Raw genomic sequence first — 144,179 nt, 5'->3', positions numbered from 1 at the left:
AATTTATTAACCGAAATAAAAAAGCATGAGTTTTTATAACTTGAACCCACAAAAACGGACATACATGTACACCACCAATGAATACAAGAAACAACATTACGAAGGTTCTTTTTTTCTCTAATGAATCTAATATTCTATGTTAAAATAAAAGATAGAAAAAGTTAGCGTCAATGTTCGTTCCATCTTAATTACATTTCTCTAAAATGTGTTTGAAGATTGTTTTAAGTTTATATGCATCAAAATTGTAGAAACAGTACATTTATTTAACATCTTTGAGGTCAGGTAGAATATAATTTTTCATGCATCGAAAAGAAAACATCACTTATATCAAGTTTAACTCTTTTTACACGTCGTAAATATGAACAAAAATCTTTGCTACTGATTATCAAGCATTCAATCAATCATTTTCTACGATACATCACATGTTTGTTGAAATTAAATGAAAGTAGTTTTGCTGATGCCTAATTTAGTTTGTAATATCTCTTCCAGAAATCAGATGCTTAAACAACATGTTAATATTATTTTTAGTAGGATGAACACACATGTGGGGTAAACGAAAATGACAGCAACCCAACAAAACAAATAATCAAAAGACACGAAGAGTTAAACGACGAAGATATCAATTTATGCAACGCGTCAAGTTCTTAATCGGCCCGAATCTAAAACATTATTGATAAACTAAACAGACACACAACGCCAAAATCTCTAGATAATAAATTATGACAACCAGTGGCAAGATTCCGGTCTAAGAACAGGCTCGTGTACATGAATAAGTACTGTTCAAAATTAAAAACCAATTGTTCAGAGAACAATTGAAGGTCTTTCCACTTCTAAAGTTTTATTTTGATATGAAAATATTAAAATTAGGTTTAAAATGTCATTACCAGTGTCAAATGATAGCTTATTGTTTGATGATTCCAAAAATGTATGGTTTCTTTACAATTTTGTTTGAAATAACGGAGGTAATTTGATACTTCCGGTCTGAAAAATGTCATTTCCGGTATTATTTGATAGTTTATTTGAAACTGCTTTCAAAATTATATTGTTCTATATACTTTTACATGAAAAAAGTACAAAAAATAGCTACTTCCGGTTTACACAAGGTCACTTATGTTTGCTTTTTCAAAGTCATATGGCTTGTAACCTAATGCACAAAGTCCTATGGCTTTATGATGTATAAATATGAATTTAAAGCAAAGGTCAAAATATAGAACGTCAAATTTACCTATGACCTTGACCTCAATTTCAAGGTCATAAACCAAGGACCTCAAATCAAAAGACACTAGGTCTTTATTATATATGGTTAATGAGTTATACCATCATACGCGTAATTTTAAATATAATAGGGGAGAAAACTCCCATTTAATGTCAGCATACCCTTTCAACCAAAATGTATGTGTTACGACATGTCGCAACTAACAATTTAGTAAAAATATGTTGTCGATATCTTATATGGTTTTTGAAAAGAAGTGAAAATAAGCCAAAATCAAAATTTAGAATATGACCTTGACCTTTGACCTTGACCTAATTTTGTTTCGTTTTTTGGACCAAGGACCTCAAATCAAAAGACCCTAGGTCTCTATCACTTATGGTTTACCAGTTAGAAATGCATATCAATTATATCAAATGCATAAGGGGAAATAACTCTCATATGGAGTCTCCGGGTAGCTTCGGTCCAAATGGTCATCCTTATCCTGAAGATGTAACGAGCAATTTGGTAAAATAAATTTGTCACTTTCTTTCACGGTTACGGAGATCTCGGAACAATGAAGCGTCAAAAATTTAGAACATGACCTTGACCTTTGACCTTGACTTCAAATTTATTTTTATGAACCCAGGACCTCAAATACATGTACCTTAGGTCTGTATTACTTACCATTCATGTGATACATTGACATATCACTTATGTCAAATTCAAAAGGGGAAATAACTGTCATATGGAGTCTACGAATTGGTTCGGTAAAAATTTGACAAATCATCCTGAGGAGATAACGAGCAATTTAGTAAAATAATATTGTCGCTTTCTTTTACAGTTACGGAGGAGATCGCACCACAAAGAAAACAGTGTTTGGGGAAATATCTCTTACAATAAAAAGTCTTCGACTAAACAGTCTCAAAAGCGCAACAACTGTTCGATATCATATGCAAAAAATCTACGCGACATCTTGCGAAACCACAAAACAAGTTTTGAAATTTGGTGGAAGAAGAAAAAAAATAATCACAGAACAAATACAATAGGTCTTTCCACAAAATAGTAGAAAGACCTAATAACATCATGTCATGTTGGTAAGTGTAATACATGTATCAGTTTTTTCACAATTTTTCTAGAAATAATAAGTTCGGTTTTAGTTAAAACACAAATCAACACATTTAAAAGAGAAAAAAAAGACGAAAAAAAACACCTTAAAAATAAGATAAAAACAAAATACCATCTACTTCTTCGATAATATTTATCACTCCGGTTTAAAAAGGTGGGAAATTCAACTTCCAAAAATAGAATAAGACAAACAAATCACATTGTATTATTTATTTTTCACAAATATACTTAATGTATATATGTTATTTGTTACATATATGAATGGTATACACTTTACCAATAACATTTCTGAATTCTGGTATTATTACATGTGTACATATTCTGTCTTCATCTACGATTGAATTAAAGTAATTTTTTGACGGTTTCCTTGGATGTGTCAAGGATTTTATTTTTTCTCATCGCTGAACTTAGTAATATTATTTTTCCGTTTATCGAGATGATATGAGGAAGATTTAGGATACCAAGGTCTGTTTTGATGCTGATTGCGAATCTTCTCTGGTCATTAGTGAATCCACCTACTTGTCTAAACTAAGGGTTGACTATGAACTTGTCGGGTGAAATCGTTGAACACTTTCAATCGTTGACCCTTATACATGTATGCCTATTTTAGTAAATTTTAGTAAATTTCTATTGTAAGTTGCTGTCACATTGAAGTTACAGCACACCTTTCATGGACCAACTAATTGAATTATGCACTACACGATTCTGTAATATATGATCAATAAAATTGTTATGTTATTTGTTCATTACTTAAGATCGTTTGTATTTAAAACATTTTTGTTCTCTAATTCAGAATACACTCATCAGACATTAAATAATCGATCTAGTTTTTCATTCCTGTATAAACATTTTTAATTGTACTCTTCTAATCATTTCCGTGTATAAATATCTAATTCGTTTACAGTTCCTTTGCCGTACTTTTATTCACCTCGGAATTATATTTGATTTCATCATTTTATGCGCGTTTAATTTAAAATAATTACCACAATAATCTAGAAGGCTTGGAATTGTAAACATTTATGTAAAATTAGCAATGCCATATACGTCTTTTTCAAACTTTTGCTCCATAAGCGTTCTGTTATGTTGACTGTAGGAGGACTGATAATGCACGAGGGTTTTGTTGTCAGTTAGCTTTGGCACTGTCTATGATTAACTGCAAAGTTTTCAGTTTACCTTAGATAATGTGTGACGATTCTTACGCTGACATTATACAATTACAGGTAGAGTATAATGAAACAGTTATGTGAACGTAGGGTCTATGTGTCCATACACGAACAAGTCATACTAAAAATCTCTAAAAAGACGAGTAAAGGAACCTACAATTATTTGCTTTTCCACGACTTTATATTTGAGCATTCATATACAAACAGAAGCCAGTGGGTAAATTATTTTTTTGACTCAACAGAAAATAAAATTTCAATTCCTTCAAACATAATTGACATATGACGACTTTTTATTTGGCATAGGGAAATAGTCAACAAAAGCAATGTCCATGATTAACTGCAGCGTACTCTGTTTACATACCATTTGTGGCAATTGAAAATACTCAAGAATGGCACTTCTCAGGCTTTAATGTTGATACTTATATTATTTTTGACTTGTATCTCCTGGGTAGATAACTGTTGTCGCACTGTTTCTTTGCGAAAGAAGTCCGTGTCTTGAGACAGACCTTGATTTAATTGCATATATTTTAAGCAAATGATTGTAATATATGGTGTGCATGTGTTTTGTGATATTAATAGTTATGTACGCTCCTTTTGAATTCCCTCGGTTTTTGTTTGTAACCTTGATTTGTATCGTTCTAGTCGCTCTTCTAGATTTACACATGGGGAAACTATTGTCGCCTTGATTAAAAATATTTTAATATTGCGTAAGTCCTATAAGAACAAAACATCTTGCAAATGTGCAAATCAATTCCTGAAAAATCACCAAAATGTATTTAAATGTACAACTTCATCTGATTTTTGAAAACTCATTACAGTTTTGTCAACCAAGCTACTTTGTCAATGGATCAGGAAGAATAGAAAAAACAAATATGTCACTGATTAATTTCAGAAATCAATTTAGTAAAGTCATATTATTGAGAATCTGTCTATCAACATACAATATCTCTTACAAAGCTGGTGTGAAATGATTTAAATAATCATCTAGTTCCAGTTGACAATCTATTTTTCAGCAGCCATCTTACAATATCCATCCACAGGAGGAAGATGTTTAGTACTAGATATTGGTATTTATTCATTAATTAGTGCAGTAATTAATAGAACCATGAAAATGTTTAACTTACTTGTAGGTACATACAAGTATTTAAGGCGAGTTAAAAAAAAGATAAATAGGATACTAAATAAGCTTTATCTTTCAAAAATCCAGTACTAATATGTATAAAAATATATTAAAATCGATAGCACTGCTAAGTGTTAACGAATTGTTAGTCCCCAAAGGAATAACTACTAGTACTTCAAGTAGTAGTAGTAGTAGTAGTAGTAGTAGTAGTAGTAGTAGTAGTAGTAGTAGTAGTAGTAGTAGTAGTAGTAGTAGTAGTAGTAGTAGTAGTAGTTACTTTAGTTTGGACAACCAATCTTAAAACTGTCTAGGGGATACCAGAAATAGAACGATAAGCAGAGTATCGAGTTTTCAATGTATATATATCGTAAAATATCAACCTACCCACACAATGCTCACTCACCAAAAAGGTTCTAGTGTGGCCCGCGGTCGACATTTTATGATATCAATGTGTAGTAAACCTGCTGATCGTGGATTAATCAGTAAATGGCCAGCAAGTGAGTCAGTAAATAGTAAGTGAGCGAATCAGTAACAGTGATCGATTGGATCAGTTGATAGTAATGGAGGTAATCAGTACGTAATCAGTAAATAGTCCGTGATTGACTCATTGAACAAATAAGGAATTAATCATTAAATTATAGTTAGTGAGTGAATCAATAAATAGTCAGTAATTGAAGCATGTAGATAGTTAGCATATAAGTGAATCAGTAAATAGTTAATAAGTGAATCAATGAATAGTCAATGAGTGATATAGTCAGCGAGAGAGATAACGATATAGTCAGCGATAGAGATAGCGATATAGTCAGCGAGAGAGATAGCGATATAGTCAGCGAGAGAGATAGCGATATAGTCAGCCAGAGAGATAGCGATATAGTCAGCCAGAGAATCAGTAACTAGTTAGATAGTTGTTCGTGGATACCAATTTTCTTTGATTGAGGAACAATTGTATTTTCGTTGTTTTGCCAAAGTCTCCATACAAGCCTATAGCAAATGTGTATTTCGTTGAACATTGAAGTTCGTGGGTCACCTATACCCATGAAATCAACGAAAATTGGTACCCCACGAATATCCACAGTAAGAGAATCAGTACATAAAAATACAAATGTACATAAAAAAGCCACTTTAACCAAAGTGCAAACTAAAAACAATTTTTGAAGATTTTGTGTGATGAGGCAATAGCAATTGCAGAAGAAAACAACACCATACCGCCTTATTGTTATAATGGATGGTTTTTAGTATTTGTTGATATGGCCATCATTTGTATTATCTCTGCTATTTATTGGACAGTCGTTGTCACAGTAACAGGAACTTTGTTGGATGTGCTGCAAAAGTGAATTATCGTCGAATTCTAATCCAAATGAAATTCATATCGGTATATGAAGAACTGAGGAATAAGCGTGAATATTATGCTAATGATAGATTGTATGCTTCGTCGACAGTCTAGTTTTGAAGTGATACAACAAGACTTATGTACATCTAAAACTTTCGTAAATATTATACCACTACATTTGTGCCTTTACCAGGTCTGGCTATCTGGACATGTGTTGTTAGGTGTTGTTTGTACATCTATATTCACATGTCAGATGTTGTTGTTGTTGTTTTTGTTAGGTGTTGTTTGTACATCTATATTCACATATCAGATGCTGTCGGTGTTTTTGTTAGGTGTTGTTTGTACATCTATATTCACATGTCAGATGTTGTTGTTGTTGTTTTTGTTAGGTGTTGTTTGTACATCTATATTCACGTATCAGATATTGTTGGTGTTTTGTTAGGTGTTGTTTGTACATCTATATTCACATGTCAGATGATGTTGTTGTTGTTTTTGTTAGGTGTTGTTTTTACATCTATATTCACATATCAGATGCTGTCGGTGTTTTTGTTAGGTGTTGTTTGTACATCTATATTCACATGTCAGATGTTGTTGTTGTTGTTTTTGTTAGGTGTTGTTTGTACATCTATATTCACATGTCAGATGTTGTTGTTGTTGTTTTTGTTAGGTGATATTTGTACATCTATATTCACATGTCAGATATTGTTGTTGTTGTTTTTGTTAGGTGTTGTTTGTACATCTATATTCACATATCAGATGTTGTCGGTGTTTTTGTTAGGTGTTGTTTGTACATCTATATTCACATGTCAGATGTTGTTGTTGTTGTTTTGTTAGGTGTTGTTTGTACATCCATTATCACATATGTCAGATATTGTTGTTGTTTTTCTAATCTGTTGAATAGACAACATTTAGATATATAATTATACCGGATTTCATGCGGTTTTTGTTTTGTTATTCTTGCCTGCCATATATCATAATAACATTCTTTACCACCAGCATTCAAAGTAGCTTGTGAGAAAACTATAATTAAAATTATCAATATATCATTGTAAGAAAAGAGGGTCACTCTTGTTCATTTTAACCGTCTTCATCTATCAGGACAAGTATATAGAATGTAAAAGAGAGCCGAAAGATACCGAAGGGACATTCAAACTCAGAAGTCGAAATGTAATATTCTTTGAATCCTATAGCACAACGATACTCCGTGTCCATATTTAAACTGATGGAACATATCTAATAAACAATCGATTTGAGTTAACACTAGTCTTTCAAAAGTTCAAAAAGCCGTAAAATTAACATAAAATATGACGAAACACGTTTCTAGTTTAAATTAGTAAGTGTCGATAGAAGACATGGTGTTATGATTGATAACGTAATCAGGAACTGATAATCCTTCGGATAATTCAATCATTCGTATAATGTTGAGAGGCAAAGCTACTGAATGTTAAAAGGATTTCTTAGAGAGTGAAATGAATTTTCTGAAAGCTTGGGTGCATTTTACAATTTATAGAAATCAATGTTTCTCTGAAGTCATAACTCGGGGGAGAAATATGTGATAATTCATTCAAAATACGTTTGTGGTCTTACTTGGTGGTGTTACTATTCTTCCAATGTGTGATAAATTTTGTTTGTTATATCAGATGGTAATCGGAATTCTAAAGTATTCATACTAAAAACGATGCTTATAATAACCCCAAAGCTAATATAAACGAATAAACTACTTTTCTTTAAACCCAAAGAATGTAATTCATACGCAAGAAGTATGGAAACATAAGTCTAACTGATGAGAAGTTTCTCTTTATTTCTTAAAAAAACTCTACTTTCTTTTTTCTACATGTTATAGTCCTAAAATATATTATTCGCCAATGAATGTTTTAAGCACCAGATAATGTGTTTACAGGTTAACAATAATAAGATTACGTGTACATTTACTTATGTGTTATACTTGTGATACACATGTATGATGTTATTTCCATGAGCATATAACACTCGTTTTTGAATTAACCTGTATCAGCCAAGCTTTGGGCCGAAAGTTTGAATAACAAATACCTAAAAGGTAAATAAAGAACAGGTTTGTCGAGGGAGTTTCTAATCTTGTCAATACTGAAGTACTGGATACTTGGATCATGTATAGTAATTTAGGGTAGTAATATAGGAAGGGCCGTTCGGGTCATAATTCACTTTGTTACACGTACGCTAGAGGCACGCGTAACAGGTGGTTCACGTACCCTAGAGGTACACGTAACACTTTATTCACGTACCCTAGAGTTACGCGTAACACTTTGTTCACGTACTCTAGAGTTACGCGTAAATACTTGTTCACGTACCCTAGAGGTACACGTATCTGTTTGTTCACGTATGCGGAATAACCTTTATACCTTAAGCACAATGAACTCGTCTGCTGGTGAATTCAATACTAATTGACCAATTAAATCAGGAATTTTTTACAACATTTTAAATGGAGGATGCAAGTACATTTTTAAATAATGTAAACCGAAATTTTAATGCCTGCGTTAGAGAGGATTAAAAATTTGTATGCAGATCTCGTTAGTGACGAAAAGTTATCATCAGTCATTTCAAGGTTATTCGTATACTCCATTCTATATTAATCTGTGAATAATACAGTTTTGAACGTTAATGTTAGGCGGAATTTGATTGGATAATGAAATGATGTTGAAACAGATAATCCATTATTCAGGGAAAGGGGTGACAGGTTTTCTGTTGCGGTTAACTGCACGAACAAATAGTTACCCGTACCTCCAGGGTACGTGAACAAACAGTTACGCGTACCTCCAGGGTACATGAACAAACAGTAACGCGTACCTCCAGGGTACGTGAACAAACTGTTACGCGCACTTCTAGGAACGTGAACAAACTGTTACGTGTACCTCTAGGGTACGTGAACAAACAGTTACGCGTACCTCCAGGGTACATGAACAAACAGTAACGTGTACCTCTTGGGTAAGTGAACGACCTGTTACGCGTACCTTTAGCAGACGTGTACCAAAATGAATTATGAACCGAACTGCCCTTCACAGTTATAGTTCACAACCAACGGTACCGATCGAGTAGTAACAAAAACCGTTTGATTTAAGTTTCATGTGTTGCGACCAAATCCATGCCATTTGATCTCTTCGTTGTAACTATGATAAAAGAGGGACGAAAGATACCAGAGGGACAGTCAAACTCATAGACCGAAAACAAACTGACAACGCCATGGCCAAAAACAAAAAGACAAACAGACAAATAATAGTACAGATGACACAACATAGAAAAAAGACTAAGCAACACGAACCCCACAAAAAATTGGGGGTGATCTCAGGTGCTCCGGAAGGGTAAGCAGATCCTGCTCCACATGTGGCACCAGTCGTTTTGCTTATGTTATTACAAATCCGGTAAATAGAAACTGTGCTAGACATGAATGTTTTCTGCACAATGTCAAAATTGTAATAAAACAAAAATGAAAATAGAATGTCCTTACCAGTCTATCGTACAGATCCACTCTGTACTGTGTCCTCTTTAAGGGTTTGTCAAGTATTTCATATTTCGATAAACAAACCTATTTCTACAAAATATTGTTTTCAAAGTTAACTTGTTTGCATAATGAAAATGTCTTTTGGAGTTTTTGCTATTACTTTCCCCTCTCATACATGCTGATGCATGCATTGTTTGACTTTAAATTGCTGTAGGTTTAAAATGAGTGAGCCTTTGATTGCCTTGTAGGGAAAAGGGGGGGGGTCATTGTATATTATTACAAGATTGATGATGCAATACATACTCATTTGACAGTTTGACGTCTGCTATCTTTTAAATCATCCAAATAACTCACTGTTCTATATACTTTTTGTTATACGATTTAAAAAGTCGTTTGTATTAATCCATTCATCTGTTTGATATAAAAGGTGACCGAGACATGATTTTGGCTTGAACGCTGACTTTGAATATATTGGCGTTTTATGCTTATATATTTTGTTTACTGCAATGAAATGATTCTCTCCATAAAGCAATTAACGACATCATACCAGAGATGCATGAAAGAATTTAAATAAAAACTATATGCTTGCCCTTTAGGAGTAACTGGCCTGTTAAAGTTTCTTACCAAGCTGTTTGACGAATGATACTCCCATAACCCAGTGAATGTACAAATTATACAAATACGTAACAAAGAAAAAAAGAAAAACATAAAATTTAGAAAATAAAGGATATAAGCTGTTTCCGAACAAAACAATAATTAAATAATTCAAGAACGTGAGAAGGAACAATGGTTTTATATCTATTTGTCTTCTGACAGTTCGCATTAAATCATCAACAACATGCATTAGGCTAATATTTTGCATGAAGTAAGATCAATTGTTTGTTTTATTACAATACCATTAACTATGCAATATAACCCTACGCAGATATCTGACATAGGATATGTATCTTAAAGTTACAGTGTATGAAAGCATTCAAAATCAAAGATCAGTGATGTAATTGAAAAGGAATGCACCTTGATCAGCTGACTGAACTTGCTTTGGTAAATTTCCGACTTCAACAAATTTCTGTCAAACAATTCATATCTTTTAAAAGCCAAATCGCTCGAACTAAAGATGATGTAAGAACATCTTTAATTTACATTTTTGAATTAAAACTACATACATAGCTCTCTGCCGATTTGATAAATTGTAAGTTAAATGATTTTTCATTTGCATTTATTGGAATTCAATAAATCAAATGAATTTTAAAAAAGTGTTAGATATTGTGTACAACCGAATTATGAAACAAATTCAGTGGATAAAAACTCTGCAGAAATGTAAATATGTTCTACAGCCAGATTGTTGATTGTATATACAATAATGTACAGCAATTTAGACGTACCTTAAAAGTGTGAATTAAGATGATGTTGAAATAATTTTACCTGAAATAAATATAAAAACCAATTTATTTATTTGGAGAACAGACTGCTAAATTAATAAGATTGAATCTAGTGCAAGTCGGCACCTTCAGAGTCATCACCCACATGTATCGCAACAAGAATACAGTGCAAGCTGGAGACCTTAAAGTTATCACCCACATGTATCGCAACAAGAATACAGTGCAAGCCGGAGATCTTAAAAGTGATCACCCACATGTATCGCAACAAGAATACAGTGCAAGCCGGAGATCTTAAAAGTGATCACCCACATGTATAGCAACAAGAATACACTGCAAGCTGAAGACCTTAAAAGTTATCACCCACATGTGTCGCAACAAGAATACACTGCAAGCCGAAGACCTTAAAAGTGATCACCCACATGTATCGCAACAAGAATACACTGCAAGCCGAAGACCTTAAAATGATCACCCACATGTATCGCAACAAGAATACACTGCAAGCCGAAGACCTTAAAAGTGATCACCCACATGTATCGCAACAGAAATACACTGCAAGCCGGAGACCTTAAAAGTTATCACTCACATGTATAGCAACAAAAATACACTGCAAGCCGGAGACCTTAAAAGTTATCACCCATATGTATCTCGACAAAATACAGTGCAAGCCTGGCACTTTCACAGTTTCCACCCACATGTATTGCAACAAGAATACAGTGTCGGAGACTTTCAAAAACTGTACTCAAATGAATGACAGCACACTAATCTTTTGATAACAGTTTGAAGTAAAGAGATAGTAGTTATCTTCCTTACAACGACCAGACTTAGCACTAAAGCTCATTACTTTCAAGTTGATTTCATTTGAGTGATATTTGAATATTTACTAGAACTGTGCAGTTTTGTCTGGATTAAAGTGACAAATTATTTATTACTTCTCGCAGAAATTTTCATTTAAATTGCGTGTACTGGATGCATCATGATTTTGCTTAAGTGTGACAGGGGCAATCTATACGGCTGGTATGTGTTCAATATCTGTTATTACTTTTCACTTTATCAATTTGTTTTCCCACTCCATCACATACATAATTTTACTGTGTAGTTCTGAAGCATTCTGATTAACTTTCAACAAACTCTTGACCTGCTAAAACACAAAAATATAAAAAGAAGCATGGTTTTATTTAGATAATTTAGTTTGGTCTTTTCTAAAATTTTGTGTTGGTTTTTATTCATATTTCTTTCTCAAAATGTTCCAATGGTAAATCTGTCTATTACAGAAGATTGTGTCTCACGTTTTTAATTCTTATTGCTGAATATTTATTTTTTAGTCTTTTAAATGGAATAAAAGGTATTTATTATTGGTTTTTATATACTTTGAAACAACATTTTTATATGCTTTTATACCTTTTTCTATTAATCTTTTAATAAACTACGAAAATGTTGAACAAAGTATGAACTAAAGGAGACACTGGAATCTTTCAATAAGACAGCGACACAGCTACCTTACAACAAAGATGATCCCAAAGAATATAGAGGTCGACATACAGTGTTCAACAACAAGTTCACTATATAAATTAAAAAAGGAGCCCTCATTTAAAAGTAATGCAAACAAATATTGTATACCGTATGAGTCAATCTTTTTTCTCCACTTAAGCCATTCAAAGGTATGAAATGTAACTGCATGTGCTCCATTTACCTTTAAAAAAGTATTTAAATATCGGAAGCTTTATGAGCATTATTTAACCCTACCTACAGAAATATGTCAATTTGATCATTTATCACATATAGCTTAGTCTTGATGCAGAAATTATTCCATTTAAGATATTCACCCTCTGCTCAACATACTGACGTAGAATTGACGCAAACAAACGAAATGATGCCCGAGTAATAGAAATGACGTGAATTAACGTCGTATAAAACAAACAAGTTCGGAGGAACAATAATGATTTGAATCTCCCATTTTGCAAGGTTTTTGTTTTTATAATATAAAACTTTGTTGATTAAATGTAAGTTTTTTATATGATATAATCGCAAAACGTTAGCACATGAAATTAATATGAATTCAGTGCGAATAGAATATTAATTTAATGAAATTGTTCATGTACAATTATGCAACATCTGTCAGAGGTTGTCTTGATTAATGAAAACGTTCTCCCGAACGTAAATAAATCATGCCGTGACTGCAAATCGCAACAGTCAATATGAGAAAGAACCTCTGGGTAATCTTAAAGACTCCAAACGTAGACTATGGCACAAAGATATGGTCATCTGGACTCTAAAAAACATGTTAAAATTGGAAGTCTATTTGACTGTGCAGTATGTATAAACATGCAGTTTAGTTGACGGAAATGAGGGCGTATAATCCGATGCCTCACGTAGGGAGAATGCCACACTCTCTTCACTTGAAGGTACAAAAATGTATACTAAGAACTATTGCAACATCTTTTAAAGGGGTTCATAGGTGAACAGTTGTAATGCAAAATTCTTGTCCCTGTCAAACATACACCTTTTTTCTCATTGCATGTGCGTTTATGTGGCTGTTTTGGCTGATGACAATCTTCGTAAATATGAATAAACCATTAAATCAAATGATCATGAAATATGAAAAAGGATAGTGTTGGGCAAAGTATAACACATAATAGGTGTTAAAGATGCGCTTAGGAAACCAAATTACCTCTTATAATAAATGCGTATCAGAACGTTTTCTGCCTCATGTTTTTCATGGAAAATAATCGTGCAGAGTTTTTTCTTAGTTTTTAATCAATGAAAATCACTTAAAACAGACCTATATTCGAACGCCAACCCGCATGTTCTGGCAAATGCCTGTTCCAGCGTTGTAAGATAAACCGACAAACTTACTGGCTTTTCCCATGAGACCAGCATGATTTTGTCTATATGCCATATAACTTTCTTAATTTAGAGGGTGATTTTTTTTCTATTTTTTTTCTAGAGTTTAATTATTTGCATTAACCATTGATAACTTTTCCAGGTTTATAACATTCATTTGTTCGACTTTTAATGATCCTCAAAAAAGTCAGTCTTCATTTTCCCTAAACTACATGTAATTGATAAGATCTATACGATTCATAGTTATAACCAGTATTAGAAGCACAAATTGATACAGTATGATTGTTACCTTGGAATCTTTTCAATAGAGGCAACAGTAGTTTACGGTACGAATGTTCAAATTTCTTATGTTCATTTTTGATAAACATACCACAAGAAAAACTCAGACTGAATTATATGAACTTCAAATGCAGCCTTGCAGGGTGAGTCGACAGGGTAGAAGTCTTCTTCTATATAGGTACAGATGCGCTATTCATTTCAGGTAGGCGGCAATGGTAGCATTTTCCTCAATTCCTCTGCCCATATCATAATACACTTTGGATATGTATGGAGGCTCGTTTCGAAGATGAGACATTTTCACATATATGATTAAATTTTCGGGTACGAAGTGAGATTCGTTTTACCATAATTTAGCGCATCCCGAAAAACCTTCTGTGATGCGGCTTCTCGTGATACAAAATATCTTTTTTTCACACAATAAAATCTTTGAAAATTTAGTTCTTTGCATACAGTTAATAGCTCAATAGTTTTTAAACCTTTGTTCTATGTTCCTCTGCTCTCCAAATCGGCACAAATGTTAAAGCTAAGTCACTTGTTAAAAATTGAAAAATGTCCTATATCACAACACAGATATTTTTTGTTTACGTACTCCTTTTGTTTTCCTCACCTAGAGGTGCATTAAGGATATTGACCCATATATGCATTCGCTATTTGAATCTAAATTCAGTAACGTCACGATAGGGGATATTGATAGATCAGACGACCTTTTTGGTATCTAAATACCTTAAAACACAAAATATACCCTCATTTTCCCTATTAATTTGTCTTTTCTCTCGAACCACCCCATTTAAATGAATGTTCAAAGAGTTAAGGATATCCATGCAATAAAATGCAGTCAAAAAGAGGCTGGAGATAACAAGAGAGAATCAACACTCATAAACCAAAGAGAGACCGACAAAATCCCGGAAGTCTGAGAAAAAGACCAACCACAAAAGCTAAACATTGTCCAATGCGCCATGAAAATGAGGTCAAGGTAAGACGAAACCTGCCAGTCAGACATGTACACCTTACAATCATTCTATACACCACATAAAGTGGCCCTATTGCTATATAGTATCTGAGAAATAGACCAACCACAAAAACTAAACTTTGTCCAATGAACCATGAAATTTAAGTCAAGATGAAATGAAACCTACCAGTCTGACATGTACACCTTACAATCATTCCATACACCAAATATAGTTGACTTATTGATTATAGTATCTGGGATATGGACTTGATCACACAACTTTAACCTAGATCACTGTTCCATGAAATGAGGTGGAGGTCAGGTGAATGCTACCTGACGGACATGTAGATGTAGCATATACCAAAAAAAGTTATCTTTTTTTTAATAAGTGAGTATTTCAATTGACAATAAAACAACATTTTTTTCAAGCAGTCACTGAACCATGGAAATGAGTTCAAGGACAATGAACATATGACAGATGGAAACTTCGCAACATAAGGTATCTACATAGAAGGTATAAAGCATCCAGAGAAATTCTGACGACTTAAGTTGATTGTGAATCATGAACAATTCAGTATACTTATGATCAACTTTAGTCATAAGACTTTTTGTGAAACTGATCACAGGTCTTCTACCTTCTAACATATAAAGCTTTATAAAAATAGGTTTAAGCCATTGCCACAGATTATAATCCCTATGTCTCACATTCTGCAACTTTCGTCGCAGGTGATACAAAAATCATAATTGAAGGGCAAAAACTCCTATAAGGAGTAGATGATGATGATGATGGATGGCTGCTTAACATCTAAGGACATTCTTTAAAATTAATCAATAGAAAAATGAAGAAAGGAACATTTGTTATTATGTACATCATGAAAGTCAGTGATATCAATTTTCCTAGGAAAAAAAGGCTGTTTATTTATTAAAAAAACAACCATATTTTAATATAAACTGTTAACACAGAGATATGTCTCGCCTTTTTGTTATTTTGATAATGCAAATGTTAAAATTAAAATAGCAATACTTTAACATGTAAGTTATGCAAATATTCAAAGTCAATGAACCATGACTGAAGGTACAGGGCTAAATAATCTCCATAGAAATGAGTTGTGCCAATGCTAATACAACTACATACCAAATGACATTGACTTTTCATACGTCGTTCCCTTTAAACAAACCTAAACACAAACATTAACTTGTGAATTATATAAAAGTTTCAAAATCAATGAACCATAATGAGGGGGTGGGGTGATATAATCTCCATGGAAACGAAACTTGCAAATGCCAATACATTTGCATACCAAATATCATTGCCATAACATTAGTGGTTCAACTTAAACTGACCTAATCACAAACTAATACATGAAAACTAAGCAAAAGTTTCAAAGTCAATTGACCATGACTGAGGGGACGGGGCCAAATATTCTCCATGGAAATGAGATATGCCAATGCGTACCAAAAATCATTTAACAGTATTCATTATTTGTTATTATTTATATACTTAGAGACAGTATGAATAAGAAGATGTGGTATGAGTGCCAATGAGACAACTTTCCATCCAAGTAACAATGTGAAAAAAGTAAACAATTATAGGTCAAAGTACGGCCTTCAACACGGAGCCTTGGCTCACACCGAACAGCAAGCTATAAAGGACCTCAAAAAAAGACTAGTGTAAAACATTGCAAACAGGAAAATCAACGGTCTAATCTATATAAAAAACGAGAAACGAGAAACACTTATGAACCACACCAATAAACGACAACCACTGAACAACAGGCTTCTGACTTAGGACAAGTGCATAAAAATTCAGCGGGTTTAAACGTTTAACAGGCTCCAACCTCCACCCTTACCTGAAATAGTAGTATAATATTACAACATAAAAAGACACACAATAAAATATCAATTGAAATGGCTTAACTCGATCGAAAAGACAACACACAAAAACAAGTAAATATACACTGAACGAATAAGTTTGATCTATGGCACAATATCAATAAAAACGATGCTTCAATGTCAAAAAGACAACTTTAACCTAAGACAAAATGGCATTAAATACAGTAACGTACAAAGGTATATTTAAATATAATAATTTTGTTGTTAGGAGTACAGAAACATTTTTTACAAAAAAAATTGTCATTCACAGGACGAGTACAGGAGTGAATTTATTTTCGTCATACTAAATACAAAGGTGGTAGATATTAAAAATAGTAAGACGAGATATAACACAAAAAAAGTAAACATTGAATAACAGAAATGCATTACAAATAGTTTCAACAGGTCAAATTAACACGAAAGTACGATTTCAGAGTACTCGTAGTTACTGAAAGATAGTTAAAAGACAAAAACAATTAATAATAAAAAATCATACATCAGAGACTAAAATCAATTAAAACACATCCCAGGCAGGGATTTAGTTTTTAACGCCATTGACAGTCAAAGAAGACATGACTTGTGCAATGCCAAAATAAAAGTAACGACAGGCAATATATGGTTAGGATTTAACCTTATAATAAATAGGTATGATGATATGTATAGGACAAAACAATTTCCTAATAGAAAATAAACGTGGATGTGTATATATACATCCCCCAAAAAAAAAACATTCTAAGAGAACACAAATTTAGTTATGTTTTAATTTGTTGATGACATAATTGATGTTAGTTCCAATGAAAACAATATTCAAAGATCGTATTACAACATTAATAAGATAACCTTTACAAATCAATTTTTTATAGGTTCGATAAGTTTACACGGATCTCATAGTGATTTCCGCGCTTTTAGTACAATATTACCGTATCATTTATGATGTGAAATACCATTTTTAATAAGTTTTCCACAGGTACAGCTAAATTTACTAATCAAATCTTTGTATCTATGAAAGAGTCTAGTAAATGTTTTAAGTAATTTATGGTAACGAAGGATAAATCGTCTCCGTTGGCGAAAATTTTATTATGGAGTTTCCCTTTAAAAATTGAAATGTCTAAATCTAGAAAAGGACAACTACTGCTGTTTATGTTTGATTTATTTAAAGTAAGTTCCTCTGGGTAAATTTCGGTAGTATATTTAGAGAATTCTGGATTATGAAATGAAAAAATATATTCACGATAACGGTAGGTATTGTTGAATGTGTCAACTAAATAATAACAATGACGTGTCTTTACTGATTTTGGCCATAAACTGTGATTCATAGCAATATAGGAATAAATCTGCTATTAAAGGGGCGCAATTAGTGCCCATAGGAATACCTACTACCTGTCGATACACTTTATCGCCGAAACGTACATATATGTTGTCTAGGAGAAAATTTAAAGCTTCAATCATATCTTCACATTTCCAGTAAGTGTATCTAGCAAACTTTCCTTTTTCGTTACAGAAAAAGGCTGCAAACGAGTTACAGCAAATAAATTTGCAATGAGATTTTTCAAAAGACCTTTTTATTAAATATGAAAACCTTTTCTTGATAAGATTGTGTGGAAGTGTAGTTTAGAAAGTAGAAAAATCATAACTGTCAACAGAATTAAAAGGACCATCAAAAGCACGTATGTTATCTAAAATCTCTAAAGGATTTTTAACACTCCAAAAATAAATAATACCATTTTTTTTAATAAACTTTATTACAAAAGTTGATAACAAGTTCTTTGATAGTAGTAAGGGAGGTAGTTAGAAGCACTAACAGATAAGTAGTAGAACACTTACTAGATGCGGAGATGAAACAAAATTTAAATGGTTGTTTGAGTAATTTAGGTAACCAGTACATAGTCGGGACTTTCAAATGTTCGGAAGAGGCTTTAAGATGGGTAGTGGCAGTGATATGCTTGTTTACAAGTTGACTCTCTGTGGAGAGTACGGACCTGAATGTAGAAGAATTGATCATTTTGTTTTAGAGAATTTCCATGTAGTATATGCGTAACACCACCACTACATTATTGGCTGCTTTGTCTGCCGGTGCGAACACAAACCGCTTTGCGAGAACTTGGAGTTAATTTTTTATTCTAGAAATGGGTATATCATGAACCCTATTATTAATTTCAGAATTGTTTTCAAAATGAGATATACGAATATCAACAGTGTTCATAATTTTTTTCAAATAAGATGTTTTATAAGATTTTTCACGTTTACACCAATTTTTACAGTAGGCTTATTTTGTTTTTTGTTTTTTATTGTATGGTTATAATCTTAATGCATTAAGAAAGAAGGAAGAACGTGTACGCTATTCTCTATGGATACAACATACTAATATATGCATTGAAAAGAGCATTTAGTTGGGTTTCACCTATGTCGCATGAACGAAACTAAAAATCAGAATTTATGTTGAAAATAGGGAAAAGGATGTTTAGGGTTTAAAAAGTTAGGGTAACGATGAAGACTTTTTAAAATATGTTTTGCAATACAAACACGCGTACGTAACAAACAAGACCCAATCAAATTTCTATACTAATACATATTGTACAATGTACGAACGCCAGATCAGGCCAAGCAGTATAAATAATTATATTATGTCCTTACAACTTCATTTTATGCCATTACAATGTATGTCCACATACTTGTTTTGTTATAATTACATTACATGTATGTTTCATTATAAAACGTTACTTTGATTGTCTAACAGAGATCTCTCGTCATTCTGAAATTAACCTTCATTTCAAAATGAAATGTAACATTCATGTTGACACGTGTCGTGTTTTCACGATCCTAGCACACAAATGTAATTATAAGTATTGAATGCTTCTTTTAGTAATTTTATAGGGTTGTAAAAGCGTTGACCGTCCGCACATTTTTAGTTTCTGCGCTTCATACAAAATGTATTTTGGTCAACGCTTTTACACCCCAATAAATGTACAAAAAGAAGCATTCAATTCTTAAATAAACTTGATTAGGAGCTTGCCAAATTGTATATGTTTTATTGAAGATCTTATATATGTCTTTGATTTTTATGGCAGTGTTCTGTGTTGTCTCATTGATGTATATCTCACATATTCCTTTTATTCATATGACTTTAAAGAATTTACTTGGGATATGAAAGCAATATTAATTCGAAAATATAGATGATCAAAGCCATCATATTTAAATGCGCATCAATGTTTAGTACTACATAGAATTAATTGAAACACATCTGAGATGCTTTGATGAGAGTAGTGACTGACTCGTAAACTTTAGGTGACACTTAACCTTGATTGTTAACGATAACTATGTTTTCACAGATACAATCGTAAAGCGAAGGCTAAATTAAGAATCTATAAAGTTAACAATAACACTTTTCTAGTCAAGAACGTTTTATTTCATTCTTTTGGGGAGGGGGAGGGGATTGTAAATGAAAGTTGATCTTGGTTAACATTCTTGCACCAAAACGGTTCAGCCTGAATGAATTCATGGAACAAGGTTAATATTCTTATGTGTTAGATCATCAAAAAAGTTTATAATAAGCCTGAAAAAAATTAATTTGTTTGTTTTATAAATACGGTAACAGTGCGTCGAAAGATACAGTGGATATCACTTCTAACCTCTCATCAAATCTGTCAGGAGAACTGTTCTAGGACAGTATGTAGAACTGTCATCCTGACACCTTTTAGACCTTTTTAACCTAGAACTGATTTGGTCAGTTCTACCTAGAACTGATTTAGACAGTTCTAACCTAGAAGAGTTTTGGACAGTTCTACCTAGAACTGACCAAATCTTTGGTCAGTTCTACGACTAGAACAGTTCTACGGCTAGAACAGTTCTACGATTAGAACTGATTTCATCACAACACTGTTGTAACATTTCTCGTTACGGAAAAAGTCCATAACCGTTCCTCGGTCGCTTTTATAGCGGAAATTTTGTTACGATGGATGTCGATGGAGGAGAGCGGCAAAACAAATAATTTTATGAAATATTTGTACTTACAGGTAAAGAAAATACCAAACATCATTATTTAGCGTTTATAATGAACTACTGGCGATATTCTGACGGGAAAGGTGTGACACGTGTTTTTGTGGATGGAACATGCTTTTTGACAATAAGCTTGTTACCGTTTTGATCCAGGTTACAGTTTGTTTACATTCTTCATTATTATTTTATTTTTAACCCTTTCTTGTGTAGAGTTAGTTATTTTATCACGTCTGAGATTACTATAACAATAATATACTATGTGTTCTAGTAATCTTAGCCCCATCCCACCCAAACTATCTGTGAGGGGGGCAATGTAGGAAAGAGGGATGTTTCATCAGAGTTTACGAAATGTTAAATTAACTGATCACAGTTCACAGGAAATACAGCAAAACTGTTCACGAAAAACAATAGTTTAACACCACCTTCATCACTGTTTACGAAAAACGACGATTTAAAAACTTCATCACGGAAAACGTTGATAAAATTTGAAGACTTATATCACAACTCCCTCTGTGTCGGATAAAATACTGGAAATCTTCACATACGATTTTCCACTTTGGCGAAGATTAACTATTCGCTGTCTCAAATACATTGAAATTCTGTTAACTTTGACATGAGGCATTTTGCGTGTGGCTTTATCAACGATAATAATAATACTGAATGGTGACCAGTGAGATGCCCTAACTGCAGTGACGTCATTTAGAACTGTTCTACAATCCTGACAGGTTTTGGTCAGTTTTACGGCTGGAACAGTTTTAGACAGTTCTGCTGACAGTTCTACGGTTAGAACTGATTTAGTCAGTTCTGCTGACAGTTCTACGGTTAAAACTGATTTGGACAGTTCTACTAAAAACAGTTCTAGGGTAGATTATTCTGACAGTTCTTATGAGAGGTTAGAAGTGATCTCCACTGTACTAAAGGGACATCCAAACTCATAAGTCGAAAATAAACTGAAAACGGCATGGCAAAAAAAGAAAAGGACCAAAAGACAATCAACAATATACAAAACACAACATAGAAAACTTAAGAATGAACAACACGAACCCAACCAAAAACCGTGGATGCTCCGGAAGGGTAAGCAGATCTTGATCAACATATGGCACCGTCCATGTGGCTCATGTAAGTACAATCCGGTGATAAGTCCAATTCGGTAGGTCACATTCGGGGAAAAGGAGTGTTGAAGTGTGGTTACGACTATTTGAACATATCCGTCGTCATCTGTGAAACAGATATTTTATAACGGTCAACCAACTCGTGATGGCGTCTGTAAAATATTTGAAGGGATGATTTCAACTTCACCATTTGGAACTCTTGGTTTGATAGCTTCCTTGTGAGCAGTAACCCTCTATCAAAGAAATCATGATAGGAGGCGAAAGCCCTGTAAAATCGTTTCAACTGGGAGATATATACCCTGGAAATATATATACTGGGAGATATATATATATATGTCAGGAATATGACAGTTGTTGTCCATTCGTTTGATGTGTTTTGTCATTTGATTTTGCCATGTGATTAGGGACTTTCCGATTGAATTTTCCTCGGAGTTCAGTATTTTTGTGATTTTACTTTTTTCTATATGCAGGCGCTGCTGGAATGTTGCTACATAGATATGGAAAGTTCACAATAATAATGTTCTGCTAATCTCTTTTTTTTAAACTAAAAAAGTACTTCATTTATATCTCAAAGCCTACCTTTTTTCCTCATTTACTATATAATTGTTTTATAACAAAGGAGTGGTTATCTATATTGATAATAATAATAACCAGTATTTCTTTGATATCAGAGAGAATTACTGTCGGTGTGGGTTTAGTTTTGTTTTGTTTTTATCTTGTTGCATCAATCTTCCGATTTTTTTTCACAGGATAACGCAATATAGAAGTCAAAATTTAGTACATATACTTAGATTTAAATAGTGGATCACTTATCAAATACCTAGAAAACAGTCAAACCTCTACCCTTTGAATCTCCTCGATAATTTGCATATATGCTTTAATGTTCTCCTGTCACAAAACCTTCTTCCACACAGTTTTGAGGAAAGCAACAGAAAACAATACTACAAAGTTTAAGGTCGCCGTCACGAATTGATTGATCTATACGATGTGTATGTGTCTCTTCCACTAGCGACGTATTTTTGCGGTATTAGATCTTTAGATAACAGAATTGTCGTCCAATCTTTAAAATCACTTACTGTGTCTGTTTCCAGTTGTTACAAGTTGATTCTATGTGGTTTCGCATGACATATGTTGCATGCATAATACGAGACCTTGTCAACACATGCGGTTTCGCTTCTTTTTGAGTTCCCGAGATTCCCTCACCTTGTGTTTGTTACCTTGTTTTGTATTTCTTTACTCAATTTATGAGATTTGAATACAATAACTGGTGCTTCTAACTTACAAAAATTTACATGTGTGTTTCTAATCAAAACTAAACGGCGAGTTTATTTGCTAGTATCAAATCTAAATCCAGCTTCAAATCTGTGTCCTTTCCTCAGATATATGTTCTATTCTATATGGCGCCATAGACGTCACAAATTTATGTCCTGTCTTTTCTCAAATATGTGTCCCTTTCAACAATGTCATATGTGTTGACGTCAGAAGTATCAAAACGTCATCGAGGGAAGATTTGTGTTATCGAAGACAACAATACTACTTTTATATTCGAATTAAATCGATATCAGTTCATGCCAATGAAAAGGTAATGCGTGTTTTACTATGTACATCGGAGCTTACAGTAATTTCTCGCCATACATTGTCGTATTCAACCAGTTATTTGCCTTATATAGTTTTTGTCAATCATAGAAATAGAAGTGAAAACCGTCAGAATATATAAACAACATTTTGTTCTCGTATTAGTCTTACATGCTTGTTGGTGCTTGTCAGACAATTAACGAAGTCTTTATGATATATTTGAGTACTCTTACATGTCTTACATCGGTACTTCGTGTCTTTTAATTGTCTTTTTGTTCTTTGATGTTTGTGCTCTGTGCCGATCTGGGGAGCCAAGTCCTTTCCAACAAATTTTGACAGTTTGTTCTTATGTTGCGTTGTAACACAACGGTCAAAGGTTATGTGGAGGGTTGAACGCTTAATTTAAATGGCCTCATCAAATTTGTGGTTGTCCGAAGTCACGTCATATTACTGAACGTCTACTTCATAGAAAGGACACAGCATTGAACAAACAAAGGGCAACACATTTGAGTTTTATGACGTTAACGAATACAGATCTGATAAAAGGACATAGATTTTAGACTTGACAAAGGACCAGATTTAAAGGTCATGACCAAACGGGACATAGATTTGAGGTTGTAGATAGATTTGGCTATTACATGTCTAAAATCACGAACACTTGTATTTAGCGACTTTATGGCCAATCTGTGTCTTGGTGTTTAAAACACGACACTGATTACGATATTTAACGTGAAGTTAGTCATAATTATGATTATGGATATGCTTAACCTTCTGGAGTACTTGATTGATTGATTGTTGGTTGCTTAACGTCCAGTGCTGGAGTACTTGATGTCATCACGTTACGTTTAAGTCTTTCTTGTTACTAAGTATTTATTTTTATGTGTAGTGTTTTGCAGACTGTTTGCTTGTCTTTTCCTCTTTTGTTTTGGCATGCTTTTGTTTTCGTATGGTAAAACGGGCTTAGTCAGTGATACGAGTTAGTTGATTGCTGATTCTAAACGTTTTAAGCATCAACATAAAAGTGACAGGACAATTATCTTTAAAAAGATGGTTTCCATTGAGCAAATACCTGTTGTTGCCTTACATGAAAGGGGTACTCTTAAGCATTTAACACAAACAAACATTTAAAACTTAAATCGGCTCTTATTGTTGTCTGTACTAAGTTTCTGCTCAATGTAGACTAGTTTTATCCATCAAATTAAAATGTTATGCACATAAACTTGTATTCAAGTCATTAATTGTTCAGTTTTCAAATAACGGTAGAATGTGTAACTTTAGAATGTGTCCCAAATGATGCGAGTGTCAATTGCAGATGTATTCTAATTGGTGAGCGTCAAAACCTAGAATTAACTTTAAACCTAACGAATTACGTCCTCTAAGCTGTTTTGAAAATGATAATAATAAATATTTCATCAGCAAGATATAGGCGTGATAGACTGACTCACTTGTTAAATAAAAAGGGTTCTTTCTTGCGATGTAATATTCTTACTGGCCTCTCACCACATATACGGCCTATTTCAATCAAATTTTATAGGACTTCATGAAATCTGATAGGAGTGTTTGTTTTCCCCCTTGCGTGGCAGTATCCAAACAAAAGCTGTAGCTAACGTGCTAGCTTTATGAAGTAGCAAGGACATTGACTCTGCTTTCTAAGTTATAAACTGTTTTTTTTTCATTTTCTTGTTCCAGTTAGTCATCGTGTTAGTAGTGCAAGATGAAGACTTGTGGAGCAGGATCTACTTTCCCTTCCGGAGCACCTGAGATCACCCCTTGATTTTGTAGGAGTTCGTGTTGCTCAGTCTTTACTTTTCTATCTTGTGTTGTATGTACTGTTGTTTGTCTTGTGATCTTTTTCTTCTTTTACCATGGCGTTGTTAGATTATTTCGACTTATGAGTTAGCATGTCCTTTTAGAACTTTCGCTTCTCTTTTGCAGGTTTTAACTATGTGATTTAGCACATATAGTGAAGATAGGAATGTTTGTGCACATGTAAAATTGGTTTGACTCCACCACGTTTAGTGCCTGTACAATATCAGGCTATCTGGACCAGTTGTTCGCTGTTGTTTGCCTTTGTTTTTGAAAGTCTGTTTTCGGTGCTTGTTTTTTTTGACGGCTGATTTTTAGCTTAGACAAACGGTGACCCATAGTTTTTTTCACAATAATATGACACCTTAATCTAAATAACTTTAACAAATGTCTATACAATATATCAAGTTCTAGATCGCTTTCTGTCTAAAAAGGTTGTGAATTAATTATCCAGAAACTATCAAAAATTTGTCAACACCAAATTTTCAATAAAACAAAATCATTGAGATACGCCATAAAACAACATTGATATCATTACAAGCTCCTTTCGTTTCTGTCCAGTTAAAATGATGAAAAATAATATGAATTGGAAATCTTTTCTTAAATATCTATAACGTGGGTAAATTAAAATGATACACCCTCAAACAATACCACTACTGACACCCCGGCCTTATGGCGCTATACATCCTAATATGCATACAAATCTCCTCGAGTAAATATATTATAAGAACACTTTTGACAACAAAAACATTGTGTTTACTCAGCCTAATTGTTAATCAAAACTATGCATGACCCTTATATTTATTAAAAAAGATTGCTTTAAAAAAACGATGTACTTTCCGTGAGAAATTAGATTATCAGATCACTTTTGACGACATGGTATAATGTAAAAATAAGAAGATGTGGTATGATTACCAACGAGACAACTCTCTGCAAGAGACCTAATGACATAGAAATTAACAACAATAGGTCACCGTATACATTATTTATTTACCAAAGCAAGTTCAGTCAGCTGATCAAGGTGCATTCCTTTTCAATTACGTCACTGATCTTTGATTTTGAATGTGTATATGACCAAATAGTTTTATAGAATAAAATTTCTGAAAAATATTGTCATGTTTTCTTATCAGCCCCTTTTGAAAGTCAAAGTTCCACGGTGAAGACAATGTTTGATCTGCGTTATGGGCATATAAGCCGTAAATGTTAAAACCGTGAACATGGACACTATTTACATAAAATTTAGTTTAGATTGGTAAACATTGTGCGTAGTCACATGGTAGGTGATCTCCCACACATCGACTAAGCATACAAAAATGCGAGTGCGGGGATTTGATTTTAATTAGATTGACCAAAAGAAGGAGCAATTATGAAATTTCTTGATAGAAGATATATCAAATATAATATTAAAGATTTCTATATAATAATTTCAGATTCTACATCTACATCTCGTTGAAATTCGACAAGAACTTCAATTTCTTTACATTCGGTTATTATCTTAATAGATAATGAGATTAGGGTTATGGCCGTTTTCAGCTGTAGTTTCTATTGTTTAATCAGACCAATTTTGTATATAATTGAACATTAATTGGATCATTATCTAGAATCAATATTTTTTGTGTAGAGTTAACTGACGGTTAACAACTTGGGAATTGCCTTCATTTACAAGCATTTTGTCAACAGAACAATGACAAATTGGCTCGACCAACCATTCGACAAAAGCTTTGGGATGACGCTCAATAAATCCATAACGGTAACTAAGATATTGTTAATGGTATGAAGGAATATTACAGTGTAGGTTAGCATTTATTGAAGAAAGTTTATATGATAACTTATCATAACACATATGTCTCTAATACTCTTCCCCGATGTGTTGCTTGTGATACAGACCCTCTAGAATTCAAACTTGCACATTTGCATGTGGCCGTATTTTTGAAAGTGTCATCAATTGATTGTGCGTACATTCAGCAGTGATTATTTTATAAATTCCTGTTCAAATTCCTGTTCTGTATGACCAAATTCATATGCCAGATTTATTGTTAGTAGAATAAAAAATTAAAATAGCTCCAAATTTCGCCAAAAAAGTGTTTTTCATGAAATGACTGTGTTCATCAAATGTTTGGTCAGTTTGAACATTAGAGGGTATGTGCTGAAAATTATAAGAACAACTTTATTTGTTACAAATACACTTATTACTGCAAATAAGGTACAGCTGATGTTACAGTTGAATATTTTTAGTCATTGGACTTATAACAAGTAAGACAATTGTTGATGTTCCGGTGATGGCAAGAAAAACACAAAAGCTCAATCTGTCAACTACTCTCGCTACTTCCTGCCATTCATGGATAGCCCTTCTTTCGTTTATTGAATTATCATGAATATGCATGACTTGTTTAAAGTATGTCAGAAGTTCTTTGTCAAAGGTAGATTTATAAACGTTAGTGTTATTTATATTCACATTTTGATTCATGACGTCTGTTAATGTTTCGTTAGTGACGTCATTTAAATCCACGTGGTTTATATTTGTGTGGCCATGGCGACCAATGTCATTTTGGATTAAAGCCTCGCTTTCATGTGATGGATACATAAAGTTACGTTCTGGAATATAGTTTGTTGCATGACTATAATTCATTTGATTATCCAAACGGATATTCATACACAGTATTTTAGCAGTAAGCTTCGCAAATGTCTTGATAAATGAAGGCGGACCTTTGGCAAGCGCACCTCGATGATGAATATTTAACACAAACACAGAGAATACAACCGACAATCCGCTCATTGACATAATCACAGTAAGGTATATTCCTGGAAAACAAATCAAGATATGTTTGGTATTTAAAACAATAATGTAAAGCTCAAACATTAAAGTTATAGATTGAGCCAAAACCAGTAAATCACCTGTGGTGTTACATCATCTAAATTGTATTATTGTCTATTTTCATTGTGTATTATCGACCTTTAGCTAAAAGTGCAAGTGATTGATAATGTGAAATTTGTATATTTTTGGGTACACCTCTCTCTTAATATCAATAAGGGGTTTATTGTTTCCTTATAGCTATGAAATTATTGATATAGATTTCTGAAATAATTTAAGCCTTACATGTTATTCTAATGTTAAAATTTCGCTGCTAAGCTTTCACAGTGAAATATATTCAAATTCTATCACGACAAACTAAATGTAGATCATGAAAATAATTTACTCAACTTTACCATTTAATAACTAACAGCATGTAGGGAACTGATTGATGAATGTTATCAGAAATACAAATATAGACATTGATTACCTATTAGCGGTATATATTCGGACGTAGGTGGCATATTTTCAGCAATAAGAAGCATGAAGACGGAAAATGCCAACAGTACAGTCAATCCTAGGGTAACCTTTTCCCCTGATTCAGGAGGCAGTAGAAACCCTGTTAATGTTAACAACGACAACAGCACACATGGAATTATAACATTAAAAGCATAGTACAAAACACGTCTACGTAGGTGTAGATAAAATGTAACATCTGGAAATGGTTCCGGACAACACGGATAGATCTTTACATTCCGAACTGCTTTAGTATCTATTAATGTCCATTCGCCATTGTCAACGTAATTAGAAAGATCTACGTCTAGAGTCCTATTAGTAACGTCCACTTGGAATCCATCATAAGCCCAAGAACCAAGTTTTAATGTGCAAATCTGGTCATCAAAAGGAAAATACGTTATATCCATTTTACACGAACTACGCATGCGTACAATTGGTGGCCAGAAAACATTACCATTACTTTCTACCATTGCTAAACTTTTCATATAACCTTTGCTATGACTGTCAACACTGGAAAAGATAACGTTTTTAAGCATTTATTATCTATTAAATTCGTAGCTATTTGTACGGTATTTTGAACATCAGTAAACTACTGTTGCCTTAGTTTGTTAACAGATTAGTTGTAATTAATGTATAGTGTTAAATGGTATTAATTAGATGTTATACATATCTAATTATGTTTAATGTAAAAGTAAAACATAATTTCATGTTAATATGAATATCACAAGTCCTAATAACATTTCTAACGTCAAGTCGAATTGAGTTTTAGGCCACTGAAATAGTGAATTGAGTGGTTAATTTCTGGAAAGAATTACAGTTTTATTTTCTATATACAAATGATTATAAAAAGTCTGTTTTGATGTTGCTTTTTTGTTTTTTTTAAATCTCTTTTTCGATATACATCAACAAGTCCTTGTGATGTTTAAAACATATAACATATTGCAAAATGAAAAATCGAACAAAAGTAAAAACACTGAAATTGAAATAGCCGGTACAACTATATATCATATAAGTGTAGTAAATAGTATGCAGAACCATATATCATATAAGTGTAGAAAATAGTATGCAGAACCATATATCATATAAGTGTAGTAAATAGTATGCAGAACAGTTTTTAAAACAAAATGTATAGAATTGCATTCGTTATTACATTTCTGGTTTTAAGCATCTTACATAAATCTGCTCCAACAGAGTTATAAGGAAAACAACTGAAACCGACACTATATTGAATTTACAGTCACCTTCATGCATTGATGAATTGGTTGAACATAACAATACGTCTATGTCTCAACTGACTAGCGACATATTTTCGTGGTCTTAGATCTTCAGACCCCAGAATTAACATCTAACCTGTAGTTTTACAGATTGTGTCCTATTACAAATTGCAACATTTTGATTGAGCGTGGAATCGCATGTCGAGTGATGGATGTATAGCTGGAGACTTTTATCCTATAGACTTACACCAAATCTCCCTCTTAGTTGGAGTTCATGCAATTCCCGCAGATTTTGCTTAAAATTGTTATAAAAAATTATCTAATTAAATGAGTGGAACTACATGTACAAGTGTCTGACCAAAACAAAATAAATACGTATAACTCGGATTTTGTTTATACGTGCACGTGTTTCGTTCAATTTGTTGCTAACACAGATCGCAATATCCGGAAAAGTACTTACGACACATCATATGGTTTGAGGTTGGGTGAAATAACCAAAACTCACCTATTGTACAAAATGATATCAGGAAGCCATATTAAGTCACATGGTATCCGCAGTATTTTGATGTGTTTAAATTCGGTCTCGTTATCCCATCTAAGTTTATGATCCAACCATTCCTAAAATAAATACAAGAGCGTTTAAATTTTTCTTTTATTTCCGCCTTCATATTTCTACAGTCATTGTTTACCCATTCTAATAAAATGTCTTTTAATATGTTTAAAGTCGTTCTTATATATCTTCCATTGTTTTAATCAATAGGGTTTACACGAAGAATGATTTATTTGGTACTTGTTATGCAGACTAGAGACTGATATAAGGCTTACTGTGATTTATATGAATGGTTCTGTAGACACATGAGGATGTCATTTAATGCTAGTTAATCTTAACCTGGAACTCAATATAATAGCTGGCAATATTTATTTACACATTCGATTTGAGACAATCATGTAAATATATGCAGGTTTCCGCCATTTTTCATTTCGCTGTCCATCATTTTTTTGTCTCGTTGTTTAAAAATGCGGAAGATACCAATGAACATTCAAAACTCATAAAGATGACGAAAAGCGAAACAAGTCTACAAAACACCAGAAAGAAACATAAGACTTTGCTACAAGAACCCCACCAACAACTAGGGTCATCTCAGGTGAGTTAAAAGACAAATATTATATAGTATATCTTTATTCATGAACTATTTGAAAGTGCTTTTTTCAGATTAGTAAATATGCATCTATCCCTCCAAAAACATAGGAAAAACAGCGTGATTTATTCATGATTATACGTCCCCTCCTCTGATCCTCGAATTTGACCCACCGTATTAGACGTATCATCGGGTTTACATTTACTTGAGCAACGCGACGGATGCCACATGTGGAGCAGGTTCTGCTTACCGAACTGGAGCACCTGAGATTACCCCCAGTTTTTGGTTTGGTTCGTGTTGCTCAGTCTTTAGTATTCTATGTTGTGTTTTGTATACTGTTGTTTGTCTTTTGGTCATTTTTAGGTTTTTCTTTACATGGCGTTGTCAGATTATTTTCGACTTATGAGTTTGAAAGACCCTTTGGTATCTTTCGCTTCTCTTTTATAGTAGATTATTTTTTAAATCGTTCTTCTGTTACCGTTACACAATTGCAGTTTCGTACTAAAAACTGATGCAAAACAATTGATATTGTGAAAAAAAGAAAAAAGGCACAGATAGCATTTAATCAAAATTACATATATAAAATTGAAATAAAAGAAAACCATCACTTTACAAAGAAACATACAAGATTAATATCAAAATACTCCAATCATAGAAGAACATTCAAAACCTCTAATTAGAAAGGAACATAAAATATCAGTATAAAAATCCACTTTAAAAGGGGTATTAATAGTATCAATATCTTTAGACAAAACAATCGCATATATAACATGACAAAAAAGAATGAATATATTAATAAGTACCACGACCCCTTTCCCCAAAGAATAATCTTAAACCAAAACAAAGTAGATAGACTCTTGCGCACCGGCAGGAATACTGTTATTCTTATTAATCGTAGAATTGTGCTATTTTTCAAAACGTGTACATTGAAAATTTAGTTTTGCACATGAAATTGGAATTTACCGATCCATATTTTGTTTAAAGCCACATTCATATGATTCATAGCGCTCCGTTGACAGATGTTTACTTCCAATTTTCTACCATAACGTCAGAAAGTGTGAAAAGATATCAGTTGATTTAAGTGTATCCTGCTATGTTATGTAAGTTTAGAAGCTCAAGCTGGAGCTGATACAAATAAAACCAAGGGATACTATTATGTTAAACCAATGACGAGTTTAAACCAGCTGTTTTGTCGATACTTCTACAGATAACCACCTCGTTATGGCGACTATATAACAATGTAAGCTCTTCTGTTGCAACAATTTTCCATAGGCGGATCCAGGGGGGGGGGGGGGGGGGGGGGGGGGGGTCCTGGGGCCTTTTGTGGGAAAAATTTGGTTGATTATATAGGGAATCACTGAAGCATGACTAGAGCCCCCCCCCCCCCCTCCCCCCCCCATCCCCCCCTTTTAGGTCAGTCAGCGGGCCCCCTTATGAAAAGTTCTGGATCCGCCACTGTTTTATGACGTTAGAAGGTCAATTAAAAAGGCAGACTATGAAATATATGAAACATCTACTAGTATATTCAAGTCTTGTATAAAAAGTCTTGCGTGCTATGGAACTCGATTTAACCTTCAACTTTCATTTTAAAGAACCTGTACAAAATAAGAATTCTACAGTCAATCACCAATTGTTTCATTTACGATTATTTAAATAAATTCCCAGTATATATAGAAATTTAATTCTTAGAATAAGCCTGTATGTATACCTTGTACCGACTCCCATTGTCATATTGCACATAATTGCCTACATATTAGCTAATTAAAGGATCATATAATTGTAACTAGTAAAGTTGCATAAAGTTTACATTTACCCTGTCTCATTTGTTTTTGGAGTACGAGCGATTCCTTCAGTTCTTGTTTTAGGCTTAACATATACATACATGGCCACATGATTGTATTGAGTAAAATAACATGTACATATACTTATATGGCCACATCATTGTATCTAGTAAAGTTATATGTAACATATACTTACAATGCAACATGATTGTATTTAGTAAAGTAACATGTACATATACTTACATAGCCACATGATTGTATTTAGTAAAGTAACATGTAACATATAGTTACATGGCCACATGATTGTATCTAGTGATGTAACGTGTAGCATATACTTACATTACCACATGATTGTATCTAGTGAAGTTACATGTAACATATACTTACAATGCAACATTATTGTATTTAGTAAAGTAACATGTACATATACTTACATGGCCACATGATTGTATCTAGTAAAGTAACATGTAACATATAGTTACATGGCCACATGATTGTAACTTGTAAAGTAACATGTAACATATACTTACATGGCCACATGACTGTATCTTGTTAAGTCGTTTTCGATCTATGAGTTTGACTGTCCCTCTGGTATCTTTCGTCCCTCTTTTACATGTAGCATATAATTGCATGGTTACATAACCGTACTATAAACCATATTATTTTCACAAATTCTATTTTGGCTTTATTACTTTGTAGCCGATTTATTTTCGCAAATGTCTTGCTTTTGTGGTGTGTTTCTATAATCGAAAGTCCAAGTTTGACATACAAGCGATAATTTATATTTACTTTATTTTTCTAATCGGGAAAGTCGCTACAATAAGTTGCTCGGAAAATAAGTTTGTTTACAGAATTTCTTACCTGATCAAGCCAAATATTTGTTGTAAGTACTTGATTCTTTTCATCCTGAAAATAAAATACTAGTATAAGCAGATATATATCTTAATAAACCTGCAAAGTCAAATAAAAGATAATAACTTTAACAGCTTTAAATGATATCATTCCTTGGTATACAATTTGTTTTATTTAACAGACGTTGTCTAGTGTTGTCCTGTTGTGATTATGACCTTTCCTTGAACATAATAGCAACAACAACGTTAAACCACAGACAGCATACTATTAAAACAAATATCGCATTTCCTAAATCTCCATACTTATAGAAATAATTTAATACTGTTAACTCCATATTACCCTTTATTACTGTCTGACAATGAGTAGATTTGAACATTAGTGACCATACAACCTGTCATTATTGTGATTTAGTCTCTAATAATCAAACCACCAAACCATTCTGTTAAGCTTTATTTACTATAAGATATACTTAGTTTCCTGTCTTGTATATAGACCAGCTGCTTCAAAATAGAATTCTATATTTTCACAAGTAACATCATGGGAGGAAAAAAAGCAACTACTGTTTAAAGTTGTTCTACAATTGGCCTTGGTCTAAGATACAATTTGAACCTTTAGAAGTTTGCAAGCTTTGTCTTAATTAAGGAAGCCTGATCGGCTGTTTTTGAATGCGCCGCGCATAATATTTTTTTTAATTGTAGATATACGTATGGAGTAAAATTGTATATCATTTATTTGCATATTGATATACTGCTGAAGTAACAAAATCCTCGTTATATCAAATTTTACGACGCCATACGATTCAAGTCCAGTTAGGCGCCGGTTTGTTTATTAATGTCGTCTGGGGACATAATATTGTAAATGGCACGAAAGGTGGGATATTTTCGATCAGAAAAAAAAAAACACAATTAAAACGCAGTGAAAATGTATCAGCTGTACAAGTAGGGTCTAAAATAAATTAGACAAAGAGCTTGTTACAGTTTTAGTTCGTCTTTCCGTCAATATGATCAAACCACAAACCCTGTCCGCTCTGTGAACGTCACACTGGTTTTCCTGATCCGTCATTTGTTAGAAAAAATTTGAAAAAAACGTATGTGTCGGAGACAATGATGATTGGAGAGAAGGAAGGCGGTAGTTGAGCTCTATTCTTGCAGATGGTCTGGCTGGGTGTAAGATATGCAACAACCCAATATAGTGATCTCATACAACCCGTGTAAGATGTGCAACAACCCATTATCGTTATGTCATACAACCCGTGTATTAAATTATGGTCGTGGCACTTTCAAAGATACCATGAAACAGCCTGACCGTATACAAACACAGTACCACATTTTTGATAAGAATACAAAGTTAGCTACAGGTAAGAAATAATACAGCCCATCAGTATGCAATCACAGTACCAACAGGTGTTTGATATGAATACAAAGTTAGGTAAGAAATGTTACAGAAACATGTATATGTAGATAGTTACACATGAACTTTATTTGCCAATATATTTAAATAAGGGACTGCGCAATATTTATCAGCAGGACGGGCCGGTGCAAATATGGACAGGGCGAATACTTTTTCATCATGTTCATACAAAACAAGTTTTTTTAAAAGGCTTTTTGTGTGGCGTAAACTTTTTTTGAAAACCTTGGCATTAGCTTAATATATATAATTTAATCAGAGTAACACAAATAAGGGACCGTTCAAAATTTATCTCGGGGAAAAGTGAATGGGGTGAACTTAAGGGCAGTGCAAATACTTTTTTACTGTGTATGTCTTTGTATAAGGCTTATAATCTAGTACGCCAGACGCTCATTATGTCTACTAAAAGACTCTAGTGTGACGCTCGAATCAAGAAAGTTAAGAGGCAAAATAAATTACCAAGTTGAAGAGCGCTGAGGGCCATCACAATTCCGAAAGACTCTGGGGTAGAAAACCTTAATTTTTGTTGAACAATTAAAAGTAACTCATCTGAAATGTGACATAGGATAATAAGTCATACATTAAAAAAAGAAATTCGGAATCACAGATTGTCTTATTCTTAAACTCGTCTGTTTTCTTTTTCTTCAAATCTTTCAGGAGTACATGCAGCTGTCATCCTATATTAAATTATTTAACCATTGTTGGCTTATCTTTATGATAGAAAATAAAACCTTATTTCTAAAATATAATGAATCAAGATAAAAAAGTGAAATATATTTTGATGGATGCTTTTTTTCACTTTGTTTATCATTTTGGGCAATAACTCAGTGAACACAATAAATATATTAATGGCGTTCATTAGCCTTGAACCGGAACTTGACAACATAATTAGCCTTTAATAACGCAAATGTTTCCGGAAATTCTCTAAATCAAATGAACAGTAAATCTACATTTCACATTAAATAATTGCAAGTGAGAACATAATAACATTATGTAACATAAATAAGTAAGTTTGCAGACGACACATATTTCTCCTAACGTTTATTACAGACTCACAAAAGACAGCTGTTATTTTTTTACAGACAATTAGTTCTTATATCAATATATTGCAGTATTTAGGATCATTTGGAAGTTTAAAAGAGAACATTTAATCGAAGAATATAATTATATTTTTAGCAAATTGACTTTTTTGCTTATAAAAATATTACATATGTATTCTTTATTTTGAAACCTAAATCAAGATTTTGAACTAGTTCCCTAACTACTATTAAGGAACTTATTATGAAATTTAAAAAAAAGCCTTGAAATAATAGAATGAATACCTATGGAGTATAAACATCTCTTTTTGATGTTTTAAATAATTCATTTAATGGTTCAATCAATTCAGTTGGAGTTTGTTTCGACTCTCTACACTACACTCTCACAAATTGTTATCAAACAAGCGTTTTCTTGTTTAATCAACATTAAAATAAAATTGCATTTCCTGCAACTTTGATAAAGCCTTCATTGGTAACGAATATAATAATTTGTAAGATTTACTAGAACTGTGAAGGAATTATATAAACTTTGTCCTGGACAACATCTTCATGTAAGTTTTGGAAACAAAGGTTATCGACAGGTTGTAGATGTTTCGATGGCTTACCGATGTGATCATCTCACCACACTTCAAATAAGTATTCTGGAATATTTACCCTTTTCATTACAGAAGAAGACTTTTTAAGAGTTGCAGCAAATAGATATGCAATTAAATTTTTTCAAAGACTATTTTTGTTCAATATGCCAACTTCTTTTAAATAACATTGTGTATGAGTGTAGTGAAGAAAGTCAAATAGTCATGAATTTCAACTAAATTCGAAAGACCATCAAAAGCACGTCATTTATTCAAAACACCCAAAGAGTCTTTTACTTGTTTACGCTTCATAAAGTATTAATCTCATTATTCTTATATGTTTTATTACAAATGATTATAATTAGTTAATTCTAGTAATTCAAAAGTATAAAAAAAAAGCTAAAAAAAACACATAAAAGAAGCAGACAAGTTGATAACACATTTCACGTTTTTTTTTGTGTAGTTTATGTAGCCAAAATTCAAATGTTCAGAGGAGGCTTTAAGCTGAGGTGTGATAATGATACAATTGTTTACTATTTGACACTTAATGTCGTTTGGAAGTTTGGCTGTAGAAATCATTTCACAAGCGGGATATCATTATCCTTATTTTTACGGCCATGTTGTTTAGTAAACTCGTTAAATAAGTTGATATCCATATAAACATTTTGGTACTCTGAAATAAACTCATTTTTGAATGTGATCAATTTACATTGTAGTAGAATCTAAAACAAATTGAAGGTCGCAAGGAGTCCTGTTATTGTTAATATTCTAGTCCTTTGGTCGTTATGGATACTTGTTTCATTTGCAATCGTACCACTTCTCAAATATATCATAAATTTTTCTCACGATTATGGTTATGTATTAAACAAGATTTATAACTTACAACATCTAATACTTGTGTAAGTGATATGCCTAATCTAATGATAACTGGTGTCGTAGCCTGGTACACGGGTCGGGACGATCGGTCGTAATTACGTATAAGTCTGTATAATAATCTTTGTTCCTCGGTCATATCCTCGGGTGCTATCTGGTTCTGTTTCAGAAAGTAGCTGTTGGCGTACATGTCATCAGCTGTTGAAATATAAAATATCAGTGTACTAAGATCTTATTAAGATTAATTTGACTTCAATAGTAATAACCTGTTTACATTGTAACACAAAAGAAAATTGTGTTCTTCTTAATCATAAATAATCTGATATCTACGCAACAGATTAGCATACAGGTTATATAACTACAATCTCAAATCATTCAATGAAGGAAAGACCTGTAAAACAGGATTTTTGTTAAAGTAATCTTGACTTTTGAGGCAGTGCATTTGCAAAACGTCTGGAATTTGTTTACCTACATACATAAAAGTTATACATATATCAAATTCTCTTCATTGTGAAATAAGATGAAACAGTTTGTAACTAGTTTCAATCAATTTTAAAATGAAATGATTTTATATTACAAAGCATTGAATTTGTGTTTCATTATGAATAAAAGTAGATATTTAGTTTGGGCCAATGAGACGTCGATCCTACAACTGATAACAAATACATGGGACTTGCATTTAACATTCTTTTCAGACTTACAAATTATTTTTTGAGAATAGCGTTGTTGTTAATTCCGCTATATTTACCTATCGTTTTGACACTTAATGCCAGTAATTTTCACACATATTCAAAGGTATTTTTTTTCAAATTTCTTTTATGAAGACAACTATCAACGCGTTGTTGTGTTAGCAATATAAGTTTGACTGACCTGGAGCTGAAACGTATCTCATCCTGATGCCTTTAATTGCTTTCAATATTGTATTTGAATTCTTATTGTTGAAAGCCACACCTTGACCTTTAATTGTTCATAACCTTGTCCTTATGTCTTAATTCATAACCGTCTCATTTGCAATTATACCACATTTTTATTTTTTTTATACTGTTATGAAATAAAGATCCCAGAAAATGCAGGTCTGTATATATCATAGGCTTAAGATGGACGTCTTCTTCGGTTATTCATTAAAAACAACATACCTAAATATGGTCGATTATGAAGGGAAACATTGAAATTGATCAACATATGTGATGTGTCTCATTTAAAGAGTATTGTACTTCAAAGAAACAAAGTGATTCGTTGATATGCATCTGAGGTTTATTGTCATATTGCAAGTATGTTATGTTTACAACCAAGACCACTTGAACTATATCCATATTTTAAGTTTATAATTTCTACAATGCATGATCTCTGTTCTCCGACATTAGACATCAATTAATCAATTGATTAATGACAACAAACGGACTGTAAATAAGAAATTTTACTTTAGCTAGAACATGTAGTAAGAAAAAACTAAATAATAAACAAACAAACACAAAACAAAACAAAACAACGAAACAAAAGCAAGTCAAAACAAATAAACTCTACCCAAACCTAAAAAACAAAATGTCACATGAAATATTATCTTCGATTATCTCAACGTTTATTGTGGCAGCAATTTTTGTTTTAAACTGTGAAAAAAACCCGAGAAAATATATATTGTCTTTTATCTTTTTATGGTACTGATTATGAAAAAAACGGTTAGTCAAATCCCACTGTTTGTCTGCCAACACTTTCTTAATCTATATATCTTTCTGAACGGCAGGAGTTACGTAAGAAGATAAGATATTTTGTCAGTCTAAACGCGGAGATGTTCCCATGTCAATTATTATCAAATTTGTCAGACAAATGTTGCTTTTCATTTTTTCGTCCCATCTATTTCGATGAAGAAAATTTTCTTGACAAAAGTAATTTTCAAGAAATTTTTGATTCACAAAAATGATACATTTTGAAAAATATGACTACAAGTAGAATATCTTACATAACAGAATCGATGGATATAATGAAAAAAGTAAATCTCTTGAAGATTGCAGACATCATAATAAAAAGGAATATAAAATATCCTAGGCTTAAAGGATTTCACTTGTATATAATTTGTAAAATAAGGTTAAATATTATAAATACACATTTGTTACATTGACGCATCTATCACAATGAACTAATAAAAGATAACACAGTCATAATAAGGGCTGCATAATGCCTAAAAGGCAACATAGAAATGAATTTTCGGATACAAATCAAAATATTCGACGAAAGAGATAACTTAAATTTTACCATTGAGAACATTCCATATCTACCTAGCAACATTCCATAAAGAACTGCATAATATTAAGCATATATCTACAGTTTGATACGATATATATATATTTGCAGGATTTCCTGTCAGTATCATTGTGCAAGTACTCGGTCACTTTTACAGTAAATAGCTAATTGTAATAATAATTATCATCGAAAGATGTTTCTAATAAAGTGGGCAATACATATGGGCTATTATTTGTGTTTTTTAATATATATATCTGCTGTTTTAGTGCTTTTTCCTAATCTTTTTTATAATTATAATAGTAAAAGATTTAGTAAAATAAAATAAGAAATACCTTATTACACCTGTAGTTAACTTATAACATTCCAAATTGTAATCTTTGGTACAAAGACCCCTTTTTATTTCGATATATATTCTGGGTTTTCATTTTGTACATGCACTTCACATGTACATGTACAACGAAAGAATGAATTCATATTGGTTTTTTCCTCATTTATGATATCCCACTTATTTTAACTGCAGCTGGAGCATTTCATAATGTCATTGTTTCCTAATTATAGTAAGTGATATTTTATAACATAAATGTCAATTGCTATTTAATTCTTTTTCCTTCATTATCAGAGGCCTATTTTTGAATGGAAAACAACAGAAAAACATAACCTATTTCATTTTTGGCAAGAATCTGTTCAAGGGCACATTAACAATTGCCCTTTCCCATTTTTCAAGCCTCTTAAAAATAAGCTGATATATTATGACATTGGCGTTTATTATAAACTTATTTGTAAGTCTCCATTCCAAGTAATGACAATGACAGTCTATCGTTATTTATTCTTAGCACAATTGCTGTAAGGATTTTCTTTGAAATAGTTATAAGTTCGCTTTTAATACATTTTTATTAATCATACTACTTTAAGTTAAGGACTTTTATTGTTGCTTTTTTTGGATGCTGATATTACATCACTTGAAACAAATAAAGCTGTAGAAAAGAATATAAAATATTCATACATAAACGAATATACCGAATATAAATGTCAATTAATTCCATTTTTAGATTACATGTCGTTACATATATTTTCATGGTGTGTCCAAAAATGATTCAAAATGGCTATTTTTTGGCTTAAAATGGAAGCATTACGTAAATGTGTAAAACGTTTTGACAGATTTAGTGTCGAATTTACTTTATAACCTGAATAGACTAACATGATTTTAATAATATACATATAATGATGTGTTCTACTCTGAGTCATTTATAAAAGTACATACTTCAACGAGACAGCAACTATAGGATGCAATAAACATAACAAGATATATATATATACATGTATATATTATAGATGAACAGACGATCTTTAATAACAAATGTCTCAACAATATTCCAAGCTCTGAATTGCCCCGAATTCTAAAACGTCAATCAAGGATCAGCCTTAAGCATTTACTCAAAATGTTTTTCGTTGAATTTTTACATTTTTTGTTCTGCCCAAACCTACAATTAGTTTTGCCTTTAAACTTTCAAGGTTTCGTGCATTCGAGGAATACATTTTGAAACGGATGGACGACTTCAAACTAGAATCTATGACAATCGAGATGATTTTAACTTTCCAAATGTCATTTCCCATTTCTCAGCTGTAAAAATGTTATCGGTACCAAGTTTTATTGCACCAGATGCGCATGTCGACACTCTGCTCCATCGAATGTCCTTTAACTATCTAAATTAAGACATAACGCACGTGCATGTTCACATCATTCTGACTTTATTAAAATGGGTGTGCTTCTTACACAAACACTACTCTAATAGAGTTATTACGAATAACGACTGAAATCGACACTACATAAATTGTATGGTCACTATCACAAATTGGTTGACCGATACCATGTGTCAGTATCTAAACTTACTACCACACTAGCGACATATTTTTGCGGTCTTAGATCTTTGGATACCAGTATAATTGTATGATCTGCAATTTACCGATTGTGTCCAATTACCGATTGTGAAGAAAGATAAGAAGTTAGCAATATCCTTTAACTCTACGTTCCGCTATATAGATGATGTTCTCTCACTAAATAATACAAAATTTGGTGACTATGTTGAACGAATCTATCCCATCGAACTAGAGATAAAGGATACTACAGATACAGTTAAGTCTGCCTCATATCTTGACTTACATCTAGAAATTGACAATGAGGGTCGGTTGAAAACAAAACTTTACGACAAAAGAGATGATTTCAGCTTCCCAATTGTGAACTTTCCATTTCTATGTAGCAACATTCCAGCAGCGCCTGCATACGGAGTATATATCTCCCAATTGATACGATATTCCCGAGCTTGTGTTTCCTATCATGATTTCCTTGATAGAGGATTGCTGCTCACAAGGAAGCTATTAAGCCAAGAGTTCCAAATGGTGAAGTTGAAATCATCCCTTCATAAATTTTACGGACGCCATCACGAGTTGGTTGACAGTTATGGAATAACCGTTTCACAGATGATATCAGATATGTTCCTTATGTCGTAACTACAATGCCCTTCCCTTTTCATAAATGTGACTTACCGAATTGGACTATTTACCGGATTTGTAATAACATAAGCAACACGACGGGTGCCACATGTGGAGCAGGATCTGCTTACCCTTCCGGAGCACCTGAGATCACCCCCAGTTTTTGGTGGGGTTCGTGTTGCTTAGTCTTTAGTTTTCTATGTTGTGTCATCTGTACTATTATTTGTCTGTTTGTCTTTATTTTTGGCCATGGCGTTATCAGTTTGTTTTCGATCTATGAGTTTGACTGTCCCTCTGGTATCTTTCGTCCCTCTTTTGTGACATTTTGACAAATATAAAATAACATGACGGGTAATCCATGCTTGGCAGGAGACGCGCACGCTGTCGACGCAACCGATCTCGCTCCTTTTGTGGTTCATGCTATTCCCTCAGCTTTTGTGTGTTGCCTTCCATTGTTTATTCCTAATCGATTAATGAGATTTAGGTTTTACTTTTACCTATAGGTTGAGCAAAAAATTCATATTTAAGTCATAATGAGTCATTTAACTACATTATATAAATATATAATAGCATACCAACTAAATACTACTTATACTTATTAGAAGTATGTGTTTTGAGAGAAAAAACATTTTTTTTCTAAGAACTTCAAACACGTGCATTCAACGATTTATTAACTGAGTCAAGGTATAATGGCTACACCGTGTGTAAATGAGATATAGATTTATACTGACAACTAAAATTATATGACATAAAACTATTTAATGGTTCGACAATTTAACCACAAAATAATCTCAAGATGTCACTTTTACTGGTTATAAGAGCATAACATCGCTACCTATATATACATATCTGTATCTGTTGGGTGCTGTAAAATCTACTCTAGCGCGTCTGTGTATTGAAGCTAATTATGACTCTAGTATAATATCAATCTATTAGGTGTAGATAATCACATACATTTGCGTGTATACCTATTTTGTTAATCATGGTGTCTTTTAAAGCATATATTTGATCTTGTCATCTAAAGAAGATATCGTATCTAAAAACGAAATTAAATGTTCAAGAATCCTGACATGAAATCATTGCACATTGCTTATTTGCAGACTAAAACAGAGACAGAAAATATCTAGAAGGCAATAAAAACAACCACGAGTCAAAATGCATACATCAACATCGCAAAAAATAATATAAGAAAATGTATCCTACATTTTTGTATTTAATAACATTTACAGTATACCAATTTTACTGCACCAGATGCACATTTCAACAATTAATGTCAAACTCTGATCAGTGAAGCTCGTGGCCAAAATTAAATATTTCAAAATCAATGCTATCTGTGAAATCTTTGACCTTAACACATTCGTATGCCTTCATTTACTGGTAAACTAAATTCAAATACTGAATAATTGTAGCCCAAGGATTCAGACCGACCGTTTGTTATCTACAAATTAAGTACTTTTAGTGTAGTATGACCAAATCACGTCGTTCTTCTACAGTGTAATAATCTCAATGCATGATACGGCTTTCTTTTTATAAATATGAAAAAGGAAAATGGAACAAAATACATTTTAATGTTGTGCGTCTGAAGCTTTTTTCTAGATTAACTTCATCATAAACGCTCAAACCAAAAATAAAATGAAAGTCAAGGATGTATAAATAAAATTGTATTCCGATGGATTTTGCTTTTAGATCATAATAAAAATTTCTAATGAATTATGAATACTAGAATAATCTACACTATAATTTTAGAATAAATTGATATATTGTAGTGGTATCACGAATCGATTGTTACTATTTTGTAGTTTGCTTTTGATATGATTTCCAAAAATAAAGAGTACTAGTATTTCATACGATTTATTTATTCATACAATTTCAAAGAAGATTTGATATATGTATACATTTGTGAAGACAGAGAATAAAATTTAATTTCATCATTGTCATAACTATATGTAACATGACGTCTATAAAACTGTAAAAAATAAAATTGATTAGTAAATTGTATTTACAGTGTTGCATCAACATTTTCATGTTACAGTACTGAAAGCAAGGAACACTCTGATCGGAAACTGAATATAAGGCATTGCAATGATATTTCTTCATGTTAGTCAGAGAGTATATACAAAATCTGTCTCAATGGGTAAGTCCAGAGCAAATATTGATGAAAATTTGGAATCAAATATGACAGAATGTAAATATTGAATGCATTTACATTGTAGGTTATGATTAACACGACAAAAAAACTAAACAAATTAACCTTTAAACTATGTTAACTTGACAAAAATGGCCAATGTGAGATCTTGACATCTCTTGGTACGTGTTTTGACATTTGTCGCCTGTTATCAATTTACATTTTTGCAAACTTCTCTGAAACTACATGCTCAATTTCAATCCAACTTGGGGGAATATCGAATGTAAATCATTTGATAAACCGAAAAACATGACCATCACGATAGTATTGATAGGTACATTTTCTGTTTTTCTCATCTTACAAGGTCGGATCTTTTGTATTCAAATGAGCAATTATCATTTCCCCTGAAACTACAAATTATCACATTCCATTCAGATCAGGTATAACATTGGTCGCTAAAAACATATTTTTTATTCTGATTGGCTAATATTCAAAGTTTTTCTTAGAAACTTGAGTAGTGAACTCTTTACAAACTTTAAAAAACGATAATGTTTTGAAAACCCTTCTTTGAAAGTTTCATTTCATATTGATCAAATATTACACATGGCGGCAATAACGAAATATATATAATTGTAAGTTCATATAAAAAATAAGGAGATGTGGTATGATTGCAAATGCGACAAATATCCACCTAACTTCAAATAAAGTGCATGTAAGCAATTATAGGCACCCGTGTGGCCTTCAACAATGAGAAAAAAACCATACCGTATAGTCGGCTATAAAAGGCCCCGACATGAAAAATATGAAACAATTCAATTGAGAAAATTAACGGCCTAGTTTATAACAAAACGAAAACAAATATGATAGACATAAACCAACGACAACCATTAAACTACAGGTTCATGACTTGGGGCAGGCAAATACAGAATGTGGCGGGGTTAAACATGTTTGTTAGCGCTCAACTCTCCCCCTAAACCCATATTGTTAATACAATTTCATCTCCGCTTTGAAACTACAAAAACTACAAAAACAGTTGTAATCAAGCCTGTCAGCAGTAATCTAAAGAAAAAAATCTTTGAAGAAACATTATGGTTCTGTTGGCAAATGAAAAAAAATATCAAAACAATACATACGAATCAGATGAGACATAGATTCGTGTGAGTGGTACATGCACTTTAGTGCCTGTAGTTTGTTAACAATAATTCATCATGGTTTTAATTTCTACATTTCTAAAATGCCAACTATTTAATTAACCTATAAGTGATTCGTCTGAACAATGATAATTTAAGAGCATTAATTTCCGATTCTCTAAACATTCTTAGATGCTGCACGGAACTAACAATAGTACATTTAAAATGAAATAGACAAGTTGCCTCCGAAAAGTAAGAAACATCTTAAGATAAAAATTTATGACATCCGAAACGTTAGCGATTGTGTTGAAAAAGGAGCACATTAATTCTAAGAATTCGTTGAGGTCTATATTGCTTATACATGGGTATATTGAACAAAACAGCTAGTATGTAGAAATAGGTTTGAATATTGATCCCTGTAGAAATGTAACAAAAATATTTTACTGATTGTAAAAAACACATAGTAATTTCCCGTTTCTCTATTTCAATTTGTTTCAGGAAATGATATAATAGGGATATCAGTAAATTTGAGGATTTTTCTATACATAATTGTCAAGAATCTTTACATGTATTTGTGTTTTTGTCGCGTATCCTACTAATATTGTAGACTTCAGCTATCAGTTGAATTAATATACGTTCTTTTGTCTACCTTTTCATCTTCGCTAGCCAAGGGTTACGATCCACTTTCCTCCTCTCCACCCTTGGCAGATTAAGCCAACATTTGTGATAACAATGTTGCGCCATCTATCGGTAGATTAAAGGAACGCCCATTCCTAATACATTATTCTTGACCAATGGTAACACTTGAACTCTTCAATTTGGAGGTAAAAACACGGTAACGTCTAGATTCTACACACTTGGTAAAGCAGGAAACGAAAATATACGTTTATCATTAATGCATTTGTGCAAGAAACATTCACAGGAACTTCTATTAGTTGATTAAAAACATTTAAATTGTCACTAAGTATAGTCGTATGTTTAGGGATGTAAAGACTTGTTGCACAATAAGCACGTGGCAATTGTTTACATACACTTTCTACATTTACACGTGATCATGTTATAGGCGCTTTTTGATTGGATGCAGTGAGTTTCGACTGCAACCAATGAAAATTATTACCTTGTGTCTCAGACATTATATGTCAATCCGTCAAGAGTGAAGAGGAGGGAAGTGGATCGTAACCCTTGGCTAGCGAAGATGCTACCTTTTGTGTACCCACTGATTGTGAAAAAGAACCCGGAGGATTGAGCTTTTAAAAGCTAATTTTATCTAGTGAAATATAAGAATGCCTGTCCTTTATTAAGAAACGTGTTATCTTATGGAAAAAAATGACGTTGAAATCAGATCTTGCGTAGTAGAATACGAATAACATGTGACTAGAGATTGATATACATGGAAGGTATATGTCTATTGCTGGATATCGTATATTGCCATCAAGATGGATGTTTTATCTAGTTTTACTCGGTCAAATCATCTGCTGGTCGAATGTTTCATTGTAGAATAGACGAGTGAGAAATTCCATTTTATTGCCAAATAAATGAATGAATTCTGTACTGCTATAATTGGATTGTATATATCAGGACAGCTACTGCATGCAAGAGCATACAATATTCAAATACATAATGAAACCAAATTTGAAGTTTTGCGCTGATTTAGTTATACATAATGAGGCAATAACTATCTTGACATGGACAAGTTCTGATGCGTATTTCCCGCTTGACTCCATTATGACATAATCACTGTAAAGTTATAGAACATATTTTAGAAAATTTGAAATAAATGATGTTTAGCTTAAACATATCTTATTGCAAAATTCACAAAAAAAAATCGGACACAACATACTCAAACCTACGAAGGTGTATGTGTCAGATCCTCTGTCACAATTATGTCGCAAATTGACCTGTATCAAATCTAACAAGCAATATAATATTAAAGATTTCTCTGGATTGAACTTGTACTATTAGTCATTCCCATGACACGGCTTCATTAACCTGTATTCTAGAATGTAAAGTTTTAATATTGACAGAGGAGAATCTGTTAAATGACTTCTTAATGAAAATGCATATCCGATTCCCAAGTTGTTAGTTTGTTTGAGAGGCATAACCTCTTTTAACCTGAAAGATATTCCGTGGTATAAATAATTGTAATATTTCTTACATTTAAAAGAGAATAGTACAATCGGTACGTGACACCCTCATGCAAAAGATGTATACTTTGATATATTCTATTGCATTCGTTTTTATGAATTTTCATATCCGGTGCATCTGGCCAATTATAACATTATTTACCTTGCTTTCTATGAGTTTAATATTACGGGTTTTTGGTTGTTCCGAATCCTAAGGCAAAATCATTGCTTGTTGTGTGTTAATCTAATTATGGCAATTTCAATTCCTCTTGGGTCTCGAGGAAGACCATTTAATATTCTGGCAAAAACAGGGGCCGGGGCTTTATTTTTCAGGATTGAATATTCATTCGCATCTGATCTACACATGATTAATTTATGTCCACTCTTGTATACCACTGTTTCCTGTATTTTGTGTTGCAAAATAATAATTTTCATCTTGTTTTGGGCCAGATATTTTATGTTCAGGTCTTACCAGGCCAAGTCATTCATTTTCAAAATCCCTTCCACTCCCCCAGAAAATAAAAATGTCGTCCCCTTAACAAGAGTATCAATCACCCAGTACAGTATTACAATGTACGTTAATATTATTTTCATCGCATTTTATACATAAATGTATTATCAACTCTAACATTTTGTATGGTTTTTTTTTTAAACAAAATATGCAATTATGTAATGTTAAGTTAACTTAAGCAGGTTTTGATTATTCTTAAATAGATTGTATAGATGTAGATCATCAAGAAATGACCATTGATTGTATTTGTTTTCTTATTCTACGTTTCTCTATTATTACAGTTGTTGAAAACGCAACCGTATATGCTAACCATTCTGGTGTTCTTTAAATCGTTTCGGTTTTTAAAGAGTATAGCTTTGTTTTCAGTTTTATTGTTTTAAAAGTAAGGATATGTGGTATGATTGCAAAAGAGACAATAGTCCACAACAACCAAAGAACGCAGATGTAAACTAAAGTTTGCTGTACGAACTTCAAAAATGATTAACAACCCATACTATATAGTAAGCTATAAAAATCCCGCCATGTTAAAATGTGAAACAATTTAAAAGAGAAAATCAACGACTTGGTTTATGCTTTAAACAACAAAAGAAAAACTAATCAGGCAAACAGCAACTAATGACAACCACTGCAATATTGGATCCTGACTTCGAACAGTCACATGATACATCAGAAATACCTCTTTAAAAGATGGAAGCTTTAATCATATGTTGAGTATTAATTTAAAATGATTAGGAAAGCAGTCTGAAATAATGTTTAATAGGAGTAGAGCTGAGTATTTTCCTTTGGATACAAACCAGCTCATTCTAGTTACAAATGTTCTTCAATACCAGATTTTACAAAATCTACAATATTATTCTTTTTTTTTTTTAAGTTAATGTCCATTCAGCATAACATTGAAATTATATTGATCAAAGTTACATTGTTAGGAAATCGTTTTAGTTTACAATGTACAACAGTCATCTCTCATATTCCAATTCCTGTAGGTGACAACCCTCCTGATTTTAACCCGGTGAATGAAACATAACATGGAGATACAGGTCAAAACTCTTGTTTAACCCATTGTTTTATTGTAATCTATTTGTTATTTGACACTTTGTTTTCAGTATATGATTAACGTTAATAAAGAAAACAAGACACTAACGCTAAGTAAAAACTAACGTTTAATTGTATTCCGAAATTTTTATAGATAGTGATCTTTTCTTTTTAAACTGAAGGTGCTCAGATTGGCAAAGAATTTGTTGATTTAAAAACTAATCATTAAATTGATGTACAAAAATATCTTACAATTAAAATTCATTATCTTGATTGATTTGACCTTAGTCCTTTATCTCCGTGTTTGCAAATATACAATTGCTTGTTTGTTTGCACTATAGACATTTCTATGGAACAAAGCCTCAATCTGAGTAAGCATCTTCGGTTCATTGTGAAATTGTTGGATTGATTTGCAAAAGTACAATTCTATCAAAGATCTAGTGTCTAAAAACAATATCTTTCATTTTATTTTTGTATATATTCTAAAGTTCCGCTTGAACCTGAAAAAAATCGTCATATCTTTATTAAACTGCTGCTGCAAAGGGAATACAGTTTTACAATATTTTGAAAATAATAATTATTATTGCAAATATTTGATTTGATAAATTTGAAAAGCATTGGTAAATAAAAACTTCAATACAGCATTGTTGTCCATCATCGTAGTCCTAATCTTCAAAATATTTAGATATATCCTTTTTATACACTTTCAAGTAAAAATCGAATGCTTACATTTACGATGTAGGACATACAGAGTATTGATACATAATATATATGAAGATCAATCATAACACATTTCTGTCGGACTAATAGCACTCTTTCCCTTGACATATAAGTGATGAATTTAAGCATTAACACAACTATCATTCATATTTTGTTTCTGAATCACTGATTTTTCCACAATAACAATATATAACATGCCAATTTATTTTTCGAAAAACAACTTTAGTTTTTCAGTAATGTACTGACGTCTTTGATTAAACAAACCTTAAAAAGACGAGTAAAACCTGTTTATTATTACCTTTAGGAAACACCTTATAATTAAATCTAAGTATTGCTTTTTGTCGTCTTGCAATTTTAGAGTAAAAGCTTCGTTTCCGAAAGAACAAAAATATTGTAATATTAATTTGTTTTATTGAACACAGTCAGGCAAAACTAACGAGGTAATCAAACATGCATCGCCTTGCGGAAATACAATACCAGAAAAGTAGAACACAACTTGTCGTTTTTTTATTGTAGAAAGCCAAATTAATCCTTTAAATTACTTTAATTCACATTGTGAAGGTAAGTTTACAGTGAATAGTGAAACCTGATTATTTACAAAATAAAGACAATAACTATGGAACTATAAAAAAAATCATGATTTGAAGATAGACAGACATTACCATGACCAAAAGAACAGATTAAAAGAGTAAATATAAAAATTCACAACATTCGCACATAACTAAAGACTTAGCAAAACCAGAACCAGGAATGAACTGAGGCGTAAGCTACATTTAAGCTTGTTTCAACAATACCGCCTCAAAACAGAAATACATATGCACGTTCATTTTTGTACTCTATGTTGTTCCACTACTCGAGTTAAAAGAGGGTATACGTACTAAATTATAAACCTGGTATCTTTGAGTGTTTTTATATCTCAGAAAAACTAGTTTAACTCCTTAATATATTGATATGCCTTCTGGAAGGTCAGGAACCTCGGTCGCAGTTTTCTATTGGTGTATCATATTTTTTTCGTCTTTTAGGGATTTTGTTGTTAATGACAAACTTTGGTATCGTTCACCTCTCTTGTTAGTTTCTGTTTAAAATTACATTTGATGTAAAGTTAAACATAATGTTAGAGAATTATTTTTGATGTTGAAACAACGTTTCCACCAATGAAATATGGATAGAACATTATCTATTGATGTTTCTTGATTTTGTGCATTTCCCCGTATATTAAGCAAATTTAAAGTAGTTCCCTCAAAATTTATTTTCATTGGCCAAATATGGATCTTAATAACCGTTTTCTTTTCCAAAAAATATAGTAAGAATTTAAAAACCGATGTAATCATCTGTTTACACAATAATAAACTTATACCTCAAACTGAGCGTTGATATGGTTGTTATTGCTGATTGATTTCTTGATTAATACATCATATCATGTAGTAAATTTTATATGCATACTGAGAACGATTATATTCTTATTCATATGAATATACCTGTATTTAACTATACTGAAACGTTGGGTCAGATCATAGTGTGTATCCAAGGTTTCTAGCTAAGGCTTCTATTTTTAATTGAAATTGGATTAGGTGATATGCAGCTTTGAAATCGTTACACGTTTTGTAATTTATATCAAACGAAGTACAGAATATTAAATAAATTGATAAATGAATATTATAAAGTATAACATGTTCGATGAGCATATGTTATATGTGGATTACATATATACGGTGAGGTTTGTGACGTAATTTATATCGCATGCGTAAGGATATAAGAGGCAACAGTAGTTTTCCGATGATCTATTCTCATAAATCCAATAAGAAAACAAAAATCAAGGTTGAATAACAATATAAAAAACTCATCATATATACCAGGCTCCAAAAGCCATTGCTCTTGCTCTGGTAGAGGGGTATTCGTAATATTGTGTTGAATGTACAATTACACAGTCATGTCCATATGTGTACTCAGACTATTTCAACAATAGCGTTAAATTTCAAATTAGTCAAATTGTAAATGAACTCACAAAAGATTCTACATTTATAAGCTTTGTTTTGCCTTTGCGTTAATTCACTGATTGATGAACTGATATATATTAAAACAAAAAGGAGAAACTAGCTTAATATCGACCAGATTACGACAAAACAACTCAAGTCAACCAAAATAAATATATGTATCTCACCGTTCTAACTTAAACGATGGGAAGTAAATACATCGTATGGTAAGTGTTAAGACTTTAAAATGTGAGATCTATCAATGATGACGTAAATGCGTCTTTTGACAGTTGAGAGAAACTGAAATATTTTTACGACCGATCAATTCGTGATAGTAAATATAGAATTGTGTAAGCGGTCCATATATTATTTGAACAATTTTTCAATTATATTATACTTCCTGTTTATCTGCTCAACTAACAAACAGTAGTTCAAATATTCTTTAAAATTGTCAATAGTGATTGTGAGTTCAAACACATTAATCCACAATAAAAATTATCAAATTATCAAATTCATAAACGATTCGAAAAGAATTTTTTGATTCTGTCTATAAAAGCTACAGCGACGCAGATGTTTATTACATAAATAGGATTACTTAATCTGCTGATGAGAAAATAAAGCATATAGAAAATACATATTTCAACAATACGCATCTGTTAAAATATCATACATGTATTTTTAAAAATACCCCTCAGACATAGCCGACTAGTGTTGTGCTCCTATGAAACATAATTCATTCAGACCCTTCTAAAGACAAAAAGAAAAAAAAACATCTTGCAAACATTTCAACTATTCTACTAGTATCTGCGACAAACAATGATGCTTTCAATTATCCAATTGTAAACTTTCCATTACTCAGCATTTACATACCCTCTGCTTTATCGTATGGCGTATGGCGTTTACATATCTCACAAAAACTACTCAAACAGAGTTATGAGGAAGAACGACTGAAGTCGACTCTACATACATTTATGGACCCCTTCACAAATCGATTGATCGTCACGATGTGTCTGTGTCACTACTCACTAGCGACATTTTTCGCGGTGTTTCCAGAAAAAATCGTCTGATCTGTATATTTTCCGATTGTGTCCAATGTCCAATTCTTGATTGTGACATTTTGACTAATTGAACATTCGCTTGGCCGCGGGTGATGCATGTATATTTGCTTTGTTTGACTTATGAATATTTATATTTAGTACTGCTCCATAATATTCATTATATATTTCATTGACCTCGAAAATTAGACCACATCATCATGTTATATAAAATTTCCTTCTGATCAGTAAGAAATATAAACTTATTAGAAAAACGATTCGCGTGAGGAAGTTCTATGAATGTGTTTAAAATTTTTTCATCTTAAAAACTGTTTTCAAATTGGTTAATCTAATAGAATACTAAAACCTACTATGGTAATAATGCCCTATAAATTCTAAGAGATATGATGTAATAAAAAACAAAACTGATTTGACAGATTGAAATATTACCCAGTAAACTGAAAGATGAAACCTAACTTTGCGAAGAAGAAAATTCTTTTTCAGTCTTAAGTTGAACTTCCACTTGATAAAATCCTTAAAATTAGAAACGAGTAACGATAAAACATAATCGGTACATACATTGTTATGATATAGACCTTTGTACAATTGTGTAGGTAAATCTTGTAGAGATATAACAGACACATGTAAAACAAAATTATATAAACTATAAAACTAAGGTCTTTTATTTTTTTGATTTCCCCAAACCCCAAAATAAAAAAAAAATTAAAAAAAAACACACACAAAAAAACACAAAAAAAAAAACGGTTTATTTTGGAGGTTGTAAATTTCAGTGTATTTTTTTATTAGCGGGTTCCCGACATCCTTCATAAGAATTGATTAAGCATGGAACAACAATGGCAAATTATTTCATGAGACCACATCAATTTATTACAACAGATGAGATTTCAATGGTGTGATAACTCATCAAAGATACCAAGCTTCCAATTCTGCACATCAGAATCGCGTTCTGTCTTTACAAGACTCATTGGTGACGCTCAAATCAAAATAGTTCAAAGGCAAAAACACGGAAGACGCAAAATTCCAACAAAAGTTTTGACAATACGGGTAAGGTTATCTATCCCTCCGTGAAATTGTTTTAGTATTTCGAACAATTCAAAGTTTCGTAAACAGAAAATTTATAGAAATGATCGATCAATGATATTTCAAACAGAACCTCTGACCAATGGGCTAATGACAGCCTCAAGGACGACCCCACCAACCCACCAGTGTGACACATATTCAGAGATGGGAATCCATTCATGATGTATCAGTTAGATGATAATCGTGCTGTTGTCTTTTTTGATAATCGTGCTGTTTTGTTGTTTTTTTTTGATAATCGTGCTATTGTATATTTGTTCTATAATTTCTATTAATTTGACCTCAATATGATTAATTTTTTTTACTGGTGGAATTTAAAATGTCAGGAATTAAACGCGCAAACGACGAAAGACAGCCAGTTGCATGACAAAAAACAACAATCAACAAATATCTACATTGAAAGATTGACCAACTGGAACCTTATCAAAAGCCGGAGTTAACTCAGGAACTCCGATAGGGAACTTTGTTCCTTCTCTATCCGTTGCACATGCAAATGATAGGTAAAACCGCAGAAGATAAGTCGCATTCGGTTATTAAATTAACTAAGAAGGCTAACTGAGGACACTGGCTACGATTAATATAAGTGACACAGAAACTCCATAACAATTAACTAAATAATAATTACGTCTATTCAACCTAAATGATTATTAACCTTAGGTTAACTATTAAAGCCTTTCAAGAAGCTATTATCTGACATGAAATTCCTGCGTTCTTATCAACTAGATGAGATATACATCAAATGCTGGTGATGCTATAATTTTGCATCCGAAAAATTTATAGCTCCCTATGGTAATATTGAGGTCGACTCTTTTATGATAAAATTTAGTTTTTAACCGACTTTTACTGTCAATTATATGCGTTCGCCAAACTAAAAAGATGCAATCCGATGTCATAGAATAGAAAAAAAGTATATTGGGTATCCATCCATGACACAAATTCAGTTTATGCGCAGCAAAACACACAAACAGCAAATGAGCAGGACTTCAGTTGCTGGTCTTCATCTCAAGGTCATAATTAGGCATTCTATGTTGTTTAAATTAAGGATTACACGTACAAGATATCTTGTTCTACGGTAGCATCAAACTTATTATCAGTAAAAAGTGTGATAAACCATACAAGATATATCCCTTTGATAATATTTTATCTTTTTTAACCACAGAGCGTTTGAATTTGACTTTTAAAGCAATTCTATTAATGGTCTCATTGCGTCTTCGAAATTCTATTTCTGATTCTTACTCATCCAAATTGGAGCAAAAAATAGCAATAGTCCGCCTAGAACCAAGCACTCATACAAGACATAAAGCTTCGGTAATCGAGTTTCTATCTTAATTGTGCAATGAAATAAAAATTACATAAATTTTGTGTATCCGAAACGCTTCTCTGGACTTAACTATCAATAACTTTTCTAGAAATTATAACTTCATGCGCAATGCATTAACTTATTTGAACTTATCAGAGCTAATGTCATTTCAGTAATCAATCAGTCTTAGAATAAGATTTGTACAGATGGCAAATTTTAGTCATACCTCCAGCAGGTATCTAACTGTTTTTTTGAAAGATTTACCTTCAACTGTGACTGGTGCATCAATTTGTACATAGACCCAGCGCCCTACTTCACTCAACGTGATTCTACTAATATGAAAATGATAAATGAATTAATTTATTCTAATGAAACCCCAAATATTCTCTCTCTCTCTCTCTCTCTCTCTCTCTCTCTCTCTCTCTCTCTCTCTTTGGGCAACTATAATTAACCGAGGACGATGAGAATTTCATATCAATCACTCAAATCACACATTTAACAAACAAATGATATTCAAGATAGTAGAAGTGTAAGCTTACTTTATCTAAAAACTTTTTATAACGATTTATAAAAGTGTATCTTCTCTTGGGATACAATTGGCACTACTCAAAGTTCCTGAATAGCTTATTCAGTAGAAATGACAATACAAATAAAAATATGACGCCTTTCCCTCAAAGAAGTCTTACAATACCAATAATACCCCATTATATATTCAAAAAATACGCAGCAAAATGTCTGCAAGTCATGATATGAAATGTGTCAGATCACGTTACAGCTCTGGTATTAAAACGGACACATTATTGAATACCTATCACCAATTGACATCAACTTTGCCCGATCTTTACGGAGCAATTGTTATTTGATTGATTCTGTAATATGGAAAGGAAGCAATAAGGCGTAAAAGGAGATGTTAAAATCGGTGTAGAATCAAACGATATAATGCATGGCTTCATACTGTTCTTAATTGTTCATTACACGTGAGGATTCACATCATCTTCAGTTTCGGCTTACTTATGTCGCTAGTATCTTCACAACGTCTAACGTAATTAATAACCAATGTCGTCCTGGCTACAGGGAAGAACTAAAGAAGCCAATAATTTGTGTAATAAGGTACTCGATGACTTTATTTGTTTCAATTCAACCTGTTAATATTTTGGATCCCATTTGATACATTGTCAATATATATTGTATTGTGACTGACGAAAATAATTGTTCCTTGCATTTGATTGAACATTAACAGAAAATCTATGCAATTCATACGTCCTGGATTATTTAAATTTAAACTCCATTTCTTAACTCATCAAGCTCAAGCATGCAGACATAAACTTTTAATATCTAACAAAACGTTGTTTATGTCAAATGTAAATTAAAACGGGAAAGGTTGAAATCCGCAAAAAGACCTTAACCCCGTCACCAATTCATGTCAAGAAACTCGTCAGTGGATGACGCCTGTTATATGGTAAGTATTTAGGGTTAATTTTAGTTTTGGGTGTTGATTATTGGTCTTTAATAGGTTTATTTAATTCATTCTTGAATACTGCAACGCCCTTTAGATGTTTTCTGGTTATTGTGTCGTTGTATTATTTTATCACTGCTGTTTGTCTATCATGTCTATGGTTTGTGTCAATGAGGGGGCAAACGGTTATCATGTATATGTATTTTATTGACGATGTGACTGGAGGAAGTTAGGAATAAAAATAATCTATTATTCATTATTTCGATAATGATAAACGTTGAGGTGTTTTTTAACAAACGCGTTCATTGATTTTGTTCATATACTCTAAATTTAGTTAGAAAATGTTATTTTAACCTTTTGAGTTTTGCAATATACAGTGTTATAGTAAACAACAGACACATTATATGTTGTTTCGTATTTGTCTCATCCAAACAAAACATATATAAGTTGAGTATAACTTCATTACTCCTGTTAGGGAGTTCCGATTGATGAAACAATACGATATATCATTCTGATCTCTCTAATTAAGTAACAAACATTTGGCTTCTGACCATACACAACTAACAATAGAGCTGTATCTTAATAAAATCAATGTTAGAAACTAAGCATGTATGATTGATTATAAAAAAACATTATAGATAATTAATAATAATCGTTCAAACAAATATGAAAAAAAAATCCTACAGTAAGGCAAATAGAGAATTGTAAACTGACAATTAGTCTAGGTTTTATTTCTTTACTCTATTGTTTATCGGCACATTAAAATGTTCAGTACGTTGTGTCAATATAAAGCAAAAAAAAATCCCATAAGCAGGTATTAAGAAAATTGAGTTTGCAACAATTTTGTAGAATATATTAATGATATTTTTGTATTGATATTCCACATGAATACCCGAATATTAAAGCAATTTCGTCTCTTGAATAATGTTTTAATCATGTAACTCTGTAACAGGTATACGACATTTATCCTTAGAACATATTCGTTTCTGTAATTTTTAAATCTGTATTTGTGTCAAGACAATCAATGGGGTGCATACGATACCAACGTTATTATTTTGGTAGGTTTTTTTTTATTCTAAAATATAAAATGAAAACAAAAATATTGATTTAATATATATTATAATTTGATTATACTATTAAGGATAAGGTTTTTAAAGTTATGACTCAAAATGTTTACATGGGACTTTGCATGATAAATAATAACTCCGTCTATTTACCAAAATAATTTTCATAACATGTTCGGGGTCTTTTACAAGCTTTTGCTGAACTGCCAATCATTTAAAAAAGTAAGAAAATACGTTTCATATAGGGACATAAAAAATAAAAAATTCGAAAGATAGGACATGCAACAATTAGATAAAAAAAGGACAAAATAAACAACTCGCCTAAACATAGACAGAAAACTACATGAACTTTCCAGCAACACACATGCCATCAATAATCATCGACAACTCTGCTGCTCATAGAGAGTAAGACAAACTCATTATAGAGTTCGAAAAAGATTGTGATTAACATTAAGAAATGTTTTCCCCTGATTTATATTCCTCGTTTTATTTTCAAATGGAAGGAACTTAATATTAGATCTTATTTTTAATTTTAGAATAAAGAATTGCATGTTAGCTAAGATATGGTACGTCAATAAGTTAAAAAGAAAAAAAAGAAATATGACGGATGAGGACCGTGCGTTATGTTGCTGCCTGTTTTTGTTAGGTGTAAATATCCCTTTATGTTTGGTAAATTATTTATTTATTTATTTTGTTGTTAACTTGTCAAAATATTTTTATTTCAATCCTTGTTTTACATATCTTTGAAGTCATATAAAACGAGTTTCTTGTAATAATAATGTTATCGATATTATTGAACCATTCCATGCATATATACTAAACAAAGTTCTGTATGCATGTTTTTGATGTTGTTTTTTTCCCCTTGTTTATTACGAATTATAACGCATTATAGACAAATAATATTTCATTTAGGGAATGTTGATCGCAAGCTAATTAACTTTCAACTTTGTTACCTAAGATTACTGCAATTACAAACAAACAGCACGTAGAGCACGTGAAAAATAAGCGAATTGATAGAGCCATGATATTTTTTTATATACTTTCTATGCGTTCCTAATTGTTGATACATTTTTATTTAACAGTTGTTAATTGATTTGGTGTATTTGATTTTTTCTTAAAGAATCAGTTATTATAATTATCTTTTTATTTCCAGTTTACGTTTGTTTACATTCTTTCGTCACGATTATCTCCCTCGCACTTGCGCTGTGCGGTGGCCGAAGTTTTAACGAGAGGTCTCGTTGCAAAGGTGACTGCATACAGAAAAATATCAATAAGACAACAATTTATTAGCAATACATTTATGAAGATTTTGATAATACAAATGATCTTATTTTATTAGAAAGTTCACGTACACTTGTTTTATAGTAAAAGCTAGTCATTCAAGTATATAAAACTTATCTAACTTTTTTTTTTAAATTTGAAGTTTCATATTCCTTTGATTTACGATTCTATTAAATTTTCATATTTTCAATTCATCTACATGTTTTAGGATTTTTTGTTATCTTAACTCCATAAAACACCTTATGGTAAAAATAAAATACATTAAATGTCAACAAAAGTGAAAACCAGGGTCATTGTGCGAGACCCTTATGGGTAGTCAATGCCGTTATACATCCACATACGTACTAGTAAAAGTGGTTATGCGTAAAACATTGGCTAATGTGTTAATAAATACTAAACAGGAAAAACAATGGAGAAGAGAAATAATAGTCGTTTTGTTAAGATCGTACTCCCATTGACTATAAAGTATATTTGCTGGAAGACTTGAGTATTGTACCACGTGAATAAGTTCATTGACACGCGTTTCCCGTTGTTTTCTTAAAAATATGTAAGATATAGCTGATTTTTTTTCCATTAAGAAACCTTTTAGATACGACAGTAAATTTATATCAATATTTAACTAATATGTCATTTGAAGTAAATCAAAGACGACTCTGTCTTTTAAAAGACACAAAAAAAGTAATATTCAAATCAAACCATCATATTCTATAGCTTTGGCTTTTTCTGATCAAAGACTATTTCAAATGAAATTATTCAGATCTTACAACTGGTATAATGATGGATTTTTGATTCCATCTATATTTTTTTCACATAACGTGCTCAATTAGAACTTGATCATTAATAAGATGAAAACATAGTCAGCATAGTTTTGGTCAATAAACCCAAAGTGATGGCTAGAAAGATAAATGCGTTTTACAAATAAAGTTAGATGCATCACTAAGTGGCTATGATTTCTCTCATACATTTTATCTAGCTCATACGATCTGGAAATAGCACCATAGGTGTGGAGATAATACGAAAGTGTTTATACAATTTTTAGTATGTAGTTTTTAACGGAGATACTTCCATGCCAATTATCACACTTCTTATATAAAATAAAGTTCATGATATTTATTCGATATAAGTACAGCATCATATCTAATGTTTTAAGTGCAATACTGGCTTATTAACGTTAATGTATTTTCCTCTTGCAGCAAGTGGAATTCTCAAAAACCTAAAACGATACCAATTGGCTAGCAGAAATGTCTATAGAAAGATGATATGTTAAAAGAAATGTTGAGTATGATTTTTTTTTATCAAACCACCAACACGTGTCCCTAGAATACTAATACTTACACGTTTCGATAACCAAAGACATAAAAAGGTGCAGAGTTTAAAAGCAAAAGTCAGGAGATAGAAGTTTACCGATGTTCAAATCATAAATCGATTAAGAAGAGACAAATCATTATAACAAACAAACAAAAAATGAGGGAATCGCATGAAGTCCAAAATGACCGAGACCGGTTTCGTCGACAGGATAAACATCTCTTGCTATATGTGCAACACCCGCAATGCGAATCACTCTCAGTCGAAATAGGACACAATTGGTAAAATTACAAATCCGACGACTATACTGGTATCTAAAGATCTAAGATTGCACAAACATGTAGCTAATGAGTTGAGACAACGACACATTGTATCGGTCAACAAGTTCGTGATGGTAACCGTTTAACTTGAGTAGTGTCGATTTTAGTCGATGTTCCTCATAACTCTGTTATAGCAGTTTTTGTGAGATAAGTAAACTCCATACGCAATACGATTGGTCAGAGGGTATGTTAATGCTGAGAAATGGAAAGTTGACAATTAGAAAATTGAAATCCTCACGTTTGACGTAGATTCTAGTTTAAAGCCGTTCATCTGTTTTAGAAGCACTTATTGAAAAGTTAAATATCGAGTGAAAGTAAAATTAAAGAACTTTGCAAAATATAAAAATGAGGAGATGTGGTATGTTTATCAATAAACTATTGGCCAAAGTTCAAATGAGCAACTTAGTTTCGGAGTTAAGTGTGGCGTCCATTTCGCTGAACTAGTATACATTATTGTTTAGGAGCCAGCTGAAGCCCGCTTTCGGGTCCAGAATTTTCTTGCTGCATTGAAGACCCATTGGTGGCCTTAGGCTGCTCTTAGGTCGGGATGTGGTCTCTTTGACACATTCCCCGTGTCCATTCTCAATTCTTACTATAGGCAACGTACGGTTTTGAAAAATAAAAAAAATGAACCATACCGTATAGTCGGCTTTAAAAGGCCCCGACATAAAAAATGTGAAACAATTCAATTGAGAAAACTAACGGCTTAATTTTAACAAAAAAATTTACGATAAACAAATATGACAGATATGAACCAAGAAAACCACTGAAATACAGGGTCCTGACTTGGGACAGGCAAATAAAAGATGCTTTTTCTTTTTGTCTTCAAGAAGGGTCAGAGAGAATTGTGCTTCATATGAGTACAAAAAAAATCGACTGGTAGTGGTACACAATTAGCTACCATTTGAATACCTACTGTCTGCTGAATTATTAATCCACCGAACTCAGTATCAATAGTATATCATATATGTTGTCGATCAAAAAGTCAAGCATTTTGATAATATTATCTTCGGTAATTTATTTGTGAGAATCAGTTTGGTCCTCACGAAGAAATATTTTCATGACCTAAAACAAAATTTTTTATCAACGTTTCCTAAACAACTGACGAAACAGGTCAACTTTGCTTCAGGGAGTTACATAACCTAGATTTGGCACAATCACATATATGGTATGAATTCATCAAGGAAACCGTGTTTCATCTACATAAGTGACACTCGAATCAAGTCAGTTGGAAAGCCTAGTCAATGACGAAGTTGCAGAACATTGAAATTTCCAAAATACATGACCAGGTCTGGTTAAAAAAATCTATCCGCCATAGCTATTTGAAGTATTCTTACTGTTCAGAAGTAGACATTAGATTTAGAGAAAATGATATTTCATGTCAGCAGATCAAGATAAGTGCAGACTACTGGCCTTGATTTACCTTCGGAGACTTAACGTCTACAAGCATTGTCATAGACCTTCGGAGACTTAACGTCTACAAGCATTGGCATAGACCTAGAGATTTACCTTCGGAGACTTAACGTCTACAAGCATTGTCATAGACCTTCGGAGACTTAACGTCTAAAAGCATTGGCATAGACCTAGAGGCGTACAAACTCATCAAAGATACACTGCTTGTAACTAATACATCAGATGCGTGTTAAGTCCACATAAGACTCATCAATGGCGTTACAATCACAAAAATTAGGGAGGTCAAATCAATAAATAAATTATATGATAGTTGTTTTCCATTCGTTTAATGTGTTTGAGCTTTTGATTTTGCCATCTAATAAAGGACTGTCCGTCTTGAATTTTCCTTAGAGTTCGGTATTTTTGTTATTTTACTTTTTTGTAGAGCATTCACAATCAAAAATATCTAAGTATTAGGATTAATACGGATTAGGCAATCTATTCCTTGATGTAAATAGATTTAAGTATTTCAAACGATTTTTACATTTTATATTCACAGATGATTAATAGAAAGTAACTTTATTAAAGATATGCCATGCCATGCACATGACTAGTATGTGTCCTTGTAAACGTGAAATAAACAGACAAAAATATTATTGGTTATAGTGAGATAAGTAACGCCTTTTAAAGCAGACTGTCAAAAATGTGTTATCAAATGACAGTATCTTGATATAAAGTAATCGCAGAAACGTTAGACATAATTATATTTTATCTTGGGTCTCATATATTACTTTTAAAGGTTGTAAATGCAATACAGGAGGTTTTGTATATGCTCCTATGATCAGAAATCATTAATGCACAGCAACACGACGGGTGCCACATGTGGAGCAGGATCTGCCTACCCTTCCGGAGCACCTGAGATCACCCCCAGTTTTTGGTGGGGTTCGTGTTGCTTTGTCTTTAGTTTTCTATGTTGTGTCATCTGTACTATTATTTGTCTGTTTGTCTTTTTATTTTTGGCCATGGCGTTGTCAGTTTGTTTTCGATCTAGGAGTTTGACTGTCCCTCTGGTATCTTTCGTCCCTCTTTTCTCTAATGTGTCAATGAGTTGAAACATGTTAAAGAGAGATATTACAAAATCATGTCTTATCTAAATCTAAATAAGTGTATGTAAAAGTAAACATTTCACTAACGATGGAAATATCTCAACAATCAAATATGATTCTGATTGGACAAACTTAAATTGGGCAGAATTTGAATAATATTATTTAATTACTTTGCTAGTGACCTAATACGATGTATATGGGTGAGAGCGGTCGCTTTTAACCAATTATATTCCTAGAAATGTATAGGAGGTAAGATAATGGAATATATACCTACTAACGTTTCTAGGTATCTAAACATCCCTGGTTTTTAAATGTATTGGTTTGAGCGTTCCCGGTGAAGGTAAATCAAGAAAACGCTTCGGACTCAGGATATTTATAAAGCGTTATTTTCATTCACTACCACAGTGTCAATAATACTGCTGATGGACTGTTAGTCTTCAAGGGTACCAACAGCTTATAAGTCAGAGCTGTAGTACTGACATGATCGTTTGGGTTTCAGCGTTTCTGCTGATCAAAGTATTTCCAGAAAAGTCCTTCGAACGAATGAGTTTTATTCGGAACTATTTTCATGTTCTATATAGTATTTGAGGGTTTGCTTTACCTCTAAAGGAGTCTTTCTTATTTTTTTTTAAAGATATATATTAGTGATTTCTTTACGCATACAACTTGCATGTACATAGAAACCTACTATGTCAATTATTCAATAATTACTGTAAACTGTGTACTACAAAATTTTACAACATTATGCAGTTAAAACCAGAAGACCAATTTGAAATAAAACTAAATGAAGAATATATCTGAGGACACCAATGCTCCCGCTCAATCTTGCTTATAATACGTGAAAATACTTTTTTTTTAAAAGCCCAAATTCGAACTCTATCTGCGATTTTGGTTCTCAGCATTGTGTGTCAGTTTCTTAAAATTTGCACGAGGCAAACATAAGTTAGAGGGCGGAAACGGAAAATATTTGCAATTTTCTAAGTTATAAAGGGGCATAACTCTAGAACGGCAAATGACTCACTACCCAAAATCGAACTGTCTGCAAGTTTTGGTTCTCAGCATTGTGTATGAGTTTCATAAAATTTGCATGAGGCAAACTTATAATAAGTTAGAGTGCGGAAACAACAATACAATTTTCCAAGTAATAAAGGGAATAACTCAAGAACGGTAAGTGACTCACTGTCCAAATTCAAACTCGGTCTGCGAGTTGTAGTTCTTAGTATTGTGTATGAATTTCATAAAATTTGGATGAGGAAAACTTTAGTTAGAGTGCGGAAACAAAACTCGTCTAGCGGCGGGGGCATAAAACGCAAAATAATACAAACAACAATACATATGTTTTTCAAAGTGTATACACAAAATTTCTAAGATATAAACAAAACTTCCTTATTTGAAAGTGACGATGTAGCAAAAAGAAATCTGCAGTTATTATTTATTTATTTTTCGTCTTGAATCAGTATTAGTAAAAGAGTTAGGGAATTCCTGAATCTCATCATATTATGAGAAAATTCTCTTTAAACTGTATTAGTGGCTGAAAAACATTATCCGTTTATGCCAACCTGAAGCACATAATGTCCAAGTTTTACAAGAACATTAACCAGGAATAATATTTCTTAAATTATACAAAAGCATGAATTATTTCAAAGATAAATAATCTTTTTTTTCTCAAAATATTATTTTATATATTCATTGTCATAATACATGAAAAGAATACCCGAATCCTCCAACAAAAATCTAAACATTGACCTTGAACAAACCTTGGTAATTGAATTAATCTGCATGAATCAATATTGCAGATTAGATCCTCGGAGAGTATCAAAGGGACGAAAGATGTTTTGTTTTTACATCTTGACAGCTGCCGGAAGGACTTCCAAAGCAGATCTTATTAACGCACAACTAATACGGCGCTAATGTAATCTATGAAGTGACTCTAATGTCTTATCAGAATTTATTAGATCCGAGTTAAAAGTCAACATTTAATAATTGAGAATCAATATCTGTAGTGTTTAAGTTACTCATGAATTTAAAACTACTCGACGGATCAGTTTAAAATATTTCCGAAATGATAATGAAGCAAAAATATAAGTACACAGAGGAAGAAATATGTCTCTCTTGAAAAGTTCCAATGAACTAGTGCATTGATGAATTGATATATAGGCTTTGCCTGCAGATTCAAAATAAGATGTCTATACTGCATATCGTAAATAAAAATCAAAAGATAAGTAACATATATCACTATTTCGCCTAATTAATAAACAATCTCAGCAAATTAAAGAACAATTGGCAATGGTAAATCTATTGAAGGTTATAAATAACAGTTTGAGTGCAGAATTAAGTCATGCACCTCGTAATTATCTGCATGTAAATGTCATTTCCCCGTTGTCTTTCTTTTCAAATAGAAGTAAAGCTGAAAACGTTCTTTATTCTAACAACATACTACCATTGCTTTTTAGATATTATAGTCAGACTAAGTTGAGTTGTCATTAAACCAAACAAATTGAATTCACAACAGTTTCACCATCCGTATTTCATTAAAGATAAAAAGGATTAAAGAAATCACAGAAACGTTTTGATCCAAACAATGACAAACTAGAAAATCAGGTATAATTACTTTTTTAATGCATGTTTTCTTATTTCCCGGTTAAATTTATTAGCAACTATTATAAACTCGGCACGATAAAGAACTTAGTCTGTAATTCAGTGGTTGTCGTTTGTTTATGTGTTACATATTTGTTTTTCGTTCATTTTTTGTTCATAAGTTAGGCCGTTAGTTTTCTCGTTTGAATTGTTTTACATTGTCATTTCGGGGCCTTTTATAGCTGACTGTGCGGTATGGGCTTTGCCCATTGTTGAAGACCGTACGGTGACCAATAGTTGTTAATTTCTGTGTCATTTGGTCTTTTGTGGAGAGTTGTCTCATTGGCAATCATACCACATCTTCTTTTTCATATTAACATAGTTTATGAACCGTGTCTGTCATTCAAGGCCGTATGTTGCCCTTTACAATTTGTTTGGTTATTTTTATCGTTCGGTAGCTGCTTCATTAACGTATATCAACATCTACTTTTATTCAAACTAAAATGTAGAGCAAAACCAACTATAGGTTGCTTACAATTGCTTACATCGACTTCATTTTAACTTTGGGGATAGTTGTCTCATTGGCAATCCTACCACATCTCCTTATTTTAATATAAAACAAATATCCAAATATCCGAAAGAATAGCCATCCGTCTAACTGCAAATAGGCAAACTTCGGTTGCCTATAATTGCTTACATCCACTTCATTTCAAAGTCGGTAAAAGAACATCCCATTTACGGATATATATGTACTGTAGTTTGCAACACGCTCCCTGAAAACAATCGACTAATTTGCGATTTTTGTATTCAAATGATATGCATTTAAGGCTATAATACCATACCCAGTCGTTGATCTGACACCTGGTTTCTCTCAATGCTGTCGCTGAGGTAGACAACATGTGATCTATATATACCATACAGATATGATGAAGGCATGTTTCTATTGAAATCACTACATGGAAAATAAACTTATTAAGTTAGTTAAAACGTTTTATGAAGGTCCTGTCGAGTTAAGAGATAGTTACCAATCGAGGTGTGATCCATTGTTTTCGTAATGTAAATAATTTCTATATAAAAATATGGAGATATGCTAAAATTGCTAAGAAATAACAATCCACCAGAGACCAAATAAAGTAAAAACAAGCAACCAAATACTGCCGACGTCGTCAAACAATGAGGAAAAATTAAAATCACAAACATACTGAACTCCGAGGAAAATTCAAAAAGGAAAGACACTAATCAAATGGCAAAATCAAAAGCTCAAACACATCAAACGAATAGATAACAACTGTCATATTCCTGACTTGGTACAGGCATTTTCTTATGTAGAAAAGACACATTACACAGTAAGCCACAAAAAAGCCATGACGTGTCAAAACGCAAAACAGTTCAAATGAGAAAACCAACACACAAAACAACAAACGAAGAACAAACGACAGGCAGCAACTAGTGAGACTCCCAACCCTGACAGGTACACACATAATGTGGTGAGACCAAACACACACGCGAGCGCCCAAATAGGGACAGCGGTCAAACCCCATAACATAAGAACAAACTGTAATTATAGGTCTAGCAGATCTGGACAACTATGATATATCATATAGACAAAATGAATGTTTTGAAAGATTATTAAATAAATAATCTCTATTTTGTCCTTCAAACTGAATAACATTGACTATGGAAATTGATATCTTGTGCACGAAAAATCAATATCATACTAATTTGATTTATACTGCAGAAAATTATTAGTTTTCTTTATAACTAACGTAAAAGCTTATTTTGACTTTCAAAAACATTTTGTATTTATGTTGTACAGTATTTGAGTTTTGTAAATTTCTACGAAATTCAATAAAGGTATGGGTATTGTATCCTTTTGTCTAAGACCCTTCTGATTAAAATTCAATATCAACAAGACAACTTCCACTTACGTATATAGTTTTCACCATTTGGTTTTGTCCCTTTTCCATTATTTATTAATACTGCATACCTTATATAATATTATTATCAATTTCGTATCTTTTTATGTATATAATACATGACAACAGTGTCTACGAAAGAATAATTACCCTAGATCATTGACGTCACTAACTGTCCTTATCAAATAAAGAATGCCCCAAATCAAATATAAGCATTCTAAACTAATTGTTCATATCAGAAAATCTCTAATTCTGTCTCATCGTCCATGAATATAAACTGCAGAATGCGAATAAATATAATAAAGGGTCACAAATCTATGACAGATATATAAACGCTAAAAATAATCGTCAAAATTATAAAAAAAAAATACCTTTATTTCAAAATAGATTAACAATTTTTGAAGAATGATATAAGAAAAGGGTTGAGCATATATGCCCAACAACAAGTCTGTTAAGAAATGCAACGGTGCGCGCTTTATAGAGAAATTGTCCACATTGAGTTTTTTCCAATTTGCATAACTCTTATATTTCGATAGGCGCTTGTTTTTAAACTCGATAGAGATATGATTGATATATACATTTTATTTAGAATGTAACAAAAACCCTCTAGGAATTGGTGAGAGATGATGAGTGCGATCACAAGGCAGCGGCTCTTTTCACAAAAAATCTTAAGAGTAAAATTACTCGTAAGTCATACACATTTCAGTATAACTTACGATCAATTTTAATCGTAAGATTTTTTGTGAAAATAGTCGCTGGTTTGCTCACAACTTATATGTCCAAAGGTACATCTCTATTATACTGAATTCGCTCAACACTTGATTTTTCAATTTTTTTATATAAAAAAATCAACATTAATTGTATCTAAACCATACAAGAGCCTTTAGTGTGACACTGTTTACATTTACATATAATTGATATTTACAAGGGTAATGAATCCTAAAGCAATTGCGATCAGAGATGTTGTCACGAGTTCCAAGGGTGAGAACATTTACAAGGACAGACAGACTGACGAACGTAAGGCCGCCCGGCATCACTTAATTCCTCATAGTAAGTCCTTACGACAAATTTGGTTGTCTCATTTGAATTTGCTACTTAATATCTATGTTTCTTCTTTTTTTCCTCATTGGCAGCACATTTTCAAACTGTTTCAAACGCTCTTCTCAGGCTAAAGAGGAAGTAAGATTCATATAAAAAATGAAAACAACACGTTATAAATTTCATGCGTCCAAAGCGCTTTTCTGGATTTACCTTCACAAGGAACGCTCAAAGCAGAATATTTGAAAGCCAAGAATGTATAATAACCTAAACAGTTGAAGAGTTATATAAAAAGCTCAGTTGATGTAATTTCAAAAAGTGTATTTTCATGGTTGAACCAGAGATAATCATGACAATTATACATGTATGCTGGAAAACACAACGATACTTTATAACATCTTAACTCTTATCTTTAGATGTCGTGATTGCTTCATTTTGTAGCAGAAATGAAAAAAAGAGCACAGACAATTTCTGGCATCACTTTCACGTTACTTTATCCTTTCAAAAATCCATAGAATGCAGCTTCTATATCACTCATAGTTTGAAAGTAAAATTCTATCGCTTCGATTAAGTTCTGATTTTCAGTAAGACTCACTTTTAAAACCAAAAATTGAATTGTGTATGACTTACGAGTAAATTTACTCTTAAGATTTTTTGTGAAAAGAGACTCTGGCCTCCAAAAATCCCTTTGATTATACAATTTAAATTTTTAATTAAACGTCCAATTAAGTGATGCCTTATGTCAACACATGTTCTTAGGCCGTGTTTACACCAAACGTCGTGTACTGAATGAATGAATAAATCTTTATTGTAAAAGCATAAACATGCTATGGCAAAATTAACCACATATATTACATAATATAAAACATGAATAGACAGCAGAGAACAATAGTATAATACAATGACATATAAAGTTATGAGACTATATTAGATCGAATATTCTATGCAGCTTTTACATAATTACATAATTTGATCGTAAGAGACTTACTAGAAGCTTGTAGTTTATTTAATAGTTTGCGATTATTAGGCCAAGAACAATAATACTTTGGTAAAAATTGTGTTCGTACAGATCTATAAGCTGGACAAACAAGAACAAAATGGTATTCATCTTCAATAATACACATTTTACAACATTCACATAAACGATTTTCTCTAGGAATATTATTATAACGACCAACTTTAATATTTAACTTTAATGTTCTGTAAACCTGTTTACAATTAGATTCATGTAATGAACACTGGTTTCACATTAAATTTGTTCTCATCTGTACATCGGTTTTAATTAACTGTACATGGGAATAGTTCACACCATTAAACTACATGTACACGTAAATCAAATGTACATTACATAGAACTTGATTGAAAATTTCTCTGTAAATTATATACCAGTTAGACACAGACCAATTCATAATTTTTATTATTTTTGGAGGGGGCGGGGGGTAGATAAATTGTTTGAATTCCATTTTTTTTTATAGAGAAACATATATTTATTTCAGGTGGGAAGTGAGAAGAATCTTTTGAATCTATTGAAAATAAAGGTCGAGGGGATTCAACATGGATTTATAAAAATGTTCCTGTATGTTATTAAAACTTAATTGTTTGTTTTTTTATTAAAGTTTGAATAAAATGGTTTGTCCAACGGAGATGAATGCTCGGTACCTTAATGAAATTGTTCTACTGATTTGGAGAACTTTGAAAGTTCTTAAAATGGCATGGTAAAAGCAGCATAACAAAGAGAGGCGAAAGATGCCGAAGGGACACTCAAACTCATAAGTCGAAAGTAAACTGAAAAAGCCATAACTAAAAAAGAAAAAGACAAACAGACAAACAACAGTACACAAAACACAACATAGAAAACGAAAGACTGAGCAACAAGGACCCCTCCAAAAAACTGGGGATAATCTCAGGTGCTCCGGAAGGTTAAGCAGATCCTGCTCTACATGTGGCACCCGTCTTGTTGCTCATTTTAGTACAACTAAAACCTGGTAATAAGCCTATTTCGATAGGTAACATTCGGGAAAAGGAAACGTGATTGTAGTTACGACAATTGGAACATATCCGTTCTCATCTTTGAAACGAATATTCCATAACGGTCAACCAACTCGTGATGGCGTCCGTAAAATTTACAAAGGGATGATTTCAACTTCACCACATGTCTCTTGGTTAAATAGCTTCCTTGTGAGCAGCAACCCTCAATCAAGGAAATCATGATAGGAAATACAAGCCCTGGAATATCGTATCAACGTGGAGATATATAACCGTATGCAGGCGCTGCTGAAATGATGCTACATAGAAATGGAAAGTTCATAATTTGGAAGCTGTATTCATTTATTTTGACTGGTACAAAACTGTAAAAAAATAACCTTGCCCAAGACAAGGTTATAAATGAATATTGTGTTTTATAAAATGCTGAACTTTGCAAGATAAAGTGTGAACAAAAAGTGGAAATAATTTCGTGCTAAATAAATAAGCCGTACTATCAACAGGTGTAAAATAAATATTTCATCAGCAAAAATTTCCTCTCCCACTCAAATGGTCATCCACTAAGATTATTTAAATTTAATCATGTTTGTAACTGAGCAATTATTCAGTTTTAGTCATACAGATAGGTAAATAACTTAATCCATAATATTATTACAATCATTTTCATTCACAAATATGTAACTTCTTTAAATAATCAAAATAAAATTCATGTTCTTCATTTCTAGTTTTATGTACGCTTAACCCGCACAAGTCCTACATTGACTATCGACTGCATGTGGTAAAAACCTGATTTAAACTACATGTAAACATTGATTTTTTATCAATGGGAACGTAATTGAGTTTAGTTTAAGAGTTGAGTACACTTACACCACACCGAGTTAAGCTCAACAAAAGGTAGCACTTGCTATGTAGACGTTTTTTCTTGTTAAGATTATATTTTATCACCCAAGTACTTTATTATAATTTAAATAAGTCATTAACAACAAAAACAATCACAGTTAGATAAAATAAATCCCTCATTATTTTTTTCTGTAATTGTGTTTAAATCTCCGAGGTATTGATATAAATCGGAGAGTAGCGTGATCAAAATTCCTATGTCTCAACCATTACAACAGTTTTAATCAAAGATACAGACCAGTTTTACATAAACGATCCCCGGTGAGTTTATAATGACCGACACGATTTACCATTTGTTATTCTACACAATGTATAGACTAGTTTGAAACAAGTTAGTTCGATCAAAACTTAAGTAATATAAGTTCAATGTATCGTGAAATATTCGACCGGGAATATTTTCCAAATAATCGACAAGATATTCACAGACAGTGTTAATTTACTAGCACATTTGAATTAAACGGTAAACAAATATTTACAGTTATGTTATTGTGGTTGAAAACGGTTAAAGTTGAATATCATGAAACCCTTGCAGGTAGATACACTGTACATTGAAATGGGTAGCTAGAAAATAATATTTTAATATATACATGCATGACTTATAACCTTAGCCAATATAGTCTTATAGGTAACTTTAAGGAATTGGATTGATATCGCACGGTAACTTTAAGGCTTAAAAAATGACAAATATCTTTTCTATTTTAAAGAATCTAATACAATAAACGTAAAAAAAATCATGTAAAAGACTACAAGTAGTTAAGTATAAACTTATCCCATTGCCTACGTGTCTATATACCGTAAAGGTAAAATGCAAATTAAAACCCTGTAGTCAAGCTACCAAACTTGAGCACAAGAAGAATGCTCGCTCCCTCATTCCTTCTTTAACCATTACAAAATTACCAAATATACTCAATTACATCCAAAAGTTTTTACGACCTATTCCGTAAAGGGAGGGAGCGACTGTTAATAGTTTTAACGAATCTGAGGACACTACGTTCAAATAGTAAAACAAGTATATTTTGACCCAATTGTAGTAGATATGAACAATGTTAGTTTGTCTCAACAGATAGATGAAGGCCTGGTCAAAACATGTTTGAATAGATATACATGTTCACATTACACGGTGTGTCGTTTGAAAATATATAGAATACCCCCTTCCCGTTTCCAAAAAAAAAAAAAAAGGTTCCGTTTTAGATTTATATTTGTCTTGTTTAAGTTGGAAAACAACTGACCTGTCTACTGTTTTACTGCGAGCGTACATTTTGTACCTGTTCCAGAAAACAAATGCAGTAAATGAAATTATCATTCAACGAAATGCTGTCGTACAGTTATTCCCTGGTAATATCATCCGTCCCGTAGTCAATCTCCTGGCAATACTCATTACTTAAACGTGTACGCTTTGATATTTTGAAAGGACTCCGGGTCAAGTAGCCAAAATTTTCCCAGTGATTTTAGAAATACATATATTAATGTCACTGCCATTAAAATCGTACCAAATTAAAAATACGTAGCAAATTATAAGCTTAGCCTTGTATCCTTGATGAGTTATTACTAGTATACTGTAGACTGATATTTCATCTAGCATAAGCTTGGTTCTTCAAATTAATGTGACCTAGATTGAAAGGATGTGTTAGGTATAATATTTCAAATAGTCGGTAACACGATAACATCATAGGTCAGCAGATTTTTAATAATACATGATTTATGTATGCGACAAATCTAGGTTATGTAATACAAACACAAAATTAATACAAAGGATGCATCAAAATAGAATGACTTATCAAACTTTATACAGCAATGCACCTTTCTCCAGCAGTGAACCGGACATCAAAAATACTATCGAAACTACAAAATCTGTCTCATGTCTATGTTTTGTTTCCTGAAATTTACACAGATTAACGACCTCTTATATGATCTATAACACACGTGACGAATCAGTTTTCAGTTGTTAACTTCCCATTTCTCAGTAGTAACATATTCTCTGCTACAGCCGTATGACGTTTACATATCTTAATCAATACGTTATCCACAAAAACAGGGCAACGCTCCTAACATATACATACAAGAATCCTACCGCAGGTTAATAAGGGAAAATGTCTTACATTGACATTTAACATTTATGTTTTACGATCGCCATCGCAATCTGTTTCCCCCCTCATGATTGGTATTTTTTAAATTGATTTAAGAACATCGGCATACTACTGTTATTTGTCATTTTCTATACAGAGAATTCAAGCTTTTACTATAGAATTTAAGAAAAACAGAACAATGTATACAATATTCGCATGGTAAAGAGTTCTCTAACACTGGCGTCCTTTTCATATTATAGGCGATTGGTTATCTTCAAATTACAGTTTACTTCTCAGAATATTTGCCTTTCCAATTTGCAGTCCAAATTATGTCGATTTCTATGAAAAGTTAAAAATTGTAAGCAGAGATATGAATTACAGGATTAGTAATTCAAAAATACACACAATGTCAAAAATTTGGAGTTCTGTATTTTTGTTATATCTTTTTATATGTACAATTATTGGCGCTTGCTACAAACAGAAGGCTCTCTATTCGTCCCTACAAAACAAATTTTATATTTTCGCCATTTTTTATAATTTTTATAAGTTTTCATCAAAGAATATGTGAATCTAGTTAGAGCATGGTCATAATTGTAAGCAGTGTATTCCACTCAAATGAAAAAAACATCGACTCCATAATAGCAGAGTATAATCAAAAGCAGAATTTTTCAATGTATGAGAGGTGAAATGTATTTCTGTGAATTTCGTTTTTTTTTATAATTTATATTTATATATCAATTTAGGATACCACTAGATATATTTACAAACAAAACAATACCAACTTCTACAAAAGAGTCTCTCTACAAAAACATTTGCCTTCCATTTAAATGTCAAAAAACATTCACAAAAAGGCATAAAAATCGAAAAAAAAACCAAACTAATCGAACATCTCTACACGCAACACTGAAAATAAAAATGATAGCACATAGTATTTATAAAGAATTCTTTGTGAAGTAAGAACCGTGTTATTTCTATCAAATACAGTTTTAATTTGTAAGGTTTTAATTAGAATCATTATATTGACCTTGAAGCAATATCAAACCGAAAACAAGATGGTGTATCATAACACAAAAATTGAATGGTGTTTGTCGTACATTCTCTTTCCAAATTGTTAAGAAGAAACATTGAATAATGGGTATTTTATATTGAATTGGATTGATTTAGCATGGAAAAGCTAAAAAAAGCGACACATATCTTTTCTATTAAAAGGATCTATCTAAAACAGTACACGTAAAAACTCAACTACAATAAGCTCAGTATATTGTTAAGCATTTTTACCAAGATTTAAGTCAAAGCAACAGAGATACAATTTACCGAGATTTATTTTTTATAATCAAAATCGTTGAAAAAATATTACAAAATGTAGATTTTTAATGATTTTTATACCTATGTGAAGACGAGTCCACGTTCCAACGAAATATTGGCCCATGGCATAAAATCTGTGTTTTCTAAGTCATTATTTACTTGGAATAAAGTGAAAACTTCATTTTGTTAAAACATTTCATTCATTTGGTAGTAAGCATGTCGTGTTGCCAATTTCTTCTTTAACATGTTAGTCTTTAAAGGTTTTATGCAGACGCAATCATATCCGCCATTTGTTAGACTGAAATACTAGGAAACATTAACACACAGTTTAACTTCGAGACAAATAATGTGAAGTTCTGTTCACTTATAGCTACAAAGTAATAAATGACCATTGCATAAGCTAGAATTGATAATGCAAAACTTTTCATTAAACCTTTAAAACATAAGACATATTTTATAAAAGACTGTATCTAAAGTCGGTAATTTATCACAAGCATGTGAAAGATTATTTTAAACAATCGTATGAATGTTAGTTTTTGTGTGTTCCATGTATATTTATTCGATTATACCTTTTCACATATTCGGTTTTTGTGAGGATATATTGTATTGCTAGACAAAAAATTTAAAAAGAAAACATACATTCTGAATAAATTTTAAAATATTAATCAAAATTGTTAAAAAAAGAATAATAATCTGGTATTCTGTGGTAAAAATGTCATCAAACTAAAGAAAAATCACAGAACAACAGACATACAAGGAAGACAAAAAGTAAACCCCTTGGATATCAGTCATTGTAAATTGCAGGCACTGAACATTTTTCAAACATCCTTTCAACTCGAATTAGATTAATAGCAGAACGACAACATGGGGTTTGAGAATGCCACGAAGTAATCAGAAACAAGAACTGAAAGAACAGACAACGAGGCTGCAAAATGAATTCCATCAAATAAGAAGAAAGCTAAATAATAAAATTCACAAAGACCAATATAAACCAGGGGAGAACATAAGGGTATAGAACTTAAATTAATAACTACTGACTCTAAATAATAAGATTCACAAAGACCAATATAAACCAGGGGAGAACATAAGGGTATAGAATTTAAGTATTAGATACAATACAAAGGTAACAAAGAAACAGGCCGGTAACAAGCGTTGCCGGATAGTTTTTCTGCACGAGTAGTCAGGTGAAGGTCCGAGGCGATAGCCGAGGACCTTGACCTGACTACAAGTGCAGAAAAACTATACGGCAGTTTGTTTCCGGCCTGTTTTTTGTTACCTTTGTTTTGTATCTGACTTGTACGACGTTTCAAGAAAGAAGTAGTACATTTTGCATTTAGAAGAGGTAGCAAAATTAAACTGATTAGAAACTTAAATGACCATATACAAGTTAATGTAAGTTACAGTTAAAACAAACTTTTTTTTTCACTTTCCTTCAGCCGAGAGTTTTTTTTTCTCAAGAAATTCAAAAATCTAATAATTTTATAAAAAAGAACCATATCAAGTAAAAGATGAATGTCGTACACATTTGAGACTTTTTAACACGTAACTTCGCAAGTAAGTAATGTATGAAAAAGATTTAAGAGGTAAGCAAGCTAACAGTTGATTTTTATTTGGGGTAAACGGAAAGGGGGGGGGGGGGTTAAACATTTAAAATAACAGGCTTGATCCTTTTTTGTTGAAAAAATGCAGGATGTGCCATTCCATTTCCCATTCCCCCTTAAAAAAAATAATAAAAATCGTCCGTTTGCTCCCAAATATATGAATTCAATATATATGATTTCAATAACAATATAAATGTATAAAAAGAACGAATTTCTTATTTCATATGTGAATGAAATGTTATGAAAAAATAGATTTTGGCTTGATATTAGATATATATAGGCATATATTTTTTTTTTTTTTTTAATTTTCATGCTTGTAGGTCTCTTATAGTATTGATCAGGATTAAACACGTGTCACAATATGATCCAATCGCAGCTTACCGTCCAAAATTGGTGACATAAGTTGAAAGATTTTCTTCAAGATTTGCTGCCTATTTGAACATGTATTACACGGACACTTTTTATTTATAGGATCAATCGTGCATTGGTGAGTTGATAGGGATTTTATCTTTTGATTAGATTTGATTTTTTTATATATATTTCCTGTCTTTTATATTGAAATATAAACGTCGGTACCAGCATTTCTTTACTTTCAGCATTGTCCAGAATACTATTCATGTCCATATATTGAAAAAATACATTTACGGACCGACCATTTAGCTACAAAAAGGGGTATGTTTTTTATTCTGAGTAAGAAAATTATTTACTTTTTCAACGCTATCACCAAATATTTTTTTTCGAAATTAGCACTACAATATACTGTATTCGGAAAATCAGGAATCAGAACATTATTTTGTCATCTGCTTGACCACACTATATTTTTTCTCATAAAATTTGGGATCAGAATATTTTTTTTTGGAAAAAACCATAACTCCCCTTTTGAAGTTAAATGGTCAATTCCGTAGTGTACTGATATGAATAGTAATATACTGGAATTGTTTAAAAAAAAATATAGAGTTATTTGATGCCAACGTAAATATTTTGATAAAAAAGACAGGAAATATGTCGGTGAAACAAAAAGTTCAAATCTGATTGAAATTTAAAGTGCCCATGAACTCACTGATCATGCACGAGTGATTCTATTCATAAAAAGTGTCCGTGTAACAACTAAAAAGTGTCCGTGTATCATCTATAAAGTGTCCGTGTAACACTCGTTAATATACTGTTTTTCTATAGCTCTGCTGGGGGCAAAGTCGTACAACTACTGACTCAGTATGAGGTATCAGTTATTATTTTTTTTCTTTTTCTTTTTTTTTTTTGGGGGGGGGGGGGGGGTCCTTATTCACTTTAAAATCCGATAATAATTTATATTATGTGATAATATATACAACAGCAACAAGAACCGGATTAAGACTATACAGCAAACGAAACACCACTGTACATATAGTCAAAGGTGACACACACATTACGTAAAAGGAAATCAGAATTTGTAATGACTGAGAAACCTTCGTATGATTGTCTTAAATGCTACCGTTAAAACACTTGGTCCAGTACTTTGCATTTGTAAGCAGCAAATATGTATCATAAGTTGTTGTCCATTCGTTTGATGTGTTTGTGCTTTTGATTTTGCCATATGATTAGGGACTTTCCGTTTTTGAATTTTCCTCTGAGTTCAGTATTTTTGTGATTTAACTTTTCAATAATATCCCGATAGGAAACCAAGCCTTTGAATATCGTATAAACCGGTAGCAAAATACTTATTATTGAGCAGCTGCTCTAATGATAGATAATTTTATGTTGTTATATATAAAGGAATCAACTGTATTTTGTGGGGTTCCAGTTGATCAGTCTTTGGTTTTCTATTTTGTGTTTTGTATACTGATGTTTGTCTTTTGGTCTTTTTTCGGTTTTCTAGCCATGGGATCGTTACTTTGTCATCGACTTATGAGTATTAATACCCCTTTGGTATCTTCCGCCTCTCTTTAAAAAGATCGCCCCAAAACGACCCTCCTCGTCAACATCTAAGTTCAAATCAAGGACTGAAGCAGACTTACATAATATCTGATCGTTAACAATATAAAGGAAGAGAATAAAAATCTATATAATTTATCTCTTCAAAAGTGCATGTGGGATGTCATAGTTTATACAAATTAAAGAACAATACGTGCAAAGTAATCATTAATAGATTTATAGACTGACTATTGGAAAAACATCAACGAAACATAGCGAATACACTGAACTGCAGTCAAGTTTAGCGTTTGGTAATTCATTGTTAACATTCTGGCGTATCACAAACAAACAACTTGTAACGTCTCATTTCATTGGCCGAAAGATTTAAATACAACAACAATCGTAGTGTGCGTGAATTTACACAGTTGACTGACAATGGAATGTACTACGTTACTATTAACGTAAAAAGTAAATGTTTTTGTAATGCTGTGTCGTTGCCTGATTTTCAAATAGTGGGGTCGAAACATTATTGCCTGTAAGACAAATGAAAAGATTGAAATGTATCAACGGCGAGGATTTTTCATTTGCACTGATGTGTACAACTAAAAAATAATAAAAAAAATACTTGTGAGTAATGTCGTTCTTTATAAGGAACAATATAAATGTACCGTTTCGATTTTAATTGGATGCACATTTGTCTTTTGATTTCATACTGCAAGGAACCTACCGGAAGAATAGAGCTTTGCATAACATGTTTGTGCCCGTGTTGTTTTGTGCAAATACACAAAAAAACATCTACATATACAATTGATTATTATGTAGGATACTGGTAGTACACCTAGAAAATATTCGTTTTTCCAAAAACTAAGAACAATTTTATCGAGAAAGATACAATATTAATAGAATTGAAGTACAATAAAATTAAAGGTAAACAAATGTAGCATACAGATTTAAAAATAGAGATGTGGTATGATAGCACATGATACTTGGTCTGCTATGAAAATATTTACAATGTATATAAATGTGTGTCAATTTTTCAATTGAAAACAGCAAAAAAGTAATTATAATTATAAATTCATCAATTAATATATATATATCGGCGGAGTTACATTTCCTTTCACCGCGCCAATGTTTTGTCATATCCATTTTTCTCTAAACAAAGTATGGTTACCTAACCTGAATTTACTGACAATTTCGGGATTAATTTTCAAAAGGAAGTAAACTGATTAAAAATAAAAACACTACCCGAAGTTGAATCCCTAAAACCCAATTCTCCCTGGCTTAAAAAGATACTAGATTATGCCATATGATGTAAATGTAAATTGTCATCTATAACTAGTCATTGGAATTCCTTTTTTTTCTGTTTCTATGTAGTTTCATATTTACAAAAAAAAGGTTAAGTCTAAGTGAGCCAGTCTAGTTTTAGGGTCGATGAGGTGGCTTTGATAAACTGGCGATGGAACATGAAGAGTTATAATTATTCAAAACTATTTGAAAGGAGACAGTTGGATTCAATATTTTGTCGTGAAAAGCGTTAAGTCTTTGTATATAAGAAATTCAAAAAAAAAAGACCTTATTAAAACTGTTGCACAAAATTATAGTATCAATACATCTTACATGCGATGATACACTTTATTTAAGGTAGTATTACCATGAGATAATCATGTACAGTAACACAATTCTGTACGTAATCAGTCAATTCAACTTTGGATCATTAAAGTACACGTGTTCTAATTTCGCAGGTGTGCTTGAAAGTTTATGTGAGGTCGAAGGTTTGAATTGACCAATGAGAACGATCGTTCCTTGGCGAGTTGATCTAATAAAGTTTGTTTGACTGATTACGTCGCACGGCCTTTCGCTAAGCTTGGCCGCAGTTAAGTGTATTATATTAATCAAATTCAATAAAAAAAATATTTTATGATAGAAGTTTCAGAAATTGTTTTAGAATCGGAACGTTTTTTAGTAAAGTAAATTTTGTTTCTTATTTGTAATTACGCAGACCAATCTGTTTATAAATCACGATGACCTGTTATTTGAAAATATGGATCACAAATCTATAAAAAAACAAATATTTTTTTCTAAATTTTTTATAGGAATACAATGTAGTTTTTTAACAGATGTTAATACAGAAGTTGGGACCTTGGTTGTATGTACATTAAACACATCTCAAGATGATTTTCTATAATGCCCATTGATTCTGTTTTATTCGTATATGCTATCAACAAGTTGGAGTACATAACCTTAACCTATTTATAATCATTAAGTTTATACAAATCTCACACAGAAAAATCCAGAAGTAAATGTGATGCTATAAATATGAATTTCTGCATGTAATTAAGTTTCAACTGGACAAACATTAGTCCCCTTCTCACTCCCCTGTCCCCTCGAAAAAACCCATAGAAAACTGAACCCCAAAACACAACAACAAAGGGTGGTCAAGCGGCCGGTATAAACGCAAACAAATGAATATATTGAAAAAACCTATTTACGTAACATATCGATACATATGAAGACAATATAATCTATAAATAAAAAAAATAAATTGTTCCCTTCTTTTATTAATGTATACCGATTCGTCAAAACAATTGCACGTACGGTCTTTATTTCGGACCCTTTTTTCTTAATGTCAACAGATTAAATATTCCTTATGATATTGTCCCTGTTTTTGTATATTTAATTGTTTTTAGTATAAGTATAGTATATGGCCCTTTGTTCAGTTAAATATGAATAACGACACGAGTGTGGTTCGGTTGTTTGTTAAGGGTACGCAATTTAATTTTCTATGGGTCAGGAGCTCTTTTTTTTTTACGGAAAGTTATTTTGAATTTTTGAGACAGACATTCATTCTTATCCTGTGTTGATCAAGATTATTTTTTCAAGGATGAGCATGAGAGAATCCGAACTTATGCTATCTACTAGAATTTACATATTACGTTTGGGGATAATAAAAATGTTTCTTTATGCAAAATCTAGTAACATCGAAATAAAAAATATTCGCATAACATCAAGGTGAATAGAGAGAAAACATAATAATTATGATACTTCAAATCTATGGAAATTCTACTGAATACTATTCCATTTGAAAACAAAATATAATAGTATATTATATATATAAAATACACTTACCAAAGACTGTACACCAATGCAGACATTCACATACAATAAGCCACAGAAATCCAACATCTTGGAATGTAAACTTCATACTGTTTTTCTTCATAAAAATCACCGATGAACGTGTCTTTTACTTGACAAAATTCTGGTTTAATAAGATCGCATATAGCATAAGAATAACTACCGAAGATAACTAAACTATCGATAAAATCATAAATCCCATCACAATCGTTACAGAAATAATTGCTGCTATAATATTTCAAATTCATAAAAATCCGTCTTTAGATAGGATTATGTCTTGTAAATGACTGAATCAAAGTTCTCGTAGAATATTGGCTAATTAAAAAATAAGTGGATTTTACCGCCATGAAAATCAATCCGGAATACCATTTTCACATTGTATGATGCTAAACATTTCTATATATGTTAATTCCGATATCGAAATTGTTAATGATTTATTATTTATGAATATTAAATTCCGGAATAAAATTCAAATTATTTAGCAGAGAGATTTCTATAAATTGACATAAATCAGCGCATTTCTTTCCAGGATCGACTTGTCAGGAAACATTTTAAACTTTATAGATTTGTGATCTGTATAACAGTTTCGTTTTGTTTTTGTTTTAAATCGTTCACAGCTGAGCCACACAAATCATATATATCCTTTTATCTTTTTCATCACAAGTCCTTTGAAGAAAAATCAAAGGATTAAAGAACAAATACGAGTTTAAAATGAAAAACTATTATTCCAGATGCATCTTAGAAGTTATGCACATTAGTTATGGTGGGCGTTTCTTTATATAGTAAGTCATTGGTATATAAAATAAATGACTTGAAATAATTTGTACTCTTTACAACATCAAATTTTTTTTAATGTTCAATAAACACCTGAAACAAAATGATAAGTGAACTTGAACAAATATGTAGGTTAAAAGTGAAAGTTATCAACTGTGTGTAAGATATTTCTTTACTTTCAATATATTAAATTGAAACGTAATTAAAACTATGGTTTAAACGTTCAGGGTCTCATTGATGGCAAAGAAAGATCCCAGCGATGCACATCAGATTGCTATTGTAATTTTTTCTTTGAAAAAAGAACATTAAGATAATTAATAAATTTCTGTCCTATGAAACGTCTGTAAATCTGAATGAATACTGTATTTTCTTGTAAGGAAAATGTGTTTCTCTTAGAACCACGCGTTTAACTGCTATTTTCGTCATTTCTAACACATGACAAAGTCTTAAAAAAACATATACTGAGTTGATTTCTTCTTAGTTTTGACTATTGTTTCTTATTTGCCAAAGACATATGTTACATGTAGATTCAGCTTTCACAATTATTTGATGATTTAAACGAATTTGGATGCATTTTATCGTTCAAGAATATACAAGAAACATTACTCAATTTTCTGATGCATATAAAGTAACAATTCATCGTCGACTTTAACTTAATATTATAAATATAAATAAAAAGATGTGGTATGCGTACGACTGCCAATATAACAACTATCAAAAGAGTCCAAATGAAGCGGAAAAGGGTAAATATAGGCCACCGTACGGCCTTGAACAATGAGCAAATCCCATACCGAATAGATATATATTAATTTAGAAACTACCCCTTTGCAACGGGGGCACTTGCGGACGGGGTATCCACAAATGCGTCTAACAGCATATGCAATGGATATATACAGACAAGTAAAAATATTCATATGTCTTTTTCAGAGTTAAAAATGGGTACATTATGAAATAAGACATATTACATAAGAGAAATACACATTATGTACAATATGAAAATATGAACTAAACTAAGAGTTACGTAAAACATATTACATAAACAAATAACATTTAAAGTTTAGGTTCCAAAACCAATGATCTCTGAGAGTACATTTCGCTCAACATTTTTTTACTTAAACTGTCCAAAGTTTTACTGATATAAGGATCAACCGGATAAAAATAATCACCAATCAGTATTTGTATTTTATCGTATAATTAGCTGTAAAAGGCCCCGACATGCCAAAATGTGAAACAATCCAAACGAATAAAACCAACGGCCTGATTTATGACAAAGCAATAAACGAAAAACAAATATGATTGACAACAACCAACGACAGGCTCCTGACTTGGGAAAGTTAACTTCAACAGTACCAATTCGGCTGTTTGTAAACTGAAAAAGGGCGTATCTTTCACAAAAATATTTGTGAATAATAATCATCACAAAAGTACTGTAAGTAGTATATCAATAAATGGAGAAGTGTGGTGTACGACAAAGAGACAGTAACCCAACGATATACAGAACCGAAATGAAACACTGTAAAAATGAGTTTTAATCATCCAATTTCATTATCAACATCTTTAAATAACATTAAAAAAGTCATGTGTACTTGTAAAAACTACGAACAGACAAACAATAATAACAAACCACTTCTAAAAGACAGAATGTTAATTATATGAGTTATTGATATGTTCACTTTACGCACAGGACTCTTGACAAAATTAATAACACAGGGTCGGAAAAAGAAGTGTTCGATTTCATAATATATATTTAGTAAGTCGTTTAAGAAATTATTAATAAATTCACTCTAAGTAAAGACAAACGAAAAAATAAAAATAAATACGATTTCAATTTTACCATCTGTCATCCGTGATTAAAATAAATATATATATAAACATCAAAGGATAGTTTTCTTGTTTTGGAAGCATATCCTTTATCAAGTACTTTTGTGAACAGGTGAACCTTTTATTAAAAATTATTAATTATTATTGTACTGCATTGTAACATGAGCAACACGACGGGTGCCACATGTGAAGCAGCACCCTTCCGGAGCACCTGAGATCACCCCAGTTTTTTGTGGGGTTCGTGTTGCTCAGTCTTTAGTTTTCTATGTTGTGTTTTGTGTACTATTGTTTGTCTGTTGGTCTTCTTCTTTTTTAGCCATGGCGTTGTCAGTTTATTTTCGACTTATGAGTTTGAATGTCCCTTTGGTATCTTTCGCCTCTCTTTTAAAAAGTTTAATTTTTTATCTAGGATCGCCCTAATTTGAATATCTTTCAAACCTTTATATCGTTTAAACTTCTGTTTATTTCTTTTTATTGATAATCATTTTTAATTATGTAATAAAGATTTGACATATGTTGCAACCTTTACAGGTTTATCAGGATTAAAGAACATCATTGTATGATACTTTTGTGGCGAACAAAATCTGTCTGTGCAAACTTGAATAAAATATAAAGTTTGGGTAGATAATCAAGTCAGAGACAAAACTCAAATAAATAGAGAAACATATGCCAACATGTTTAAAATTAGATTGAAATATGTTTGAAAGAAGAGACATAAATCTTTGAAAGAAAGAATATCGTCCCTTAATACATGGTTGTGTCATAAAAGTTATCACAGCAGGAGGATACCAAAACCAAACAAGAAAAACCAACAGCAGCATGACGGACGTACAAATTAACATAAATCAATAAACTCATCATAGAAACAACAGAGAGAAAAAAAACTTCAACGTAAGGCACTGTGAAATCCCAACAAAAGCGGATGCGAAACCATGTGCTCCGGAATGGTAAGTGAATCACATTTGCCATGTGACATCCCTCACAATTTACGGGGTTTTATTAAAGGATAGTTGACAAGCAATCACTCGTTAACTCTAAAACTAATTTAAAATCCCAGCTCATTTTAATTCATTGAGTATGAAACAAATCAGGGTGTCTCGGGCAGGATTGCGTTTGAAAACATCGACAATCTACAAAAATACAACCTTGTACAATGTTTCATCATTAAAGTACAACCTTTTACAATTTCCTTGTATCACCACAAAAGTACAGGCTTGTACAATGTAAAATTGAGAATGGAAATGGGGAATGTGTCAAAGAGACAACAACCCGACCATAGAACAGACAACAGCAGAAGGTCACCAACAGGTCTTCAATGTAGCGAGAAATTCCCGCACCCGGAGGCGTCCTTCAGCTGGCCCCTAAACAAATATATATACTAGTTCAGTGATAATAAACGCCATACTAAACTCCAAATTGTACACAAGAAACTAAAATTAAAAATAATACAAGACTAACAAAGGCTAGAGGCTCCTGACTTGGGACAGGCGCAAAAAATGCGGCGGGGTTAAACATGTTTAAATGTGCATTTATCACCACAAACGTACAGTCTTGTCGAATGTACCATACAAGAGTACAGGCATTAACAATGTTCTTATTTCACCAAATAATACAGCAGTTTACAATGTATCAACACAAAAGTACAGCCATGCACAATGTACTTGTTTCACTACAAAAGTACAACCGTATACAATTTATCCCCACAAAAGTACAGCCTTGTACAATGTATAACCACAAATGTATAGCCTTAATGTATCACCACAATCGTAAAGCCTTGTACAATGTATAACCACAAATGTATAGCCTTGTACGATGTATAACCACAAAAGTACAGCCTTGTACAATGTATCACCATAAACGTATAGCCTTGTACAATCTATAACTACAAAAGTATAGCCTTGTACAATGTATAACCATAAAAGTACAGCCTTGTACAATGTATCACCACAAAAGGACAGCTTTGTACAATGTATCACACAAGAGTACAGCTTTAAGCAAAGTATTATCACAAAAGTACAACCTTGTATAATGTATCATCACAAAAGCAGACTATCAGATAAAAACCAACACAATACAATAATACATTATACAAATGTTTTAAGATAGAATGCAATTTTATCAGAATAATTAGAAAGTAATTTAACTTGTAAATATCTTGCATGTCTTCAGTATCAATATAAATCTGATGAGGCAAGTCCTTTTCGTTTTTTTTTATAAGTTTGTTGAATTGTTTAGCTATTATAGTAAATGATTTTACAAAAGTGTTACACTTAATTCAAGATAAGTAGATAATGCTTATGAGAATGATAATGCAATGGACAAATGAATTAGATTGATTAAAATGAAATTTACAAGTTTTATAAATATAGATGCAACCACTATATCAATTGTGATACGATCTTTATCCACTTGAGACAGTTAAATTTTCAAATTTAAATAAGAAGGATCTTCAAAAGGATTTGTTCTTTCTATGAGATGTCATCAGGCATGGTCGACGTCACAATAGGTAATTAAGAGGAGAGCAAGAAAATCTGACGTCATAATAGAATTTTGACCAATGGAAAACTAATATTATACGAATCACTCGTTGATTAAATAAGAATTATCAACAGGTCAGGAAAATCGGGTAAAGATTAGAAAAACAATTATACTGTAATTTGAGGGCAAATCAATCAAAATGGTTGAGAGGAGGAATATAATACCGTATACCAAGATGACAATCATAAACCACAAAAATTTAAGAAAAACAGAAAATAGCATTCCAAAACGAAAAAAAACGTACAGAAAAACAACAGTCAACATTATATTACACAGATAACTAAAGTTTGAGCAACATGAACCTTCCTTAAAACCGGTGTGAACTCAGGTGCTATGGAAAGATCAGAAATACCTGCTCCACTAGGAGCATCCATTTTGTTACTCCTGTTAAAAACGATGATGAGTTATATTAGGCTAGTAGAAAGGCATCATAATTAAGCGGATCGGTACATGTCTCTTGTCTAACCCGAAGTCATCACAAATTTTAGAAATCATTGGTACAGTTAACCTGTCTTACCCTCAAACCTAATTGAACGTGTATGTTTGAAATGGAAACAAGATTTTCCAAAACAACGACTTTACAAGACTGTTACGCGAATAAACAGATAAAGAAATCAAAAGTGACAATACATCATATAACACATAATACAACAAGGAAAACTAAAAAAAAAATAGCAACACGAACCCCTTTAAAACAGATCAAGGGTGAGCTCAACTACTCCGGAAAGGTAGGCGATTACTGACCTATCAGTGGCACCCGTCTTTACAATTTGTCAAGCTTTAATTTATACCTTGTCTTTAAAAAAAAAGAATAGATTGAGCTTAGACTATCAAAGATTTGTCTTCAACAGCAAAAATATGAAGATATGACATGTTATGACAACTACCGATGAGGTCATTGAAAGGCAAATGAAAATGCGGTGGGATTTAACTAGTTTTTATAAATAAAATTTGATAGATACGGAATTACAAAAAGTATAGTGATTAAATTCTACGATTTATTACAATTTGTAGTTTATATATGAGTAACTGACGATTCTTTTATTTTCGATAGTATCTTTTCGCGGGGTTTAAACGATGACATTACGTTGTTTCATTTGCTCCTGTTAAAATAAATAATAATTTGTATTTCAATGGTTATTTGATTTCGTAGTTTCCGCTTACCACGAATCCACGAGCATTATTTTCGAACCAATATTAATATTCACATTAATTTAAAAAAAAAATGGTAGAGAAAGTCCGGCGTAATTAAAGCATAATTTCTAGGATCATTCAAAATGTGTCATAGCTTTTTGTGATGCATGAACACATCCGTATATAATTTTGTGAATCATTATACATTTTGAATCGGTGTCTATAAATTAATGTGTAATTATTTTTATTTGAGTAGCAAACACAATAGATTTATTTAATTCAGATGAATAAACCAATGATCAGCTGAATAAATGAATAGTCATGCCAATTTTAGTTTTGACATTGATATAATGTTGAGATAACAGCCAATAAAATCATCTTTTTTTCGTCTGGAGGTATTTGATTAAAACAATTCTTCTGTAGTTTAATAATACGATTATTAGAAGACAAAAACCCCAATACAATATGTTTTATTTCTTTTTGCTTATTTGTTACAGGCAACGCCGTTTCGCAGAAAAGGGTAAATAGAACTTTATTGATGGCATTTCCTCGATCAATAACTTTCAGCAGTTTAGGATCCATCCTCCTTAATGTCGATGAAGTCATCTTCTTCTATCAATTGATTAGGGTGTTGAGTTGAGCTATTGCGGTGCTGTCTTGTTGAATTTACCCCCATCACTAGTAATGTTTTACTATGAATAAAAAGAAAAAAATCGCATAAAGTCTAGAATAGTTGTGAATAAATTTAAGCCAGATTATTGAAGATCTGCAATTACCCCCAAAATCCTTAAGAACAAAACACAATAAATAGGATTCATCTAACGAAAACCACCAACAACACCCCTGACTTGGGACTGGAACAAAACAATGTGCAGTATTAACTAGTGTTGGAGATTTAAAAAAAGATCGACCAGCGTAACACTACAAGACACAGAAGAACCTGCAATAAAAGTCAGTTTAGTAAAACTATTTTAAATTCCAGTAGTTGTTAACGTTAACTGCTTGTACATTTCCTTTAGTATCGGGTAGATACACGTCTCATTATATAGCAATCATACCTGATAAAGATCTATTTTTGTATTTATAACTGCACAATATCAGTATTAAGGACAACAAAAACACAGATACATGTACGAGTTTAACAACCCTAAATATAACCATATCAAACAATTCTCGAAGTTACTGAAAGCTTGTTTAGCACATTTCATCATAGATAGGATCCGATAACATGACTTAGACCGTGTTAGACTACCAATCTTTTCTGTTGATTTACAATTCACTATACAAATGTAAATAACAGTTCCATCAACCATTAACAACATCTTCATCTAGAATACTTTTTCTCCTTTTTTTAGTTTACTTATTCCTCTACTCATTCAGTTGGAGAATACTAGTAGTGTATGTGTCTGTTAAAAGCTCTATAGAGTTTATGTTATTTGTATTTACATGTACCGAATTTAAATAAAACTTTAATCTCTCTATGTCGATGTCTATTCGTTTTATTATTTGTATTTGTATTTTCTCTAAATTACTATAAGTACATGTATCATGTACATGTATGCATGTGATTTATTTCTGCAAATAAGATATTGATATCATGATTTAACTTATACTATTAAAAGAATTCCACAACAGCTGCAAAATAAACACCGATTCGCCTATTACCATTAGCATCAAACTTGTCCGATGCACGGACTCTTTAATTTTTACATCGCGATGACCTTGAGGTCATTCCGATGTATTGCTATCGCCTAGATTTCCATTATGTAAATTAGTTTTGGGTTTGTAACCGATCTATAAACATGATAAATATGCGTACATAAACGAGTGCAAAATAACATTACTTGTCATTTGATATAAATACATCTCTTCAATGAATACTGATAAAAATATTTTTGTTTACAACATAAATTAATAATGTGAAAATGTTTTGTAGTTAGATATATATATATAAGTAAAAAATCATTGATAATATCAATGCACACGTACCGAAAAATTGTGTTAAAGCATGCGGAAGAATATCTCAAAGAACGTTTTGCGACAGGACCGGTAACTCTGTAATTGTTTTTGCGGGAAAATATGAATGCCTACTCGTATCCAATCTTAGAAAAATCGAATTTTTACAGAAAAGTGTCCACCATGCACTTGCATTGCACTATTATTAGAACAGTAGAATAGAATGAAATACAAACGGATGCAAATCATATATATATGTAACTGTTATTTTAATAAAATATATAACAACAAATCAGTGTATACTGATTTGTATCACTACAATATAATAGTTATTACGGTGAAGTTGAATTTCCTGTCATTTATTCATCATACTCGCACGCACTTGTCTAGAAAAAAATATATCTCTGTACATTAACCTCAGTTTCAGGTAAAGAGATATGTTTTTTTTTTTCTGAGACAAGTGCTTTTGACCATCCTCAAGAACTTGTGGTCATCCGATGTTCAGTACTTCAGTACTTTGATTCTTCATCCTTGTGGATATACATCAGTGTCCAACATAGCAAGCATTTGAAATCTGCGATATGACCTTTCTAGAACATATGTTGTCAAAGCAAAACAGAATTATTCAAAAAACCATGCACAGTTCAGCCATCAAAAGGATAACCACTAACTTCAAATAGGAAATAAGAGCAGATACATATTTGGAAAAAAGGACCAAAATTTCTAGAAATTATTATGTCTCAAAATTAATAGTGAACCTATATGGCCGGCGGTGTGACCTTTGAAGGATCATGAGCTAAATTCTCTTTCCTAATGATTTTGCATGACAAATTGGCTTAATAATTTTTCTTCGACTCCGGAATTGTTTAAGATAAAACAAAAAAATCAAAAATCAATTCGAACCGATTCAAATCTGTGTTAAAAAAAAAACCCGGAAACACAATATTTCCTGTACTCTTAAAAATGCATATGAATCATACGACGAGGTAGAGCCTGCTGTGCAAGGAGGAAACTTTTAACAAATTTACAAGGGATACGAAAATTTTGTTTCACCGACTCGGTTGCTTCGACGTAAGCTACGCAACTTTCCTTGTTGCAAAGAGTTTTTAATAATTATTACGTTGATTGAAATACCAGTAAACACATACAAACCGATTTAAGTATGAAATGTATATACCATAAATAAATTCATAATAAATACGAGACATTGGAACATTACAACCAAGGATAGGATGATTAACTATAGGAAAGAGAAAGTTATGAATTCTGATATCAAGGTCTAACAGGCTCCGTGTTGAAGACCGTTTTTTTACCTATAATGGTTTACTTTTATAAATTTTGACTTGGATGGAGAGTTGTATCATTGGCACTCATACCACATCTTCTTATATCTATACACAAAATATTCGAGAAACATGAAACTATAATATATCAAATAAAATAGTCATAATTTTCTAGGTTTATTTGAGAAGGCATTCTTAAATTTTCATATCTCATTTCATAATATTTCATTATCTACGATAATATTCAATTTAAATCAAACTAGACTCAGTTTTTGGCATTAAATTTAAATTTTCTCGACTAAATTACAATTATCTTGTGTTATAAATCAGGCCAATGATCATCTTTATGTAACCACTGACGTGGAATATTTGATTTTTGAAACCATTATTACCAGATTTTAATGCAGCTGTCATTACTGTGGTATTACTCTACACCGGTAATAATGATTTCAGGATGAAATGATATGTGATGTAATAAATAGTTAACGAACATAATAAAATTTCAATTCAATCATGAAGTCATGGCTTGAGGAATAATTTCATATTGTTAATATTTTAATCTAATAAATGGAAACCCAAAATGATATATTTCGATTTTAATACTCTTCAAATAGTCGTTACAGATTGATTTTGCTGCATAATGAAGGAAAATTGAAGCAGAATCTGGTTTCAATGTTTGAATTAAAAACTACAAAAGATATGTGTTTAGTTTTAGAAAAATGTTTCAAAAACTTTTGAATATTTCGAAAGCTCTGGAAATTGTTCGGTTCAAATTATTTAGACTTCAGATTTTCTCAAGAAACTTTAGATAAAGATATTCCCTGGTACATGTACAACTTTATACAACCTTTTAATTATCAATATATGTATTTTCTTTGTAGCGGCTATACGGAAAATGAAGCTGGGTATCACAATACATAGATCATAGTTTGCTGGATTGGTGACAATCTCATTACACTACAAATGCAACACTAATATAATTTTGCGCAATGTCCATAATGAATTAATATACAAAATCCACATCATTTCATACCATTCATCAGTTGATGTGAAATTGAAAAGTCGCCTGAAAGAAATAATCCACAATGTCTTTCAACATAAAAATGGTAGCATACGCTATAAATTTATTACTTTGGGATATCATAAGGCATATTTTGTTAATAGTGAACAAAAGGGTAAAACATGTTACACAGAGGAACAAGTGATCAGTATGCTGGAGTTTCTTATCGACAACATATTTGTTGAATTTGGAGGTAGACTTTTTCAACAAATTGTCGGCGTTCCTATGGGAACGAACTGTGCGCCTCTCCTTGCCGACCTCTTCTTATTTTCATATGAATCGGAGTTCCTTCAGACACTTGTCAAAAACAAGAAGATCAAAGAAGCCAGATTATTTAATTTCACTTTCAGATATATTGATGATGTTCTTTCCATTAGCAATCCGAACTTTTCTGATTGGGTTCCATTAATACATCCCCCATGCAGAACTAGAAATTAAAGAAACAACAGACACGGCTTCCTCTGCCTCATTTTTAGACATTTACATCGAATTTGACATACAGTCATCTCAGTACCAGAATCTATGACAAACGAGATGATTTTAATTTTGAAATTATCAATTTCCCCCACCTTAGTAGCAATATACCAACTTCACCTGCATATGTGACATACATTTCCCAACTTATTCGATATTCAAGAGCTTGCAGCTCCTACTCAGACTTTGTAAAACGTCACCAATGTCTGAGCAGAAAGTTGATGAACCAGGGGTATGTCAAAGAACGTCTCGTCCTTTTTCTAAAAAAGTTCATTGGAAGGTACCAATACCTTGTTCATAAATATTCCGTATCAACTTCACAAATAATACATAATGGTCTTGATGTATAGATTCTGCGTACTGACGGTGCTTATCATCTTAATAACGTGTTATATTGTTCTTTTATTTGTCTTTGTTTTATTATAAATATTACTTTTACTGTTTGGTCTGTTTTCTGTGATATCCATTTGACGTGGCTCGGTACTTATACATCCCGTCAATGTGTTTGTATTATCTTTCATTTTTACTGGTGTGTTTTGTACGTGTGACTTTATGTGTTTCTTTGGTACATATGACGTGGCTCTGTATTTTAAAGATCCCACCATTTTGTTATTGTTCTATTATAATACCATTATGTTATTGTTCTATTATATTTTTGAAAATACTTTGAACGACAAAATTATTTTACTCGCGTAGTGGTATTAACCATATGTGGATTCTTAAAAATTCTAAAGAACTTCTGGATAATTTTAAAACTCGGTCTATTTCTGAAATTAGTTCTAACAATAACTTTTGATTTTTCAACCCTGTATACCACCATTCCCCATGTGAAATTATAATTTTGAAAATACTTTGAACGACAAAATTATTTTATATTTCTTCCAGTGTGACGTTTAGAGAGCTACCATTTGATTTTTATGGGGGGAGGGGGGGGGGTGTGGGGGGGGGGGGGGGGGGGCTAGGATGAAATTTGAAAAAAATAGGGTGAAAAATAAAAAGGCAGGACCGAATAGAGGGAAAAATAAAAAATAAAAAGGCAGGACAAATTTTTTCATCCTAGCCCCCCCACCCCATAACAATCAAATGGTAGCTCCCTTACATTTTCTGGCGTCAAACACGACTCTACACTAAGAGTAGATGTGAATGCAGTCACAGGCCATTAAATATTTCAATCCTTTATGGGTTGATTTATAATACATATATAAGTAAGCAATGAATGTGGTTGTTATATTTTATAGATGCTTTTTGTGCTTCTTTGTTAAATGTTTGTTTGTTTTGAGATTGTGACACAGTGATGACTGCTTTACCCATATTTTGACAATGTGATCTATTATGTCTGTTTTGTTCACGCATTGTTGTAAATATAATGGAATTTGATGCGACTGTCATACAAGTGAGAGGTTTAGCGCTATAAAACCAGGTTCAATCCACCATTTTCTACATTTGAAAATGCCTGTACCAAGTCAGGAATATGACAGTTGTTGTCCATTCGTTTGATTGTGTTTTATCATTTGATTTTGCCATTTAATTAGGGACTTTCCGTTTTGAATTTTCCTTGGAGTTCAGTATTTTTGTGATTTTACTTTTTGATACGTTTCGCGGGTGCATGTAAACAACATACGGACTGTCTTACATGTAACACGGTAATGTGGCCAGTCGGTCTCGCCCTGTTTGGAGTTTATACATTTCCCTCAGGTTTCGACTTTCATCTTAATTTGCATATATAGATATAAGAAGATGTGGTATGAGTGCCAATGAGACAACTCTCCATCCAGGTCACAATTTGTAAAGTAAACCATTATAGGTCAAAGTACGGCCATTTTTGGGGCCCTTTATAGCTTGCTGTTCGGTGTGAGCCAAGGCTCCGTGTTGAAGGCCGTACTTTGACCTATAATGGTTTACTTTAACACATTGTGACTGACTTGGATGGAGAGTTGTCTCATTGGCACTCATACCACATCTTCTTATATCTATATATGCAAATTAAGATGAAAGTCGAAACCTGAGGGAAATGTATAAACTCCAAACTGGGCAAGACCGACTGGCCACATTATCGTGTTACATGTAAGACAGTCCGTATGATGGATGGAGAGTTGTCTTATTGGCACTCATACCACATCTTCTTATATCTAATTAAAATGCAACAATAGTGTACGCTGTTCACATAAAAACCTGGAATCATATTATAATTAGCTGAGATGAAGTTCTATTGTAGATTATTGTGCAGTTCAGTTGTTTGTAAATATGGACAAGGAGGTTATATCTCATACAACCTCCTTGATATGGAAAACAATATAAACACCATCTTACCAAAATGAAACAATGGAAAGATTGAAAATAAAATCCGATAAACAATTTTGATAAATGATGCAATTTACGTGTGGAACAGTTTGATTTCAGGCAAAATTGAAATGTTAGTTTTTACGATAATTATCTGACTTAAGCTCTACAATAATTGTATATTTCTTCTTGTTTACATTTGATGAGAACAAATCGTGTTGTGTGTTTCGTTTAAGTGTTGTATGTTTCGTTTAAGTGTTGAATTATCGTTTATTTCATTTTCAAATGGCGTGTTTACTTAATGAGGTTCCGTTCTTAATTGATACCAAGTTTCCGAAATTGAAAATCAATTACGATTGCGTGTACTTCAATCGGATGTGATCGCAAATGTAAACCTTCATGTGATTTACTAGAAGTTTTTGGAGCTTAATGCAAAACAGAACGTTTCAGAATGTTTCAAGAGAAAATATGTTGGATGCCAGTTTTACGTATAATTGCCATCTGTTGACAGTATGGTCACAGTATCAATTAAAGGTTCGGTGATTAAACTGAGCATTAGTCAATCCAACAGCAACTCAACAGTAAGTTTTATGAAGTCTATCAAGACTGACTGAAATTAGTTTCAATAAAAACCGAAGGTGTTCAAAAGGACTTATTAAAACGAAGATAAACATGTTCAGTGTCTTAACAAAATAAAACAAAAAACAAAAACCAAGCACAATGAATGAAGGAAAACATAACGTTTAAAAAAAGTTGCTACAGCAACAGAACTGAAATAGAAACTAAGATATATTAAGCGTTAAAATATGCTCTTTACCCTAAGTTTCCTGTTTGCTGTCTTATGGTTGTTTGTGTCGTTTGGTTGCTGTCTCATTGACAAATATCGTACATTAATTCATAGTGCTTTATTATGACTTTGATTTGAACAGCAATTAAAATCAGTATTAGTTTACCCTTTCCCCCAAATACGTATACGATGATTTTATCTTGCATAAATACACTACAACCTTTTTACTTAATTATCAAGACATAAAACTTATCTTTTTTTATCGAATGTTAAATATGAACAATACAAAAATGATCATGTGTACGCTGCAACTCCTTCACGCAAAGAAGTAGATCTTAAACGGCGATTTTTTCAAAGTTTTGTTTAGAGCGAACTGTACGATATAATATATTCAACATTATTTTTTTTTTGCATACAATGTATAAATAGTGCTTTTAAATTTGCATGAGTAAGACGACGGGTGCCACATGTGAAGCAGGAACTGCTAACCACTCCGGAGCACCTGAGATAAACCCCTGATACTGGTTGTTCGTGTTGCTCAGTCTTTAGTTTTCTATGAATTGTTTTGTGGACTTGTTCGTCTTTTCGGCGTTTTTCGTTGTTTGCCATAGCGTTGTCAGTTTTTTCTTATGAGTTTTGATTGTCTTCTTGGTATCTTCCGCCTCTTCTTTACAACAGAAAATATCAGTAAAGGAACTGTTATGTTTTTTTTATTAACTTTCAAAAAGGCTATAATTTCGTTCTTCAATGGATCTTTTATCAAAATATAGATTTAAAAGCTTTAGGAAGACCTTGGCCGCGGTGTTCCCAACTCGTTCGCTATGTCCTTGTCTGTAGTGACGTTTTAGATTTCAATGAACGTAATCTATGTATTACTGGTAAATTATTAAGTCAAGGATTTCGTTACCACAAATTACTTAAAACCTTTACTAATTTTTTTCATAGATACACAGATTTGGTTTGCAAGTTTGGCTGTACCTGTAGAAAACTTATTTCAAACAGGATAGCACATTCTAATTTTTTTGGTGATGGTGTTTAAGGGTTGTAATGGGGGTACCTTTATGACGAATAACGGTAAGAAATCTTGCCAAATGACGTTAACGGTAATTTTAAATGCATGACGATAAAATGTACATTTTCTTTATGACGATAACAAAACGACTAATTTTGACGAATCACGATAAATTCTTTCCAAAAATAAAACGAAAGCAGATGATTATTTGAGACCTATGACGAATCACGATAAGGATATTTTTACAAATCACGATTTTTAACGTTAACGGTAGCCGAAAATGACCGTTTGACGTCTGACGGTAAAGGGCATAAACGTCTTTACACTATATCCATTGGATGTTGGATATGTACTGACTGATATTTTAGTCTTAGATACATGATTTTTTATTAGTTGTTATTGGCATTGAACTAGCTGTCAGTAACTGGGAGTACCCTCAGATCTGTACTTTGTGTCTTTTTTGTTTTTAGGGATGTATAAATACCGTGCCACGTCCAGTTTGTGTATTTGTTAGCTGTTTTTCTGCTTTGTATCGATCTGATGAGTTAAGCCTTTTTCAACTGATTTTCAGAGTTTGTTCTAATGTTGTGCTGTAACTCCACTGTCCCAGGTTAGGGGAGGGTTGGGCGCTCTCAAAAGATGTTTAACCCCGCCTCATTCTGTATGTGCCTGTCCCAAGTCAGGAGCCTGTAGTTCAGTGGTTGACGTTGGTTCATCTGTCATATTTGTTTTTCGTAAATTGTTTTGTTATGGATTAGGCCGCTGGTTTTCTCAATTGAACTGTTCATATTTTTCATTCCGGGGCCTTTAATAGCCGACTATATGGTTTGGGTTTTTATCATTGCCGAAGGCCGTACGATTGCCTATAATTGCTTACATCCACTTCATATCAACCTTGTAAGATAGTTGTCTCATTTGCAATCATACCACATCTTATTATTATAAGAAAAGCCAACTTTAACAAGATGAATCGGGAACAATGCTGACAGTTACTCAGATGAAAAAAATGATGTTACATGTACTCGGGACATTTTCCGATTTTGTAATCACGGACAATCCTGCTGTCGTCTAGGAAATTCAATGGATTTTTTCGATATCTGAAGATCATTATGGATATCCTATTTTGCTGTCTTGAACGCACAAGCAAGAACATTGCAAGCGCCATTTTATCAACTAAGAGAGAGATAGGGGTGCCCTTGACCACTCTTAGAAATTTCTGTTAAGTTTTCAGTAAAAAAAGAATGCTGATACACTTAAAATTTGCTAAGAGTAATCAAAGACGATCTTAAGTTGATTATCGACGTTCGAGATACCCAGTCGTTAAGATTAAAACTAAGAGAGCGTTCCGAGAAGGATAAAGAGTACTCTTGGGGTTGCGAGTGCAATATGAATTTTAAGGGCTGTCAATCATTCTAATATTACTTCAAGATACACTCTTAGCAGATAAGATGATCTTAAGATAATCTTATGCACAAAGATTGCTTCATGATACTGACCCCAGACGCGAGTTTTGTCTACAAAAGTCTCACCACTGATATTAGAATCACAAAAAGTAAAAGGTCAACTATAGTACGAAGTTGAGTATTTCAGGACACAAAATTCCGAAAGGTTTTGCAAATCACTTCTAAGGTAATTTATTTCAGTGGAAGAATATCATTAGTGAAGTTTGTAGTTTGAAAACTAGCACGGAGTAAACCACGTAGAGTAAAATCTGTGCACTTATATAATGGTAGACCATATCAAAAACTCTTGCTTTACATCGTATTAATAAGGAGTTTAATTAGGAGCAAATTTTCTACTTCAAAGGTGAATGTCATAAATTTCTCCACTTATTTGTTGGGTTTTGTGTTATTGGTTTTCATTTTTTCGTGTTCTAGTTAATGGTTTTTTTTTTTTTTTTCTAATGAACATACTGTTGTTTGTCGTACTTTAACTTAACAACATATTTATACACAACTCAATAGAACTATTATGCATATAGATTAATAATGGAACTAATACAACCCTTACATATATAAATAACATAACGCCAATCAGACCATGTCATACTCCAGGAAATAATGTGAAATAAAGTATGCTCATTTGTCATACAATTTAAGCTTTAAACGGATAAGGTTTCAGCAATGATTACGTTTGTGCCATATAGATTTGGTAGTCACATAATAGTATTACCCAAAACGAAGTTAATGGGCAATTTCTCACAAATACGTAGAAATGTGTATATTGTAGGTTATGGTTCAATGATTAATTTTTAAATATGCATTTTTCCTTTTTTGAAGACGAACGTAAATCATTTCACATCGGTTATCGATTGCATTTTTGCATGCACATAAGATTTATAAAATACATTTTGGATAAATGTAGGCAAGATAACAATTCATTTCTTTGACATAACATAATGGTCTTAATCTGAATGTATCCGATTAATCAACGATTCTCTTTAGATCAGTCAGTGGTATAAATCACATTGGTCTAATCTCTTTCCATTGAGAAAAGGTATCACATCTAAGTTGACATGGAAATTTAACTGATTTATTTAAAGACCTTTTAAGACAATAAAACTACAAAAATCGTTCATTCTTCCCACAAGTCCGATTAAAAGAGTTTTTAGAGAAAATACTTAATGCTTTTTCTTAAATAAAACTTTGAATTTATTGTTTGTTTATCCTTTTAATTATTTCTCTGTTTCATGACAAATCGTTTTCGACAACTTCCACTTACAATATCTTAATTACATATGTAGAAAAAGGAAAATAAAGAAATGTACAATATTCCAATAACACCCGAGTATTAAAGTAAACCGACAAAAAAATACTAGAACAGTTGTGTCAACTGTTATATTCCTTAGTTGATACAAGTTCCATTCTAAATAACCAACCAGTTACATGTAATTTAAATTGGTATTCTGAAACAGATACATTCAGGAAGGAGAACCGTGTGATTTACAATGGTCTTTGCATATATTTTTCGACTCAGTGACATTTGTTGATTGTTTGTTGCCGTCTTTCATGTATCATTCATTATGACCAGCTTGGGATTTCATGATATTCATTATTATACCCCACGCAACGAGTTGAGGAGGGTATAATGTTTTTGACCCGTCCGTCCGTCTGTCCGTCTGTCCGTCCGTCCGTCTGTCCGTCCGTCAGTCCGTCAGTCAGTCTTATTTCTTGTCATCGCAACTCCTCTCAAACCACACAACAGAATTTCACGAAACATTTTTAGATAATAAGGACATACTATGTAGTTGTGCATATCGACAGGAAATTACGATTCAATTTTTTTTCTAGGAGTTACGCCCCTTTGAACTTATTTACTTTAATGTACTACTGCAACCTTTTGTCATAGCAACTCCTCTCAAACCACACAACAGAATTTCATTAAACCTTTTTAGATAATAAGGACATACAACGTAGATGTGCATATCGACAGGAAATTACGATTCAATTTTTTTTCCAGGAGTTACGCCCCTTTGAACTTATTTGCCAAATATACTACTGCAACTTTTTGTCATCGCAACTCCTCTCAAACCACACTACAGAATTTCATGAAACCTTTTCAGATAATAAGGACATACTACGTAGATGTGCATATCGACAGGAAATTACGATTCAATTTTTTTTCCAGGAGTTACGCCCCTTTGAACTTATTTGCCAAATATACTACTGCAACTTTTTGTCATCGCAACTCCTCTCAAACCACACTACAGAATTTCACGAAACCTTTTCAGATAATAAGGACATACTACGTAGATGTGCATATCGACAGGAAATTACGATTCAATTTTTTTTCCAGGAGTTACGCCCCTTTGAACTTATTTGCCCAATATACTACTGCAACCTTTTGTCATCGCAACTCCTCTCAAACCACATAACAGAATTTCATGAAACTGTGTAGATAATAAGGACATACTATGTAGATGTGCATATTGACAGAAATTATGATTTGATTTTTTTTTCTGATACAATTTTTTTTTCTTACACTTATTTTATTTCTCCAATGACAATGTGGGGACGTGGGGTATGTGAGCGCGCTCACTAAGGTTCTTTAATTTTATTTTACATCGTCCAAAATTCTATCTTAGCAGTTTAATTGAGGTCTGGAACTGGCATGTTAAAAACTGCTAGTAGTCCTTTGTTAATTTATGCTGATCATTGTCATTTTGCTTAGTTTCTTCTGTGACATATTCTAAAATCGGACTCGGACTTCTTTTAAACTAAGTTTTATTGTGGGTACTGCTGTTTGTTTGTCACAAAACATGTTAAACCCCGCTGCATTTTGCGACTGTCCCAAGTCAGGAAAATCTAGCCTTTGTTAGTCTTGTGTTGTTTTTTTTTTTATTTTGGTTCATGTATATAATTTGGAGTTAAGTGTGGCGTCCATTTCACTGAACTAGTATATATTATTGTTTATGGTCCAGCCGAAGCCCGCCTTCGGGTGCGGGGTGTTCTCCCTGCATTGAAGACCCGTTAGTCGCCTTGGGTGTTTTCTGCCCTTTGGACGGGTTGTTGTCTCTTTGACACATTCCCCGTTTAAATTTTCAATTCTATAAGGAAAGCTACAAAATTAAAATAAGAAAATACCAAGAGACATTAAAAACGTTAAGTCGAAAAAAAACCCAGTTAACACCATATCTAAAACATACAAGTAATAAGAGACAGACAACAGGCAAACAACAGTTCATACAAACTGCGTAGTAAAAACATGAGACTCAGCATCTACATAAATAATATGAACTATACTCAGGTGCTACGGAAGGGTAATCAGTTCCTGTTCCATTAGTGACACACCATTTTATAGTTGTAAAATTTCATATAAAAAAGAAAAATTATACGATTATATATTGAGCAACTTCCCTACAAATACAAAAAAGACAATAGATGTAGTAGAAAGGTAGTTACTTTATGAATAGATTTTTAAACTTTAAAACACGGCGACAAAATAAAAACAAAAAAGGGGCTTCAAAAAGCAACGATCTGAGGAAATTGAATAGTCATATGTAAGATAAGTAAAAACTACGTAAATATTCTGTTAAAAATTTTGCAAATGTATTCTTATGAATCAAAATAAGACTAATATTATTGTGCGTTCGAAAACTCTTTTTTTTTCAGGAAAATTCAGAAAACAAAAATAATGGAAAAAAAGACTTATCAAATTCAACCAAAGAACAAAACAGGGTCTACAAGATTTATTAAAACTATATAATGATTATCTTGTATTGGAGAGTCCTGTTCATGAGTTATCTATTAAAACGATAAAAGATTTCTTAAACAGGATATTTGTTTATTATAATACTAATACAGAATGAAATATATGTATGTACACAATGGGGCTGCAACAAGCCGACAAAAAAAAAAAGAAAAAAGACATTTATCTGTTACAACTGTATGGTCAAGGTGCAGTGGTATCAACCACTGGTAGAACAATCAATACAAAAAATAGTTTTTACATTAATTTTCTTGTTTAATGTAATCTATTATAGCAAGCTGTGGATGAACATGTGTTAGTAAATACTACAATTATTGTATTGCAATGTTGGTATGACTTAACATAAATGAAACTGTACATATCAGTTGTTAAATAGAAATGACATTGTATCAACAATCACTAGAAACTGTTATTGCAAAATGATTTTGGTATGCATGATTTAATTGTACATTGTTTGAATAATTTGGCATTACATTTAAAAAAAAACGATGGTGTAATGTTGTAAACTGGTTGGTCAATGTGTATATAAAACTGTCCGTATAATTATATATATATATATATATTTGTTTGTTGTAAAGATAATACATCAAATGACGTGGGAAATTACAATGATCATAAGAATAAAATAGGAGTTAAGAGTAACCGCCATTAGTATTCAACTGTTACTCTGCATCCAAACTATCTATTTTCCGACAGAGTAATTACAGTGATAACTCGAACTAAGTCCATTGACCTGACAAAGACAACGGTCAAATATCAGTCCATTGACAGATGCAGTCATGTATTCATTATGATTTCTGCAGTAACCATATGCATCCTTACATTCTGAAATCATACAGATTATTCTTAAAATATAAATGATTTTTGTTCAGAATCTTAAAGAAAAGAGCTTTTTTTTAAATCATGAACTTAAAAATCTCATGATGTTTTGCTTACTTTCTTTCCACATGTGGAGCTCGATCTGCTTACCCTTCCAGGGCACATAAGATCACCCCCGGTTTTTGATGGGTTCGTGTAGCAAGGTCTTTAGTTTTCTATGTTGTGTTTTGTGTATTGTTGTTTGTCTTTTGGTCGTTTTTCATCTTTTGCCATGGCATTGACATTTTTTTTCGACTTATAACTTTAAATTATTATACCTCTTTGATATCTTTCGCCTCTCTTTCAAATTTCCTATCTATATATTTTTCTGTATGATTTATCTTTATTATTAGCATATATAAAAGGTCACAGTGATCGTGTTAAAATTTCGATAAAACGACTTTTTATCAACGGATTTACTTGATGAAGTAATGACAATTTCAGAAATAATTTTTTTTATAGCCATTGAGGGAAAATGTAATTTGTATAACAAAATCAAAACCGAAGTAATAAGAAAGAATAAATGTATCTTTGAATAAACATTTGACAAATGTATGATTTTTATGAAAAATTATCAAACTTGACTTCGACCTCAAGGGTTACTTTGATATAGAAATTTTGTCATCTCTTGGTGTTCTTCCGACCGGCAGTAAAACCCTTGCCAAAGTGGGCCTTTCTTTTGGCTGTGTGGGATGTATAAATTCGCAGCCATGTCCTGTCAGAGTAAAATCCGATGCCTCGTGTAGAGAGAATGCTACTCTCTCTGCACGATAAGAACCATAGCATCAACTCTTTGAGGGGTTCGTGAGTGACCTGTTGCAAGGCTTAATGTCTGTCCCTATCCAACATACTCTCATATTTCTGGGGCATTCTAAATTTCCCGACTTTTATCCCAGTCAACCCCCTATTGCAGAATCTACCTATTGTATTTATTGTTAGTTTGTTCTGGTCCTGAACATGCATGAAATACTTGCAACTGGACGTTAAGCAAACAACAATTAATCAATCAATCAAATTTAAACTGAAATACCACTGATTTAGTTATCAATGAATTAACATTATACGAGAGAATATGGAAGTCATTATATATATTGCAGTAATGCAACTAATTAGAAATGATTTAAAACTCAATATAAAATTGAGAATGGAAATGGGGAATATGTCAAAGAGACAATAACCCGACCAAAGAGCAGACAACATATATATTTTTTGGATAGTTGACTCATTGGCAATTATACCATATCTCTTTGTTTTAAATTGTGGTAATGTATTTGAATTTGAAAGTACATTAAGTTGCTCACTTCTACTAACAGCCTTTGCCATCATCCAATAATTGGCAAGTCGTTGACATTCGTACGTAACGCAGTCATTTTCCCATCTGGAACCAGTGTTATGACAAACACCGTTGACCTTGCATCCCTTACATTGTATTGGCACTGGTACAACGTTGGAATCCCCTAAAAGTGAAATGGGAAATTGACATACGCCATTTTAACTTCTCCTTCTAAATACTAGTATTAACAAAAAAAACCCAGAAAATAAGTGTAAGTTTACAAAGCAAATAAAATCATGTAAAAAAGCTCAAGTCAGTAAAACGGTATGACGCAAATAGTCAAACACAGAAAAAAAAATCAGAAGTCATCAAAATCAGGAATCTGATCAGAATTCATCAAAATCAGGAATCTGATCAGAAATCGTAAATAGGGCATCCATTAACATGCCATGCTGCATCAACACTGTTTAAATGTCCAGTTGATATGCATTGTTTGTTGGACTTTTTTCTGATAGCTGCGCAAAGTCTCCATCATAGCATTATATAAATATAAAGAAATATTCAAGTTGAAGTAACATGAGAAGTCAGAATTATTTTTGACATTCAATGTTGCTTATTGCAGCTTAGTGTCGATAAAAAAGATATGCACGAATTTATTTATTCAAATTGTCTTTGATCTTTCTCTCTGTAGATAGTAATTGAATTAACATTTATCTTTAAATACTGTACTACAGCGTAATTTTTTATATTTAATTAAAAAAAATACCGGTGTGTAAATCAGATATTGCAAGTGTAAGTAAAATAGACAATAAGATATATAAGTGACAGGTACTTTCCAAGATATCCGAGTAGATATTAGTATGTAGATACATGAAACTGTTACATCACATTTCTTGATACTCTTTACTCCCAAAACTGTATACTGGACATGTTTTAATAATCATTCTAATATTAAGCTACTCTTTCGCTTTTATAAACAAAGCCGTTTTTTTAATTTCAATAAAACATAAGTACACATGCTAAACGTAACAGTTAAATTTGCTATTTTGAACGACGCTGTTTGTCGCTTTAAGCTTGAAATTCGATTAATTCTGTAAAAACTCAGTCTATATGAATTTGTACACTTTAAATCGATTAACACTTTGTTATTTTAGAACGGTTTTGCTTCATCTGTTCAAAATTTGTACGTTTCGAATGTGTCTTCCGATCACTTCGGTTTCGAACGAAACAAGTTCTGAATTTTACTGTTAGAATCGAAATGATTCTTTCATACACTACTCTATGCCCATCTGAACATGGGTAGGCATTCGTACACTACTCTATGCCCATCTGAACATCAGTAGGCATTCATACACTACTCTATGCCCATCTGAACATGGGTAGGCATTCATGCACTACTCAATGCTCATCTGAACTTGGGTAGGCATTCATACACTAATCTATGCTCATCTGAACATGGGTAGACATTCATACACTACTCTATGCTCATCTGAACATGGGTAGACATTAAGAAGTATGACATGAAACAATTACTGTTTAAATTAATACCTTAGTTTTCTCATTTATCCAACTTAAAAGTTACATCAGTGGCCGATGATTAAAGTAAGAGCTATCCTATTCATTTCAATAGAATAAGTTAATCATTTCATTTTTGGATTATAAGCTCTTCAGTCTTCGAATAAGTTTTGGATATTTTAAACTCTATTTGGCTTCGAGCACCACTAAAGAGACATTTATTGTCGAAATGTTCATCTGATACAGTAGAATTGGTACCGTTAAAATAATATTATTAATGGTGTTTCAATTGATAAACTATAACAAAAACAGAAAGAAAAAAAAAGAGAAAACAATCAAGACCCGTCTACGGTCAATGTGTTCAAATAAACTATTGAGAAAGAATCAAACCCTCTTTCGATTATTATCACACTCATACCCCTGTTTGGGCGATTTTCTGTTCATTAAATCATAGATTAGAAAGACAAACATGAAACTGCTTTTGTCATATGATAACACTACTACAAGTATCATATTTGTAACTGCATGAACTTAATACAGACCTGTGCATTGATATCTAGTGATTGTCCCCGTGATTGTACACAAACAATTTTCATACAGTTGGTCCAAATGGTAGTATGGCATTCTTTCGCCATTATGTCTACATCTGCCATATGCGTCCTTACAAGCTTAACAAGGTAAATAGTGAATTATTAAGTAATTTAGAAAATAAAGTTACAGTGTGATAATCATCAAAGTTTATAACAAAATGAAACAATTCACGGAAATATACATTTCTAACATTTTGTTTCGTTGTCCGTGAGACTCTTGTCATAATATGTTCGATATGTAACTTATATCCTGAGTCAGAGTTGAAAAAAAACAAAGTTTATGTTCATTAAAATTAATACAGTCATTATAATTAACGGAAACGTACATTTTTTACCAGACACGTCTATTTTGTTCGTTGTTCTCGAGGCGCTAGTCAGAGTTAAAAAAATGTTCCCCGAGGTCTTTGGTATCTTACTATATGGTATTGGTTTTGCTTATTACTGAAAGCTGAATTATTCCCATATTTGTCCCGATAGTTGTCTCAATTTTAACAATAAGTCCTTATCTATATAGAATATAATCACCTTAATTGTTTCCCCAGGTCTTTGTACCAACAAGAATAAAAATTCACAAAATGTCTATCCTAATTACTGAAAGGTAGCTATAATTGACGGTTTAAGTTAGAAATCACAGGCATCTTTTACTAGACAGTGTATTTGTCCGATTGTTTGTGTCCATTTCGTTAATTAAATATTTTGCACCGAGTTTACACGAAAAAATATCAATGTTTTGTATTGCCATTCCAGTTGCCTGGGATAAACACTCATCACAATAATACAATAAGATTTGACAGGTATACGGCGATGTGACAGCAACCCAACCACTTAAATTGATAAATAAATTATATACAATTTTACTTATAATGGCGAAAATAATTTTTGTTAAGACGATATTATGATAATAAATGATCTGTCATTTCAACAATTATGATACCCTCCATTATATTAATGATTGTTCTATGTAACAATACCTGCAGCGACAACATTAGCTATCCAGGAATTTCCATCTCTTTGACATTCATAGGTAAAACAGTTTTTCTCCCATCTTTCACCAAATGTTCTACATACTCCATCAGGCTCGCAGTCACATCTTTTTTTATTCGAATTACTCGATCCTTTAATAAAAAAAAAATATGTTAAAAGCTCTATAAATGATATGGTCTTCGATGTATAGTTAGAAGAAAAAACATTAAATAGATAAATATTGAGTTGACTTATTTCAAGCACTCGATTAGTTGACTTATTTCCAGCACTCGATTAGTACACCTTTGATAACACTGATCAAACTCCCTGATGTAAACTCTGACAATCATGTAGAATGAAAAACAACGTTTTGTGTTAAAATATTTAAGGAGTAAAGTATGATATGTATCCACGTGGCCATAACCATACATCGGTTACACATGGCATGCTTTCCCAATTACTGTGGGTAAACCAGATTATTTTTAATGAACAAAAGACGAATAAAATGCCGAAACTAAACTAATTTTCCCAGTGATTTATCAATACGTTGGGCGTCTCCATTCATTAGTGTTTTACAGAGGCGCCACGTAACTAAAAACTCAGAATGTGACGCAATAATTGACAAAAGAATAATTTTTGTATCCCTTTTGTTTCTTTAATGTTGCCAAATTACAGTGATAAAGCATGTTCATATTTCTTACAACAACTCTTATAAAATGTACCAATGCCACATGTTCAACTAATTGCAAAGTCAGCATGTGGAAGTGTCCTAATATAAAAAATAAGGAGATGTGGTATGATTGCCAATGAGACAACTATCATCCAAAGTTCAAATGAAGAGGATGTAAGCAATTATATGCAACCGTACGGCCTTCAACAATGAGAAAAACCCATACCGTATAGTCGGCTATATAAGGCCCCGACATGAAAAATATGAAACAATTCAATTTAAGTTCATATAGAATAATGTATATGCTACTGATTTCTTTCTTTCTTAGTTTCCCTTTTCCCAATTCAAGCACGTATTATTTGATACGGGTTTGTAAAATTCAGCCTAATAGCAAAAAAAAAAAAAAAAGAAAATAAAAAAAGAAAATAAACACACCAGACAGTATTTAGGAGCTTAAAACAATTTTATGACATTTAGTAATGGCGCAAGTTTCCCACCAAAAAAATTGTTTTTTTAAATAAATACATGCAAGGAATATATTGCTTTCAAAGTGTAAAGATGTATATTTCCTGTGCTAACAATTATATTGTGTCCGATTTTCGTAAATCCAAAAATGACATGGAAAGGAACGTAAATAGGCGTATTATGAATAGCTTTCCTATCTCAAATGTTCTACATACTTCATGTACAAATAATCGTTTGTCAGAAGTTTTATTTTGTAAAATAAAAAACAAACAAAAAACACACACAAGTTTACAAGAATCTACACTAAAATCTTATTCTAATTCTGAACATGCACGGTGTATACTTTGACAACTAAATTAACACCCATGCTTATTTTCATTGTTATCATGGGTACCCCAATCTATAATATAAACATGATCATGTTATTATTTTGCTTAGTCCATTGTAACGACAACAATATTCTTATTGCCATTTTTTAACCAAACAATATAAAGATAATCTCAAAATATCTTTAAATATTCTTATGAAGCTTTGAACAACATTTTTAGTCGAAGTAAATGACACTGTTAAAGTTTTACTTTGAATTTTACTGCAAATAAATCTTTCAAAAAGTGCCCCGATGAAGCAGACAACAATTGCTCTACGCCCCCTCCCCTAATTATTAGCAACAGCTGTACTGACTATAACACCAAACTCCGCCTACTCAAATGGACATAATATTAAACATTAACATCAGCTATACGGACTAATACAAATGGAACGCTATTACCGAAATAGTTTATTTAAATTATATATGCGAAAATCTTAATAATTAACATTCTTACAGCAAGTATAATAGTTCCATTGCAAGATCCAGAAAATGGGGCAATTGTATACATGCTTTTTTCCCCCATATTTACTTTTAGGTTTACTCATTCATACCTTCACAGTGAACATAATCCCATGAACTCTGACTAACCCGACATGTACATGACTCTCCATAACCACCCATATTTACGATCATTTTATCTCCATGGTTAATACACTTGCCATAACCATCTTTACATTCTACAAGATGAGCAATACAGTCATGCATTATGCTTATTACAACTAAAAAACAAAGTTTTTAATACAGTAGCACGTATGGTGGTGAACCAGACGTATTTGTACGTTAAGTTATATTCATAAGTGACAATTTGCCATGTGATCGTGGTTAGTGTTTGGCAGTGTAATATTCTTTGTAGAATATATATTATATTTGTAACTTAAAGTAAGCGTGCAATTGTTTGCGTTATAAAAAGATATGATCAAATAGCATGTGTTTGGTTAAATCGGCATATGCAATTGTCGTAAACGTTAAAACTAAAAATGGCTTGATATCTAATTCATTCTTCCTTTTATTGCTAAATAGAATGTTTTTCGCTAGCATTAGATACATAGTAAAGCACTCAACGTACTTGCATGGGATATAAGAAATTTCATCAATTATAACTGACAAAAAATGTATGGTTACTTAGATTTATTTTTTTAAGAGAGATGGGATTTTACCATAACATGTAAGTTAATACACTAAACGTTTTTGTTCTTGTAGAAGTGTCTATCCTTGTAAATAAACTCATCATAGATACCAGGATTAAAATTTTGTATTTGCGCCAGACGCGCGTTTCGTCTACAAAAGACTCATCAGTGACGCTCGAATAAAATAAAAAAGTTAAAAAGGCCAAATAAAGTACGAAGTTGAAGAGCATTGAGGACCAAAAATTCTTAAAGTTTTGCCAAATACAGCTCAGGTAATCTATTCCTAAGGTAGAACAGCCTAAGTATTTCAAAAATTCAAAGTAATAGATAACATTTTATTTATTGTCCGTTATTATCTCACAAATATGTACATTCAAAAATTCGACTCGGAAAAGTATTAAACATGTGCAATGTCCCGATATTATAGTTTAAGAATATCAGAATAACAGTTTTCGATGAAAGTTTGTTTCAATGCTTAAATAAACAGTTACTTACTTACGCCAAGTGTCTGTATTACATCACCAGCACCCACACATCTTTTGGTAATGCAGTTGGATTCCCAGGTTTCACCATATCCATGACACCGTCCGTTGTCATAACAACCTGACCTGCAATGATTCGTGTAACCTGGAGATGGAAAAGAAGGGTCTTAATTTAAACTATTGTGTATTCATCAGTTTAAGAAGATAAGGTACGCGTCAAATAAGATAGAAACAACAAAATAACATGAAACCAAAGAAGACATACACTAACATTTTGAGCAAAAGGAGATGTGTGATATACAAAAATGAGATAAAACCCAACGATCACAAATAACCAAAAGACGTCTAGAGTCAACATACAGATTTCAAATATAGACAATTGGGTAAGCTCCAAATTGCTCTACGTGCCATAAAATCAAAAATTGGATATACATTAAACAAACATAAGTACAACATTCTACAAATAACAAAATCACTTTGTTACAGTCTGGCATACGACAGGATCTGATTTTATATCAACCTATTTTATTTATAAACATGTTACCTTTACGATGAAGATTGGGAAAAGGTTGAAATTAAAAAAAGGAAAATATGAACTACAAGTTTTTGATCAAGTATAGCTTTTATTAATTACAATGAGTTCTTAATTTAGCTAATTAGCACACATGTTACCGTAATGATCTCGTAGTTTTTATATTTACCTTGTGTTACAGTTAGTATAGTCAGCAAAAGTAAGCAACTACATGTAATTTCAAACATCTGAAAAATAATAAAGTTATGTAAATTTATAAATATAATTCTCCTTCAAGTCCAAAAGGGGGCTTATATTGGTAAACATACATTTTAAACAATCCTTTCATTAGCAATGTTTTGTTATATTGTAATGTTGGTCTTACCTTTACTGTATTTTTTCTCTATTTTTTAGCGAAAGCAATGATGTGTCAGCTGACGGAGGTGAAATCAGTTTATATGTTTATGAAATCGTTGTAACTTTATATTTGATAGCTGTAATATCTTTTAATCTCTTATCATAAATTATGAAACATTTCTCCAAATTAAATCATTTTATATAATTTTATATATAACTACCTTAAACGTCGCCATTATTGTTATTATAAATAACCAATTCTACATTTTCTAAAAGTATCATCACAATTATTTGATAATACCAGGGGTATATATAACGGAAATAACGGTAAATTACGTTTATTTTCATAGTTTAATATCTTGAAACTGCCAATCAAAAGGATATTTATATTATTTGACATTTTGGATATAAATAAGGATTGTACAACGGATAAGTATGATATTATCCATGTATGCATTACTCATCATGCTTGAGTGAGACGAAATATTAAAAATCCTTAAACAAGTGCAAGATGCTATTCCAATAAACAAACCAGATTCCCAGATCATAAAACGTGTGACTAAATAGGTACTTGTATAGGTTTTTATAACATTGAGGATACACACTGCAGATTTAATGGTTTATAAATGACTAAGCAATGCCTGAAAACTCCTTCAAAGCGACACATAAACCATGGATAATAACAGCGTGATGTCAGAATTTCCATACTTGTAGTAATAGGTATTTGATTGTAAAGTAGAGGGTCGATGTACTACTGTAAGTATATGCAGACCTTGCACACCCTGGCTGCAGATGAGACGCCTAGTCTCGTCCCCTTCGTGGAGACCCCTCGCTTCACATTCTCGGCTGGCGTATTGTCGGGCAGGCAGGTTCTTCCTCACACTATAGGTTGATATTTGACTTGCTCGGCAGGAACTCCTAAATTCTTAATTATGCTGAGTGTTTCTCAAGGGCCAAAATATTTTGTTATTGAGTTTATTGTATTAATAAATATTATTCATTTGAAAATTCTGTCAGCTTTGAGCCAGTATGATTTATTGGGACTATGTTTTGGTTTACACACAGATACCCCCTTTTTCACTTATGCTTACATTTCATTATTAGGGAGTTAGTTTAGATCCATAATGCTCAATTTCACTGATGGCGAGTTTATAAAATTTTGACTTGTTACAATTTACTTTTGACTTAAAACTCACCATTTGGGACTTTGTGGATTGTGATTTATATTTGAGTTTGGCTATCAAGAGAGTTACATCAGAAATAAGAAAACATTGGATCTATAAGGATTTGTTTCATTACCATACAAACAGAAAATTATATGCATATTTACATACCAGGAGACAATTACAGATAAAACACCACCAATAAAAACCTTCAAAATGTATGTTTACATTATTGGACAACAATTGTTACACAACACAAAATTTACACCATACACAACTACAAAGACAATATTGTTTGTATAAATAGGTTACTTATATGTAATACAAGTATTGTTTATTCAAACAATATTTCCAGCCAACTTTGATAATTAATCTTTCCAGTAAACATGCTGACATCTTGGATACATTTAATTAACATACAGAGACCATTTGCTACATCTTGAGATTAATTTCTCTGGCATTTGACACTTTGAAGTTACACTGCAATCTCACCAGGGGACATACTAATCTATTCTTAATCAGATTCATATTACAATTATTCACTGTATGTGATGAAAGGCAGAATAATTTCAGTCTCATAAAAATAATTACACATTAATTAGTATATATAAACTGAAGGTCAGTGGTTTCAGTCTCCTCCCACTAGATGATTGATGTAACCAAAATCTGTGTGTTAAGCCGTATGCATGGTCTTGTGCAATCAGTTTCTTGGTTCAAAGCAGCCAAACTAAGTTCAACTTAACAGTTTTACAGTGCTAGAATTCAATTTACCACCCACCAACCCCTTCCAAACACCTTCAATAATGTTCATGACATGAGGAACATCTCAGCTTTTACCAGTGATATTTTTTTATTTTATAACTTGTTTTCCTTGATGGAATTTTATCACTGGTCATTTCTAAAATTTCATCCATCCCCAAGCATTTCGGGGACAAATTTTATCAAATTTATTCCAGCGCCAGATTGATAGACCCTGCTACTTACTACTTGTAATAGCACCACATGGGCTATCCCCCATGCAGACCTTGCACACCCTGGCTGCAGATGAGACGCCTAGTCTCATCCCCTTCGTGGAGACCCCTCGCTTCACATTCCCGGCTGGCGTATTGTCGGGCAGGCAGGTTCTTCCTCACACTACAGGTTGCTATTTGACTTGTTCGGCAGGAACTCCTAAATTCTTAATTATGCTGAGTGTTTCTCAAGGGCCAAAATATTTTGTTATTGAGTTTATTGTATTAATAAATATTATTCATTTGAAAATTCTGTCAGCTTTGAGCCAGTATGATTTATTGGGACTATCTTTTGGTTTACACACAGATACCCCCTTTTTCACTTATGCTTACATTTCATTATTAGGGAGTTGGTTTAGATCCATAATGCTCAATTTCACTGATGGTGAGTTTATAAAATTTTGACTTGTTACAATTTCCTTTAGACTTAAAACTCACCATTTGGGACTTTGTGGATTGTGATTTATATTTGAGTTTGGCTATCAAGAGAGTTACATCAGAAATAAGAAAACATTGGATCTATAAGGATTTGTTTCATTACCATACAAACAGAAAATTATATGCATATTTACATACCAGGAGACAATTACAGATAAAACACCACCAATAAAAACCTTCAAAATGTATGTTTACATTATTGGACAACAATTGTTACACAACACAAAATTTACACCATACACAACTACAAAGACATTATTGTTTGTATAAACTGTAAGTATATCAGTGACAGTCATTTGGAAAGCATTCTGAAAAGAGACCATAGTTCGTCACGAACAATCTTATCTTTTGTGTTACATATCAAACACACACAAATATACATCTGTTCAATATACTTCTATATATTACTTTTTATATGTCTTTAGGAGTGTAAGTTCTCCTTCTTATGCTGAATCTAATTTTAATATAAGGATTTGACAGGGACGACAGGTTGTCTAGGTTAGAAATTATTATACAGCAACAGTCCATTCAGCTAAAACAACAACGCAGAGAAATTCATTTCCATTAAAAATAATAACTGACCGCCTACAAATAGAAGTTAATTTTCTTAAAATGAAACTCTCTGTTGTAGAGAATACGTAATTTATTCAGAAAGATTAATTGTCAGTGTTGCAGAAAACAATGACATTAAACGGCAGTGTGAAACCGCATCGTATAGTGCTTTATTAGATAACGCCAATATGGTTTTTATATACTCCATGGAAAAAGTGACTGACAGTTCAACAAGATTAACCAAACACCGGTTTCATTGAATAACGGTAAGTAATAAACCACAGTAAACTTTAAGTAAACCTTATTCTTTTGTCATATCTATCAGTTAAGATGGACAATAAATCAGGATTTTCTTGATTTCAACAATGTATCAAGTATTTGAGTATTTATATGTGAGATCAATTCTTTTATTTATCTTTTAAACCAGTTAAGGACTAAATGATGTTTGCTTTTGTTTGTCTTTATTTGTACATCTATTTTTTCGGATCAGTTCGGTGTTATGTGGTTGTAGTGTTCTGTTGTACTGTCTAGTATATTTGGTATTTCCTGTTATCCTTTTTATGTATTTGTTATATAATACGACATTTTATGTACAGAAAGCGAGTACAGAATTAATGCTGAACAATATTGTATCGGTTTTAACGGGCAGTTTTAGTCTTTGTTGATTTAATGATGTTCCGTGCATACTATTTGCTTTTTGCATCATATATGGATTGATGCAATGCCAAACCACAAACACAATGCTGATATATAGTACTTCACATATTTTATATCTTTAGACAAAAGATTATTGCTTCCAGGGACAGCAACTACAAATCAAATTGAAATTTATGTGTTTATGAATCAAAGGGAATCAATACCATGAACCCACCACACAGTTATTTTTGACTCTGTAGCCACCAATTTAGGTAATTGCTATAACAACTTCTCTGTTGTCTTTGCTCCATCTTTTGATTTGGTTTAGCATTTACAATCAGACTGCAATGCATATGCGTCATTTGAAATTGTGAAAAATGGCCATGTAAAAGCAGTGATTCATGTATGGGCTACTGCTTATGGTGGACAAACATCTTCAGAAACTGTTATATCGAATCCCAAAGCTGGTGATACGATATATATTAAAACACATACCTCCGTGAAAGCGAGAGGAGGCATTCTTAATGACAACATTGGAAAATCAAGCTTTACTGGTTAGTTTATATAATCAACAATAACAGAATAATGAAATCCTTTTCAAAACACTAAAGCTTATCGTGTTTATTTAAACAAACAATTTTCAATAATGAATCATATACTATATATTATTACGTATATATATAGATAAGAACATGTGGTATGAGTGCCAATGAGACAACTCTCCATCCAAGTCACAATTAGTCAAAGTAAACCATTATAGGTCAACGTACGGCCTTCAATAGTCTGTTTTATGAACACTGCACGTGGTTCTAGAAGCTTCAGAGATGATAACCATAACGGTACCAATTTTTCTGCACCTCATTACAGACAATAAAGACTGTGAACATGAGATTATTAGTTACATAGTGTGGTAGTGACCTAATACGATATATATGGAATTTCCTGACCCCATATATAACCTATTTTATTTGCTAAACGAAAAGCTGAATAAAAGCATTTAAGACAGCAGGGAAGATTAATTTTGTATTGTTTTACTCAAGACTTGAAATAAGAGGGAGCTATTTACACTGTAAATTTATGATGTCTCTGTACTGGTCAATGGTCACGTGAGATTTGTCATACTTAATTAAACGATAAATTGTTGAAATTAGATAACATGTTTTCACGTGTAAAGAAATTTCCCTAATAACCAGTGCATGCTTGGACTACATCTTTCTTATTGGTCAATGATCTTGTGGGGTCAGCACGAGTTCACGAATTTGTGAAAAAGTTTATGGATAATTTTGGACTGGAGTGATTTCCTTCTTGCAATTTGAGGTAAAATCGAACCATATTTTTATGTTTTAACTATCTAATGCTTGCATTATAGACAAACGTACAGTTGCTTCTTGACCATTCTTTCATTCATATAGATTACACGATTTTGTTGTATGCCATACTTGTAGCGGTTGGTCAAATTTGTCTCTTTTTGAAAGAGATATTGGGGTAAAATTATTTTTGGTTTTGATGGTGACACTGCGTTTGCGATCAAAATATACTTATTTACATACTTATGGAAAATGATAGCTGATGATAAACCCGTTGTTGTATTTTTATACCCTGATTTTTCTACGTTTTTTCAACGTTGATCTATTATTGAATGCAGGTTGAACCTTAACATTAACACAACCTAACATTCAACATTTGATTTAAAACAACCCTGGTTCGTCATGTTTATGTTTGAAATAGACAATGTAATGGTTGTTGTTGGTCTATGTCTGTCATATTCGTTTTTCGTTTTAAATCAGGCGGTTGGTTTTCTATTTTGAATTGTTTAACATTGTTCATACCGGTGAACGATATTTTAATTGGTGCAGAGAGCTTGTACTTATGACCTCTGTGTATTTGCTTTTGCAATTATGTTTTTATGTAGTGTTTATTGTTTTATGCTTAGTCATGAAACTCATGCTACTTTGATAAACATCGTCACTGTGATTGATTTGGAACTAATAATTTTGTAGGTTAACCTATTCGCTTTAATTGCCAGTATTTTAATGTATGCACGTGTACCTTGTTTGCTTTATGTTGACGGTATAAAAAGGATATGTCTCTTACATGTATCGCAACCCAATGCTTATTTATTACAAACCAATTTTTGCCTGCTAGGGTAATGTGGACGATATTTTAATTGTTGCAGAGGGCATGGTTGCTTGAACTTATGTCCTCTGTGTATTTATTTTTGCAGAGGTCGTGGTAGCTTGAATTTATGACCTATGTGTATTTGGTTTTACCGGGGTCGTGGTTGCCTGTACTTATGGCTTCTGTGTATTTGCTTTTGCAGAGGGCGTGGATGCTTGAACTTATGTTCTCTGTGTATTTGTTTTTGCAAATATGTTATTTGTAGTGGGGTATTGTTTTATTTTTCGTCAAGAAACTCATGCTACTTTGTTATTTTCGTCAAGGTGATTGGTTTGGAACAAATTATTTTGTAATTAAGCCTATTAGGTATAATTGCCAGTATTTTAAGACATGTAGCTATTTACACATGTTTGCCAGTATTTATATGACCGCAAAAAATTGCGCTCGTATATTGTTATCATGTCGTCGTCGTCGTCGTCCGAAGACATTTGGTTTCCGGACAATAACTTTAGTATAAGTGAATGGATCTCGATGAAATTTAACCTTATGGTTCAATAGGGGGTTAAGGTCCCAACTGTTTAGAAATAAGGGGTAAAAAAGGGGCAAAAAAAGGCATTTTTCTAGTTTCCGGACAATAACTTGTGTATAAGTGTATGGATCTCAATGAAATTGTACCTCAAGGTTCCATACCACAAAGGGAAGGTTGGGATTGACTTTGGGGGTTATGGCCCAAACCGTTCAGGAATTAGGGGCAAAAAAAGAGGAAAAAAAAAAAAGGTTTTTCTTGTTAATGGACAATTACTTGAGTATTAGTAAATGGATCTCTATGAAATTGTACCACAAGGTTCCATATCACACACAGAAGGTTGGGCTCGATTTTGTGGGTTATTGCTTTAATCGTTAAGAAACCAGAGGCCAAATAGGGGCCAAAAACAAGACTTTTCTAATACTAGCTAAATTATTTCTGATCTATATAAAGAAACAACAAATACTGATATGGCAGGATATACACACCAAACAGGGTGTGTAAATCATTATATTTAGTTTGTAAACAGATTTAATAAGTATTGCACAACAGCAAAGTATTTCACAACAGCAAGAAATCTTCAATTGAAAATAAATACAAATCTTTTAATCAATTTCAATGATGATTAATTTAAAGTCTTGAATTGTTTGAGGTTTTTACCATGTATCACTATATTGGATATTTTGACATTTTTAAATAGGTCTACATTGAGGTCCAAAGGGTCCAAAATTAGACCTTGTTTGATTTCATCAAAAACTGAATTCTTGCGGTTCTATGATATGCTGAATCTAACTGTGCATTCAGTTTTTTAATTTGGATCCTGTTTTCAAAATAGTCCATATTAAGGTCCAAAGGATTCAAAATTAAACTTTGTTTGAATTCATGTTTTTTTTATATGCTGAATCTAACCATGGAATTAGAATTTGGATATTTAACCATTAAGTAGATTAAATGTCCCATTTCAAATTCTTAAGTTATCTTACCACATTTATTCTTTGTCTGACATCTATAATGTGTCAAGTATTTAATCACTATCCAAATTCAGAGCTGTATCAAGCTTGAATATTGTGTCCATACTTGCCCCAACTGTTCAGAGTTTCACCTCTGAGGTCGTATCCAGCTGCTTCAGGCGGAGCGCATTTTTTAATACATGTTGCTAATGTATTAGTTAAATTATGTTTACTAGTATAATTCATGTAGCTTTGGGTTGCGATGAACTTAATTGCTAATTTTTATACCAATAATTAAGCATTGTAAGGTCGTTTGTTTATAATTTATTATAGTTTTACTATTAAAAATAACAATGGACAAAACATAAGTTATCAATACAAAGATAATAGTTTAAAGTTAATACTCTCCATTTAATACATATATATTTGTTTTATGGTTTATTGACTGAAGAAAAAAATTAAATTCTCGCATATTATACCTTCACATGTGTTATGTTTATTGTTCTAGAGTTAGATCGAGTTTGTTATAAATAATGACAATTTTTGTTTTTCATTATTTTACATTTTAATTATGTTTATTTCATGTTTTAACTATGGACGAAGAGCGCTGAGTCTGGTATTCATTTACGTAAGAACTTTCACCCATTGAAGGAAATATGCAATAACGCGTGATATCAACAACTTACATATACTTTTATAAATCAGTTGTATGTCTTAGTTCCGATAATACAAACATACGTTAGAATTTTGCTCTGGACATGCGAGTCGTATCAACAATAATCCTTGACTGGCCAAAGTCTACTTTGACTGTTTTATCAATACTAATTTACAAACAATGTCTTCTATCAGTATTTGGATACACAACTGGACCCTATTTCCAATGTAAGTCTGATGCACCAACGGCACTTTCGGTACTAAACAGCACCTTGTTTTAAAATAAAGACTTCTGTTGCTGCTAATGGATGGAATTCCCGCCTACGTGATTCAAGGATTGAAGTCGAATGTGTTTATGGAATTTTTAAGTATAAAAAGGATTAAGTTAGTAATACAATTTTATGCTTCAGCTGTTTTGGGTCAGTATTGCCTGCCAAAAAGTTTATGATATAAATGAGAAGATGTTGTGTGAGTGCCAATGAGACAACTATCCATCCAAGTCACAAAAAGATTAAAAAGTAAACAATTATAGGTCAAAGTACGGCCTTCAACACGGAGCCTTGGCTCACACCGAACAGCAAGCTAAAAAGGGCCCCTAAAAGACCAGTGTAAAACAATTCAAACAGGAAAACCAACGGTATAATCTATATAAAAAACGAGAAACGAGAAATAATTATGAAACACACCAACAACCGACAACCACTGAACAACAGGGCCCTGACTTAGGACAGGTGCATACAAATGCAGCGGGTTTAAACGTTTTAACAGGCGCCAACCTTCACCCTAACATGAAACAGTGGTATAATATTACAACATAAAAAGACACGATGATCTTTATTTCATACAATTTACAACCGTTGGTTTGTCGAGGAAGAAACATTGTCTTTTTTGGTTTACGTTTAATATTGTAATGAGAAATAGTATTTTCAATTTAATTATGATAAATGTCGAGTTTATAAATATATAGCTTTGCATTTGGTAAATGTAAATTGTGTATAGGTGTCTGGATTGGGCCAGTATTGCCTGCCCTCGTGATGTTTTTAAACATTATTAAGACTGTCAATGTTAAAATTTGATAGGCTAATATTGTATTGTATTGTTTTCGTTTATTTTATTGCTCAGTTTAACTTCCTATATGTATACATGAATTGTTTTTAGATCATGTTATGGTTTTCATCGTTGCCTATTTAATTGAAATTTACAATTTTTCAGATTATATAATTTATATAAAACAACATGAAGGTTTATCCCAATAAAAAAGTCCCCTAGCTTAGCTGTGCTAAGTGAATTTGGTAGATTCACGTTAAATTTTATAGTGGTATTATCAATATGAAATATTAATATTAATATCGAATGCTGGTCTTTATCAATTCATTAAATTTCTAAAAAGCTGAATATCCAAATTTCATATGTAAAGCTTAACTTTTTTATAAAGTCATCAGTTAAGTAAAAACTTTGTAGAAGGTTTATATTAATTGGGAACACAGCAAAAATTAAAGAGTAAAAAGGACTAAATTAGATACTTATTTACTTATTTCAAACTAAAAACTTGTTTTCCTTCAGAAAGTTCTCTATCTTTTTACAATGGCAAATGTAAAATGAGAATCAGTGCCCATAATCTCATAAAAGAAAGAGTCAGATATAAAACTTCATATATAGAAAGAAGTCAGGGCTTTGTAAAAATGTAGTTTTATTTTGTTTGAAGATTAAAGATGAACAACATTTTATTAGTTGTTGTCCAGTATACAATGATTATGGAGAGGTGTTTCAGATCTCTCAAATGAGGCAAAAATATTTTTGGTTAATTACTGTACTAATAAAATTGTTTGTTCTAAAATATTTAGGGGATTATGTTATTAAATGTCTAGATGTAAGACGAAATGTGAATTAATATACTTAATAATGATGATTATTGTAACATTATTGCTGTGGTCCTGTCTGGAAAAAAATTACACCATTTATCTTGTTTATCAGCAAGAGATAATTTAAAAGTAATATATGAAGTTTAAAATTATATGAACTTTAATATTTCATTTCAATGTGGAAACGTTTTACAAAAATATAGTGTTATTTTTTTGTGTATTTGATTGTCATGCCTCCAAATGGTAACAAGTTATATATAAATTGTATTTACGTCGCCGGAGTCCTCGGGTGGGGATGCACTCTTTCAACCTAAGAGTGGATTTGTGGCAGATTTTTCTCCCCAACTTTGCTATTCTTTGTCATTTATTCAATTGATATGATTTTAGTTGATGTAATTTCGTATTAATTATGTATTATAATTTCATATTAATTATGAACTTTTATGTCAAATGTTTTATTTGCAAAATGTATTTTTTGCATTTTATGATTTTGAATAAATGACTTTTTTTCGTCGATTTAGTTTTTATATTATATAGCAAAACGAGCTCAGACTCTGGCCTGTGTATACATTAGTATGTTTATGGTATCTGTCTGTCTGTCTTAAATACCTTATTAGGTCACTAGCACACTGTGTAACGAACTTATCTTTCCGACTATCTTAACATGTGGCATTTAGACTAGTGGCCTATCAAAGTGATCAAGTCTTCAATATAAAGAATCTACTTCCATTGGTCTATGCAAAAACAAATGCCAATAATAACAACTTGTTAGCTTTTAATGTGTTTTCTGCATTTTTTTCAATCGTTCATCATCAATTACTTTGTTTGTTGAAACGTTTCAGATTTTTTCTCAACGTGTTGTTTTTATAAAGGGACGTAACACCACTACTAACCGTGTATTAGAATAAGCCTATATGACATATACACGGTCTCCACGCGGTAGCTTTTTACCAATAATATTCCTAGAAATGTATAGGAGGTGAGATAGAAAGTCAATACACGTGTTGTTTGTCGAAAGTGTTAAACACGTTTAGTCATAATATAACATAAATAATAGCATTGCTATTTTGATTTTGGTTTTGTTACGTTCCGATAGTGAATTTGTGTCCTGAATTGATTTATCGTATCCTTTTTCCATTTCTATAGTCTTCAACAACAAAGGACCCATTATTTATAGTAAGCAATAAAATCCTCTTGAAAATAAGTTTTAAAATACACCATTAATGACCTCGATTCAGTCGGTAGCATTTAACTCAACAAATTTAAAGGCGATAAAGGCAAACACTGGACTACTAGTATACAGCTTCTTGACTTTTGAAAACCACATTATGGGAGACGGTCAAACACGTTTATAAGACGTATAACCAGTCAGAACATTAATACACTGTTATAGATAAAAAAAAATAAATAATGCATCAAACGATAAAATAGGACAGTGGCACTTGGTTAAAAGATTTTGACCTTTTCCTTTTTATGATATTTTTACCCGAGTCGGGATTCGCATGGCAGGTAATGAATGCATAGAAGGAGACTCTTATCCTGTTGACGCAACCATTATCGTTCATTTTTGAATACATGCGATTCCGTCAGATATTTCTGTTTTACTTTCGTTTTCTTAGTCGATTGATGAAAATTTGAACATCAGGAGTCGGTTTCACAAAAAAAAAACTTATGACTTAAGATTGATCGTAATTAAGTCATGAACAATTCAGTATACTTACGATCAATATTAGTCGTAAGTTTTTTGTTGTGAAACCGACTCCAGTAAATAACTATTGCCTCATTTCTAAAAGAAACCATTGTAATATAAAAATTATGAAATTATGAAATCAAGTTCTAACGAAGACAGTATCAGTATGTATAAAAGCATTATTATTGTATAATTTATGACCTCTGTGTATTTGGTTTTACCGGGGTCGTGGTTGCCTGTACTTATGACCTCTGTGTATTTGCTTTTGCAGAGGGCGTGGATGCTTGAACTTATGTTCTCTGTGTACTTGTTTTTGCAAATATGTTATTTGTAGTGGGGTATTGTTTTATTTTTCGTCAAGAAACTCATGCTACTTTGTTATTTTCGTCAAGGTGATTGGTTTGGAACAAATTATTTTGTAATTAAGCCTATTCGGTATAATTGCCAGTATTTTAAGACATGTAGCTATTTACACATGTTTGCCAGTATTTTTATGAGCGCAAACAAATTGCGCTCGTATATTGTTATCATGTCGTCGTCGTCGTCGTCGTCGTCCGAAGACTTTTGGTTTCCGGACAATAACTTTGTTATAAGTGAATGGATCTCTATGAAATTTAACCTTAAGGTTTAATAGGGGGTTAAGGTCCCAACTGTTTAGGTATAAGGGGTCAAAAAGGGGCAAAAAAAGGCATTTTTCTAGTTTCCGGACAATAATTTGTGTATAAGTGTATGGATCTCAATGAAATTGTACCACAAGGTTCCATACCACAAAGGGAAGGTTGGGATTGACTTTTGGGGGTTATGGCCCAAACCGTTCAGGAATTAGGGGCAAAAATAAAGGAAACAAAAAGGTTTTTCTTGTTAATGGACAATTACTTGAGTATTAGTCAATGGATCTCTATGAAATTGTACCACAAGGTTCCATATCACACACAGAAGGTTGGGGTCGATTTTGTGGGTTGTGGCTTTAATCGTTAAGAAACAAGAGGCCAAATAGGGGCCAAAAACAAGACTTTTCTAATACTAGCTAAGCTGGTTCTAACATAAATTATTTCTGGTCTATATAGAGAAACAACAAATACTGATATGGCAGGAGATACACACCAAACAGGGTGTGTACATTATTATATTTAGTTTGTAAACAGATTTAAAACGTATTGCACAACAGCAAAGTATTTCACAACAGCAAGAAATCTTCAATTGAAAATAAATACAAATCTTTTAATCAATTTCAATGATGATTAATTTGAAGGCTTGAATTTTTTGAGGTTTTTACCATGTATCACTATATTGGATATTTTGACATTTTTAAATAGGTCTACATTGAGGTCCAAAGGGTCCAAAATTAGACCTTGTTTGATTTCATCAAAAACTGAATTCTTGCGGTTCTATGATATGCTGAATCTAACTGTGCATTCAGATTTTTAATTTGGGTCCTGTTTTCAAATTAATCCATATTAAGGTCCAAAGGATCCAAAATTAAACTTTGTTTGAATTCATGTTTTTTTATATGCTGAATCTAACAATGGAATTAGAATTTGGACATTGGACCATTAGGTAGATTAAATGTCCCATTTCAAATTCTTAAGTTATCTTACCACATCTATAATGTGTCAAGTATTTAATCACTATCCAAATTCAGAGCTGTATCAAGCTTGAATATTGTGTCCATACTTGCCCCAACTGTTCATAGTTTGACCTCTGCAGTCGTATCCAGCTGCTTCAGGAGGAGCGCATTTTTAAATTCATGTTGCTAATGTATTTGTTAAATTATGTTTACTAGTATAATTCATGTAGCTTTGGGTTGTGATGAACTTAATTGCTAATTTTTATACCAATAATTAAGCATTGTAAGGTCGTTTGTTTATAATTTATTATAGTTTTACTATTAAAAATAACAATGGACAAGACATAAGTTATCAATACAAAGATAATAGTTTAAAGTTCATACTCTCCATTTAATACACATATATATGTTTTATGGTTTATTGACTGAAGAAAAAAATTAAATTATCGCATATTATACCTTCACATGTGTTATGTTTATTGTTCTAGAGTTAGATCGAGTTTGTTATAAATAATGACAATTTTTGTTTTTCATTATTTTACATTTTAATTATGTTTATTTCATGTTTTAACTATGGACGAAGAGCGCTGAGTCTGGTATTCATTTACGTAAGAAATTTTACCCATTGAAGGAAATATGCAATAACGCGTGATATCAACAACTTACATATACTTTTATATATCAGTGGTATGTCTTAGTTCCGATTATACAAACATACGTTAGAATTTTGCTCTGGACATGCGAGTCGTATCAACAATAATCCTTGACTGGCCAAAGTCTACTTTGACTGTTTTATCAATACTAATTTACAAACAATGTCTTCTATCAGTATTTGGATACACAACTGGACCCTATTTCCAATGTAAGTCTGATGCACCAACGGCACTTTCGGTACTAAACAGTACCTTGTTTTAAAATAAAGACCTCTGTTGCTGCTAATGGATGGAATTCCCGCCTACGTGATTCAAGGATTGAAGTCGAATGTGTTTATGGAATTTTTAAGTATAAAAAGGATTAAGTTAGTAATAAAATTTTATGCTTCAGCTGTTTTGGGTCAGTATTGCCTGCCAAAAAATTTATGATATAAATAAGAAGATGTTGTGTGAGTGCCAATGAGACAACTATCCATCCAAGTCACAAAAAGATTAAAAAGTAAACAATTTATAGGTCAAAGTACGGCCTTCAACACGGAGCCTTGGCTCACACCGAACAGCAAGCTAAAAAGGGCCCCTAAAAGACCAGTGTAAAACAATTCAAACAGGAAAACCAACGGTCTAATCTATATAAAAAACGAGAAACGAGAAACAATTATGAACACACCAACAAACGACAACCACTTAACAACAGGCCCCTGACTTAGGACAGGTGCATACAAATGCAGCAGGTTTAAACGTTTAATCAGGCGCCAACCTTCACTCTAACCTGAAACAGTGGTATAACATTACAACATAAAAAGACACGATGATCTTTATTTCATACAATTTACAATCGTTAGTTTGTCGAGGAAGAAACATTGTTTTTTGGTTTACGTTTAATATTGTGATGAGAAATAGTATTTTCAATTTAATTATGATCATTGTCGAGTTTATAAATATATAGCTTTGCATTTGGTAAATGTAAATTGTGTATAGGTGTCTGGATGGGGTCAGTATTGCCTGCCCTCCTGATGTTTTTACACATTATTAAGACTGGTAATGTTAAAATTTGATAGGCTACTAATGTATTGTATTGTTTTCGTTTATTTTATTACTCAGTTTAACTTCCTGTATGTATACATGAATTGTTTTTAGATCATGTTATTGTTTTCAGCGTTGCCTATTTAATTGAAATTTACAATTTTTCAGATTATATAATTTATATTAAACGACATGATGGTTTATCCCAATAAAAAGTCCTCTAGCTTAGCTGTGCTAAGTGAATTTGGTAGGTTCCCGTTAAATTTTATAGTGATATTATCAATATGAAATATTAATATTAATATCGAATGCTGGTCTTTATCCATTCATTAAATTTCTAAAAAGCTGAATATCCAAAATTCAGATGTAAAGCTTAACTTTTTTATAAAGTCATCAGTTAAGCAAAAACGTTGTAGAAGGTTTATATCAATTAGGAACACAGCAAAAATTAAAGAGTAAAAAGTACTAAATTAGATACTTATTTACTTATTGCAAACTAAAAACTTGTTTTCCTTCAGAAAGGTCTCTATCTTTTTACAATGGCAAATGTAAAATGAGAATCAGTGCCCATAATCTCATAAAAGAAAGAGTCAGATATAAAACTTCATATATAGAAAGAAGTCAGGGCTTTGTAAAAATGTAGTTTTATTTTGTTTGAAGATTAAAGATGAACAACATTTTATTATTAGTTGTCCAGTATACAATGATTATGGAGAGCAGTTTCAGATCTCTCAAATGAGGCAAAAATATTTTTGGTTAATTACTGTACTAATAAAATTGTTTGTTCTAAAATATTTAGGGGATTATGTTATCAAATGTCTAGATGTAAGACAAATGTGAATAAATATACTTAATAATGATCATTATTGTAACATAATTGCTGTGGTCCTGTCTGGAAAAAAATTACATCATTTATCTTGTTGATCAGGAAGAGATAATTTAAAAGTAATATATGAAGTTTAAAATTATATGAACTTTAATATTTCATTTCAATGTGGAAACGTTTTACAAAAATATAGTGTTATTTTTTTGTGTATCTGATTGTCATGCTTCCAAATGGTAACAAGTTATATATAAACTGTGTTTACGTCGCCAGAGTCCTCGGGTGGGGATGCACTCTTTCAACCTAAGAGTGGATGTGTGGCAGATTTTTCTCCCCACCTTTGCTATTCTTTGTCATTTATTCAATTGATATGATTTTAGTTGATGTAATTTCGTTTTAATTATGTATTATATTTCATATTAATTATGAAATTTTATGTCAAATGTTATATTGCAAAAATGTATTTTTTGCATTTTATGATTTTGAATAAATGACCTTTTTTCGTCAATTTAGTTTTGATATCATATAGCAAAACAAGCTCAGACTCTGGCCTGTGTATACATTAGTATGTTTATGGTATCCAACTGTCTGTCTTAAATACCTTGTTAGGTCACTAGCACACTTTGTAACGAATTTATCTTTCCGACTATCTTAACATGTGGCATTTAGACTAGTGGCCTATCAAAGTGATCAAGTCTTGAATATAAAGAACCTACTTCCATTGGTCTATACAAAAACAAATGCCAATAATAACAACTTGTTAGCTCTTAATGTGTTTTCTGCATTTTTTTCAATCGTTCATCATCAATTACTTTGTTTGTTGAAACGTTTCAGATTTTTTTCTCAACGTGTTGTTTTTATAAAGGGACGTAACACCACTACTAACCGTGTATTAGAATACGCCCATATCACATATACACGGTCTCCACGCGGTAGCTTTTTACCAATAATATTCCTAGAAATGTATAGGAGGTGAGATAGAAAGTCAATACACGTGTTGTTTGTCGAAAGTGTTAAACACGTTTAGTCACGATGTAACATAAATAATAGCATTGCTATTTTGATTTTGGTTTTGTTACGTTCCAATAGTGAATTTGTGTCCTGAATTGATTTATCGTATCCTTTTTCCATTTCGATAGTCTTCAACAACAAAGGACCCATTATTTATAATAAGCCATAAAATACTCTTGAAAAAAAGTTTTGAAATACACCAATAATGACCTAGATTAAGTCAGTAGCATTTAACTCAACAAATTTAAAGGCGACAAAGGCAAACACTGGACTACTAGTATACAGCTTCTTGACTTTTGAAAACCTCATTATGGGAGACGGTTAAGGATGTTCGCTACTCTGTTTCAAAACAACAATCTTTTTAAAAGACTGTTATAAATTTATAGTGTATAAATAAAGAAACCAAAAAAAAAGCAGAAGAAAATGAATGGTCCGTGTGCTTGATTTTGAGATATAATCCATTGAAAATTTGGCGGGAAATGATTCTCTCTAGATTTTTCATACTTTTAACATTGTCCGCTTTTCTCTTTTAAAAACTATGAAAAAATAACAAGGCTTTTATAAGATTTTCAAATATGACGTTTAAAACTATATGAAACAAAATTATGAAAAGAAAAGTAGGGGTTAGTGGACAAAATTATTTAATGGTAAAACATGGATAAAACCAGAGGATTCCGAAAATCTGGCAAAAATTCAAACACAAGAGGAGCGAACTTCCTAAAACACGTTTATAGGAAGTATAACCAGTCAGAACCTAATATACACTGTTATAGATAAAAAAAATAATGCAACAAACGGTAAAATAGGACAGTGGCACTTGGTTAAAAGATTTTGACCTATTCTTTTTTATGATATTTTTACCGAGTAGTGATTCGCATGACAGGTAATGAATGCATAGAAGGAGACTGTTATCCTGTTGACGCAACCATTATCGTTCATTTTTGAATACATGCGATTCCGTCAGATATTTCTATTTCTGTTTTACTTTCGTTTTCTTAGTCGAGTGATGAAAATTTGTCGGTTTCACAAAAAAACTTACGACTAAGATTGATCGTAAGTCATGAACAATTCAGTATACTTACGAACAATATTAGTCGTAAGTTTTTTTTTGTGAAACCGACTCCAGTAAACAACTATTGCCTCATTTCTAAAAGAAACCTTTGTAATATAAAAATGATCAAATCGAGTTCTAACGAAGACAGTATCAGTATGTATAAAAGCATTATTATTGTATTATTTCACGTTATCATATTATCAAGGTAACAACACCATATAATGTAAATAGATATTAAAGAAGTACTAAATTTTACACATAAGTTTCAATACCATTACACCAAAATGTGTATAATAGATTCATACAAACACGACAACTACACTATACAGGTCCCTGGCTTTTTGAAAATTATCATGTTGAACAATAAACATGTATGTAAGAGGTAAATACAGACATAACCTGGAACACTGTCATAAAACCATAAAAAAACACGCATAAAGCTGAAAATTAGGATATTCAAAGAAGATAATTTCTACTCATCATATGCATATAAGATTTATCTAAGGTCGTTCCGTCCAAAAATATCAGACTAATAACAGTATAAATGATATTATATTATTCAAAGTTTAAAATATTAAGGCAAAAAAAAAAACTGCTTTGTTATAAATATTATCTATATACAATGGCAATTAGGTGAGAAAACGAGAATCACATCTTCTTGAACAAGACACTTCCCCGATTACGTAACACAAATCAGAAAAGACACGCACAAAACTTTTTGGTACCTTAGAATAAGTTTGGATAAAATATTATCACAAATGTTTGGGTTTAGTGGATATGAGATGTGAAAGATGTTAACTGAAGAAATTTCACATGTATACTTACAACATGGTTATTCAAAGGAAAACAATATATATTTTTTAAATAGCCTTCTTAAGTTTATTTCATTAATAAACTGCTATTCCGATATTTCCATTGATTTTAACATAGAAAGATTATAAATGTTGCGTCATTGATAACGAGAGTGGGACTCAAATAGTAAATACAAACTGACCTATCGTGTGCTTTTCTTATAAAATTTCTATTATTACAAACAAAAGAAGTGAACACATTAATTCAATAGACTATATTTCAAACTGTATAATAAATAATAAGTGTAAAGGGTATATATTTTTCTTTTGTCGCATGCTTTGAAGTGTTCAACATTTTCTTTCCTTGAATAGATGTATCATTTTTCTAAGACACGTTGACGTTTCCGTTTCGTTGTGCACAGTTTATGCTGATTCCAAAGCCGGTCACTTTACAGAGACAATTATGAAACAATTTTCCATGGTTTAACACACTCATATACTCATTATTATGTCTACAATGACCATAGGCATCTTTACATTCTAAAATTAAAAGAACAAAAAATATAAATAATTATATCACGATGCTTTACAGGATGGAAATAAAAATACTGACTTATTGAAAATTTCAATGTGACAGTAATTAAACAGAGTTTGATGTGAAAAACCTACAAAACTAATAGAACATTATTGACAAATTTTGAAATGATTCTATCTGTTATTTATTCCCCGTAGCGGCATTTGCAAGTCCTTCTCCAGTTGGTGGTTATCAAAATCAAAGGTTGTGTAATGTATCAGTATGGAAGCGAAATATAAAAAAAAAATGAATGTCATATTAGGATGATTTATAATGGTGGATGAGTTGTTTCACAAAAATTATCATAGAAATTACTGTTATTTTTTGCATGATAGTGCATTTTTTTGTACATCGATTGTACACATGCATCAGAAATCTCTATTCGTACTGACATGACAAGGCATAAAAAATAAATGTTTTTCTTTCTGTTTTTCTTAAAACATGATTCATATTTCGCTTAGACAATTTAACATATGTTTTGTACCTAATTTTACAAATGCCGCCTTCCAAGTGTTGCCTTGACCACGCTGACATTCATACGTTATACAATCCTTCTCCCATCTATCACCAAATGATCTGCAAGTTCCACTTACATTACAGTCACAATCAACAGTAGGCGGTTGGTAAGACTCTACAAAAAAAAAAGTACTCAGTTTACTCTATTTCCTCTGAGACTTGTAAATAATAAACATGATAATTTAATCCATCTATCCTTTATGACTGCCATGGTATTCGAATCAACATAGGAATTTATCAATTTTATGCACATAACTATATGCACCATTAGTGGAGTATGAACTTATTATCCTGCTGTAGCAATTGCGTTAATTTTAAATATAAGACATCTAGAAGTCGACATAAGTTTACTAAAAGAAACGTAGAGATCGACAAATGTCCATTTGAGTTCAAGTTACAGTAAATGGAGTAAACAAAGGAACATTCAAATCATTCGTCGAAAACAAACTGACAATGCCGTGGCAAAAAACAAAAAAACGACGAAAAGACAAACAACAGTACACAAAACACAACATAGAAAACATAGCGCAACACGAACCCCACCAAAAACCGTGGGTGATCTCAGATAAAATGGAAATATATGTATCAACAACATAAAATTTTGTAAGTAAAATCTATAGATTTGAAATAAGAGATTTGATGATTTTAAGACAAATTGAAAAACGTTTTTATCCGATTTGATTTGCTTTCTATACAAATAGAAAAACAAAGGATATGAGGTATCCATCCATGACACAAAATAAGAACATGCGCAGAAGAAAATACAAAAAAAATCAATCAGTAATATTTCAGAAAATAGATGTTATTGAGATAAATGCATTATTTGTTCGATTTTCGTTTTTCCATGACCTTAAGCCAAAATAACGTGATAATTTCAAGTAATTCTAATATTAAGTACAAGCATTAGTTAAAAAAATAAACCCACCTTCTGCTGATGAGAGATTTTGCAATACCATGGCACAAATTAAAAGAAACATCTGAAATCAGACAAACATATAAATTATGCAACAGTTAGAGGTTTAAACATATCCCTTCGGCATCTTTCGCCTCTCTTCTATCTGATACAGTCGCGCGTCTGATTTTGTCAGGTTGTTTGGACTTCCTCCTTTTTACCTTGATTTCGGTAATGTTATTGAAACTTTTTAACATTATGTCAAGTGACAAACATTCAAGACGGGCATCAAACTCAAAAGTTAGAGGAATAAAAAATCCATGATCTAAGAAATAAGATAACACCATGTAAATAAAAAAAAGAAAGAAAATGCCATAAAAGTGCACTAAACACGATACGAAAAACCAATTCTTATAACGAATCCCATCAACAATGGGGGTCAGGAGACCTCGTATGCTTCGACAGAGTCAGTTGATGCGGATCAACTGATAACACTCGTGGTGCTACTCCCGTCAATTCGAAATATAATGTAACCAGTGAAAAGTCCTGCAATTCAAAGTAACAAAACAAAAACCGGAAGGATACGCGTAAACCGACAAATAGAGGGAACGATGCGTCGAAACGGTAAGCATCTCTTGCCATGCATGCACCGACCTCTATGCAAATCTACAATAAAGCAAACAGTAGCCTAATGAAAAATTCTGGTCCTTAACAAGTTGATTACTTATTTGTTTTGTGTTAAAAGAAACGATATTACTTAAAATACAAATCATTCTATAAAGAAAGCCTTCATTTCTCTGTTCTGCATATGAGCGCATTCGTATTTGTCGATAAAAATATCACTGGCTACTTGAATTTCAATGGTATTTTAGTGTATCATATTAAATATTAATAAGTAAAACAGACAAGCGTAACACAAGTTCAAATAAAGCAAGCTGTTGAGCAAAGCTTACCATTATCTAGTATATGTTATTTTTTATGTTTCTCTTACCTTTCTTTTCCAATCTGTTTTCTATGGGTGATAAATAATTTGTCGCTGAAAGTTAACTTTCGTCATATATATATATCTGACTCTTTTAAAAAAAAAAATCTGTTTATAACAATGCCAATTTATTTATTTTAGTATAACATGTTTTAACAAGTAAATATTAAACGAAATGAGTGTTTAGTAAAATTATGCCATTACTCTAAAGGTCATTATTGACACAATGTGCGCATCATTTTGCACATTTATCATAGTATAATGTTCGTAAATGTCCTTCAGACTTCGAGTGAGCACTCAACGTAGACAGTATTACCTTAATTGTTTGACATTTCTTATATTCTCTCGGATAAATGACAATCATGATAATTCCATTATTTAGAAGAATCATGCGTTTTATGTGTAATCGTACTCAGTTGATGGCGTTTACGATATTCTAGAGCCATTTCTCAAAATGCCAATATTATTAACATAGATATAATTTCAAAAAGGTTTCCCCAAAGATCAACTAACATTTCCCGCTTATTTATTTCTATGGTCGCCATCCAGCATTTGTTGATCGTTATAGTATAACCAACTATTGGAACATTGTAATTCTGTCATAGAGCTGACTTGTCCACTATAATTATTCTTATGTTATTAACACTTCTATTATGTTTCTTGCTTTTGCCAATGTTGTCTCTTATTTTCCACCCTCTGCTAGATATAACATTAAAATTATATGACGGTTGATGCATGACGATTGTATATCAAGATATTCGTACTTAGTCGACCTATCTGGTCTCTCTCAGTTTAATATTTACGCAGGTAAGATTGGTTTAATTTTCTATTGGTACTTTATGAAAATTATGCGTTCATCTGAGGATTTCATCACCCCTTTAATAGATGACTGCTATTTTTCATTACCTCTGAATGTCTGTTTGTACCTGAACTTAAAATATTTCTCGGAACAATGCATTGTAATTTTAAATCAGTTAATATGAAATTGGAAAATATCATCAACATGTCCTTTAATTATATGAACTGCTGATGAAAAGCTACCCTTGTATTTACTATCCTCTTTCATAAGACATTTACTTTATTGTTTTACGGTAACACAATATTAGTTGTATAGGTGACAATTGCATTGTCTTTTCCCTTTTTACAATGCATTTTCCAATCTAATATATCATGTCTTTTATTGCCTCTTTGGTGTCTTCGGCAGTTCTTTTAAAGATGTTTATTTCATCTTGACAACTTCTATGGACATTTCGGTGATACGGTTTATCCGCAGGTCGTAGGTTTTCCAATAGGCACTTCCTGTGTCCCTTCCTTTTATCGTAGATTTATACGTGTATTGTTATAAATCCAACGTTTTTGGTCAAACCCAGTAAAATAGGACTTAATTCTATTTATAGAAAGATATGATAACACGTCTGTTACCTTGATGATATATTTGCCAAAAATGTGCAAGATTTGTTTAAATATACAACGGCAATTTTCCAAAATACTGTAAATTCAGAAATTATTGCGATGTTTTTATTATTGCGAAAAATGCGACAGGGTTATAATCGCAATAATTTAAACTCGCATTTTGAAATTTTTAAAATGAATTTAACACGATTTTTCTCAATATCGCAAAAATTAAAATCGCATTTTAGTCTAAAATGACAAAATCGCAATAATAAATGCACGCAATGATTTCTGAATTTACAGTAAACTTACTGTACTAATTTTTCATAAACTCAAACCAATGTGCGGAAGATAGGTTGAAGCATACCTACAAACGGGATATCACATCCCGATTTTTTCTTTAATGTTGTTTTTAGGGCCGGCAATGTTGATACCATGTATAAGGTCATCAAAGATACTAGGCTTCTAATTTTGTTCGCCAGACGCGTGTTTCGTTTCAAATTAAGACTAATTTGAGAAAAAAACGTATTGCTCCTTCGAATTAACTTATTCTGAAAAACAAATCAATTTAACACTGTAGTAAGATTTTTGAATTTTGTCTTCTTCTGTACCAATATTGAAGTTGTTTTCAAGAAATTAAAACATACCCGAGTATGGCTATACTGTTGTCAGTTATCCTACATCTCTTCGATACTTATATTTTTGCGATACACAATGTCATGCTTTTCTCAGACGACTGTTTATGACATCTTTATTCTCATTCCATTGGTTTATTAATCCGGATGGTTTATGTATTAGTTGTAATAGGCTTTCAACTTGCTTTAAGTAACTAATGAGATCGATATCTGCTGTGTTTGTCTTTTCTTATTGTAATTAGTGTAACTACTGCCAAACCGATCAGTCAAGCATTGTCAAACTGATTTTTATAGTGTGTTCTTATGTTGTGCGGTTACTTCACAGTTACAGTTATAAGAGGAGTGATGAGCGCTCACAAACATGTAACACCAACACATTGTTTAATAGCATATCCAAAATAAAGGGTCTATAATTTAGTGGTTGACTTTGGTCGCTATCTGAACAGTTATTTTGTAAGCATAAATTAAAGGAATGTGGACACACAAAACGCGTAAATCCAGAAAAAGCAATGATTCCTTCTGGAAGTAAATGCCATCCTAAGCTTGCAAGCAAGACTATAATCAGTGACAAATACGGACTATGGCATCAACATTTATTGTATTTCTAACCCTCCAAATTGCAATTAATAAATGTTTGCGTTCGTATTTTTGGTATTTTTGGTATATTGGTATTTTGGTTTGTAAAGTTTCGAAGGGTCAAAATACTCAATCGGCCTGTCACGATAATAACCAAATATATACAGGTATGGAAGGACTATAGGAATATACGGATATGGTCATACGAGTATGGTGCAAATACCCATATGGTCTAGAACCTTCAAAAGATGTGTTCCCTATCACCAAATCTTTAAACCTAAAAAAAAAGAGAGAAAGAGATAGGGGAAAACATAACTCATTGATCTGATAACATCGAAGTTATGTTTAAATCAATGAACAAACACCACTGGCCCAGGTTAGGGAGAGGATTGAGCGCTCACAAACATGTTTAACCCACATTCGTTATGTTCCTGTCCCAAGTTAGGAGCCTGTAGTTCAGTGGTTGTTTTTGGTTCATGCCTGTCATATTTGTTTTTTGTAACCTACTGTTTTGTTATAAATTAAGCCGTTAGTTTTCTCAATGGAATTGTTTCATATTTTTCATGTCGTGGCCTTTTATAGCCGACCACACGGTATGAGTTTTTCTCATCGTTGAAGGCTGTACGGTTTCCTATAACTGCTTACATCCACTTCATTTGAACTTTGGTGGATAGTTGTCTAATTGGCAATCATACCACATCTCCTTATTTTTATAATGCAAATGTATTGCATCTTTATTTGCATGGAACACATACGTTCACACACGTATTGGTACGCACAAATACAGCTATCTTTTGATGCAGGTTGACAGTGACTACATCAAAAACATCAATCAAACCCGAAACACAAATGAGAACAACAAATTCATGTAACATTGTTTAGTTTTTTGTTAAACTAGATTAACGTTTGAGTGACAAATCTTGCTTGATTTTTAATAATACTTTCACATAATTATTACAATGTCTTTACAAAGCATTATTGGTGTATTGTTCTGGTCAATCTAATTAGAATCAAATACGTTGCTTATGTATTCGATGAAATTATAAAACGATTGTTTTTTGTTTTAATTTTGTAGTTTTTTTTAAGAAAGTCTCAAAAATTAAAAAAAATTAAACTGAAATTATCTTAAAAATGTGGGACCTTTTCATTATAAGTGTATATTTTCTGGAAATTAAAAAAAAACAAAAAACGCCCAACATTTATTTATAGAAATTACACTCAATACTAAACCATATATGTGAATAATGTGTATATGGCTGACGTCATGCATACAGTTTACTCACCAAACAAAAGTTTGCTGTTGTTGATGTAATATACGTTTATTAAACCTTAATCATAATCAACTTTACAGGGTCAATATTGTTTGAGGGACTGTTTGTAAAACTTAAAAATCGGTTAGAAGAAAACATACCAAAACTAAGGCAATTAATGAAACTTAGATGGTTCTAAGTACAAATAATAGTAACATAGGACTAAAACTTTAGAAGAAAACAAAGCAAGTTACATTAGCAGACACATCTACAAATAGTTTGTTTAATATTAAAACTAACCTTTTGAAAATATGATTATAGCAACGATAAAACATTTAAAAAACCTTAGACAATTATTTACTTATCAGGGTTTCCGCTGGCAAATATATAATTGGGCGATTAAAAATCATGATTGGCGAACGAATTTGGCGCAAGAAATATAACGTTTGGCTTCGTCCATCTTTTAAATTTTGTTTAAGGTTTCTCTGACTTTTTCCGAAATTAAATGATACTCGGATTTCACGTTGAACTCATATCAAATCAATGATCAGCTGATTGCAATTGATAGCAATCGTCAACAATAGACTAAGTAATAAAGGTGTTTATTAAATTGTGTGATAAATTGGCGTCACACGCATCTTAAGGATTGTTTTTACAACTTTGATAACAATCATTGTTTTGGAGAGGGTACTTCACAACTGTTTTAGCGGCGCACCTTTTCTAAGCATGCACGGAACCTTTTATATACCCTGTTACTGCTGGTCCTTTAGATTATGATTTTCTAATATTCAACTTTTACAATACTAGTTTTGTACCTTCTACATAATTGTCTTCTTAACTTTGTCAGTGAATACTGTTAAAATTAATTCACAAACTGGCATTGTTCAAAAGTGAAATCCCATCGAAAGATGTTGTCTGGTCTAATAAATTGCTTTACCTTTTGGTAGTCGCCTGTTTTGTTGATAAGAAAAAAAAAATGTATCCTAAATAACTTATTCATATAAGTACAGTGTTACATGTCTGCATGAAACAGGAATTAAATCGGTTGACATTTATGTAAATATCAGTAAAATTTAATAAAAACATATACTATGTAATTTGATTGTTTGTCAGTTTCAAATAATAACCATCATTATCAAATCAGTTCAGAACCCAATAGTAAAATTGCTTAATATACAGAAAACAGATGTATGCGATGTTAAAAACAACAGGGAATGCATTGCGCTTTCACTTGTAATTGAATTTTGATGTTTAACGGTCATTTTGATTTTAACAACGCCTCTCTTTAACAACGTCTGAAAAGTCTAAATACTAAATAATTCAGTCATGTTCAGTCTTTTAGTCCATTTTCAGAATAATCGACTGCGGTAAATTCTTTACTGTTCCGATTTCGCTTGCATTCAAATTCAGTACAGTTTAGTAAATTTTCACACAATTCAGTATGCTGTAAATGTGAACAGGTAAAAACAACTACTGACAGTCTGAACATAGAATGAACAGATCTTAATGGACTGTAAGCAATGTTTAAACAGTTCTGATTTTAACCCAGTGAATAAGTCTGAAAGTTGAAATTGGAAAGTTAAAGCGACTTAATAATTCATTGTTCAGTTTTTAAAGAACTGTTTAGATCAAAATGACCGTTTCAGATCAGAATTAGTTTACTAGTATATGCACGGTTTTAACTGTCTTTACCCGCTCGATAATGTATACAAAAGTTATGCAGAGGAACGGTCTAATATACAAATGAGGATACGTGGTATGATAACCAATGAGACAACTATCTACCAGAGACCAACTGACATAGATTTAAACAACTATATCTCGCCGTACTACCTTCAACAATGAGCAAAACCCTTACCGTACAGTAAGCCGACGTGACAACATGGAAAACACCTCAAACGGGCAAAACAACGGCCTGTGTATGATAAAAGAACACTGACAGAAGGCAACCAATGAGACAGACACACATAATAAGGGGTGAGGTAAAACATTATTGCTAGCGTTAAACACTCCTCCCAACCTGGGACATTGATGTATCAGTAAAATAAAGGCAAACACTGTAACCATATAAGTTGGAAAAGTTTTGATGAATCAGATCAGCACGAAACAGAAACTCAAACTGACAAAAACACAAAAACACAACGTACCGATCTTAGAATATTAGCAGTTACAAGCGAATTACAAATAATAAATAAATAATGCTTCCCGAAAGTTAACCATCAATCAGTACACATCAACCAGATTTAGTGTAAAAACGTAATTAGCCGTCTGAGAAAAGCATGACCGTGTGCAATTACAACATATAAGTATAGACAGGATGGAGAACTAAAGAAAGTGTAATTTTATAGCAGAACATTAAGTTGTGTTTTGAATAATTCATTAGTAAACTATTTTGAATTGAAATAGTCATTTTGACCTGAGCAGCTCTTAAAAGACTGAACAATAAATTATAAGATATTTTCAAACTTTTAGTCAATATTTAGACTTAATCACAATGGTAAAGGACTATTCGCTTGTAGTCAATTAATATCTGACCAGTCTAGGTTGAGGTTGTTCAGTAGTTGTTATTTAGATCAACACCATACTGAATTGTCAGCAAAACTGAATGAACTGCAAGCGGATTGTCTACACAGTACTGAATTAACCGCAGGGTATAAGTCAGAAAATTGACTTAAAGACTGAAAATGACCGAATGATATATTGTCCAGACTTTTCAGATGATGTAAGAACAAAATGACCTTTCAAGACTAAAATTTAGTGATTTATAACAACATCAAAGTTTAAACCGATAACAGAACACTCAAAGGTATCACTACAGTGTCAAATTTAAAACCTTTAATAAATAGTTTATTAAAAGAACTAACTGGTTTATATGGATAGTGTCAAAATGGATGAGCTCTATAAATAACATAAACGGAAATATTAAGATGTCATATCGCGATTTTACTACGGTTTATATGTTACAGATACATTTCCAATCTAAATCTTTGAAAAAATCTTATAGCGCTCTTATTTCGTTTCGTAAATTAAGCCATGGTCTAATGCAAACAGAAAATGATGTGCACGTGCGTGACGTCACAATAAAATGGCAACGGCAGTTTTATGTTGAACAACGCTAGATATCGAAACGGACATTTTTGTTGTTGATGCTCGTTTTTAAATTAAAAAAAATCCTTTCAAAAATCCCTTTACATGTATCTATTTATTTAAAATTGTTAAACGGTTAGTTTTCTCAAACCTGTTGCTTCATCAAATTAAAATGGCTGCTTTTCGACAGTGTCTTAAAGATCCGTTTCGAAATACAAAAGTTCAGATTTTTTTCTTATAAGAATTGAACTTATTCGAGCTTGCCATACACTGTACAAATTTAAACATTTTAACGTAGGCATGATATTTGTCAACATGTTATAACTCACTAACGCTTTTGAAAACATATTGACAAATATCCTCCCAACGTTGAAATGAGCATAGATTATGGCATGAAGAAATTATTTTTCTAATTGGGTAAAGGTTTGAGCTATTAATAATTCACCAATTATTCAAAGCTGACGTTCATTGAACTTGAAAACGTCAATACAGACATCGGCATAGCGAACTAGTTGGCGAATAAATAAACCGTAAGAAGGGACCAAAGCATTTTCAGGAAAAAAAGAAAAACAAAATCTCGTTTGTCGTAAATATATTAGCAGAGTTTCCAGTGTGAAGCTGCAATATCAAAATGTAGAAAAAAAAGACTATTGTTATCATTAATATTTAATTTATTAACAAAATAAGTTTCCTTTTGTAAAATTCCGAAGTAAAATAAGAGAATTCTTGAATTATTTAAGAATATGTTTGAAACGTTTAATAACAATCGCGATATGTTATTTTTACCTTTTTTGACATCAGGTCAAGTAACTCATAAACATTTCTCATAGATTTGTTTAACTACAATACCACAAGTGTTCAATGGCCTTTCATCAAATTAACAACAACGTGATAGTTTTGAACTATAACACAAACGGTCATTAGATAAAATTATTTGATGATTATTTCTTGAAATATCTTATTTAATGTACATTCTCAAACGGGTCTGTATTTTATTATCATTTGGGGTTATATGTATGGATGCAATACATTATCTGACATTGGCGTGTAATATCGAAAGAATCGTATCGTAGCGAACTTGAAGTTGTCAATAAAATCAGTATGTTCACAGAGATAAAGTACTGCAGCTGTGACCGATAATAATATTTTTCATCGGATGTGTTAATTTATTTCTCTTAGATGTTTCTTATCTAGTCAATCTAGCTAAAATACGGCACAAATAATATCTAGCTCTTATCAAAATACTGTGTTTGCTTGTTCATGTTGTATAACCATTTTTTTTCTATTTTAGTAACAATATATACAAATCATAAGATGTATATTGACAAAAAATGTGACTACTATACATAATACACCAAAAGAACAACGATGCTTATGTTTATCAATTAAGCGTGGTAACCGTTTTCCCCATAAATGTAATTCATGTGCATTTCTTGAGTTAAAATTATGAATAACAGAGATTTAGGTGATAACGTACTCAATAAACAAAAAAGGGAATATACTTGCAGGCTATGAATATAAGTTTTTCTCAATTTGTTTTATAAAACCAACATACATTTAATTCCAATAATTATATCTTATTTTTCATAATATTGCATTACATTCAGATTTTATTCTACATCCACTTTATTTTCCATGGAATTTTCGTGATCTATATCTTGTGAAAAAGACAATGTTACGCGTACGGCAGTTGTACAAAAGTATAACAAACACAGAATTCCAAGGTAAATCCAAAAAGGGGAAGTCAATAAAAAATGACAAAATCAAACGTTAGACGTTAACTTACTTTTAAGTCCTTTTAGTTAATCAGAAAAAGTGTACATCAAATATTTTTCCTATTCTATTTGATTAAAGTTCAAGGGTATTAGATATCTTCCCTTTTTGATTAATAGAGTATGGTGATTTATTCTAATTCGGTTATATAAAACGTCATTTTAAAAATTATTCGGGTTTACTGAAAATTTTGATGCAAGTGCTTATTTTGGGTTATACTTAACTGCGGCCAAGTTTAGCGAAAGGTCGTGCGACATAATCAGTCAAACAAACTTTATTAGATTAACTCGTAAAGGAACGATCGTTTTCATTGGTCAATTCAAACCTTCGACCTCACACCTGCGAAAATAGAACACGCGTACTATAAAGTTGAATGGACTGATCAGTATTAACGTAGCCGGTCAAGGTTGTTCAAAACTTCCATCGTCGTATTCACGTACATGATTGTGTTCTTGATTATCCTATGACAATTCTAACTTTTATACATGTGCATGTAAAATTCATTAATTTTATAATTTTGTGCAATGATTATTTTTGTTTTGTTTTATCTTTCGGGGACAATTTGCTCCGTTTATGATACGTTATTTCTGAATGACCAAACGCTACTGTGTGACGTTCTGTGTGATCGTTTTATAGCACGAAAACAATAAAAGAGGAATGTGCAACCCATCATAAATTATTGTAATTATTGTAATGGATCAGTATTATAAGTAACTACGACATTGTCAGGATAATAACCTAGCGTCAGTATGAAAGAAATTAAAAGCGGTTCATTATTCATCCGTATAAAAGTGGCACATGTATTTTAGTTTATCCTTCTATTTTTCACAATGCGGTACAAGATAATTGTGTTGCTGCAGTATAATATTTCGACCCCACTATTTGAAATTCACACTGAAACATTTATTGAATTCTTTTGACCAAAGATTTGTAAACTATACAAATCCTTGTTTTTTTAACGTTCGTAGTAACATAGTACTTTCCATTGTCAGTCACCTGTGTCAATTCACGTGCACACTACGATTGTTGTTGTATTTGAATCTTTCGGCCAATGAAATGAGACGTTACAAGTTGTTTGTTTGTGATACGCCATGATATGTTATCAATGAATTATCAAACGCTAAACTTGACTGCAGTTCAGTGTATACGTATAAATAAATTCTAACATTTATAATTTCTAGTTTTGGGGTATATTAAGGAGCTACTGTACACAGCGTAGTAGTAGTTATCAGCTTCCGTACAAATTCGATGTTACATTATATTATTCAAATGTTAGTTAAAATGTAACATAAAATACGAACAAAAGTCTCTTATTTATAGTTTTGCTATAAGTAGATATAAGAAGATGTGGTATGAGTGCCAATGAGACAACTCTCCATCCAAGTCAAAATTTATAAAAGTAAACCATTATATGTCAAAGTACGGTCTTCAACACGGAGACTTGGCTCACACCGAACAGTAAGCTATAAAGGGCCCCAAAAATTACTAGTGTAAAACCATTCAAATGGGAAAACCAACGGTCTAATCTATATAAAAAAACAAGAAACGAGAAACACTTATGAACCACATCAACAAACGACAACTACTGAACATCAGATTCCTGACTTAGGACATGTGCAAACAAATGCAGCGGATTTAAACGTTTTAATGGTACCAAACCTTCACCCTTTTTCTGAAACAATAGTGTAACATCACAACATAGAAAGACACACTATAAAATATCAACTGAAATAGCGTAACTCAATCAAAGGACATATTAACACCAGTGAACATACACTGAACAAATAAATTTGACCTATGATACAATGTAAATACAAAATAAATAAACTAAGGGAAGAATAATAAAAGTAACATGTTATATCGGTATGGAATGTTAAACAATTTAAGAAAAACAATATGCTCGAACAAAAATATCAGCCATTTGCAATAACTTTAAACACAGATAAATGAAAATAATTTTGTTGTTAGGTATTCGTGTACAGTTCCAATAGAGAAAGGAAATATTTTTACAAAATAAATAATTTTGATGTTCATAGTACGAAGTGAAAATTATAGTAATACCAAACACTTATCAAAGCTGGTATATAGACCAGATATAACCCTGAATAACATTAAATAACAAAAAAGCATTACAATTAGTATCAACAGGTCAAATAAACAAGAAAGTACGATTTGAGAGTACTCGCAGTTACTGACAGCTAGTTAAAAGCCAAAACAATTAATAATAAAAAATCATGCATCAGAGACTAAGCAATACTTTTGATAATATGAAAAAAATTAATGTCAATATAATATATGAAACTCTGTTATCATTAAATGAATCTGGTAATCCCGTATTTGTTGGTATCATGTCGACGAACTGGTCCCTCTCCTCTTGGAGTTCGTGATATTCGATCCAGTTTTGTTGTTTTGCCTTGATTTGTATCTTCTTACTGCATTTATGCGATTTCTACATCGGAAAATAAACGCATCATATATACAAGGATTAAGATTTTGAACGCCAGACGCTCGTTTCGTCTACAAAAGACTCATCAGTGACGCTAGAATCAAAAACGTTTAAAAAAAGGTCTAAAAAGCACCAGCATTGAAGAGCATTGAGGACCCAAAATCCCGAAAGGTTTTGTTAAGTACAGCTTAAGTAATCCTGGGGTAGAAATCTCAAGTATTTAGAAAAATTCAAAGTTTTGTAAACAGTCAATTTGTAATTCGGACCATATTAATGATAATTAATGTCAACACAGAAGTGCTGAAAATGCTGTTGCGTTTCATTGAAACGCCAACGTCTATGTCTTTCAATAAAGAGCACATTGTTGGTTTGTCATTTTCATATATAAAGCTTTCATGAATGCTCTCATTCCAAAGCATTAAACGCTCTTTATATATGTAATTTGCTTTTCTTTCGGGGAGTTTCAGAATTGATTTGATGGAAATAATTGAGGAAAATGAAGTAATGTCCAAATCAGTCTTAAATTCG

At 32.1% G+C, this 144,179-nt stretch overlaps 2 protein-coding genes and 1 long non-coding RNA gene across 3 annotated transcripts; all 3 read right to left on the bottom strand.

Annotated features, from left to right (window-relative positions):
* Window positions 1–26,869: 26,869 nt before the first annotated feature.
* LOC127734116 (acetylcholine receptor subunit alpha-type acr-16-like) lies at window positions 26,870–81,557 on the bottom strand. Its single transcript, XM_052243773.1, has 6 exons — window positions 81,494–81,557; window positions 37,407–37,594; window positions 33,517–33,561; window positions 30,241–30,353; window positions 28,496–29,031; window positions 26,870–28,016 (listed from the first exon to the last, which is right to left on the bottom strand). The coding sequence occupies exons 2-6, from the start codon at window positions 37,584–37,586 to the stop codon at window positions 27,430–27,432; spliced, it is 1,461 nt and encodes a 486-aa protein (XP_052099733.1). The 5' UTR covers window positions 37,587–37,594; window positions 81,494–81,557; the 3' UTR covers window positions 26,870–27,429.
* Window positions 81,558–101,251: 19,694 nt separating this feature from the next.
* On the bottom strand, window positions 101,252–111,158 carry LOC127734117 (uncharacterized). Its single transcript, XM_052243774.1, has 8 exons — window positions 111,036–111,158; window positions 110,841–110,898; window positions 110,153–110,284; window positions 109,082–109,207; window positions 107,034–107,177; window positions 106,015–106,140; window positions 103,986–104,141; window positions 101,252–102,651 (listed from the first exon to the last, which is right to left on the bottom strand). The coding sequence occupies exons 2-8, from the start codon at window positions 110,896–110,898 to the stop codon at window positions 102,509–102,511; spliced, it is 885 nt and encodes a 294-aa protein (XP_052099734.1). The 5' UTR covers window positions 111,036–111,158; the 3' UTR covers window positions 101,252–102,508.
* An 18,630-nt stretch (window positions 111,159–129,788) lies between these two features.
* On the bottom strand, window positions 129,789–132,611 carry LOC127734118 (uncharacterized). Its single transcript, XR_007997426.1, has 4 exons — window positions 132,502–132,611; window positions 131,544–131,595; window positions 130,587–130,733; window positions 129,789–130,068 (listed from the first exon to the last, which is right to left on the bottom strand). It is a non-coding gene; the product is annotated as an uncharacterized LOC127734118 (long non-coding RNA).
* Window positions 132,612–144,179: the final 11,568 nt, after the last annotated feature.

This window comes from Mytilus californianus, unplaced genomic scaffold (assembly GCF_021869535.1).
Source record: "Mytilus californianus isolate M0D057914Y unplaced genomic scaffold, xbMytCali1.0.p SCAF_3, whole genome shotgun sequence".
Lineage (NCBI taxonomy): Eukaryota > Metazoa > Mollusca > Bivalvia > Mytilida > Mytilidae > Mytilus > Mytilus californianus.
The sequence above is the reverse complement of the archived record's forward strand: the minus strand, read 5'-3'. Positions and strand labels throughout refer to the sequence as shown.

Excerpts from the sequence above, each read along its gene's own strand:
- LOC127734116 (XM_052243773.1), bottom strand. The coding sequence starts at position 37,586 with ATGTACGCCAACAGCTACTTTCTGAAACAGAACCAGATAGCACCCGAG. Across the intron at positions 30,354-33,516 it reads CAAATATTTGGCTTGATCAG|GAATGGTTGGATCATAAACT; the intron begins GTAAGAAATTCT and ends TATTTATTTTAG. Across the intron at positions 28,017-28,495 it reads CGAATATATACCGCTAATAG|GAATATACCTTACTGTGATT; the intron begins GTAATCAATGTC and ends TTTGTTTTCCAG.
- LOC127734117 (XM_052243774.1), bottom strand. The coding sequence starts at position 110,898 with ATGTTTGAAATTACATGTAGTTGCTTACTTTTGCTGACTATACTAACT. Across the intron at positions 109,208-110,152 it reads AATACAGACACTTGGCGTAA|AATGTAAAGATGGTTATGGC; the intron begins GTAAGTAACTGT and ends CTCATCTTGTAG. Across the intron at positions 104,142-106,014 it reads CACTAGATATCAATGCACAG|GGGATTCCAACGTTGTACCA; the intron begins GTCTGTATTAAG and ends TTTCACTTTTAG.